The 127,840-nt window shown below is 39.2% G+C and overlaps 2 protein-coding genes across 11 annotated transcripts; one reads left to right on the forward strand and one right to left on the reverse strand.

Moving 5' to 3' along the window:
• Positions 1 to 2,938: 2,938 nt before the first annotated feature.
• Positions 2,939 to 64,950, forward strand: LOC113541518 (rho GTPase-activating protein 26). Of its 5 annotated transcripts, none has more exons than XM_026938521.3 (25): positions 2,944 to 3,590; positions 30,756 to 30,851; positions 36,099 to 36,160; positions 36,251 to 36,322; positions 39,016 to 39,117; positions 40,112 to 40,222; positions 40,430 to 40,534; positions 40,829 to 40,958; positions 41,691 to 41,791; positions 43,889 to 43,983; positions 45,127 to 45,208; positions 46,849 to 46,885; positions 47,027 to 47,092; positions 47,509 to 47,583; positions 49,113 to 49,197; positions 49,401 to 49,459; positions 52,266 to 52,371; positions 53,665 to 53,824; positions 56,018 to 56,168; positions 56,484 to 56,652; positions 61,142 to 61,180; positions 62,263 to 62,373; positions 62,657 to 62,748; positions 63,774 to 63,898; positions 64,761 to 64,950. In XM_026938521.3, the coding sequence occupies exons 1-24, from the start codon at positions 3,437 to 3,439 to the stop codon at positions 63,860 to 63,862; spliced, it is 2,349 nt and encodes a 782-aa protein (XP_026794322.1). In that variant the 5' UTR covers positions 2,944 to 3,436; the 3' UTR covers positions 63,863 to 63,898; positions 64,761 to 64,950. The 5 variants fall into 5 exon arrangements, with proteins under 5 accessions (XP_026794325.1, XP_026794324.1, XP_026794322.1 ...); XM_026938522.3 differs by lacking the exon at positions 64,761 to 64,950 and adding an exon at positions 64,082 to 64,735; XM_026938523.3 differs by lacking the exon at positions 64,761 to 64,950 and having other exon boundaries at positions 2,941 to 3,590; positions 56,487 to 56,652; positions 63,774 to 64,735.
• Positions 64,951 to 65,968: 1,018 nt separating this feature from the next.
• LOC113541807 (glucocorticoid receptor) lies at positions 65,969 to 113,979 on the reverse strand. Of its 6 annotated transcripts, XM_026938991.3 has the most exons (11): positions 113,366 to 113,979; positions 112,904 to 112,948; positions 110,556 to 111,568; positions 83,936 to 84,102; positions 81,804 to 81,830; positions 78,027 to 78,143; positions 76,593 to 76,871; positions 72,664 to 72,808; positions 72,185 to 72,315; positions 70,552 to 70,709; positions 65,969 to 70,012 (listed from the first exon to the last, which is right to left on the reverse strand). In XM_026938991.3, exons 3-11 carry the CDS (start codon positions 111,557 to 111,559, stop codon positions 69,860 to 69,862), a joined length of 2,181 nt encoding a protein of 726 aa, XP_026794792.1. In that variant the 5' UTR covers positions 111,560 to 111,568; positions 112,904 to 112,948; positions 113,366 to 113,979; the 3' UTR covers positions 65,969 to 69,859. The 6 variants fall into 6 exon arrangements, with proteins under 6 accessions (XP_026794792.1, XP_026794790.1, XP_026794791.1 ...); XM_026938989.3 differs by lacking the exon at positions 112,904 to 112,948; XM_026938990.3 differs by lacking the exon at positions 113,366 to 113,979 and having other exon boundaries at positions 112,904 to 113,079.
• Positions 113,980 to 127,840: the final 13,861 nt, after the last annotated feature.

The raw sequence follows: 127,840 nt of genomic DNA on the forward strand, positions 1-127,840 counted from the left end.
CTTGAAAGCCGAGTTATAACACAATAAACACACAAAATTCAGCTCATATTAATTTACGAGAATAATCAAGTGCCTTCCTTTGTCATGTAAAAACTTTGTTTTTGCTTTGTAATCTACTTGATTTGTACAATTTCAGACATATATTTTCTATCTAAGCAGGCTGAGATGGAGGCGGAGTGAAGGGATGTTCGGGAGTGTCTATGAGACTCAGCCAAACACAAACAGGCATTCTGGGCCATAGCACAGTTTACAAAATGGTTTACGAAATCTGCTTTTAAAAAATTGCTTTTGAACAGAAATTGACTTTTGTGAACAGAATCATGGGATTGTAAGTGAAAACACTCTAGTCAGAGAAACTCTGGAGAGAGAGCGCTATCTTGGCTCTGGTCGTTGACAGACATTCTCTGAATGTGATTCACTGGATTTGGTGCTATTTTGTTCCCCCTGAAACGCTTCGTTTAGATACACTTTGAGAGCAATTATGCTCTTTCCTAAGGGTTAGTCATGAACAGACCATTTCAGTGGAAGCATTTGTGTTGTTTGTCCAGAAACAATAGAAAATATTTCATCAAACTTTGGTTTCCATGACACTTTCCAGATTATTTCAGAGCTCTGGCACGCTCTACGGAACTGCTCTAGGCACACTTTCTACAGATACACAATTATAAATTCCATATAGAGGATTTAAATTCCTTTTGATTAGCCAATCACTTTTTCAGCCACTTATCTTATTGAAATTAAATTTGCACACAAGATGTTTATTTCTGAACTTTTTATAAATGTATTTGGTCACCTGGCCAGTCCTACTGTTGGATGTTATAAAGTGCTGTTTCTTCTGTCACTGAAATGATTCTATGTTCCCATTATTAAGTTCTGCATTGTATTTTTACACCTTCTATTCTAATATGCAAGGAGGAAGTTGGTGCAATGAACTTGCAGAGAAATGAACCACATGCCATTTAATGTGTGTGTGTGTCTGTGTGTGTGTCTGTGTGTGTGTGTGTGTGTGTGTGTGTGTGTGTGGGTGGGTGTGTGTTCATCCAACTAAATAATCTCAGGGGCAAATGCAGCAGTTCAACAGAAAATCTGTCAGTTCTGCTGAACTTCTGGATGAGGATATATAGGACCATTTTACTGTGAAGTTGCTGTTAGTAATAGCTTTATACCTACTAGCATGTTTTTGCTACTTAATTAGCTTAAGCAGGTGGGTCTGGATTTGACAGTTAGCATAAGAAAATGCTTACAATGGTCTAGGCATTCAGCTGTTTACTTGTTTTGCTTGTGCATTGTCATAATTGCTTGAGAAACCAATGAGCGCCACCATGATGGATTCTTCATGATGAACTTCCTCTGTACTGTTGTCCTGCTCTGGTCTCTGCTGGATCTCTTATTAAACCTGGCTAAAGAGAGCGACTGAATTAATTAAACAGATGCTTTTTGAGTGTTGGTAAGAATAAAAATGAGCTCAGGGTCAAGCTGTGCTGGCGTTGGCTGCCACAACAACAGCAATAAAGTGAAGAAATTCCTCGACAATACTTGTTTTGAGCACCAGAATAACCGACCGTCTCTATCACTCCGCTTTCTCTCAACATTCCCCAAGCTTTGTGTTTAGCCTGGCTAACTATCTGACTGAGATCTACCTCTGCTTTCAAAAAAATACAGTCACCATGTTTCCTGTACAAAACCTGGCCTATTTTATATGCTTCTGTGCTTTTGTAATTTCAGAGTTCTTCACCATCAACGCCTTCAGAGAAGCCAAAGTAGTTTATAATATCAGTGTAGCTAACCTCAGGCCAGAGCTTCATGTCATCTACCCAGTCATTAAACTCTGACGTGTGTGACACTGAACACTGTACTGTAAACTATGGAGCCATATGCTTTTTTTTTTAAGCCATTTTCACAAGTTTAATGTCACATTATCAGTTAATTTGACTATAAACACCAGAGACCGGAAATGTAAAGCATGTTTCCGGTACGAGCCAGGCAAGACTTCGCGTTCAGGAAAAAGGTGGATGGACAGGAAAATACTGATTGATTTTTAGTGGACTTCATTTACTGCCCACATGGTTTCAGGCCATGTGCACATGCTCATCTAAATTTGTGGCAGCAGCAGCGTGAAGCATAATATCCTGCAGATACAAGCCGAGAGCTTTAGTTAATGTTCACATTAAACATCAGAATGAAGGAAAAAATCTCAGTCATCTCAGTGACTATGACTGTGGCCTGGTTGTTGGTTTGAGTATTTCAGAAACTGCTGATCTCCTGGGAGTTTCACACACAAGTCTCTAGAGTTTACACAGAATAGTCCAAAAAAAAAAACCATCCAGCGAGCGTCAGTTCTGTGAGTAGAAACGCCGTGTTGATGAGAGAGGGTCAGAGGAGAATGACCAGAGCTGACATGAAGCCTACAGTAACTGAAGTAACCACTCTGTACAACCGTGCTGAGCAGAAAAGCATCTCAGGACGTCCAGAAGGAATTTTGAGGTGGATGAGCTGTAGCAGCAGAAGACCACGGCAGGTTCCTCAGCCAGGAACAGGAATCTGAGTCTACAGTGGAGACAGACTCACCCAGACTGGACAGATGGAGGTTGGATAAAGACCAGGTGATGTTTTAATAATCATCTGTCCAGTTTTTTTTTTTTTATTTGGTTCCCACTGTAGCTCAGATTCCTGTTGTTGGTTGAGACAAAAAAACAGTAATGACAGTAAAGCTCTCTGCTGTATTCTCCAAAGCCAGAGTGCATCACAGAACATCCGGGGATTTCACTTTTATGTATTTATGTATTTATTTATTTATTTATTTTGGAAGAACAGACGAGTTCCCCGCTTTGCGATGACGTCATGGCTCTCGACCAAACCAGCTTTCAGATCTCCTCCTCTCGCGTTGTTTGCGCTCGCGCAGGGGGCGATGCGTCCTATCGGAATGGCGCTCTTGGAATCCTGTAATCCCATTGGCTGAAGGAGCGTCAGTCATCGGATTACCGGTGTGGTGGTAGGTTGGAGCTGCAATTGGGGGAATCGAGGCGTTTAAAACGCGCAGAGAGGATTCCTGTGTCTTTAGCTTCACCTCTCCTCCTCCTCCTCCTCCTTCTTCCTGGTGTCATGAGAGGCGCGCAGGTTTACCTCAAATCCTCCTGACGGCCTTGCTTCAGTTTCAGGACACTGAGAGACAGGACACTGAGAGACAGGACACTGAGAGACAGGACACACGGAAGTTGCATATCCTGGGATGCGGCTCTGGAGGTTGTTTTTGTTGTTATCTGGCAGCAGCGTGTTGCAGCGCGCGCTGTGGGGTTGAAAGAATCACCGCGTCGATAATGTAAGGATAATTAACTCCCAAACGCGTCACCGGGTGTTTTTTTGTCTTTCTTCTCTCGCTTTGACATTGATTAGTAACATTTCCTCGGAGCATTTGCACAGTGACCTCGGGAGCAGAATGGGATTGCCTGCTTTGGAGTTCAGCGACTGCTACTTGGACAGTCCTCAGTTCCGAGAGAGATTAAAGTCGCACGAGCTGGAGCTGGACAACACCAACAAGTTCATCAAGGAGCTGATTAAGGACGGAAAAGCGCTCATCCAGGCCCTGAAGAGTAAGACCTGTGTGCTGTGCTTTCCTCTCTGCTGCCCTGGCTGCGGGGTGCAGAGGCTTTCTGCTTCCTGTCTCACTCAACCCGTTAGCTGGGTGCTGAGTGGTAGAACACAAGCATGTCTGCGTGCTCTGCTCACTTTGCATTTATTGCACAGCAAAAAAGTTTCATCTTGACTTTTTTGCAGCTTCAACACCAGCAGTGATTTTCTACACACTTCCACTTCATGCACTTTAACATAACTGTACTTTTGGCACAGGTGCAAGCTGGGTGATTATTATTCTTAAACTCAGCTCTTTTCTGTTGATTTCACAGCACTCTTATTAATATAAGATGCTAATTAAGTTATAAAACATGAGTGTTGATTATTTTTCAATAACTGCACTCTTCCAAAGTGTCGTATACTTTGGCAAATTTGCCATCGATTACAAGAACAACACATTGTACACCTTATCCATTTATGGTTACATTTACAGTAACCACTGTAAACGCCTCTGTCATGAAGATGTCATAAAATGTAAAGGTTTATCTCTGATTGTTACAAAGCGCTAACACTGGAGACTCCTTCCATGAATGATAAACAAGTCGTTACAGAAAACTTCACCTTATCCACTTTTTTTTTTAATGTTTATGTGGAGCGTCCGCAGTACAAGTCCCACACACACACACACACAGTTTTCTCCATTCTGTGTGAAATTTCAGCTTGGTTTATGTGAGTGTTGGTGCGAGCGCCGCTGCCCAGGCAAGTCTCGAATATAATACCTGTCAATGTCGCAAGAAGTTCTGTTGCAGAACATGTGTCAGACAGTTTCTGTGAAACTCAGCCTACACACACAGGCAAGACCACAGAGTTCACTGTAAGACGACTAGCGTTTACTGTAGACTTTAATGTGGAGCTCCCGACTCTACAGAGCGTAAACATTAGCGAGCATTACCTGCTTGCTTATAAACACACACTGAACCTTCTATTTAAGCACACAATGAAAGGCTCCTGTTTAGATCCTCAGCTCTGAACCATATTCATTATTCTCTCGGATTGAAGCCGTGGCCCTGTAATTTCAAACACGTGTCTGCAGTGTGTTTTTGATATTTTAATTGACACTAAAGTCCGAGTGATGAGACAAAGTTGTTACTGATTCATGGAGGAAATGTTGGCAGTGATGCAAGATGCAAGGAATAACCAGTAATAACACAAAGCCAGTGTCGAGGGCCAGGAATACAGAATGAGCTAGAAAATATTCCTTTGAGATGTGTAGGCAAGTCATAGTTAAGAACCTGTTGCTGCAGATTATTCATAAAATTAGATTAGAAATGAATTGTCTTTTCTGTAGATTCTTTAGTACTCCTAAATTTTAAGCGTACTAATTAAGGAATAAAACATGACTGGGCCTGGTGTTATAGGAAAATATAACAGTTAAGTATTTCCCAAGAAGAGCACATCCCAAAGTTCCCTGTATATCAACGCTAACAATTAATTCAAGAGCAACATGTGCGTTTTATCCATTTATGGCTACGTTTAACATCCGCAAAACAAGTTAGTTCCTGTTCTTGCTTACGTTATAGCAGCTATAAACAGCCATTCCCTCAGCAGCCTTGTCATGTTACTGAGAAACCACAGAGGATGTCAAGCTTAAAGTTACAGCTTTACCTCTGACTGTTACAAAGCGCTGACACTGGAGACTCCTTCCACAAAATGCGTTAATATAACCAATCAGATCAGAGCATTTATCAGTGCTGGGCAATAACAGTGTAATAATACACATCCATTAATCAACACTGAACTTATAATTGAATAAACCTGATGATATAAAATTGTAGATGTATAATGTACTGTGGCAAAAACATGGCCATAATCATAATCGTTAAGTTACAAGTGCAGCGAATATTGCGGTGTTATGTGATGAAACATAGTTAGAAGTAGTTCCTAGATTAAAACAGTGTGACTGGGAATAATAATTAAAGAGATTTAAGTGTATAGCTGAACTAATTTGCTGAGAATGAACCTCATGTTTGCTGACTGACTACAAACAGTCGACTCAGATCATTTTGTTTAGTCTGTAATACTGTGAAACATAATGTTAAACTTCATTTTTTTAAAAAAAAAAGTTGAACTTGGCCTGTTTTCTTCACAGCTCTCACCGTCGTGTTGTTCAGCAGCTGTGTTCATGGGGCAGAACTTGTTCAGCAGCTCTGATCCCATTTCCATATAAATGATATTATTTATCTCTGTGTGACTGCAGTTCATGGAGTTGTATAACGTGTTAATTACAGTAGCACGCAGAATCCTTATCTTTATAAACACTTTGTAAGCTAAGTGACTGAGTAAGTGTAATGATTACAGCTTACAGCTTAACTGATAACCAGAAGCATGCATGATTTAAGACGATAATGTGGGAGGTTATTATAAAGTAAGTTATTATAAACTGCTCTCACTTTTCTCACACACTCTTTTTGGAGGACTGACTCATGGGGAATGCCTGTCGAGATCTTCATTTTTCCACTAGCTGTGTTCCAGTAGTTTATCCCAAATGGTCGGAGCAATGCTGCGTTCGACTTTCCTCAGAAGTATGTAGTGTGAACTCAGAATTACGTAATTTTCCAGCTCGGTATGTTTGAGCTACAAAGTGGGAAAAAAATGGACGACCCTGTTAAAGCGCGTGTTTTCTTGGCAACAAGCTAGCTAGCTAACATTAATAATCACGAGTGTGTGATGTATTTACTTTCTCAAAATAGTGAACTGTACAGTCAGTGTTACAGATTTAGCCATCTAATGTGTCTGTGTTGATTGATCTAAAGTAAATACTGCTATAAACTCATTTAAAGTAGAGAAGTGATATTTTATTTACTGTTGACGGTGTGAGTGGCCATGTCAACCTTTCCTACTTTGTGAATAGGAATTCCAAGTTAAGGGGCGTTTCCTTTGGTTTCTCCTAGTCGGAGGTTGGAAATTTCCGAGTTACGAGCTGTAGTCGAACGCAGCATTATTCCTCCGGCTTCTCCCGTCACTCGTTTGATTGGCTTAGAGCGGCTGTAAGTCTGTGAGCGGTGCGCTTTATAATCCATTATTGATTCAGGCTTTGGATTTTGGATTTTGTAGACCCTCCAAAGCAATCGCGGCTAAACCCTTTATCACGAAATCACGCTGATATTGTCACAATGGAAATATTTAAGCTTCCTAAAAAAGGGTTAATGCGTACAAAAATAAAGATAAAAACTAGAAATGTTTGGTATCTGTCTGATCTGTTGGCTGATCAGTGGTCTGATTCTGTGAAGTGTATTTTTTTTTTTTTTGTTTGAGTTTCATTTCATTTTCTCTTCGTAATAATAACATTGTGCTTTGAATATTACAATCCCTGAGTTTCCATCAGATCGTTTATTATACTTTCCTTGCTTTACTATCTGGTGACCAGTTTAACTGTGAATCAGTAAGATGTTCGAGATGTTTGTGTTCATAAACTATTTCCATTTACATTTTATATTTGATAACAGTGAGTTTACGGACCTTTTATGGACCTTCGACTTGAGTTTATGTGACGTACCGGTTTGTCTAAGTAAGAATGCGTCTTATCTTTTGAAAGAAGGAGCTGCTGACATCACTTTATTAACTTTGAGCGTAACAGATCTGTTTTTGTATAGAACTGCAGAATAAATTGTTTTAAAATCACGATCTTGAGTCATTTCTCAATGCAGTTTGATTCTGCTGTATTTGGACTATAAAATAATGTGCTGCTATTCCTCATTACTCACCATGACAAGTGATCATAGACGTTATATCACATGACTTCATGCATGTATCTGAAGCATCATACAGAAGAACAATGGCATAAATGGGAAAATAATGGTTAGTAAACAGCGATACAGTGGTAGAGCAGATAGCGGTGTCTCCTCACAGCTCCAGCGCTCTCAGGTTACTGTCTGAGCGGAGTTTTGCATCTTCTCTCCGTGTCTGCGTGGGTTTTCTCCGGGTTCTTCACTCATTAATTCCTAAAGATGATTCCTAAAGTTTTACTGGCTGCTTTTTCTGTCGAATGGTGTTTGTTCTTTTGTTCTAGATTCATTAATATGTTCATCATGTCCCCTCTCTCTGTTGTCCCCTCATGTGTTCATTGAAATTCAAAAGCCATTAACTGGAGCTATTAAGTCTGAGATGAATTCACATCATTTCTGCACAGTGGAAATTGTCCCTCATAGGGTTTTCTAAATGTAAATGAATGTAATCTAACTGTCCAGCCATAGGCATGCACTTGATCTTTAATAAGATAATGAAGAAGGCATGAGATTAAGAGAGAGAGAGAGAGAGAGAGAAAACCATTACGGTCCTGTTTGCTGCGTCGTGGTTTACTGTGTATGAAGTCGTCTCCATCTGGAAAAAGTATGCAACTAGTCCATGGTTTTCAAAACCTCTGTTGCTTAACCAGGAAAAAGGAAGTGAGGTTCACTTGCTCAGCATGAAGCATTATTTTTAGGGGCTGACTTTTGGACCTGGCATGACATTGGAGGGTCAGAAAGAAACAGCCAGCAAAAAAAGAAGTCTAAAGAAGTATTTTCTGTGCTTCTAGATGTTGTTCAGTGCCATAAATTTGGGGAGTGGAGACAACATCGTGTTAGGCTTGACGTTGACTTTAGAAAATGTGCTTCAGAGCAATGCCATGCTCACATATTTGTTCAGTGGGAAATCTTTAGCTAAGGTGGTACTGGGGAAGGAGTGTTAAAAATCATTCTCGCAACACACACACGCATAAAATGCCATTTGACCTGGCCAGAACTTCCTGTTTTATTTCACCACACTCTAATTGGGTGGCCTTTCTTACAAAAACAGGCTCTCAGTGGTCAAACAGGGATCGGCCATGCTTCAAGCACTTCTAGTTGCAGTTCACTTACTGAATCCTGAGGAATGCACAAGTAGAAGAATAAAACTAATATGTGCAAAATAACTACAATGAAACAGTAAGATTAGTCAATTTGGTTTGCATGTAAAATGTCCTGAAAATAATTTTCATAGTTTTCACAGTCAGCCTTAAAGCTACAGGTGCTTTTCTCTGATTTTGTGTCTTTCACTGACCGGATTTTCAGGCTGCACCGCGGCAAACTCAGGTCTGAACATGAACCGTGCTGACTCCTGCACATTTGAGTCTGACAGAAAGTTTTAATTACAAGTGGAGCTGCAGAGGTCACACAGACACGGCTGCAGTTTCAGAATCCAGTGCTTCATGATGTGCTAAGGTTCTGCTGTCGGTGCACAGTTAGACCTGAACTGAATTTTCTCATTTCATTTAGATGGTGTGCATTATGTAAATCAAATAACAGATCAGGGTAAGAGAGAGTGCAGAAACATCTGAGACGTGACTCGGGTTCTCCGTGTGTTCTCACTGTCTAGCTTGGATAAAGTCCGTCCAGAATAAACTTTCAACCTGAACAGGAAATTGATCTGGTGGTTCATTGGGTTTAAAGGCATAAAAGCCCATGGTGCTTTTAGAGCTGGACGCTTTAAGAGACTCGGCGCTTTAGTTTCTAACCGCAGTAGCATGCAATGCCACTTCATTTCACTTTGAGAATTATTGACTCCTAGAAGCATGATGGTTTTTAGATTTAGTTTTTTTTGGAGTGATGGCTCATTACACTTACTTTTCAAATTACACCCATGAGCTTTGTGTTACAACACGGTGATTAGTCAGTGTCATGATTTGCATTTTTAGTCTAAATGGCAGACATCTGTTTGCTTTAGACTCTAAAGGTGTGTGTGTGTGTGTGTGTGTGTGTGTGTATATATGTATACACCATAGTCTGATGCTGTAAGGAAAGCCACTGTGTGTAGCAGATTTGAGAGCTCAGAGTAGGGCAGGATTAGATTTCTGACATGAATCCAGTTTAACTCTGTGTGATTTAAAAAAAAATAAAATAAATAAATTTAGTCATCACACTGTACGAGATCCCAATAAATCCCAGTAGTCTCTCTTAAGATACTCTTAACAATAGACCTGCGATTAAGAAAAACTACTACTTTCTTCTTACGTCACTTCAGCATGCAGAAAATGGACTCGCATAAACACAAGTCATTGATGTAAAAGCGCTAATGTTACAGTGAGAGAAAATCTGTTTTGAAAAGGCGAAGAAGTGCATTTCGTTGTCATTCATTCAAACAAACCACTTTTTCGTCCTTCTGTTGGTCTGGTTGGTCCTCATTTGGTGGATTTTATTAAAAATGCTGACGCCGTCGTCAGCTGTTTTTGGTCACAGTGCCACTATTTTGTAAAACGAGTGCATCACGTTATGAGTCTAAGCGCAGATTCTTTTCTGAGAGGAAAAAATCGGAGTAAACATACCTTTTTATTGTACTGGACAAATACATTTCTACATGTTGTGTGATTTGATATATATCGCAGTAACTCAGTGTACTGGTGAGCATTTGCTATTTTTAGAATATTACTTTATATTATTTTACTTTATAGAAATGATGTTTGTTCAGTCTGATGATTGCTTTTGTTGTGTTGATGTATGGTCCATGATTTGCAGACAAGTGTTTTGTATCAGATGTTACATGAAGTGAAGTGCAGCTGAAGTTTTCAGATTGTTAATCAGTGTTTGTTGATGATTATGTGATATATCACGAGCCATTAAAAGCCTGACAGATGAAAGAGAGAATGTGTGTTTTGTGTAAACGGCTGTTGCTTTTTGAGTGATATGCGGTCTTGCCATGAGCAAATGTTCCTGACTGAACATTGGGATGTAAACCTGCTCCGTAAAGACAACTGGATTTAATATTTACTCATTTATAGCCTCATACACAAAGTATGCAATCCCATCCAGGCACAAAGATTTATTTTGTTTGATGGAGAGCAAACACTGCCTGCCAATGCGGTTGTTACGTCAGTCTGAACCAGTCCTTTATTACCCTTTATGTATGCAGCAAGTGAAAAATGAGAAGTATGCAGCTGGGTCATGGAAGTGCTTAGCTTATATATTCAGTATAAATATATAATTCATCTCTCACTGTGCTAGTTATTTCTAGATAAAACTTTGTCAGACACTTTGGCATATGATTTTGTGTTCATCCCCTGCTAAAGCTACTCTTGTCGCTATGTGCTGGAAGGGTGTGTGTTACTAAGACTCGCTGCTTGTAGCTACTTTTCATTATCAATATACCAAAAATAGCCTTAGCCTTGCATTGTAGGGTAGAAACCACTCAGTGTGTATTGTTGGACTATTCGAATAGGCTCATTCAGATGCCCAGATTCATCACTGGTCTATTGAAAGCACTTTTCTGACAGGAAGTGGGAGTGTTTGTGCTGTTAGAAAGTGATATTCAGCATCTTTGATAGAACCACTGCTTTTTTCTTCCTGATGTTCCCAAACTCTGGATTAGGGCTGTGCAATACGGACAGAAATATCATATTAAAATATGATCGCTGCATGTGAGATTACTGTGTGTAATGTATTAAAACAAATGTTAATATGTTAATACATAGTTAATAAAAGGTTTTTTAAAAATGTCTTAATTTATTTTATACCTCAGCGCTGTTGGAGTCTCAGATCCGAAGGTGTTGATTAGTTTTCTATAACAGCAGCTCTGACACTAGTTTTGTCTGTAACATAAATCACAGGTTTATATTAATGCGCTCGCTCTGATACGTTATCGTTTCTATAGTAACAGCTCGTTCACAGGGACGTGTACAGCGCACACTCCACATAATCTTAACCTGATAATAACCAGCTTAAACAAAATCTGTGTTGTTGTTTAACAAAACAAATGTGTGTGATCCGTGATGTGGTGAAGTTTGCTGTAAGGAGATGCTAACGTGGAATCGTGGAAGGAGTCTCCAATGTGAGCGGTAAATTTTTCAGGACATCTTCAGTTTACGCTTTTTGCAGTTTCTCAGTAACATGATGTGTTTTTTTTTTCTTAGAGAGAAAAAAGAGAAGCTGGTGAGGGAACGATAGCTTATAGCTGCTATCACGTAAGCGAGCTATAGCTGTTTATAGCTGCTATAACGTAAGCGAGAACAGGAACTAACTCGTCTCACAGACGTTCAGTAACTTTAATTATAAGTAGCTATAAACAGTGTCTTTGCGGCAGGGCGTGTCACATCTCTCCAGCGTGGGTTGTTTTTGTATAACAGTACGACCTGCTGTGTGTAACTCCTTACAGAACACTGACAGAAATCTGGAACGTATCTGAACCTTTCAGAGGTCGCAGTCGTTACAGAGCACAATAAAATTTCACACTTCTGCAACATCAGAATTGTAAAAATGCCAGTATTGTGATAGCGATTAATATTGTAGAGCCTTCGTTTCATTTGACGTTTGTTGTTTTTCTTTTAGCTCATCTTATTATTGTGATTTCACAATATAATAAGTCAAAGTAACAAGATAATAAGATAATAACTCCAAATAATGAGTTATTAAGTAGAAATAACGACACAGCACTTAAGCATTTTTTCCGCCACTTGCATGCCTTTGTGGTTTTGCAAAGATATTTGTGTAGATTCTGCTTCAGTTTATTTGTTCCATGCCTGTAATTCTGTCCCTGGAGCTTCTGATATCTGATGTGTGTTTTTTTTGGCCGCAGGCTTCAGAATGTTGAAGGTTGCAGTCTGATTGGCTTTTGTGCACCAAATTCCAAACACGGTAACACAGAGAGCTTCTCTGAATAAGATCTGGTCACTGGAGAAGTTCAGGGAATCATGCTTTTAAAAGTTATTAGACAGTTTAGTGATGAAAAGTACCAGACTCCATTGAGTAAGCTAGACCTCTGATCTTCAGGATTGCAGTCGTGTTGATCGCTAAACCCTCCAGAATGTCATCCCATGAAGTTCACTAGAGTTGGGAAAGAATTTTAATGGCCACTAAGATGGTGATGGGAATTGCCCCAAGGGGAAGTGGAGGAGGTCAAGCTAAAAACACTACTGTTTTGTTTTCATACATTACAGCTGTGGAACTTTTTTTTTGTGAGTCATCTGCAATTTGATCTTTTTACGCCTTTTGTTCATCACTATTGTCGTCATCATCAGGAGCAGCATTAGCGCTGTGTCTTTCTTCTCTCTAGCTGAATACATGTCATTGTGCTTTAGGGCTGATCTTTGCTCTAAGAAGCAGCGAGTCTTCATGAGGAGTGGTGAAAGTGGCTGGACAATAGTGCAGTGTTTCCAGAGCCGGAGAATAGACGAGGAGTGTCTGTGACCTGCCCCATTACACAGCACGGCCTGGACATGCTTTAAGTTCCACTGTTTGTTAAAAAAAAAAAAAAAAAAAAAAAGCCTGTCTCAGGAGGCTTTATAAGTTTAATGAGAACCGGCAGGTGAAATGATTTTAGAGAGTAAAGAGTAGACTGCAGTATAGTTTGTAAAGTTAAACCAATTCGCATATGATGCCCAAATGAGTAAAATCTAATAAAAGACTTGGAAAATGTTTAATTATTTTATTACATAACAGTGTTGAATAATAATGAAGAATGCTTTTGTGGAAAATATTATACTGCATTTTATCCAATTAAGAGTGTGTTGAGATGTTTTTACTGGACGTGAATAAAGACAGTCATGCACTTCTGGCAGCCACATCGTTATCTAATGAAACTCTTATTGCTTTTGAATGGAATCTTTATTAGTTTTTTTATCACTCAGTAGCTGGATACACGTCCCGGGGCTGAGGTCTGGACTCCCACGTGTGCCCTGAAGTGACCCTGCTTTCATTAGGACTCTTATTCAGAGAATTTGTTGTTCAGGTCCGGTGTAAGTGTGTTCAGGGTCGTGACTCTTCGAGGTGGAAGCGGTATACATGGAGTAATTCATGCTGCAGATGACTGTGATGGTAAAGTGGGAAATGATTAGCCAGGGTCATTGACGGACCTGTGGAGGACTCGTGCCTTTCACCTTTTTATCAGACAATGCTGTGTGAGAGTCACATGATGCAGCCGGTCCGCACCTGACCAAGACACACCTTTGCTGTCAGTGTGAAGGTGCTGTAGGAAAGACCAGCTACTGAAAATCAGTAACTGAAAACTTTCTGTTCTACCAAGTGCTGAAAACGGTGCCTTTTTAATACTTTGGACAAAAAAATGACATCCTACAGCATTATTAAAGATTTTAAAAAGAGGCTGGCTGCCCCCTTAATCAGCAGTGCTTACAGTAATGCTTCGTTTATTGTCATAATTAGAGCAAAGGTATTAAAAAATATTGTTTTGGTATCAGTATCAAATTAAAGGTACTGTCTCGGTACTGATATAGAAAACTTTTAATCAATTAAAGACAGTCTTAACTAGCATTGTGTGATAGAAAGAAATTTTAACCCTTTTCAGTTTAAAGTAATTTATTTTTGTAGACATAAAAGCTTTTAATACTTTTTAAAAACATGCAACAGTACTGCTTTCCTGGCAGTTTGTTAGCAAACCTAAGTATGCATATCATGCATCGTTGAAATGCTTTTAAGTATCGCGATATGATATTTTGGTCATATCGTTCAGCCCTAGCTGTAGCTATAGGTGTTCATAGTGTGTGTGTGAAAATATTAAAACAACAGCTGACATACAGTATATAGTAGATGTAGTAATGAATTACTGTAAAACCCCCAAAATTCTCAGTTAAAAAAGTTCAGAAAAGACGTCACAGGGCTTAGACCTTACTGTAAGTCTCAGAGATATTTTTGTATTTTTTATATATTTGTATTTTATTTACTGTGAGCTCAGTAAGTTTTGTAGCTTCTTATTGAAAGGAACAACTTTCATTACTAGATCATTCAATGAAGCGTTATATAATAAATGCATTTCTAAGTAAAGTATGCAAATTAAATTATTACAGTTTATGCAACAGTACAAAAAGCTAATTAATAATAAGATTGATAATAAAATCCAGCACTTCTGGTTCTTGGTTCTTGGTTTGTTGGTTTTGATTTTTGGTCCAGTGTTTCCACAATTTAGATTTTTTTTTAAACAGAATTTTCATTTTGGTGCATCTCTGATAATACCCAGATGTCTCCATACCCAGGGGAAATCAACATTTTTCAGCAAAATGTCTTCCAAAATTTTTCATACTTGCTTTAAGAACGCCTTTGACAAAAGAAGAACGTATTGAAATCATTCTCATGGCTGGATCGGGAAGCTGTCGCAAGGTTGCGATGGACTTTAACAGGAAACATCACACACCACACTGTTGCCAAATTTATTAACAAATTCAAAAAGACTGGAAGTGTCGCAGAACAACCGAGAAGTGGACGTCCACGAACGTCTGCTGACGAAAACACAACCGACATCATGATCATGCAGGCGTACAGAGTCCTGTGTGTATGGAGACTTATGGGACACCCTGTATTTATAAAAGGAAAATATGAAAATTGAAAAAAAATGATATTCTTTGCAAAAAAGTTCAACGATTGGTTGAATCGTTTCAGCGAGTAGAAGTTTTTGTGGGATCCTAACGTGTAAAACAGCGTTCTGTCCTTGAACACGGCACGATGCACTCGTTGTGTGTGTTGCACTTGGTGAAAAACTACACAGCGGGAATAAGATAAGCAGAAATGAGATGGTTAGTGAGTGATCATCCGCATGTCTTTTGTTCACACTTCCATATTTTGTGGCGTACCTTCTTTACCACTAAATCCACAGCAGCGTGAGTCAGTTCTGGGCAGATGTACTTTCACAGTCAGGATCAATACCATTTTGTTCTTCTCCTCTAAAGGCTTGAGTGAGAAGGCCGGAAATAACAGATGGGCCACCAACGCCTGTTTGATGAATTGGGTCTGTTCTCTCGCTCTTATCCGTGATGAGGTCCAGATTAGCGCTATGTGGAGCAGGCGAGGTTAGCCGACATGCTCAGTTCATCACAGCTCTCGTTCCGGCCATACTGTATGTGTGTGTGTGTGTGTGTGTGTGTGTTAGCTCATCACTTCTGAAGAAGTGGCCAACTCAAATAAACTGATTCAGAGTGTGAACGCCAGCAAGATCTTAGGCCAGCACTCCTCTGGAAATATCTCCCTTTTTATTTTTTGATTAATCTTCTAACGTTGCCTCCACGTATCAGAGTGAGATGTGGTCAGAATTCAAGCTCGAAGCTTAATCTGAGCTAAAATATGAGCAGGATTTGAAGTTGAGCAGGTGATTACTGCTGGCACACTGGAGTGAAACCCAAGATTCTGATGAAGCAGCACCTCATCCTGATCATCTTCATCATCTGCTTTTAGGACGAGCTGATGAGCCCCTGTGGAACGCAAGACTCGATGATTATAAGCAGACAAACTAAATCAAGATGATGTGTTAATGGTGTGAGATATAAATGTACTCCTTGATGCTTAAGATGGCCCTGTTTTCTCAGTGTATTTAAGTGAAGCACAAAGTTCCTGACAGTGATGCCGAGGAAATGATCTGCCTTCGTTCACAGTCTTTAATACTCTTCATGAGTGCAGTAGGTCAGAATTTCACTCTTTTGTCTCCTCGTTCTCTTTTCTTCCTCGAGGTGTCATTTGGTATCAGCGTTGTTCTCATTGCCGCTGTCATTTTGTTCGCATGCTCAACTTCTGTGCGCCTCTGAAAACATTTAACATATTTTAGTGTGCTTTCACATACGCAGTGTTTATTCCGTTTGAATCGAACCCTGGTGCGTTTTCCTCTTTAGTACGGTTCTTTATGCAGGTCAGAACACAGCACACACACCCACACTCACAGGTGACGTTTGTGATTTTTACAAAGGTTTGTTTTTACACTCAGTTGGCAAAAGTTTGTTTAAGTTTGTTTGTATAGCACTTTTAACTATGGACACAAAAGCAGCTTTACAGAAATATATAAAGTTCTTTTTATTTACTCATCATTGTATTTCTGACAAATGAGTGAAAGAGATTTATGAGTACAATTTCAGCCCTACGTGCTCCTCAGACAGCATTTTTTTTTTTTTTTTTGCTTTTTGGTTCGTTAAATTGTGTACAGTGTGACAAAACAGCAACCAAACCAAAAGTATTATATTTCTGCTCTGATTTGGACTCACAGGCGTGAAACCCTTAACCTCTATCGGCTTCTAGTCCTTACTGTAAAGATTCACCACTTTTCTCGAGTCATGCCGTGCGCTCCCTTGAAGGAACTCTGACTAATCCTGCACACTCCAGCAGTTATCTTTGTTTGTACACACCCACAATACTTTCTAAGAAATTCGAAATCTAATGAAGCAGTAACTGTGTCACACGGTGCCACGTATGTCCAGTGCGCTCCTATGTTAATGAAAGTGGCCTTTCTTTGTCTCGTGTGGTTCATATCTGAACACCACGTCCCGTCTGCATGCAGTGTGTAGATTCCTTGTAGAATGTACTTAAACTGCGTAAGTTGTGAATTTGTAATCGTGAGTCTAATGGATGCTGTTCGTAAGGAAAGCAGAGTCCAGACAAGAACACTGAAAATCTCAAAATCATTTGGAAATCACACAGAATCATTAGGTTTGAAGTTGCGGTGGGTTTGTGCAGGGTTAAATGTGGCAAGAGGAAGTTAAGGATATAATGATATAAAATGGAGGCCAAATTTTATACCACAGGCTAAAAGTGTCCCAAAGTGTACTGAAAGAGCCAGGCCTGCGTTTGCTGATAAGACACACTGACTGACTGTGTTCAGGCTTCAGTTCAAGGTTGTCCTCGGAAATTGCACTCACAGGGACATGTGTTAGGAAACTCATCACTCAGTTCCTGGCAGTATTTCATGTTCTAAGAAGGGGAAAGAGGAATTGAGAGTAATCTGAAGCCATCGGTGTCACACACTGAAGTCACTTCCTCAGACATTTAGACATTTATGTTTGTAGCTTGATGTAGCCTTGGGTTTGGGTTTGTCATGGCCAGTGCAGCTGCAGCCTGATACACCCCTCTAATCCCTCTGCAGCGTGCAGATAACAATGAGAGCCACCTTGTACAAAGCATTTTAGTTTTCATGATGAAAAACTTTAGGACATGAGTGTGATCCTAACATACAATAGGTGATTAATGGTGCTGTGACCTTGAGTGATGTACTCTAGCTGTACTCATTACTCCTGGTAATGAAAAAACCCAAAAAAACAGCACAAGCACGTGTTAAATAAACAATGTGTTAACTTGAGCGCGCAGTTATTGGGCTGATTTACAGAGAATAATTGACGCCACTTTCAGATCGGTGGAGTGAGTGGTGAGAAGTGTCAAAAAACACTAAATTAAATTGTAGACTTTGAGTGTATGATCTATTTCTAAAGTAGCCTATATGTAAAGAAGACGTTTTCACTTTAATCGCTTTCTGTCTGTTGTTTTGTGGCTGTGCGCACTAAACCATCTTTGAATAAAGACTAGCACATTAGATCCCTTAATCCTGCTTTCTCATGAAAATAGACATGAAAGCTGTCACTGTTTTCTATGCAAACAAGAAAAAATAAATAAGAAAAAAAAACAGTGGAGGAAAGATTGTGTGTGGAGACGCAGGCAGTGAGAATCGTCTGTTCTGCAAAGAGAACTGGAGGTACAGTGAAAAAAATCATAGCTGTTTTTAAACTGTGCATCTTCAGGAACATTGTGTTTATTTTTGCTTTACCTAACAGCCCTTAGAGTATGACATGCCAAAGCATTTCTTATAGAAATTTCTTAAGCGTTATTGTTGTGCTTACATTTTGTGCTCACTCTCCCATGCTAATAGACAGTTGATAAACCGGATTCAGGGATCTGCTGCGCAGCACAGGAGATGAAATTGATTTCCTGTTGGACTCTCACTGGATGTTTCTCAGCACTGTTCACAGTTCACAGCAAGGTTCACACTGCGTGATTCATCGCTGAGAGCATCACACTGAAACTATCACATATCAAATTGTGGAGCTCACAGTGAGTAGTTACTCTGGACAGAGCAATCAGGGCTAAAATTGTGTAGTGTGCACTAGATATAAATGCTGTTTGTGTAGTGTGCACTAGGTATAAATGCTATTGAAAGTCCTAAGGTGCGAATGTGTGACAAATGTGAGATGAGATCAACAGCAGTAGTAATACGTCGAAATTCTTGGGAAAGTTTGTCCATGTTTAGAGAGACTGAGTCAAAAGGGAAACTTTTTGTTATCAGGTCTTCACACATGAACGCCACTAGTTAATCACGGTGTATCTGTAACCATCCACATGCCTTTTGACTTATTCACTCTTTCTGGATTTTGATATTCCCTTTGCCATCTCATTCTCACTTCCCAGGAAACTTGCAGTAATCTTAGTCAGATTTAGTAATAATTAAGTTTGACTGCAGTTTTGACTTTCTTCACCTGTAAAGATTTAAACAAGGCCGTCTGAGCAGGTGTTTGCGTGCCCAGACCACACCAGCTCTCAAAATAATAATATTTTTATGCACATGAGTCACAGATCATGTTCTAGCAAATGTACAATCAGAGTTGCTGAATCCAGCTGCACAAAAAGCTAGCACATCTGTATTTACTGAAACACAGAATTTAATTGCTTTACACTGTTTTGCATGATAGTATCATCTGTATGATAATGTACCTGTTATTGCTGTTATTACTATCATCAGTAGCCCGGGTGCTCGGGACAGCAGATTTCACATCCAGACTATTTGTTTTTTATTCAGAGCTGCGTTTAGAGCAAGGAGAAAAGAAACCTTACCCCTTATTCCTCCTGCTGTTTGTTTTAATGTTCATCATCATGGCTGAATGGAATTATCTGAGCGCTCTCCTTCCTCACCACCTGCAGTTCTGGATCTGTGTGTTTTGCATTAATCACTGCAGGTCTCCCTGAGGTGGGATTTCATTATCTTCTCTGTTGGTAATTAGTGAAGCATCTCCCTGCATGTGTGACTGATGGAAAAAAAAACAGAGAAGTAGCAAGGAGCATTTTTTTTCTTTGCCTGCCAATTAAGAGATGTTGAAAAACATCCAGTAATCATTTTCCAAAAAATAAATATATGCACACATTTTCTCATTTATAGGACATTCTTCTTCTTATTATTATAATTATTATGAGAAACATTAGATTAGATTAGCGTGAACCCATCCACCTGTTCCTGGTCCTGTGTTTACTCTTTATTTGCTCTCCATCACAGCGCTCTGGCAAGTCATCATCCTGTAAACCCACAGCGAGGGCCGAGGCAATGAGCCGAAATCATCAACAGACCCAAACCACACTTTTCTACCTGAGTTGTCCAGCCATCAAAACTATTTAGGATTCTTTTCTAATTTAATACAATTTTTTTTCATTACAAATCATCAGCAATAACTCGTGTGAAAAAGAGAATCTTAAAAATGTTCGAATTTTTTTTAAATGAAATTCAGGATTTTTTAGTATTTGGTTTGTCGTCCTTGTGCTTTAATGACAGCGTGCACTCGGGCTCAAGACTCTTCAGGTTTGTGTAAAAAAATAGAGATCCGTGTTTGATTAAATCCATCACCGTGTCGTCTGAACACGAGCTTCAGTAGAAGAGATAACGCATATTTACTGAAATTTATGTAGTGACCTAGAAACTGTGTGGAACATGCATGCAGTCTATAATATATATTGAATATAACATGCTCTTTCTTTGTTTTAAAAATTTTCAAAATTGTAATTCTTTCTGTTTATTTCCAGTTTCTCCTGTTCACTATCACACACGCTGCTGAAGTCGTGCTCTCGGCGTTCGAGCATGCAGATATCACGGTTTGAATCTGCTTTGCACTTACAGCTTCTCTGCCTTGAGGAATGTAGTATATGCACCTGTACATGCATATGTGATTCCACCACACTTGGTGTTCAAAAATAGAAGAAAAGCTGCAGTTTTGTATTTTCCTGGAGTTAATAACTATATAAAACTGGAGTAAACATAAACAACCTGTCGCTTGCTAGTGTTAATGGAGGGTGGCCGCTTGGTCTGCATGTGAAGCTCCTTTCAAATTTAGTCAAAATAACGATCAGTAAACTTTGCATGAATATAAAGTTCAGTAGTAAACTGTTAGCAGACTCTACTACACTCACACAGCTTCTCTTTATCATCCCAATGTTCTCCTGGCCTCATTTGACTTTTAGTTTTCCAAATTGGTTTTCTCCGCTGCGGGGTGCATTTTTGTGGCTTATATGAGCAAACAACAACAACAACAACAACAACAAAAAATCATTTAACACCACAAAGAAGTCTTCGGATCTGTAGAGTGATGATGACTGAATTAGATGCCGCTGCTGTTGCATAAACGCTTCTTTTGAAAAAGTTGCCGTGTATTTGGTTTTGCTCGGGCTGCTGTGTCAGCGTCAGTCGAGGCCAAGCTCAGAACACTGAGGAAGAATTCCATCAGCTCAGAGAGAGAGAGTGAGAGAGTGAGAGAGAGAGAGAGAGAGAGAGAGACGAAGTTGTTCTTCTCAGTAATCCTTTTGTCCTGGTTTCTAGGAGACGGTGGCTATGTGGCCAAGCACTGTGGCCATTTTGGGTTTTTGAAAGTGGAGAATAGATGTGGTGGACACAGTGAAAGGAAGCACTGAATCGAGGGTGCGGTTGGAAGATGAGAAGCCAGGAGGAACTTTATTTATTTGTCGCTGTGTCTTGTTACTTCAGACCATCAGGCTCTTTAGATAAACGCCGCTGCTGAATGGCCACACACATCGGCTTTCCACCGCTTTTTATCCCTCTGTTTTGCAGCACCTCTGAAATACTGGCTTGTTTCCCCCCGTGAACTTTGTGGCTCATGAAACCTCTGTTTAAAGACACTTCCTGTGACACTTGCTGTGGCTCCTATAGAGGACTTAATGTCACCCGATGTGTCTGTAAGCTGCTGAAAGTGTTTGGATTATGTACATGTCACAATAAATAAAATTCTTTGTGTTCCGCTGGTATGAAAATTAATTTTCCACAAAAAAATTGCCAATGATTTTTCTTTGGGGTTTGAGATTTTAAAAAATCAGAAATACAAAAATTTAAGTTTTAATGTCGTACTCAAATAGCAAGTTAGTCTAAAGAGACATTAAACACTTGACATCCAGCGTAACTGTTTAGGTAACGCTCTAGCTAGTAAGGTCACGCTAGTGTCAGCTTGCTGGCAACCATTAGCTTCTTAATAGGAGTTTAGCTATTTCAACAGAACATAAAAACTTTAGATGCACTTACCTCATTACTCCATGTGTCTTCACTTCACTTCATTAACATGACAATGAGAGACTGCTGTGATCGGCTGAATGCCGAGTTCCACCGCTCCGAAAGCGTCTACTTTTTCCTGGGAATCCCTGAGAACATTTTTACATTTTTGAGCTTTGTATTTCTGAGTTTTTAAAACCTCAAAACCGTAACCCATTTTTATTTAAAAGGCAAATTTCTTATCCGTAGCAAGTTCAAAACAAATAAGAAATGAAGACCACCACACCACAGAAAAACGTGAATTTTATTTAATGTGACGTGTATAGAATTTAAATATACAAAATTCAAATTCAGATACTTTTGTCCACTTCCAAACTCCATAGATGTGTGTAAATGAAAAAGAATATAATGCTTCCTATACGTCTGGTTTGACCCCTACACACACACACACACACGCACACACACACACACACAATGTCCTCCTGCTGACACAAGCTGATGCAATGAAAGCCAGCTGCTTGCAGAGACAAAGGCTGTGTTTCCAGCACATGGAGCCTTGTTCTCTTTTGTGTAGCAGCATCGAGCCACATTCTCTCTTCCTCTCTTCTGTTTTCTTCTACTAAAATTCCTTTCTTTCCTTCTCTTTCCGTTCTCTTTCCCTCTGCATGTCTGTCACGCCACAGTGACATACCAGGGCATATTCACACATGTAAATAATTAACACTCACAGACATCACCCATAACCTGACCATTCTTTTACAAACGCTAAAACTCTAAACTGTAATATGACACTCATGTGACGCTGGGTGAGGCTCTCCACACTGCAAACCTCAGTTATTAACATTAGAGGAAATATTGGCATATATGCCATTATACCAGAGGATATTATACAGCAGCAATATGGCAAATGTGGTGCGTTGTCCAGAATCATGAAAAATATCCAGGTGATGCAAGGATCCAGATATCTACTTATTCTCCCTGCATTTGGCAAAAACAGACTTCAGGATTTGGTTATAAAACCCTGACAGGATGATTATCAGTAGGAGGTCATATGGATACCAGTGATATGGATACGGTACCATATGGAACAAAGTCTGTCAGTCAGGCAGTACAGTTCTTTATTCATGGAGTGAGAGAGATCTCTCCTTATCCCTGAACAGCTAGTAAAAACCGTAAGAAGCCACTTAATCATGATGAGTGTTAGGCTTCTGTGATATAACGATGTAATCGTCTTCTCACAGTATGGCACTGAATATCCAGTGACATTTACTCGGATTATATTTGTATTATATTAAATTATATTATATTATATCACCAGACCTGCCAATGCTTCACGCATTGTGCATTTGAGCACCGCAGTTTAACATCAGAGTACGCTCGTACGAGTTATCACTCAAAAATACACCAAAAGAGCAGAATTTTATTCTCCGATATTAACTGATGCTGACTGGAAGCTCCACCCACTCGCCCCCATCTCACGTGCTCTCGACTGGACTTGCGGCGCGCTCTCGCTTTCTCTCACAGTAAACGGAGGAAGTTTTGAGTTCATTCATGTGAAATAAAATCTATCAGTGTGTGTTACACTTAGCTAACATTAGCTAACTATACACTTGTCTCTAAAGGACCTAAAAAGGAACAGGTTGAGTTTTTATCAGGATTTTATTGCTTGGGGCACAGGGTGGATGGCTGGTGGAACTTCAGGAAACAAACCCATTACAAATGGCACAAACAAGCGTCACTGTGTCACTGAGAGTCGGAAATTCAGGGAAAGCAGAGCGGTCATATCCTGCTCTAGCGGCTCGCCATGCCATCGGGTCATGTAGTCAGTAGCTCTGAACTGTTTCCCCCTGTTGGAGTTGCTGAACACGCAGAGAGGAAGTGTGCCCTTCTATTACACACTTCCTTTCCGCAAAAAAAAAAACTAGGCATTACATGCACATTGCCTAACTTAATTTTTTTTTTTTTATAAAGTTATGACTACAGAACACAAATATTTTCCATCTTCCCACCCCAGCATCCTGAGTGACTTTAAGTGATAAAACACAAATACAAAGGCATCCTCCAAATACAAGGCCTTATTATATAACACAAAATTAAATATAGTTAGTGCTCTGAGTCATTATTTGTGGCAATTAAAAGTGGATAAAAACATGATGAGTACCTTTAACTGTCCTGTAACTGAAATGGTCAGATCTGTTTGGTCAGTTCATAATCTTACCAACAAGCAACAGCTCAAGTGCTTTGACAGGTTGAAGAAATACTGGAAGGATAACAAGCAGAAACACATAACATCAGCAGGGATGAGGCTGGTTTATACTTGATGTGTGACTTTGTGTGCACATGCAGAAACGAGGGCAATGAAAGCAGCATTGTTGCACACACATCTGCGTACTTCATATACATCTGGAAGATTAATATAACTAGAGGGCACATCAGAGCCAAATCATCCCTATCCATCAGGTTTCCAAGTCAAACTGTAAAATGTTCAGCGAGTGTAAACACACTGATGATCTCTGCCTCTCTTTCTGGCGTCGGCGTGATTGTTGTCGTGGTCTACATCTCAAACTGAAACCATGATGTGTGAGCTCATGTGACTGATAACATGAGAACGCTAAGATTAATATGTTCCTCACTGAGTGATGGAACATTTGCATCAGTATTTATAACTGTTGTGGTATTTGAAGTAGCCTTGTTATGAACCATAAACAGTGACATGTTTATCTCTGAAGAGCTAAGGCTATGAAGAGCATGAGGAAGTGATCTGTAACACACACTCTGTACACTGCAACGTTTTTTCATTACCGTTTCTTTGCTTTTAATGACCAAGGCAGGGCCGAGCCTGGCAGCGCTGTTTCCGATTGTTCGGTTGTTGATGTGGTTGTAGAGGCAGTGGTTGTGTTTGGATGGTAAAGCTGCTGACTGAGCTTTGGCTCCTCACTTGTTCTCGTTATGGCTCTGGACTCTTGTGCTGCTGCTGCTGCGACTCACGTGCTTTACAAACATTGATCTAAAACATTGATCTCTTTCCAACATTGATCTAAAAAAGTGCTGAAGAGTTCTGTTCAGCTTCTGTCTGGTTTGAGATGGTGATGTTTTCTGCTTGTTTTTAAAAAATGTGTCCAGAGACACCTCCCAATGAGAGTGTGTGCCTATATTTCTGTGGTTTGTGATCAGCCATAGTTTAGTTTTTACATGTCTGTCACCAGAGATGTGTTAACCTCTCTCTCTCTCTCTCTCTCTCTCTCTCCATCTCTCTCCCCCTCAGCTGATGTTGAATTATGTGAGGCCTTCAGTCATGTTCCAAGAATCTGTTCTGCAAATATTCTACGAAGTTGTGAACTGTCCAGAGCACATTCTGAGTAATGTTCATGTTATTGCACTAACACTATATAGCATTTGTGAGGTTGATTATTTCACCTGTTACATAATCCTGAAAGCACTCTACAGGTAATGATGGAAACATTCAGCAATGACGATGTTGCACCAGATCTGTAGATGCAGGATGGAACTGTGTCATAGCCTGGAACAGGATAAAGATTGTTCTCCATTTTTTGAAGTCAACCAACTGCATCTTTTCACCAAACTGCTGCTCATGCTGCATCACACTGAGAGGAAATCGGCCCTCTTCTGCATATATGATCTCATAGATGCTCATGATTAGCTAGTGTTGCTGTGATTGAGGATTGAGAGGACAGAGCACTGATCTTCATTCTGGATCCAGAGGGCTCAGGAACAGGAAAGTGTTCATCCTATCACTGGGAGGTCGTAAGTTCAAATCCAGATGATGCTCCGTGGCCGAGGGTCCAAGAGAGCGTTATGGAGTGGTGTGCTGTGCAGGGTGTTCCTACACAGACTTCCACCTGGACATGACCTTAAAACAAACAAAGCTGATGGAGCCAACGATGAATAGAGTCTAATGTTTGCAGTTAGCATGAGATCATGGCAAGCAGTTGCCTGGTTGCTTTAAATTGTTGAACAAAATCATTATTAGCATCAAGTTACTGGTCTGTGATGGTGTTAGTCTTTCAGTTGCTAAGTTTTAGCAGATGATGTGTGTGTGTGTGTGTGTGTGTGTATATATGAGTGACATTGTGTCAGCAGGTTGAGATCAGGAAGCAGAGGACAGTAAAGGAGAAGAATGGTATGGAAATAACGCTGGGACTGCCCCAGGCCCGGCCAACAGTTACCGCTTATTTTAGCGCCCTGTCACTTTTTTCTCTCCTTCCTCAGGCATTCTGACAATCTCAAGTGCCAAAACAAAGTCCGCTTTTCACTGTTGTTGTGCATTTTAGAACAATTGTACCAGATGCTTAAAACAACAGACTTGATTAGCTTTGTTGTTGGCTACCCAAGAAGTTCTCTCACATTCTCTGCATGATCCCTGACTGGTGACTAAAAGCAAATATGGAAAAAGTGTCTGTGTTGTGATGCTGTTTTGGGAACTTCTAATTGAACAGAGCTGTGTACAACATACATGACTTGTGTTTAATGATGTACGACCGTACAACCGATCCATCTTTTCTGGTGTGCATCACGTCAAACCAGCAGATTGTGGATGAAAATATTTGTTGTTATTGTCTTTTCTAACTTTTTTACCAGAAGCTGGAATATATTGGATGTTGGAATATATTTTGCACCAAATCTTTTATTTACTTTTAATTAAGTTTTAAGTGTCATTAATGAAAGTATCATTAAATCCTGATAAACTGCACTCCTGTTGGCTTGTTGTTAGCAAACCTAAATGCTAGATATACAGACGGGTGACAAATTAAATCAAAAACAACGTAAAGTGTCCCTGTAATGTGATTGGCCATCACGAGTCAGAAAAGCTTCAGTGCTCCCTGGTTCTCCTTGGTATGGATTCTACATGTCTGTAGGACTGTACTGGAGAGATGGACACCATTTGATCAAAAGACATCCTGTTGGTTTGTGTTTTGATGATGATGAAGATGATGATGGTGGAGAACTGTCTAACCCATCGATCTGGTGACTGTGAAGGCCATCGCATTCGTTCGACCTCCTCTGATCTCATCCTGCACCGACATTCACCTGAAGAGCAGCCGTTCTTCTGCTTCTCCTGACGCATCACACTAATATACAAACATCTCGGTCATTGTCTGCGTGTTTGACCATAATTTCTTTCCCACGGATCTAAATGCACGTCACTTTCATAGCTAGATGATGGATTTTGGGTTTGAACCCCCTAAAATATTTGCGGATGGTTAATATAACACACATACCGCGCAGCTGAATATGTTTAAAATAACTGAGCAGTAATAGTGATGAGCTTGTCCCTTAGTTGGTTTAAACACATTTTATTGGCTACCAGCTGCTATGGTGTGAAACAGAATTAACCAGTCAGAGTCATGCATTTTCTGAGTTTAGGAAGGTGATGGTCTGTGCTGTAAGGGAGGTGAGGCTAGCGCATGTGGAGAAAAAGACGTGCAGATGTGGTTTTATAAGATAAAATATCACTTCCTCTATTACTAACAGCTCATTTTCAGTGGAACTGTTATTTTAATCATTTAAGACACAATCTACTATCCATTTCACCTTATTAATACAAATACCTTTATTACAACGTCACGTCATCACAGCTCCTACTGCTGAATATGCATAAACTCGTAACACTTATCTGTTTCACTGTACAGAACATGCTGGAGTTTATTTAGTAGATTTCCTCACCCGAGCCTGAAATTACCTCCTGGCTACACTTAGTGCTTAGAGTCACTGCAGTTAGTGTTACTGAATAATAAGCTTTAAGATGAATAACTGAATAATAAGCTCACTGCTCTTACTTTTTGGCAGCGCGTGCTGTAATGTGTGACTGCTGTGTCTTGTGGCTTTCAAAGAAAAAACTGATCTTTTGTGTCGTCCAGCTTCCTGCCAAACTGATTCATATTTATACTCTTTGTATTGGACAGAATTTACACACGGCAAATTGTCTGTGCCCAAAAAGTGTGTTTGATTCTCCTGCAACTATGAGTCACACGTTGCGTTTTGGCTCGCATTGCTGTAAGCGATTTCTCTGGGGCAAGACGAACATCGATGTCAGAACCCATACTGCATGGAAAGTCTTTTAGAAGGGAGGCGTATGTAATGCTGAAGGGTCTGAGACGACATGTACTCATGAAACGTTTAAGGCTTTTAAACTACATTGTGTTATACTGTTGCAGGACAGACACACTGCTGCTTTATTTTATTCTGTTTCTGTGTTTCATTGGCTTTTTCTAGCTCAAAAATTCCTCTATCTTTTAACCTCCAGAGTCACCAATCACTCCGGCGTCATTAAGTCATGTCTTTTCTTTATGACTATCCCTCAAAAAAATGACATTTCTAAGCGATATGGCCAACATCTGGCTTGAAAGTTCAGTGCGCTTTTCGTTAGGCGTTGACAGCCCATGTAGAGTTATTCTGTAGAGCTGTAAATAATTGTACATAGTTTGATTTTATCTTTATCTATTTTTTTACTATCTTGTGTACATTTCTAAGCCCTCGGAAGGCTTTGTTATGTGTGTGTTTTATGCGTGTTGACGTAGTATGTTTTAAGTGAAAAGAAAGAGTACTTAGGTCGTATTAGCTTGGAAAAACAAGACAGCAGACACTTGCATGGCAAACATTTTTAAAGGTTTTATATAAAATCAAAAGCAAAAGCAACAGAAACAGCCAGAATAATCCAGATTGCCAAGGGCTAAAGCTGTCAACATCAATCTTATCAATCTAGCTGGATGACGTTTTTTTTTACTGTATTTAGAATTTAAGGACTGAGATATAAGAGAATGCAAACAGTCGGATGAGTTTATAAAAGCAATAAGTAATAAAATACAGGCAGTTTCTAAAGGCAGTAAAGCTAAAACCCCACACGGCTGAGATGCAGATTCTGACCTACAAGTCAGCGATTTACTTCCAGCTTTAGTGTCGCATCTAAGCAGTTTTTAAGAGGTTGCTCATGTTTGTAGCTGTGCACAGATCTCCCTCTAGTATTGTCTACACCAGTTATATTTATTGCCTATTCCATGGTAACTGGCTTGTTTTTGCTGAAATCCATTAAAGCCCCAGAGCTCAAGATGGGCTCGTTGTTTGCTGGAAAGCCGCTGATGTAAGAGAGACTGTGGGATAAGCTTGAATTTGAGTTCATATTAGCTTCAGCGTCGACGCCAAATCTGAAACCTGGATCGAGATTGGGCGTAGAGGGGCTCGGTTATGGGAAGGTGGAGCGTACGTGTGTCATCTTGTGAATTAACACGGTTTTAGAAGTGTAGAGCTTTTGGTTAACAGCATGATTGCCGATGTGTGTAAATATTCTGTGTAAGATTTGTTTGCTTATCTTTTTAAACCATGGTTAATTTGATGATTGTATCAGCGAGCTGGTTCGCTCAGGGTTTGGACCTCAGACAGGCCCAGGCTTGCTCACTGGATTTTTCTCAGGGGGTGTGTGTGTGCAGGGTGTGTGTGTGTGTGTGTGTGTGTGTGTGCAGGGTGTGTGTGCGCACGTGCGTGTGTGCAGCATCTGGTTGCTCTCAGCTTGTGTTTGATCTCTGCTCATTGGACAGTCACTGAGATTGGTGTGAGGTTGTGGGTCATGCGGCTTTGGCCATGAACAGAGCTGTGACTATGGTGATATGAACACAGATACAGCCTCTGATGGAATATTATGTGTTGTTTTTGTGTTGCCATGTGCTTTGTAAAATGTATTTGTCATTCTATTTTCATGTCAGTGACAGAAATTAAAAATAAAACATGAATGCTTCTTTGATTATTGTTTCAGAATCTAGGCAGGAGAAACAAAAACAGTTTTCAATTTTTATTGTCTTTACTAGCAGATAGAAAATTTCAAAGTGACTTGTGTCATGTTTTATTTTTTAAAGTTCTGTTAATGACATGAAAATACAGTGACTAATGACCATATCATCATCATCATCATCATTATCATCATTATTCTGAGGAAATGCATGACCACTGTGGACAAATGATGAATGATGAAGCTACAGGAAGTCACCAGTCACTTTTTTCCAGCAGCCGATGTCCGTAAGAGAACCGGACGTCCCCATGAAGAGTTGAACCCGAGCTGGTCTTGGACCGGGGTCAGAGGTCATACATTCCCACTCACCATGGTCACGTGCTTCCTGAATACACCATGCCGATCGCTCGGCTTTCAGAGGACGCAGTTCATGTATAACTTCCATCAGACATGCAGGACAGTGGTGTGTCATGTCCTGCTAGTCCACCATCTTTCACGTTCTTCTGTAGAAACATCACTCAGCAAGCCCTTGGTCTTCAAAGCAGAAATTACGCGGGTGGTGGGCGAGATGATGAAAAATATCATATCACGATTCTCTAAGGCATTTCTTCAGATCTACAGATTTGCTAACAAACTGCCAGCAATAGAGTTGCATTTAAAAAATGTGAGAAATAATAATAATAATAATGATGATACATTTGTTTATTATTTATAAACACGTTTATAATACATTTCTTTTTATATCTAATTTTTGTGTATATGTAATTTGTGTTTTTTTATATTTATTTATTTAATATTTATGACATTTTTATTTATTTATAATTAACATAGAAGAAGAGAATTTCATTTTTTAATTTTACAGTGTTAAAGATTTAATAAAAAAATTTATCGTCACATCAACTGCTTCCAGTCAGGTTGTAATCACATAAATGTTAAAACTGTTTTAAAATATTAATAAAAAGATATCTCGCTGAAAATTGTATTGCAACATACAGTAATTTATCACAATATGGATATTATATCGCATCACCCAGCTGTAATTCTGACATTATGACATGATCTTTCATCACATTTCAGGGCTGTAAAAGTGAGTGAATTGAGTTTTGTGTAACTCGATATGTTACTGTGCACAAGTGGATTTTTTTGTCTCACATATCAACACAAAAATGTAAAAACTGACAAGAAGGGCTGCTTAAACGTCATGTTGCTATCTGTTCTATCTGTTTCTTGGGCTAACTCAGAGGATCAGAAGCGTTAAAGCTTAAAGCGTTAAAGAGACAGCAGCGGTTTTGGTTTCGAACTGCTTTTCGGAAGCTGTGAAGGGATATGAAACTGTGTTTTTCGCACCTCAGTTATAGCTGCATGTGCTTTTCACAGCCCGAGACGTTGTCGCGTTTAACACCTGCCCTCGTCTCTTTTGCAGATCTGTCTACAGCACAAAGAAAGTTTGCAGAGTCGCTGAATGAATTCAAGTTCCAGTGCATAGGGGACGCCGAAACGGATGATGAGATATGCATTGGTGAGGCATCACACTGTTATCACATAGTTCTGAAATACTGTCACTTTATGGATTATTTAAAATTTTTTAAAATAATTTTATATCTTCTTACACATTTGTCCATCAACAACTTCATCCCAGCTGAAAGAAGACACAGATTGAAGCAGCCCATATAACACTCCTGATAATTCACAGATTGTTTGTTTAACTCGGTGGAAAATTCTGCATGTTCAGTCAAAAATTCTGTCAAAACTTTTAGGACATAATCATTTTTTCCCCCTCAGTAATGCTGCAGCCTGGGAAAGACTGACTGAAGCCTCAGGACGAGCGTTTCTGAAACAGAACTCAGTACAAACACAATACGATATATTTTTGTGCTGCAGATTTGCCAACATATTGGCAAGTTTGCTCAAAAAAACTTGCCAATGCAACAACTTGGGGTTTGTAATTTTCTGTAATTTCTCCTGGAAACTCATTTGGTTAAGGCAGAAGTTAGAATGAGCAGAAAACGAATCTCTCTTCAGTTGTCAGGTGTAATATGAAACGTGAGGGAAAAGCACTAAAAGCATTAAAGCAGTGGTTCCATGTAGCAGTGCCAAGAAGTCCATGATTTTTTAATTTAATTACAGTGTTGGAAATTACAACCCACTATTATTACAGTTACTGTATGTGTTATTGAGTTATTAGCCTGTTTAACTAGACCCTTGAACTGAACCCTAATAAGTGAAAAAGAAGTCAGCCTGTAAATAATTAGACGCTACTTGGACCTTAACGTGTTCTGAGCTCTGAGCTCTGTGGTTCTGTACCACACAGAGTTTCCTGGCTGGAGAAAGTTTGAGAATTCCTTCCTGATCTATAACATATTTAATATTTTGTATTTCTATCGTATCATGTTCATTCATTTATCTTCAGTAAGCACTTTATTCTGGTCAGGTCTGCGGAACCCCGGGTGTGAGCCGGGAATACACCCTGGATCAGACACCAGTCCACTGCAGGGCACACACACACACACACACACACTCTCTCACACACACACACACTTGCACCAAGCACCAGTTTAGCTTAGCCAGTCCATCTACCTGCATGTTTTTTTGGTGGAAGGAACACTGGAGAACCTGGAGGAAACCCACATGGACACGGGGAGAACATGCGTAGAAACTTCACACAGACAGAACCCCAAGCTCAGGAACCCTGGATCTATGCACTGCAAAAATAATATCTTAGCAAGTGAAGATATCTTAAATAAAGTAAAAGTTATGTACTATTTCTGATTATGAGATTGTTATATAACAAATATAAGAGCAAGTGAAATTATCTGCCAATAGAATAAGACAATTTCAAGCTTGAAATGAGTAGAAAAGTCTAGAAGTAAGTCTAATAATCTTATATTTGGGTTATTATAATCTTACAGTAGGAAATTCTAAATAAATTTGACTATATTCAAGACATTTTCACTTGCTAAAATGTCATTTTTTGCTCTGTGGTGTCTGTGGGATATTAACATTTAAGACAGTTCTACACTGTTGTAGGATTGAGTTCTAACCTTAATTTAATACACGTGGAACTTGGAGTTTATTGAGCTGATGTTGGGATTTTCTGTTGGACTGGATCCATAACCGGTGGAGCTGCAGAAGGAAAAATCGCCTCCTGGCATGCGGAGTGTGTAGCGTTACTCTGTGCCATGTGCTTTTGCCTAAGCAGTGAACAGTCGGCCAAAAATCAAGTGCCAAATGCATTAATGTGTTTTGTGTGTGCAGATAAAAGGCAAATACTAAGATGATAAAGTAAGAAAGTTGGGTTTCCTGCTGTGTGAGATACAACCAGAGATACAGTACAGTACAGAAGAAAACATACAGCATAGTTTCTGATTTTATGTGAATCAGCAGAACTTACGTATTAATGCTTTAATTTTGCAAAAACAGTCGCAGAAGCTGCTTGATAAGCTGGTTGGCACTTTAAACAAATTTTCAATTGTAAACAAACTCATTTGCTATTATTAAACGATTAAATACATCAACATATCAGATTATAACCCTGATCATTTCACTTTGTAATGAGAATTAGAAATCATGGCTAAAGTGATGTAGTGATAAATTGTGTCACAGAACACTTTTCATGTATCATGATATAAAAAATATGTATATTGTTTAATTCAAAGCAGCTGATTTAATGGTAAAAATTCGATTTTGAATCTTTAAAATTGTAAAATCTTTACTATACATCATATAAACTATATCAACAAATTCAGAATTTCACAATTGTTAATGTTTTGGTGGCAGTTTATTAGCAAACCTTTATACTGTGATATACGCTATATGGCCAGAAGTATTTGGACACCCCTCCTAATTGTTGAGCCACACCCAACACTTAGCCATGCAATCTCTGTAGACAAACACTGGCAGAAGGCTGAGTCATGCTGAAGAGCTCAGTGACTTTAAACGTGGAACTGTCATAACATGTCACTTTCCCCATAATTCAGTTCATGAAATTTCTGTTAGATCTTCCTCAGTCTTTAATGCAAACTCACAGAGCGGCGCTGCCGAGGGTTAGCTTTCCTCTGTTGTAGCACTCGCTACAGAGTTCCAAACCGCCTCTGGAAGCAACATCAGCACAAGAACTGCGTCAGGAGCTTCGTGAAATGGGTTTCATGGCCTTTGGGATGAACTGGAACTGGAGACTCCTTACCCGACATCAGAGCCTGATCTCACTAATGCTCTTGTAGCTGAATGAACACAAATCCCCACAGCCACGCTCCAACATCTAGTGGAAAGCTTCCCAGAAGAGTGGAGGCTGTTATAGCTACAAAGTGAGAGCAACTCCGTATTAATGCCCTGGATTTGGAATAGGATGTCCAACAAGCTCATATAGGTGTGATGTTCAGGTGTCCACATACTTTTGACACCATATAATGTATATTGCAGAAATGACTTCAGTTATCATGATATGATATTTTTGTCATATTGCCCAGCCCCAAGTCTGGGATAGCAGATGTCCTCTTTAAGATATTACTTGAATAAGCGAGAGAGAGAGAGAGAGAGAGAGAGAGAGCTCAGATGATTCTCAGCCACTTTAAGGAAGTTTCAACACTGCACCGCTTTAGCGCAAACAGGCCCTGACTTGTTATTTGGTGCTGAGCTGAGACTTGGCCGTTTGCCTTAATGTGGCATGAAATATTTTGATCTTTATTTCAGATGTGATTTTAGATACAACGTCTATGTACCTTACCCCCGTGTCCATGTGAATAAACTCAGTCCTGTACAGGACTGAGCTGCTGATCACTAATGATCCGCTAGCTTGCTCTGCTAATGGTGAAAAAGTTGTACACACATATTGAGATCTTTACACAGTCACCTAGTGACATAAATACCACAATAAACACCGCTGTCTCACAGCCATTTTTCCGTGGAACCTTCTTGTCGATTTTACGCCCGTTCTGAATGACGGAAACCTGATATGAATAAGATCACAGGTACATGCGGGTGATACGATTCACCTCAGTTGCAGGTGCTGACAATGGGCCTCATTTATAACGTTTTAGTAAAGCTGTGTAAATGTTTTGCGTAAACCAAACTGACCTAAAAATTTCCGCTGAGTTTATGAAAGTTTCGGAAACGTTGATTTTTTCGTACTTGCGTGTGTATGCTGATGAATGCCAATCACCCGTCAATTACCAAGTGTGCACATGGAACAGCTCATTTGCATTTAGTGACGCCCACAAAACTTCATAAAAGGTCAATTGCACAGACAGCAGCGAGCATGAAGTGAACGATCAGGGTGAAGACTGAAAGGGAGCTGAGGCGTTTGTTTACGGCTTACGGCTCTGCGCAGACAGACCGGCCCGCCACCATTTATTTTATCATAACTGAATGATTAATTTTATTTGTCTTCATTTATGGGTTATTCTTTAATTAACAATAAAAAATAAAGCGTCTGGTTTTGAGTAAATGTTGTGGATGGAGCTCTGAGTCCCTGAGCGAGTGAACTAGCATGAGGACGTGTTTCTGATCGAGACTCTAAAGCTCTTCTATCAGTCGCTCTGGATAAGGGCGTCTGCTAAACGCTGCAAACTTCATAAACACAAACAGTTTAAACTCCACAGAATATTCCAGAGAGAAAAGTGCAGTAATCCCTGCAGATTATAGAATCTGAAGTCCATCAGGTCGAGGTTTACATTGGCTAGTCTTCTTATGTGTAAATTTACAGGACTTTCATGAATACCAAAGTTCTTGTGTAAACGTTTGTACTAATGATTTACACATAAATCCATTCGTATCCAGCTTGATAAATGAGGCCCACTGTTTTGTCATGAGGAACAGGACTCCTTCATCAGGAGGAGCTTCATACAGAACATTTTAAGCTGTTGTATAATCTCAGGTTTGCGCATGTGGACGTCTGTGTTTCAGGTCAGACCTCAGGTTTTCAGTAAGGTTCAAATCCAGAGACTTGACTTTGTGTTTCTTTAACAATTTCTGTGTTAATTTGAAAGTATGTTTTGTTCATAATCATGGTGAAAGCTCTGTCTATGGCCAAGTCTGAACTTCCTGGCAGAGGCAACCAGGGTTTGGGCTTCACAAGAGTCCCTGAACCATAAAATTTAAAGCACGCAGTTGTATAGAACGTCTCTGTGTGCTGTAGCTTTACAGTTTCCCTTCACTGGAACTAAGAGACTGAAACCTGTTCCAGCATGACAATGCCCCTGTGCACAAAGCGAGCTCCATGAAGACATGGTGTGTGAAGGTTGGAGTGGAAGAACTCGAGTGTCCTGCACAGAGCCCTGACCTCAACCCCACTGAACACCTTTGGGATGAACTGGAACTGGAGACTCCTTACCCAACATCAGAGCCTGATCTCACTAATGCTCTTGTAGCTGAATGAACACAAATCCCCACAGCCACGCTCCAACATCTAGTGGAAAGCTTCTCAGAAGAGTTGAGCTCATTATAACAGCAAACACACAGGGGGAATAAATCTGGAATGAGATGTTCAACAAACACATATAGGTGTGATGTTCAGGGGTGCACAAACATTTGGCCGTAGAGTATATGTACTTGACAAGTGAAGGTTCAAAGGAAGCAGGTTTTGAGGTAGAAGAGGATGAGAATTGGCTAAACCCTCGGCTATGGAGGACAGGATACCTGAAGCTCCAGTTATAGTCACATGCTGCTAAGCAGAGAGCTCCATATTGTGGTCTGACGTGTACGAGTCTAGAAGAAGAAATCAAAAGATCTTAACATTCTGTGTCTTTGTCTGTTTTTTTGTGTTTAATAGCCAGATCACTCCAGGAGTTTGCTGGTGTTCTTCAGAACCTGGAGGACGAGAGGACTCGGATGGTGGGTGAACCCAGAGCCTTAATCATTCTCAGTCCTCTGCATCATCACTGACAGATTTTGGGGAAACTAACTGCATTTGTTTTTCTTCAGATTGATAACGCAAACGATGTTCTAATCACACCACTGGAACGGTTCAGGAAAGAACAGATTGGAGCTGCCAAGGTAAGAGCTTCTTCTTCTTCTCAATTAAGATGTTTTTGTCTATCAGTAAAATAAAATGTTTAAATAAAATGGGTATTGATATTAGACATTTGTAGCTACGAGAACTCCACGTCAAGCATAAGAAATCGGAGAAATCTCAATTCCTGAGAATTAGCCAAATCTTTGACCTTTAAAAGCACTCCTGAGCTGAGCTCTGAAAATGTAATCAATCGCACTTGGCAGTTAATTCATTTAGAAGATAAAAACATAATTTTTGGTGTAACAGTCTGTTTTCTGATCAATAATATCCGATGCAGTGTGCTGCTAGTGACATTAAAAAGATGAGTGATTTGTTATCACCGCTGCGTTATTTCTGAGAATTTGTGTTAAATTTGCATTTTAAACTCAACTTCAACACTGATTGCGGAGTAAAAAAAAAAAAAGTGATGAATAATACACAGAATTTACAAATTCTGCAAAGTGCTGTTAATGTGTAGTTTTATTATTTTTAAGACTTTTTTTTTGCCAGAAATCTTTATTAGTTATGAGTAAACATAAGTGTAGGTTAATTTCAGAGCATCTTAATTTTGTCTAATCCTTGTATTTGGGAAGGAAAACTCTGGATTTTTGGTGAATTTCTATTATTTTAACTCACAAATAACAAATAACTGCTTTTTGGACTCCCAAGTTTCCTCTGCACGCTCAACTAGAGTCACTGCTTATTGTAGCACACTGCCATCTGGTGGTGTTATGTATAAATTGTATTTTTTAAATTTTGAGTTTCATTCACTCATCTTCAATAATCACTTCATTCTGAGCAAAATTGCGGTGGATCTGAAGCCAATCCCAGCATCACTGAGTGCCAGGCGAGAAAATCAACCCCAGATGAGACATATTTTGTAAAAGTTTATTTGCCAATGCGTTATTGGAAATCAGTTCAGTTCAATTTTATTTCTATAGCACTTTCAACAACGGAAATCCAGATGTCGATTTAGATCCGTAATGAGGTGAAAGTGGTGAGATAAAACTCTCTGATATGGAATAATTAAAGAAATCTAGAGAGGAACCGGACTCAAAATGGAACCCGTCTTCTCCTGATAGAGGCTTCATTACAGGAAGTGGTCATTGATTTAAAAAAAAAAAGAAATACAAAAAGTACAAAAAGCATTGGAAATATACAGAATGCACGAGCATATGAGGCTTGAGATGGAAAAAAATCTGATCATGTTGTGAAAAGAGTCCACAGATGTATGTCCAGAATTGATATATTTCTGTAAAGCTGCTTTGTGACAATGTTGTTAAAAGCAGAATACAAATTAAAATTGAATTGAATTGGAAAGAGTTTGTGGGAGGTGCAGGTCTCGTTTCTGAGGTCACCAGGTGAGCTTTGTGTGAAATGACTGTGTGTGTATGACTTTGTTGCTGTAGCATGGCGTTACATTCTTTAGCCATCTACTCTGTTGTTCAGCCTATTTCACACACACACACACACACACACACACACACACCCTTATCCCCTCAGGTCAGTTTATAACCATTCCAGTGGACAGGCCTGTATTTGTTGGACACGTGCAGAAGAAAGAGAACAATTACTGCTTTTTCACCACTGCGTCACAAATCCCATAATGAAGTGAATGTCCAGAAGGGTTCGAGCGCTATGCAGTTCCTTCCAAATTCTGACACCTAATTTACATCGCTAGCATCCAGAGAATTTCATTCTTGGTGCTTTAAGCTTTTTTTTCACTGGAAATGGATGATGTGTGGCAGCACCGTGAAGCATCTCGCAGTGAATAGAGTAGACTCGTGATGTCTGAGATGGAGTTGTCTTTCTCTAAATGCGTATAGGGGAATTTACATTTCCCTGTGTGTCAGAGAAAAATGCAATCTAAAACGTGAAATAAAATACACAAACCTGTATTAGTGACACAGAATATGTAGCACACTGAACAGCAAAACCTTCATAGTATTCATGTGACTTCATCTCTTTAAAGAAAAACAATTAACACAGAATCACGTAATAAGGATTAAATGCAGAACTTGTGTGTGATGTGATCCAACTTTAAAAGTGATCCATGCTGCTGATAAGGTAGAAGAGCAATTTTAAAGAAAAAAAGATAGAAAAACAATACACAAATGGTATTGCTTTACATTAGTCACACACAGAAAACGTGCCACACTGAAAAGCAAGACGTCATCAGTAAAGTATTGCTTTTTAAAGAAATAAGAAAGAAATAAGTTCTGAACTTTGTGTCTGAACTGATTGTAGTTCCCTGTTGCATTGCATTTTTCTTTCATAAGCGTGTTGAAGTCACGCCACACTGAAATGTAATCACTGTCCAATCACAGTCTTTAGCAGGACTCAGGGGGCGTGGTTATAATCAGAGGCGGGGAGAAGATTCAAACATCCTTTTTCTGTTGATTTAAGAGAAGTTTTAACCAGCTGTAAGATTTAATATTTTAAATTCATTTTTATTTATTTCCCCAATGTAACATTTTCCCATCACTGTTTAACTTCTGTTTCTTCCCACTAAAACAATCGAACATTTTCTCGTTATCGGACATCGACATTTGAGATTTAATCGCAGAAAACGCATGACCATTATAAAGCAGTTCTTGATTACAGTGTGATTTAGTGAACAGCACATAGCTGTTGCGTCATCACTGGATTCCTTAAAGGCTCATTTTTTGATGGTTTGTTTTTACCAAACTTTTAGGAGGCGAAGAAGAAGTATGACAAGGAGACGGAGAAATACTGCGCTGTACTGGAGAAGCACCTCAGCTTATCCGCAAAGAAGAAGGAGTCACACCTTCATGAAGTATGCATCTTAATGATGTTGTGTGTTTGAAATCAGACACTCAGTAGGAACATAATCATGGTCCATGCAGGTGGAGGCCATGATTTTTTTTTAACTTTGCATTAGTTTTTTTTTTTTTTTTTTTTTTTTTTTTTTTTTTTTTTTAAAAATACATTTCTACAAACTTTTCACACATAGCAATAATAATGCTAGTAATAAGAACAATAATAATAGCAAATTGCCATCAAAAGTAGCTGTAAAAATTTCATTTGTTTTACTTTTTACTCGAACACAAATTATCAAAATACTAATAAAATCATGATTATAGATTATTTATTTGTTATTATGCGCCATGGCTCTTTTATGTTAATTTAATTGACTTGTAAGAACATGTTTGTGTCACAGTGCTCAGTGCTCGCAGAGCTGAAGTGCTCTCACATGTGAGGTTTTTTTTTTAAACTGCACATTCATGAATAACTTCACGCGCACAATTCACGGCACCTAGCGTGGTCGTTTTTAATGACCTCATTCGCTGATGCTGTATTGCGTGCTCAGGTTGTCCATCCAAGCGCACGAAGCCCCGCCCCCTAAATCCTTTCAGCCAGTGCAGCTCATCAGCCGTGTTTCAATAATAATCGTCTGTGTTTGGTAAAATAAATATGGAAGTAGAACATCACATCATCCAGCATGCTCAAAAATTAATGTATGCTCACGTGTGGGAGTACTCGTGTCTAGCTATGATTTGCTTAAAATAAAGGGATAAATGAAATTTTTCTTTAACCAGTTGTAAACAAACTGTTACCATGGTAACTTAGTTAACAGCCACCAGGCACAGCCCTAACCCTCACTCCACTATACTATTGTCTAGGTGCTCTTATGTGTTATCATGTATTCTAAGGGATAGCAAACATGCTAACATGGATAACAATTAACGTAGCTGACTATTAGCGTGCTTATTGTTATAATTTGTGTAATGGTAATTGGCAACTTTTTGCCTTCATGTGCTGTCACCCAGGCAGACAATCAGGTGGATCATGTAAGGCAGCATTTCTACGAGGTGTCACTGGAGTATGTGTTTAAAGTGCAGGAAGTCCAGGAGAGGAAGATGTTTGAGTTTGTGGAGCCGGTAAATACAGACACTTTTTTAAATTCATAATCACATTGCATAGTTTACATCTAAATGTATATAAAAATATCTGAAAGCGTTTGTGTGTTGTGTGTCGCTTAGGGGAAACTTCTCCTGTAGTTTTTGCAGTGTTTGTTTGTTGCAGTGTAATGAATGGAATTAAGATGCATGATGCTCATGTTTCTCTCTCTGTTTGTTTGTTCGCAGCTGCTGGCTTTTCTACAGGGGCTATTTACATATTATCACCACGGGTACGAGCTGGCCAAAGACTTCAACCACTTCAAGACAGATCTCACTATCAGCATCCAAAATGTAAGTGATCTTCATATAGGCGTGTCTGATTTTTCTCTTCTTTACGATTTACCATTAAAATAAATCACAATTAATGATTTAATCATCCAAAAAAGACAGAAAAGCGAGCATTTCCACCATTTCAGGTGTAAGAAGAGTAGAGAGGAGTAATAATATTACCAGCTGTGTGGTCAGGAACTGCTTACCAGGCAGAGACAATCACAGAAACAGCTGGATGCTGGATTTATAGGTGATTCTGCAGTAATGTCTAAATGCATGTTGGAATAATGGACTTGATCGCGTTTGTGTTATCAGACTCGGAACCGTTTTGAGAGCACACGGTCGGAGGTGGAGAGTCTGATGAGGAAGATGAAGGAGAATCCGCACGAGCACAAGAACATCAGTTCTCACACTATGGAGGGTTACCTGTTTGTCTTGGAGAAACGTAAGCATCGGTCCTCTGCCTGTGCACATAATATAATACATATAATGCATGTAATAACATACAGAAGGAATAAAACCCTTCTGGACTTTATAAACAACAACAAAAAAATCTAGAATTGTTTTTTTAGGAAAAGTTTTAGGAAAGTAATCAGCTGATGTGCTGAATGTCTGGAAGTGGTTTTATTTCTCAACAATTTGCCAATAATTACAGTATTTTACTTGTTAAAGAGTATCAAATTGTGCTTTTTTTATCCGTTTATAGTTACATTTAATGTTCTGAAACATCCACAAGAAGAGTTTCTAAGTTCTTCATTATAACAGCTATAAACATTTATGACTTTACCCGCCTCTCTGTTTCCCACAGTAAAAAACTTAAAGCAGCAGCTGAACATCAAAACTCAGTAGAGACTCATTTCACGAACATTAAATAAACGTCACCTTACAGAAAAATTCACCACATCAACATTTTTTTTCTTTGTTTAAAACCATTGTTAGCCTTAGATTATGTGGAACGTCCACCGTACACGTCCCTGTGACTGAGTAGCTGTTGCTATAGAAATGATAACGTATTAGAACGAGCGCATTAATATAGACCTGTGATTTGTCTTGCAGCTGTCAGAGCTTTTGTTCTAGAAAATTAATCGACACCTTCCGACCAATCAGATTTGAGAATTCAGCAGCACTGTGGTATAAATTAATAAGACATTTCTGTTTCTTGATGTCTCACTTTCAGGTTCCTTTGTGTCCACGTGGGTGAAGTACTACTGCACTTACCAGCGCGAGTCCAAACGGCTCACTGTTGTGCTCTTCGACCAGAAATCTGGAGGAAAAACTGTAAGCAGCCTCTCTAACCCGTGCATCTGTCTAAAGCTGAGTGCATGATGCATGATTTTAGCCCTGATTTTCCAGTAGCAGTTCCAGTACTCGCTTTGTGCCCCAGCAGCGACCGCGCATGTAGTGTGAACGGTTCATTCATGTGATTTTGTCAATATTTTCAAGCACATTTGATTTTGTTGGTGATGTGAACCACCCCTGTGACACACAGCAAGAACAGCTCTAAGAAACAGAGTCTGAGAGTAAATCAAATTAATCTCCTGTCATCCGCAGCAGATCTGTTAGTGAAGGAGTGAGAGGACAAAACGTGAAAAAAAAAATCACTATACCTCCAGTTCTCTTTGCAGAACAGACAGTCCTGGATGCCTGTGTCTCCACAAACAATCCTTCACCATATTTTTCTCTTATTTCTCTTTTTTCTTGTTTCTAAACAAAATAGTGATATAATAGCTCTTGCATTTATTTTAGTGAGAAACTAGAATTTGGGGATTTCTCGAGGTGAACGATGGTGTGCATTCTGCATTTCATTTCTCTTCTCTTCTCTTCTCTTCTCTTCTCTGCCATTTCTTCCCCCCTCCCAAGCAGACACACTCTTTCTCTCTTGACATCTTTCTCCTTTTGCCAAGATCCAGGCAAGAGAACATGTTGGCACAGAGTGTTTATTGTGTGTGTACCCTTCCTCCGCCAGTAAGACAGCTAGGAAGCGTCGATGCTGAAATAGCAGGCTGGAAGCAGGGCCTGGCATCGTGTTCCCTCTCCCGAGCCAAGAGTGGGTCATTAAAACTTTAGAAAGACAGAAATTCTGCCTGGCTGTGTTCTCGTACAAGCGTACACAACTAAACAATCCCTAATCGCTCACATTCCCCAATCAGCTCATACACATCATAATACATCAGACATTGCTAAAGAGTTTTTAAAATATATTTAAATATATAACATTTACTGTTATTAAATGCTCTTCGTTTTCTTAACTAAGCACAGCAGTAAGTGACAGTGGATAGCTTACAAGGGCTTCGAAGTCTAATCGGATCTTTTTGAGGCGTGTCTTACGGGAAATAAACACAGGAAGTGCCTTGTCTTATCCTGATGGTGCATGGACACAACAAAACATTGAAAAAAACTATATTAGAAACAGCTTTAGCTAGACATTCTTTCATTGCCTTTATTAACAATCCTAATTCATATAGCTTTGAATCCACATTTTCCAGAAGTCAACAACAGCCCATAGACTGCTACAGATGCAGCAGATAATATTTAGCTAGAATATTTAGGTAGATAATATAGATAGATGTTCCTTTAAGAGATCTCATTTAAAGAGATGCACTGCTAGGGCGATATTTATGCATTTGTGCCATAAATCCTTTGGTGAAGATAATAACGTGTATTTAACTGATATTATATTTTGCATTATTACATTTAATCAGTATTGTTATTAATCAACATGTGATCAAAGATACAGCATGTAAATAATACAGTACACAGGTGAGCTTGTAGGTTATGCCAGCCCTATGGATTTACACACTTTTGATCGTGTATGAGCACAGTCAGAGCTCTCATCTTTTCAGCTCTCAAGTAGTGTTTTCAAGTCTTTTTTTATTTTCTCCAAGCTCTGATTGTCTGTTTGTAGTCTGTACCGGTATGTAGTGCACTTCACCTGTCCCACTTCATCTGGGATTATGGGCTGCTGCATATACAGAGCTAAAGAGCGAGGATTAGAGGGCTTCCTGAGCACAAGATGGATGGAAATAGGCAAAGAACTGCTGCAAGTGTAGAGATGACAGGGCTTTTCCATTTGCCTCCTACTGTTCTGTGTGAGAAAGACTAAAAGAATTCATGGCCTTTTAGTGGACTTCAATGTGTGTGTGTGTGTGTGTGTGTGTTTTATTGTGCGAGCTAAGGGAATGACTAAGAGTATGTCATTGTTTTCACTCTGTTCCTTTTTACTCATTAAGACACAGTTATGCTCTCATTAAAACGAACACTGATTACTTTTGAACTCATTTGCAGCTGACTCACTGATTACTTACCGTCTTCATCATTAGTAAGCCTTACTGAGAATCTGAATCCTTGTAAACATCCTTATAATATTTATTTTAGGGAGAGGAGGAGAATTTCATCCTGAAGTCCTGCATCCGAAGGAAAACAGACTCCATTGAGAAGAGATTCTGCTTCGACGTGGAGGCCGTGGATCGGTAAGTTGCAGTTCTTCGTAAGCGCCACCGGATGACGCTGCAGTCCACAGAAGAACACACACCCTGGATTTAGCACAGCAGACTTGGCAGAGATGTTAAACACACAGACTGACACACACAGTGCCAATACACAGCTAATTGCTTTGGCTCGTCACGCGACTGTAAATGAGAGCAGAGAGGAAGCGTGAGGAACTCGCCATTGTGTGGCCTGTAGTGGGTGGAGGAGCTGAGGACGAAGCTGCACATTTAGTTGAAGTGTGTGTTATGTAATGTACATGTATTCGAAATTTCAAAAATGGTTTGATGTTATCTGATGTAGAATTACCTCGACACTTTCACTGACCTGGAAATAAATGCACCCTCTGATATTGACATCTCTGCGGAGATGTTGATCTCGATTGTGGTTGCTTTTCTAAAGATGGACAATGAAAGAGAGGAAGAGAGAACGACAGGATGGACGAGAGAGAGAGAGAGAGAGAGAGAGAGCGCGAGAGAGAGAGATCATGCGATGTTGTGTAAACTTCACAAGTATGTTTATCATTAGTGATTTATTATCAGAGAGCAAAACTTTTTCCTCCTCCTCCTAGAGAGTTCATCAGTTTCATAACAAATTTAATCAGCATGATATCAAGACATCTCAAAAGGTGATCCTTCCCTTCCTTTTTGTGTGGTGATGTGATTAACATTAACAAACAGGAAGTGTTACATAATTCCACAGTGCATCAAGCAATGTGGCCCAAAGCTCACGTGTACGTTCGTAATAAAATCCACATGGCCATACTCGCTCATGAAACAGACACTGCTGCTTCCTTGGTGCTTGGGCCCGCCAGTCGCTGCTTGCAGCTATATTTTGCATTATGTATGCACATACAGGCAAACACACACACACACACACACACACATAAACACTGTGTCATAGCTCTGTTAGGTGGACGGCAGCTGAAGATTAGTGATTCTGCCTTTGCAGCTTTGTGGAATAAGAGTTATGGCAGCAGTGCAGTGGAATTAGAGCTTCAGGATGAAAGACAGTGCAGTGGGTGGAACTTCACTGAACGTGGAAGAATGAATACAAGAAAGGAGATATATGTGCTTGTGTACATAGCAGTGTGTGTGTGTGTGTGTGTGTGTGTGTGTGTGTTACAGGCCTGGAGTGATGATAACCATGCAGGCTCTCTCAGAAGAGGACCGAAGGTTGTGGATGGAGGCTATGGATGGGAGAGAGCCGGTACGTTCATTTCTCTCTCCACATCCCATGGCTACATTCCTCTGCCTCAGCATCATGTGACGTGTCAAACCACATCATTTATTTGTCTGATACGTAAATATATGCCACTGCATGGTAGTGAAATTCTTGAATCAGAAGGAGTTGATTAATTTTCTAGCTGCAGCTCTGACAGTAGTTCCAGCTGTAACATCAGTCACAGGTTTATATTAATGCGCTCGTTCTAATGCGTTGTCACTTCTACTGTTACAGCTCATTCACAGGGACTTGATAACGTTCCATCTGGATAATAAATAACAGTCAGAGTTAAAGCCGTAACTTTACATTCTCGACATCTTCAGGACAGAGGAGTTTACGCTTCTTTGCGGTTTCTCGGTAACGTGACAAGCTGCGATTTTTTGCTTATTAACTTCAAGAGAGAGAACAGAGAGAGGCTGGTGAGGAAATGACTGTTTATAGAGAGAACAGGAAATAACTTGTCTCGGAGATGTTCCACAACATTAAATGCAACTATAAACAGTTAAAAAAGCACGATGTGTCGTTCATTAATAAATGAAAAACGGTAATCATTAGAAAAATCTCTGTGGTTTTAAAAGAATAACACACTTTGGATTGGATTGTGTGTGAAAATAATCCATTTCAGGTTCAGGCTGTATCACACCACCCTGGCATTATTCCTTACATAAACAACTCCAGAAGTATTGGCACCCTTCTTGAAAATCAAGTATAATAAATAACTTGGCAAATTGGCCTTAGCATTTTGCATATCATTGTTTTAGTTAACAGTATTTTCATTATTTTCAAACATGTAATAATAATTAATGCTATAAAAATGTAAAACAGGTTTTTAAATGATCAGAACTCTCACAATTATTATTAAGTGAATCTTCCCGTGGAGAGAATAACAGCACTGAGTGTCTTCCTGTAATATCTGTAATAACAAGGTTATAGAATATTCTATAAGCTGCTTTATTAACTGATTACAAACCTGCACTGCAACCATTTCTCTGTTGATTTGGGGTCGTTATTTTGTTAAAAGATCTACCTAAGGCCAAGTCTTCACCTCCTGGCAGAGGCAACCTCTCTTGGGCTAAAATATCCTGGTACGTTGCAGATTTCATGAAGCCACCAATTCTCATAAGAGCGACAAAACAGTGCCACAAATAAAAAAAAATCCACCACTGTATTGTGTTTTCCTATAAGTGCTTGTCCTCATATGTCTCCTGTATGAATTCAAAAGGAGGTTTTTCAGGCAAAAACAGTCTTGCTTCCTCCAGTCTCAGCATGTTTTGCACATTCGTGTCCACACTTTACATTTTAGAATGATTCTAGATCTAACTAAAGATCTAAAACCACTTTGAAGGACCCATAAAAGGTGAAAAGGACTGATTTGAGACATGCAAGCATCTGCTGCTCACCAGCTAAACCTCCAGGCTTTTAGTCTGATTATGTGTTTGAAAAGGTATTTGCTTAGAGACTGCACATTTACAATGAGGTAATCTTATCTAGTACTACAGATTATTTGTGATAGGTGTGGTTTTTTAATAAGCTCTGTACTCAGATGCAGGGTTTGTTTGCTGTTGCTTGGTGACGTCATTTTTTATAGTATGTTTCTGTGGATGCAAATTTCTTTTCTGTTGCAGGTGTACAACTTGAATCGAGACAGCCAGAACGAAGCCAGTAAGTTTTATAGAAATAAAACTCCTAGTTCACCTGCCATTACAGTTGGATGGTTTTTTTTGCACACACATACACTAATAACTTATAAAACCAATCAAAGCATCTCTATTTGTTGTTCTGATCTTTCTCGCCTCGCCTCAGTGGCCCAGCTAGATGTGATCGGCTTCAACATCATCAAGAAGTTCATCTACGCCATAGAGACGAGAGGTACGACTTCTTCATGGCCTCACTTGTGTGTCCTGCTCCAGCATTAGCTACGTTAAAAACACATTACAGTGCTTCCCACACGTAGGTGATACTCGGGCTTGCAGGAAAATAGCATAGAGAAGAAATTACGAGTCTATAACTCGGCTCTCTGCCTTTTGTTACCGTCAGTAAATTTATTAATTTAATTCAAAAACCCTGATGAGGTGTTTCATGTAAATTTCTCATCGCGATAACGATAAAAAAAATTCATTACATCATTCAGCCCTATTTAATATCCAGTATATTTAAAATATCTGTAAAAAATATGTACAAAACCCAAGTGCATAATTTCAGCAGAGTATATTTCAGATCTGGGAAACACTGTATTAGTGAGTTTGTGTGTATTTGTGTCTAATGCTGTGTCTTGATGTTGTCAGGTATCGATGAGCAGGGGTTGTACAGAATAGTCGGCGTCAACTCAAGAGTGCAAAAGCTGCTGAGTCTCGCCATGGGTAAGACGCCACTGACCGATGTTCAGCTATTAGCGTACAGCCGCTCTAGCCAGACAAAAGCTGAGTAGCAAAACATCAGTGTGAGCCCTTATTCCCCCTTTTTTATCACATGGGATAAAGTGAGAGTTGGACTACAATCAGGCTTTTAATTCTTCTTCTTCATGACACAAAAAGTCTGCATAGTGTTGCAAATCACAGTCTGAAACATCAGAAAAAAGATCACTGTTAGAAATGGATTCCTTCTACAAGACGGAGGTGAAAATGAACAAAATTTGTTCACCAAAACAAACCCAAATCTCACCTCGCGATCTACAGCGCTTGAGAGCTGTGTTCCTGGGTGAGATTCAAATGATTATTAAGATTAATAATGAACACGCTAGAAATAATCATTTCTAAAGAACAATGCCTCAACTGGATAAAAATGTAAAATAGCTATTTATTTTTTTATTTATATATTATTGCAGTTTCATATTATCTGCAGAAAAAAGATGTTGTAGAGCTGTAATAGCGTTCTAATAAAGATGAATTCCCTCTATTGTGTCTCCTGACTGTCTAAAGGAATCCACGCTGTTTGTGTATCTGACTACACCCTGAACATTTTGTCAGACAGAAGAACGCAGGTGCAGGTGTTTGTTTTTTAATGAAAAAAAATTCCAGGCAAACAATCAGACAGAGAGTCAGGCGAACAGACAGGAGCTGTGAGACTAAACAGACAAAAGGTGAACACAAAGCGAGGTCCAAACCCCGAATTAGGCAAACAACAGGGAAAGACGTAGTAATGTCACAGAAGAGCATCCAGAGCAGGACTTCACTAGGAGCAGCTGAGAGTCCTGTGACGGTGTGTCATGGTGTTTGGCTGAGGATCATGGGTACTGTAGTCTGTTTAGCTGTTTGCGGTTTCGAGAGCAGGGGTTAATGTTAAAGTTTCGCATGGTGTTAATCAGGTTGATGATTCTGCATCAACCAAAAATCCAAGCTAAAACAAGAGCTTAAACTAGAAAGAAACAAACAAAAAAAACCCAAATTTGACCAGGAAGCAACTTAAAGCAAATTCACTTGATCTTTATTTGGCAAATTGGTGATTAGCTTCTAAAAGTCCTGGATTGTAGGCGTTAACAAACACCTGATGGCGCTCCGGTGTAACACACTTCTTTTGTAACAGTAAACACTTAATCTAAAAAACACTTATCAAGCGTGTGTGGGCTCACGGTTATGCAAATGAGCAAATGATTTTTTTGTAGTCTTATGGTAAAAAATAAATCTCTAAAAGGAAAGTAAATTAATAACTGTGTAAAAAGTGAATCTTTGTGCGTTTTTAAATGACACTTTGAGCCTTTATCAAGACAAAGCTGGTTGCATTTCTCACATAGACAGTGTGACAGTTCTGACAGTGAAGAGGGCGGTTATTTATCAATATTATTATATTTCCATGTTCCGGAAGTGCATTCAGTGTTGACTGTGACAAACTCGTCCACATGACACGTCACGTACATAACAGAATAACAACAGAATGTCATCTTACTCATCAGATCCTAAAACATGTGCTGATGTAGAACTGGAGAGCTCTGAGTGGGAGATCAAGACCATCACCAGCGCCATCAAGCACTATCTCAGGTACGCCAGGGTGCAGCACACACTGACTGTGTGTGTGTGTGTGTGTGTGTGTGTGTGTTGTGCTTGTTCTCTGTGTGTGAGGTGCTGAGTGTGTTATCTTTGACTTTAAAAGCTCTCCAATTATCTGCTGTATCTTTCACTGTGTCTCTTCTCATCTCTCTCTTTCTGTCCATTTATTTTATTCTGTCCTCTCTCTGCTGCAGGATGCTACCAGCACCACTGATGACCTACCAGTACCAAAGAAGCTTCATCAAAGCTGCCAGTGAGTGCAGGATTAATCCTTTCCTTTCTTTTCTTTTTGGTTCATTTTTTTGCTTTCCTTTCATTTCGTTTCCTTTCCTTGTGGTCCCTTTCCTTTCCTTTTGGTTCCTTTATTTTCTTTTCATTTCCTTTGCTTTTGTTTCCTTCCCTTTCTCTCTCTCTCTCTCTCTCTCTCTCTCTCTCTATTTACACTGGTATTTGTCATTTTGTATTTGGAAAGCTGCATCTTTACCGTCCTACTTCCTCCTTCGGTCCTATAACTGCACCACAGACGTGCTAAAATAACGCTTTCTCCATCCCATGCAGTGCATTATGTGTAGAGATTGAGAGCCAGTTTGGAGAAAGTTCTGTGAATGACTGTCATGTGACCTGAATCATGTGCGTTTATACTTTTTATGTGCAGTTTATAACCACTACTGATCATACTTTATATAACTATTAATTTATTACTAAGTTGTTGACAAGAGGAGCGGAAAACACAAATGTGGAATGTCAATGATTTTTTGTTGAACCACAGTAACAAACATAGTTAAAAATGGTATTTAATTATGAAATTATGAGAATATTATTGTGTTTAAGGGTGGTTTTGAGAATGAATGTTCAGGTATTCATTTGGAAAAGCTGTAGTAGTGTTCAGGCCAGTCTTACTGTGAGTTTACAGGCTGAATTTCCTCAGTCTGTATTCACATAAAGCAGATTTCTCAGTCGGTCTTAATGTGACCCAGTTCTGCTCAGGAAAACCAGGAAGTCCAGAATCTGTCGTCCCACAGGGAACAGGAAGTGAATTTTTACACCGCGCCCTTCACTGTATCAGCTGCTGTTTACAGATGTTTTGTCGTCTATCTCTCACTGTCCATTTTCTCTCTAATCCTCTAATGATTTTCTTTGTGTCCTCTTCTGGTGTCCTGTTTCCACATTGTCATGTCACTTCGTCAAATTCATTTCATACTTATTTTCTCTCACTCTCTCTCTCTCTCTCTCTCTCTCTCGCACTTTCTCATTCTCTCCTCCTCTCTTTCATTCCTGCCTCGGGGTGATGTGAGGATCTTGTCCTCATATGAACTTTTCACGAGGCCACGACTTCTTCCTTTCACTCCTCATTCCTTTTTCTTTCTTTCTTCCCCTCCCTCTCATAGTTATGTAAAAACGGGCTTAGTGCCACCTGGAGCCTGTATGTTATCTGAGAGAGAGAGAGAGAGAGAGAGAGAGAGAAAGAGAGAGAGAGACAGAGACAGAGAGCAAGTTGTGAGTTGCGAGTGGAGTTTGGAATGTCTGTGTGAGAAAGAGTTTTGCATGTGTGCGTGAGAGGAGAAGAGCATCTGGAGTCAGGTTGTTCAAAAAACTTCAAAAGACTTCATACAAACAAGACAAAAATATCTGAGCATGCCTGTGTGTGTGTGTGTGTGTGTGTGTGTGTGTGATCTGCACCATTGCTCTACATCCCACTTCTGCCAAACGTCTGCTCTATATTTAACTCCTCAAGCCCCCGATATAACCGACACTTCACACCTCGACCATCTCGTGTGCGCACCAACATTGCATCATGTTCTGATCCCATTTTGTTCTCTGTCTCTCTTTATAAGAAAGTCTATTCTTCTCATCACCTCTGTGCTCTACAGGAGAGGATCCAGGTGGACGTGCCAGATTTGGCTCATGACCTTTAGGAGAGAAAAAGACGTGACTTATTTATTGTCTCGTCGCAGTAGGAAGTGTCACTACAGCTTTAGCTCCCTAGAGGTGCTGAGTCTGTGTGTTATGGGTTTAGGAAAATGGGACAAAAATGGCTCACATGGCACACGTATGAATATGGACAAATGCGAATATACACATTCACACACACACACATTCACACATGCACACACATGGGAGTTTCATTCACACGTTTTAATGTGGATGTTGTTTAAGGGTGTGGAGTGTGACGGAAGCTGAGCTCACACTTGGAGAAAGAAAGCATAGTTATCAGAGAGGATCACATGAGGCTATCAAGTCGTGTGTGTGTGTGTGTGTGTGTGTGTGTGTGTGCATGTACAGGTGTGCACTGGAATACATGAGCTTAAATATAAACATAAAATACAAAAACCACAATGACACACAATGAAAACCGTAATAAGAAACAGTTTGAAACTTTCATCTGAGGTCAGATGAGACCAAAATCGAATGATTTGGAAATACACACCATCGACTAGTTTAGTGAAAAAGAGCTACATGCAAGGAAGAGCACCTGAGACCCAGGGAGAAATGTGAAGATGTTTTAGCCCAAAGCCTGGCTGCCTCTGTCAGGAGGTTAAAGCTTGTCTGTGCATCTTTCAGTAACAAAATGAGCCCAAAATCATCAGGACGTCTGGAGACTGTATCTACATCATGATCTACGGGTTTTGTAACAAACTACCAGCATAGCAGTTGTATTGCATTTGAAAGTGAACTTTTCATAAATTTTCTGTAAAATCTGTCATGTCACAAAAAAATGATCAGTGCTTGTGGAGTTGTTGTGAGCCGATTGTTCTTGAAGGTGCTTGACTGATATAATTCAGCTTTAAATGCAGTTCCTCTGTCAGTCGGATTGTGTTTCTAAGAATCCCACTTCTGGCAAGCAGGAGAGCTTCTGTACTGAATAACTCTGATTACAGCTCCGGCTCCTGGGTGAGAGATGATTAAAACGCGTTTACTGATGCTGAAGATAGAAGAATGCGTGAAAACCTTGCTCTTGCTTGTCTCTCAGTCTGTGATTTCCTCTTAACGCTCCCTTCCTCCTCATACTTCCTGCCCTCTGTTCTTTCCACACTCATTCTTTCTCTATTCCGCATCAGAACTGGATAATCCGGAGGCACGTGTTCAGGAGATCCACAGCATCGTGCACCGTCTTCCAGAGAAGAACCACCAGATGCTGGAGCTGCTCATGAAGCACTTGGCGAAGTAGGTTGCACAGGTTTAATTCACTTCAATTCAGTTTTATTTGTATAGCGCTTTTAACAATGGACAGTGTCACAAAGCAGCTTTACAGAAATAAATCATTTCTGTAATTTAACTCCACAGAAAACAAACAAACCAAAAAAAGAATTATAGATCAAATGGTTTTTTAGCGGAACTAAAACTCAAAGGAACTTTTAAAAAATTTTTTTAGCAGTTTGTGCTTTTCCCAGGGTTCCATTGTCCCATTTTTGGATCTGCACAATGTTTATAGCAGAGACCACACATGAACCTGCAATACTGTAGTGATACTAGTGAACTACATACTTTTGTTCCATAAAATGCTAATTAAAAATCAGTGTTTCGGAGACTTGTGTCCCGTCCCTTAGTGTTCCACACACTGATACGACGCTGAAAAAAACAAAAAATAGTTTTGGAGATCATCTTGTTTTAATTTTATAGTTTGTCACTTCCAGGAAAACTAATATTATCAAACTATTTTTGATGATTCATATTTGTTCAAATATTCATCCAATATATATCCAATTAAATGCTCTCTAGAACCATATATGCCCCACCCCCCTGGAGGTGTGTCTTGCTCTACAGTAGCAGCTCGCTGTCAGGTTTGTTTAGATTGGTCAGGGATGTGGCGTATCTTGAACGCTATTGGCTGTTGTGTAAATCAGTCAAGTACTTCAACATGATGATATTCTGGCTTCCTGTTTCAGAAGGAAATACGTCAACATACGGAGTCAAATCCCAGCTAAGACAACATTAAGGCTTTAATGTTGCTATCCACGTTTTGCTCCATAACAGGCTACATAGATACTCTCTGCTAGGGCAAATCTGAAATGCAAACAAACACTCTTACTTTACCACAGCATGAGAAATACATTTTTGTTGTTCCTCTTTCGGCTGCTCCCGTTAGCGGTCCCCACAGCAGATCATTGGTCCGCATATTTCATTCGGCACAGTTTTTACACCAGATGCCCCTCCTGACACGACGCAACCCTCCCCAGTTTTATCCGAACTTGGGACCTGCTCCGAGAGCGCACTGTTGCACACAGCCCCCGTGGCTGGGGTTGGGTCCCAGGCCGGGAATCGAACCCGGGCCGCAGCGGTGAGAGCGCTGTGGCCTAACCACTAGTCCTCCAGGGACCCGCAGTATGAGGAATAAGGAAATAAAACTTATTTGCAACTAAAATTAGCTTCATGTGCAGGACATTGTTCAGTCAGTGGAAGAAATGACTAAATTAAAAGCAGTTATGTAGTTGTAAAGTAACGCCGGTCTTTGTGCAGTGTGGCGAGTCACCACCAGCAGAATCTGATGACGGTGGCCAATCTGGGCGTAGTGTTCGGGCCCACCCTGCTCCGACCACAGGAGGAGACCGTGGCTGCAATTATGGACATCAAGTTCCAGAATATTGTGGTGGAGATCCTGATTGAGAACCATGAACGTGTGAGTATTCGAACGTTTTCTCAAATACTTCCTGTAACTTCTAACAGTGGACACAAAGCAGAGTGTAACACCTTAAAATGTAATTCTAAAAAAATAACACTTCATGACATCATGACTCATGGCTTTCAGTAAGTGCACAGTTCATGATGTCTCGAATTTTATAAATAATCAGTATTTTTTGTCTTTTGGAAAGCTCTTGTGTGCAGCATTAAGTGTTTACGACATGAATGCCCCTTTCCCTCCACTGACACAGAAACGTGAATAAAGTGGATAATGACTCATGAAGGGGCTAAAAGACAAACCCAGCAGTTCAGATCTAGCTCGTACCTGTTTAAAGAGGTTTGTGTTAGCTGTGGCAGGTAACGCTAAAGCCCAGGCAATCTGTTTCCACATGACTGCCTCACGACAGTAACCTGACCCGCCGGTCACATGACTGAACCTTGGCCTGATAAGCAGAGGGTGATTTTGCCCTGTTTGCTCTGCTCATGTGTCCTCACAGGCCCGTGGATGGCACTAAAGCAAATATATACACAAGACAGCTAGTGCAAATGTATTTGAGCTTTTATACTCAAATTCCAAGCTGGAATTCTGCTGGCTTTATTTTCCGTGAGCAGCAGAAGGCAGGGTGTGTCAGAAAAGTCAGAGCTAAAGGAGGCAAATGTGGAATGTTCTTTTACAACAGAGTGAAGTGGAGACAGATGACAGCTGTGTGAAAACAATCCTATTATCTTTAATTAGCAGGATCAGTGTGCATTAAACTGACTCCATAGCACATTTTTGGACCCTGTAGATCAGTGATGCTGGAGAGAGAACAGAAAAATAAAGTTTTAATTAACATGTGGTCGTTAGATTGTGGTGATTTTTTTTATTTTTTAACTCTCCAGTTGTGCTATAGCCGGGCTTCTGGCATAGTACCAACAGGAAATGCCACTATTGAACAAACTGAGCTTCTCTAAGCAACACAGAAATGACAACAGAGCTGATTTTATCTCCTTAAACAATGAACTAAACTCTCTCATTATTTGGTTGATGTTTATGACATTGTGTTTGAAATCAGGGCAGTGGTCTTAAAGTTGTGAGTCCAGTCATTCTTCATCAAGCTAATGCTGGACAAAAGATGAAGATGAATATCAAAGTATAAGAACTGCACAAGAACATGTATACAAATAGCTGCCTTGGGCCTTGACAAACTTTCTGAATAGTTTTTTTTACTTGGCTTTTCATTTTTACACTGTAATGAACACAGTGTAATGAATTTTATCAGGTACAGTGCCATTTTTTTCATTTTGTCCCGTTTATCTCTTACTCTTATCTCTTACGTTTATCTCTTGTGTTCATGTAAGAAATTAACCATTTCATTTTGTAGAGCACACACACACACACACACACACAATTTCTCTAACATTAAATCATTACATTATGTGCATGGCTCAAATTATCTTGTCATATTTCTGTAAAGATCATATTCATACCACAGAGTTCAGGTCCAGGTCAGGTTTTTTTGTTGTGTTTTTGTTTTTCTCCGTTCCTTATTTGCACTCGTTCATGTGTACAGTATCAGGAGAATCCTCGAGCATGTAAAAGGGTTACTTTGTCTATTTCTATTTACATTGTTTATATAATAGAGATTAAAATATTTTTGGGCCTACTTGCTTTAAAATGAACACTACTTGCAGTAATGGCCTGAACCAAAGCAGCATTCGATGCTAAATGATGAACAGAACATGAGAATTAAATTACATTTTTTTTAAAATTACTTTAGTGTTTTGGAAATTGGCATCGTTAGATGTTATTAGAATTCTCTATTCAGTCTTTAATTTTTTACATTTATTTCAGTATTTTATGTGCCCAGAACACATGCTTGTGTATATAATCTGAATTTATTTTTAAGAATTTATTAAATTGCAGGGCTCAAGTATACACTTGGTGGATTTTATTGCTAGTGTAGTACTACAATGGCTCTGGGGGAAAAAATACAAAAATCACAAATAATTTTCAATGTTTAGTAGAGAAACTGATCTCAGTGAACTCAAATGTTTTTTGACATTTATTTTAGCATCATCTCATTCTTTCTTTCACGGCCAAACAAAAGCGATGTGTCTATTGACTGTCAGACAATGGTGACCCGCTACTGTGCTATGGGGAAAATATTTACTCAGACTCGTTGACCTCATGGTTTTATTTCCATCACAGATCTTCAAAGAGACACCAGTTCCTGAAGCACAACAAAGCAGCTCTCAGACCAGCGTCTACAGGAGGAGAAGCACGGAGAGCAAAGCTCCATCCTGCAGTGAGAGACCGCTCACACTCTTCCACACTCCTACACACTCCGAGAAAGACCGAGGTGAGGACATTTGAGGATTAATCCTCTTGTTCTCATCACTATTTGCCATTGAATATCCCTTTATAGCATTGTTAGTGCTATAAACCTTATTTATGGACATCCTCAGGGATCCTGTAGCCCTTTGAACTCTACACTTAAGTCTTATATTTTCTTTTGTTCCCTATAAGTGAGATTTCTATTTATTCTTCGAAGAGAAGATCAAATAAAATATTGAGTGTATAGTCACTTAAATCAGGCACTGACATTTCAGAACTTCCCCTATTTAATCTGACCGGTTATCAGATCTGTTGTTGTTGATGGATTCTTTATCAACAGCAGCGGTAGATAAGAGGGACAGCGTGCACCTAAACTCTGAACCACAGCCAGCGCTTTCGTCACTCAACTGCAACAGCACTCATAACTGGAACAAATATATTAACCTCAGCAGCGGAGATGGAGAACAAGATGGCCTTCTTCAGGCACGTCAGAGCCGGACCAATTCACAGTGAGTACACACACACACACACACACACACACACACTCACACACACACAGCCGACTCGACCTCATGCAGGATGTAAGCTGCTGATGAGAGACCTGCTCATGACCCTGTGCTGTTAATGAAGATTGAAAACGGGCAGGGATGTGTGTTAGGTGGTGGATGTGGAGCTGGATCTGATCCAGTTCCTAATATAAACCTAACCACTATCTCATGAGATGCTCTAAAACACAGAACAAGAAACACACTTAGTCGTCTCCACCCAGGGAGGAGGAGCTGGATCAGGTCTGACCCCACCTCCTGGACACCCACACACGCAAAGACACAGCACAGGACTTTCAGTAACTTGAGTTCAGGCTTGAACCCGGGAGCCACCGTTATCAGTGACATCATCATTATTATTATTATTATTATTATTATTATTGTTTTTACAAAACATATCTTGTAGTGATTCTTGCTAGTCAGACTATGCTAACATTAGCTAACATTGTTATGCTAACAGCCAAAGTTAACTTCTTAATAGGAATTGAGCTATTTCAGTAGAATATTACGGTTCATATCTACGTTTTACGCTTCACTTCACTTAATGTATGCGATCGACTAAACGCTGAGTTCCTCTGATCTGAAAACGTTTACTTTTTCCTGGGAATCCAAGACGCTTCACCTTTGATGATGAAATATTTCCAATAATCAAACTGTTCTTTAATAGCAGCAAACATCCTGTTACCTGTAGTTACCTGTTCTTAAGTACTTCTTCTGAATATACATTTTTGGAATGGGAAGGAATGATTTATCCACTGCATGCAGAATTAAAGCAAGATCATGCAAGGCTTGATTCATTTTATTTATCATGTAGACGTAGCACAGACAAATGTTTATTTCTGCCACCGATTTAACGTCATCTGAAGAGAGAGCTGAGGCCAAATTAGGCATTCTGTCTCTCTGTCTCTCTCTCCCTCTGTCTCTCTCTGTCTCTCTCTCTCTCTCTCTCTCTGTGTTTCTCTCTTTCTGTCTGTCTCTCTGTCTCTCTCTCCCTCTGTATGTTTCTCTCTTTCTGTCTGTCTCTCTCTCCCTCTGTCTCTCTCTGTCTCTCTCTCTCTCTGTGTGTTTCTCTCTTTCTGTCTGTCTCTCTCTCCCTCTGTCTCTCTCTGTCTCTCTCTCTCTCTCTCTCTGTGTTTCTCTCTTTCTGTCTGTCTCTCTGTCTCTCTCTCCCTCTGTATGTTTCTCTCTTTCTGTCTGTCTCTCTCTCCCTCTGTCTCTCTCTGTCTCTCTCTCTCTCTGTGTGTTTCTCTCTTTCTGTCTGTCTCTCTCTCCCTCTGTCTCTCTCTCTCTCTGTGTGTTTCTCTCTTTCTGTCTGTTTCTCTGTCTGTCTGTATATCTTTGTCCCTCTCCCTCTCTCTCTGTCTGTCTCTCTGTGTCTCTTTCTCTGTCTTTCTCTATCTCTTTCTTTCTGTCTCTTTCTCTTGGTCTCTTTGTCTCCCTCTGTCTCACTCTGTGTCTCTCAGTCTTGTCTGTCAGTCTCTTTCTGTCTCTCTGTGTGTGTCTCTCTCTCTGTGGGGTTGGTATTGAGTTTTTGGTGAGCATCATTGTGAGCACTCTTCATTTTCAGTTGTTAATGAAGGAGAAAGACATGACCATGGGATGTAGCTTGATGTTTTTGTGCTTTAGGGCTGTCGTGAGCTTGCAGGAGTCTAATTTTTAGATTTTTTTGTTTTTCGAAGAGAGCAAGCTGTAAACAGCCAAAAGGTTGCTGTAGTGCTTACAGCACTCATTAGAAAAGCATCAGGTGCATTAAAATCTCTAATTGCTGAATTTTGACAGAGTAAAGGGATGTTTTTCACTGTCCAGGAGAAACACAGTGTGTGTGCTGTTGCCTAGAGACAGCGTTCAGGTCAGTTCAGTGAACGTGAATGGATTATTCAGGTGAAAATAAGCCAAATTATTTTAATGCATACCTGTTTACATTATCAGAGTCAGTGTCATCAGTGATAAGGGTGTTTTTTCAGCAGACCACAAGCAGGTTTGTTAGGTGATGAGTGTTTTCAGCAGCTGGGTGTTTTGAGGTTTTGATACCGGAGCAGAAATTGCAGTATCCAACACATCCATCTAATTCTCTCAATTTCCTGTGAGCAATGTTTTTTTTTTTTTTTTTTTTTTTGCTTCAGTCTTGGTGTTGTTCTGAGTTCATTTTACTCTTCCCATGACTCAACCCTCAGATATTTTCTTGGAAAACCATCTGAAATTTCTGTCCCTCTCTCATCATATGCAGCGTTGTTAATCAGGATCTAGGACAGGGTCAAGGCACTGCACCTTTCTGTCTTCTCCCTGATTCTTTCTTCCTGTCTGCAAGCCAGACAAACCTTAGCGCTGCAGGTATCAGGTTTAAAAAAGACACCAAAGCTCAAGATTATGGAAACTATGGGATATGCTTTAAAAAACAGTCCTCAGTTTATAATTACATACATTTTGGCCTAGTACAGTTTACTAAATTTAGCTATCGTATTATCAAGTGCAAATAAAGTGAATAATTCCATGTGTAATGATTAATTACAATTATAAAGCTTTTAATGCAATGATTATGAGATCATTTTAATATCAAATATAACTTGTGTGATAACAGCTCAAGGATGGAGATAACTGTTAATCTTGTGAAAGGTTAGGTATAATCTCAGAAAAGATATAAATTTGATTGACATAATGCAATCAGTTGAATTACATAAGCGTCGGAGGAGAAGAGAGTGAGAGCCTGATGCTGAGGAAAGTGTAAGGGTGTGAATACGAGCGATATAAACACTAGAACAATCAGTTACACACAAGCTGAACATTATATGACTACACAGTGCTTAATAACTACAGTGTCATATTTATACAAATCCACAATGTGCGCTTCTGGTGATGATATTTCTGTTTAAGGGTTGTGTAAAATTTCCAATAATCGCTGAAATGAAGCACTTATGAAGCTTAGGATCCAGAGCTATGAATTACAATTTGCTTTATGTGGTAATGAGATCGTCATGGCAACCTTCAGCTGGATTATTGCCAGTTTGTGTATATATATCTGTAGTAATGGAGAAAAACAGAGGTGGCTGCAATAAAGTCTGTCATTATGTCCACGACCCTGGACTCGACATTCATTGCGTAAATGAAAATCACTGGACTTCTTCAAACCTGGTGTTAACTTCTGGGATAAAAAATGACAGTGTGTGCATGCAGATCAGCAACCTTCTCATTAATGATATTACACTATATGGCCAAAAGTATGTGGACACCTGACCATCACACTTATTTGAACTTATTGGACATCCCATTCCAAATCCTATGGAGTTGCTCTGCCCTTCGCTGTTATAATGAGCTCCACTCTTCTGGGAAGCTTTCCACTAGATGTTGGAGCGTGGCTGTGGGGATTTGTGTTCATTCAGCTACAAGAGCATTAGTGAGAACAGGCTCTGATGTTGGGTAAGGAGTCTCCAGTTCCAGTTCATCCCAAAGGTGTTCAGTGGGGTTGAGTAAGGTCAGGGCTCTGTGCAGGACACTCGAGTTCTTCCACTCCAACCTTCACACACCATGTCTTCATGGAGCTCGCTTTGTGCACAGGCGCGTTGTCATGCTGGAACAGGAAAGTGCTCTTCCCCAAACTCTTGCCACAATCTTACATACAATTGTCTAACATGTCTTATATCCTGTAGCATTAACATTCTCCTTCACTGGAGCCCAAACCCTGAAAAACAGCCGCAGATCATTATCCTCCTCCACCGCACTTTACTGCAGGCTCTCTGTGTTCCAGTAGATAGCGTTCTCCTGGCATCCACCAAACCCAGGTTCATCCATCAGACTGCCAGGTAGTGAAGCGTGATTCATCACTCCGGAGAACATTTTCCACTGCTCCAGAGTCCAGTGTCTGTGCTTTACACCACTCCAGCTCACACTTGGCATTGTGCATAGTGATCTTAGGCTTGTGTGCAGCTGCGCGGCCACGAAACCCATTTCACAAAGCTCCTGATGCAGTTCTTGTGCTGATGTTGTTTCCAGAGGCGATTTTAACACACTATACGCTTCAGCACTCGGCAGCCCCGCTCTGTGAGTTTGCGGGGTCTGCTGCTTCGTGGCTGAGTTTTTGTTGCTCCTTATTTCACAATAATAGCACTTACAGTTGATCTAGCAGACTGACTTGTGGTAAAGGTGGCATCCTATGACGGTTCTACCTTTAAAGTCACTGAGCTCTTCAGTACGTCCCATTCTACTGCCAGAGTCTGTCTATGGAGATTGTATAGATAAGCGCTGGATTTTATTGACCTGCTAGCACTGGGTGTGGCTGAAACACCTGAACTCAGTCATTAGGAGGTGTGTCTGCATACTTCTGCCCATATAGTATATACATAATGTTATCTGATTTAGATACAAGAGAACCTATATACAGTATATTTTTTTCCTTTTATGGCATATATACCATGTATGAGCAATAAAGTCTTCACAAACTGTTCTTTGTCTATTCTAGTCAAATTCCAAGAACTCGAGGAAGCAGTATATCAACAAGGTAAGAATGCATTGTGGCACATTTCATTAGACAAACTGTGGATACGACATTCAGTGTATATTATGAGATGTAACTTAACAGGAGAACATTGAGCAATGCTACAGTACTAGCTTTTCATTTTTATAAACAGAAAATAGTAAATTGAATCTCAAAACAAGGCTTCAGGTCAGGTCTGACTTGATGTGTGTCTCGTTTCAACCTGGAATGGATTCAGATCTGGTGACTGGGGAAGCCACTGAAGGACCCTGAACTTTTTGAGATGACTTGTGGTTTGTGACGTGATGCATTATCATGCAGGAAGTAGCTGTGATAAAATGGTAAACTGTGCGCATAAAGGGATGTAACAACACTCAGAGAGCCTCAGATTCCGGTTCTTGGCTGACAGGAGAGGAACTCGATGTGGTCTTCTGCTGCTGTGGTCCCTCCACCTCAAGGTTCGAGGTGTTGTACATTCTGAGATGCTCTTCTGCTCATTACGGATATAAAGAGTGGTTATTTGAGTTAGCATAGACTTACTGTCAGCTCTGTCTGTTCTCCTCTGACTCTCTCTCATCAACACGGCGTTTCCGCTCGCAGAACTGACGCTCACTGGATGTTTTTTGTTTTTCGCACCACTCTGTGTAAACTCTGAAGACTGTTTTGTGTGAAAATCCCAGCAGGAGATCAGCAGTTTCTAAAATACTCAAACCAACAACCATGCCACAGTCAAAGTCTCTGAGATTTTTTCCCCGTTCTGATGGTTGATGTGAACATTAACTGAAGCTCTTCACCTGCATCTGCATGGGTTTATGCATTAGGCTGCTGTTACATGATTGGCTGATTGGATAATTGCATGAAAGAGCAGGTGTTTCTAAGTTCTTAAGTGGCTGGTGAGTGGGTATAAAAAGCTCCTCTTGAGTAGTTGGCATCTTTTTGTTTGTGCATGTGCTGTGCTTCAGCTGTGTATATTTATCCACAAATCGAGGTGCTAACAAAGCCTGATAGAGCCTCTTTCTACAGTTTCTATTAACATGTAAGTTCATGCACCACTCACTCAGAGATGTGTGTATGAATGTATGTATATATGTGTGTGTGTGTCACAGCCCAGCTTCGCCCAGTTCCACCTCACCACGCTCTCCTTCCTGGCCGATGTTCTCTGCTCCCTCCAGTCCTCAGTCGACCTCCTGTACTTCCAGCGAATCTTCTCCACTCAGGTGTGTCCTGAGGTTTTTCTGCAGTGTTTTATGGACGATTAAACCCCCTCACACTTTCAGCCCAAACCTAACAATGCGTGTTAAAAGGCAAAACACAAATATTACGAACTAATATTGTGTGGCGACTTTCCTGCTTATCTTCATGGAGGTTTATAAGATGCTCATATTCTCATGACTCCAAACTCAAGTTATTATGGAAAATGGTCATGGTGGCTCCTGAGAACCATGAACAGTGTGCTGCCAGGAAGTCATTTAACATCTTTTTTCCACTCTCTGCCCACAGTCCCCCTCTGCGTAAGGCTCGTGCGTTGTACGCCTGCAAAGCCGAGCATGACTCTGAGCTCTCCTTCATCGCAGGGACAATATTTGAGAACGGTGAGTTCCCATGAGCACAAGGGACTCTCAGTCCACATTATTACAAAACCCAGTTCATTACAGTTTATGTGCTCACAGCTTATTGATCTAATAAACATCTCACCCTTCTTTCATCCTGTCAGCAAAGCAAATACGTCCTTCCTCTCTCAGAGACATGATATAGGAGGCTGCTCGTGATCGTTTTATTCAGTGTAGGGTCACTCTGGACGCCAGTGTAGAGTCGGGGGGAAATCTGTGTCGTCATAAACATCATGTGTTACTACTAGCTTTAGCAGGATGTCACTTAAAGGTCAGCAGAATGCAGGTTCAGTTATAAGTTAAGATGTGAAGTCGATCCTAAACCACATACTAATAGGAGTTTAAAACTAGTGTAGCGTAAGCTACGTTGTAAGTGATGGTAGTTCACAGTGGTAGCTCAGTGGTTAAGATGTTGGACTACTGATTGGAAGGTCATGAGTTCAATCCCCAGCACCACCAAGCTACCAATGCTGGGCCCTTCAGCAAGGCCCTTAACCCTCAACTGCTCAGTTGAATAAAAACAAAAAAAAACAAAAAAAGCAAAAGAGATGAATGTAAGTCGCTCTGGATAAGGGCATCTGCCAAATGCCGTAAATGTAAATGTAGTTCAAAACTTTGTCGCACAGAGTGACATATTTTGGCATCGCTAGCCAATCAAAAACACGATCCAAAGTTCTACATTCACGATCGAGAAGCAGGGAAACTGTTAATGTCCGTATTTTTTCATTGTATAAAGGTATAAAGATTAAAGTTATAACTTTAGGCTACTTTAAAACCTGCTACAACAGTTAGTAGATTTTTTTTAGTAGTGTGTCGACTCAACCGTAGAGGAAATTTAGTCTGGACATGAAGCACATGCCAGTGCAGATAAGATGATGATAAAACATGAAAACATGAAGGATCTTATTTAAATGTACATCAGAACGAAAGATCTAGATAAGATTAAAATAGAGCTGATAAATAAAATGAGAATCACTGTGTTTATGGTCATCTTTAACCTTTTTTAGTTCATCCATCGAGGGAACCGGGCTGGTTAGAGGGCACGCTGGATGGGCGAACGGGGTTAATTCCTGAGAACTACGTGGAATTTGTGTAGCTGTGGACCAGAAGGTGACGAGCTCCTGCAGCTGAAGTGAGGAGAACCCCAAATGGCTGATTGTGTGTGTGTGTGTGTGTGTGTGTGTGTGTGTGTGTGTGTGTGTGTGTGTGTGTGTGGGCTGAGAGTACTTGGCTACCAAAAAGCACTGCCGCTACTAAAAAAAAAAAAAAAGAGAGAGGGAGAAAAAAAATTGGGACCATTTTACTGTTTCTCCAGGAACTTTTACTGAGAGACTCATCACCACAACTCCTGGAGTTTCCTGCATCAGCCTTGTTTATGGAAAATGATGGAAAATTCTTACTGCTTCTTTGCAGGCTGGAGCATTGGGAATATCCTGTCTTCCATCTTCAGATTTTCCTGTGTGATATGTTTAGAACTACTAAGAGAAACTGATTAATCTTGGAAAGAAAAAAAAACATTGTTGAGGAATTAGTTTCTCTACTTGCACTCTTTTGTATTTAAGGAAGCAATTTAAGAAATGCTCAAGCTGTCTTCCTCTTCCTCTCACTTTTCTCAGCAGGTATGTTAAAGAGTAAAATGTAAAATAATGTGAATTCAGCGCTAGTCAGATATAAAGCCACTCTTATTTATGATGAGATCTCTCAGCTGAGATGTGTGTTCTCCTGGAGTGTATTAACATTGTAAATAATGGACAATTGATAAGGTATAATGTTCATGTAAATAATTCTATTTTGTACTCTAGCTTACTAACTTAATTTTGGTACCACTATTGCTCTTTTTACGTAAAAAAAAAAAATCTAATTTAATTTTGGGAGTCTTAATATTCATAAGATGTTAAAACATACCAGGAATTGAGATCATGATGTTCAGGTTTTCCTTATTAAAAATCAATACTGAGAATCAACTGCATATTTGTTTACCACGTTTCTTTCAGAATAAGAAGAGCAACTTTTCACTTCACTTTCAGACTGAAATCAAATCCTGATTTTACCAGAAAGTTTCATGGAGAAGAACGTCTGATATTCTTCTGTAGTAATGAAGAGCTGCATCACTGAGTAGATATTAACAAAATATTTCAGTCAAGTTGTTTTAAGAAAAAATAAATTTCAATTGAATCTGCTGTTCATTATAGTGCCATTTCCATCCATAAGTCTTTTTTCTGTCATTATTAATATAAAACACTGAGCCACTGTGTGATCGGATTGGAACAGCACAATGCACATTTGTATGATGCGTGATTCAGGTTTAAAAAAATGGATTTATGTCAAAATATTGAACATCAAAAACAGAAAATGTTTTTTTTTATCAGGAATAGCAGGTGGTGTGTACTGAGTTGAACAGCATCACTGTTAGTTACTGAATTAGGTTATCGTATCCGAAGTGAAAAAATCTGAGCTAATACTTGAAAATTAAATCAGATTTTGAGATTTCAGTATTTTCTGATAAAATGTTGAGAGGTCTAAATTCCGAGATAAGTCAAATTATGACATACTGCTGCTGCCAGAAATAAAGATAAAAACTATGCTAGGCAATATCGCTCGTGTCAGCAGCACCGACAAGCTACTTTAAGTAGTAAAGAGTCATTAAACCCTAAAAGCATCTTTATCTGCTCACAGATTCACACACTGGAGGAGCACATTTACAGAAATCATGAAATTTATCCAAACGTCATCGCTCACAAACACTCCATTCTTCATTCCTTCATTTATCCTACTGGATAAATGTCCATGTTTTCTGATACCATCATATTTAAGCCCAAAGCTCGACGAATCAGCCACATGAATCAATCATTAAACAAATCTCTACAACTTCATCCATGCAGACGTGAAAATATCGATCAGAAAAAAGCAAACAAACAAACAGCAAACATTCGGCTTCCTCACGCAACATGATCGTGTGTTCAACATTTAATCAAATATGTGTAAAGATTGACACTGATTCTACTTAAATGTAATACAAAACTATTTTAAACAGACATTATTCTTCACTTTGGATTACATTTACATAATATATATTTATTTTTAATATAAGCCGTATACCAGTGAAATATCTCTGCCCTTATCGTTGCATTAATGGTTTACAAAATAGACTTTCTCAGACCAATATTAGGGTAGTGCAAATCCTCAGGCTCTGGTACATTACTTTCACACACAGTTTTATCTTTTTTTTTTTTCTTTTTCTTTTTTCAAGTGACTGGTTCTTTTTCACAGCAATATGCATGAGACCAAAGCCTAGAAAGGAAATAAAAAATGAAGTAAAACAACACATTCGAAACATGATACCAAGTGCTACTGGAAAATGTGACTGCTTTAAACACTTTCATTAATCATCATTATCATCATCATCATCTTCATCATCATCATCATCATCATCATCATATCGTTACTCTACCATGTTTTAGCCGCTGTAACGAAGAAAAAAAACCCTACATTCCCAATCTGTTGTCTTTAAAACACAGTGATCGCTCTGAAGTCTTTTCCATTCATTTAGAGAATTACTTACAAGGCAAACATAACACTTTGTTTTACATGAAAGTGCAATACATCTTTTAAAAAACAAAATACAAACATGACAAAAGCATCTTATGCAATAAAATTACAGGAAAAATCATTCAGATATGAGACAAATGAGATTTCCTAGAACTGCTGTAGGATAAGAACTCGAAAGTAAATTTTAAAATGTTGTGTCTTTGACGAGTGAGGACTGCCAGGGATCATGTGTGGTGGGGTTGGGAAGAGAAACTGACAAAATAATCCCAATTTGTCTTTATAAATCCAGTCTGACAAAAAACTAAATTTTTTTAAAAGTTTGGTGTACTAAAGATTTGTTTCAGAGTATCTTCAGATTAATGAAAAACATTAAATGAATTTTGTGCTTAAATGCCATTAAAACTCTGATCTTCAATCTAAATGATTTCACTTTTATATGCATTATAAACACGTCAAAATTTCATTTTATTTTCATAAACACGTCCAGGTTTGTATAATCCCCGCCTGTATCAGCACACAGGATGTACGCAGTAAAATGATCCAGTGCTGTTACGTGTGATGTCACTACTGACAGAATGCCTGTTGTCCAATCAAATTCCTTATTTAGTATTATAGCTACTTAACAAGCATTAGTGAAAAATAATATTGCACTGATTACCTGTAAATGGAGTAAGAGCCTGACATAGAGATGGGAACCAGGTGGAAGGAAAAGTTTTTCACTGAATCATCATTTACGTTTTGAATTAATGATGAAGTCTCATACGCAGCGACGGACACAAAAATGGGAATAAAAAGCCGACCATCACAGATTACCAAGCTAAAGCTAACCTACAGCTAACCTACAGCTAACCTAAAGCTGACAGCCGGTGTACTTGCTAGGTTTTTCATTTACAAACAGCGCTTTAAGACATTTTTAAAAGCCATTTTGAGACACTTTCACACTGTTAAGGCTACACAAAAGCTAAACGTAGTATTTTAATGTACAAAGTACATTAAAAAGGCATGAAAAGGCATTAAACAGAATTTGCTGATACCTGAAGATACCTGAAATTTCCAGGTGATGTGTGTGGGACAGATGGGTGTGTGTGTGGGACCCTGGGAACGTTGTACTGTATGTGAAAGTAACTGGGATTCTGTAGAACGCAACAAAAAAGGTCACAGGAGCATTTTCTACTGTCGTGGAAGTCAGTTTCTGACATATTGTCTATACTGTGATATTTATAACTTTGTTGTTTTTAATAATTACAAACTAAATGGAATTGAATGGAAGCAGCTGATGTAAAAAAAAATACTTTTAAAACTGTACATTTTTAAAAGATTTTCAGTGTTAGAATGTAGAAATTAAATAAGTCTCATTAAGCTCAGTTTATCCATTCTTCATTTTTCAGGTTTAATGCAGCTCTTCTGTTTTGCCGGCTGTTCATTAGCTAAACTGTGATAAACTGTATATCGTGATGCAGCTCGCATATCATACACGTCTTAAAGTATCGTGATATGATATTTTTGAGTTAACTGCATTTATTCTTCCACATCAGTAACGGATTTAGTGTCACTGTGGTTTAAATTACTGAAAGATGAAAGTGAACCAAATAAGTTCATTAGAGTGTATTACAGACTGGTCCAAACCAAAATAACTGCAGCGGGATTCGTCAGAATTCCTTCTGAACATGGCAGGAGTGGGATTAAAAACAAAACTAGACAAAACCCCAGTCCTATGACAAAATAAGGATTTTTTTTTAGTCTGTGTATGCCGTGTTTGGGTAAAAGAGAAATTCTTTCTTTTTAAACACAGCAATGTTGTGGTCACAGTAAGAAAAAAACTACTTCTAAGCACTATAAATAAACGTGCACGCTAAAATGACGAGGCTGTTATTAAATGACTAGGCCTGTAGACCTCAGACATTTGTATAAAGCTTTGCTGGTGCAGTTTGGTAAAAAGACAACAAATCGCTCTAATAAAAAAAAAAACTAGAGCAGATAGAAGGACAAATAGACTCGAGCCTGAGCAGACAGAAGGCCAGTGTGCAGGTTTTGGCACCATGAGAGCAAACAAAGCACATAAAACCAGGGTTCCAGAGTTAAAAACAACTCTCCAATTAAACAAATTCTACAGAAGGACTGAAACAAATAGGAAAATGGAAGTGCAGAAAAAAAGACACTAGCAGTTATAGAAAAGCTGCCTGCAACGCTTCAAACACACTCTCACACACACACACACACACACACACACACACACCCTGTACCAACAGTAGACCAGGTTAAAGATAACATACTGCTAAAGCCTGTTGCTGATATGATGAGCATTTTAAACTGCTATATGTTTCTCCAAGATAAAGACACTTACTCTACTTCCTGTTTTCTAACCAAACAGCCACCAACAATGTTCTCAGCTTCAATAAAGTCAGTTTGATTTTTTTAGGGAGTCAAAACAAACAAATTAACAATTTGGTTCTGGAAAGGCAGGAAGTAGTTTCAAAGTTTTTTTTCAACATGTAAATTTAAAATGGTATTATTCTTTCAGGAGAGGCACGGTGGTGCAGCGGGGACCGTCGCTGACTCACAGCTCACAGAGTTCCCGGTTCGATCCATTAATCCGTTTCAGTCTGAATCACTGCTGCACTAAGCTGACAGAACGATCACAACAAGCAAACTGCATCTCGTTGTACTACTACGTGTGCAAAGAAAATAAAGCTCTAGAACATTTCATCATTTCGATGAAGCACTTACTGAGTTTACTCTGTTCGTCCAGCAGAGAATGAAACCTGCTGTTTCACAGCACACAAATGGCTGTGTCTCAAATCACAGGGAATATAGACTTAAACTCAAACTCTGAATATGTGAATATGATTAATGAGGTCATATGATGAACAGTGTGCAGCCAGTGACAAAAGACCTCAAAGAGCAGTGAAAAATATTTTCTAATATTTTCAAGCGCAGCAAATGGGTTGAAAAGGGCTTTTTTTTTCCATGGCGCAGCTTCAGGGATTACATCCTGACTTTCAGCAGTCCTGAGGATTACTGAGCTGCCAACTTTAGAAAACCAAACACTGTTGTTTTAAAGGAGAGCAGAAAAAGCTATCACAGGTACAAGGCACAAACACAAAAAGCATGTAAGCCATTTACATTAAGAAATAGCGCAGCTTTTTTTTAAAGGCACATTTTCCCTTCTCTGATGTCCCTTGGTAAACATTGCATCGCAAAGATTTCTTCTCATCTAAAATGAGCCGGATCCGAACTGAATGCTTCTGCAGAAAATATTATAATGGTGATTTATGAGAATAAAGGGTTGAAAAAGGCTTGTATATGTGTGTGTGTGTGTGTTTTATATATATATATATATGTACATCTCCAGTCCTTGTCTGTGCCATGGACACTTTAACTTTCTTTCAACTGACTTTCTTTCCCTCTCAATCAATCTTTACACACACTCACTAAAAAAAAGATAAATCATGCGGTCTCACTCAGTTAAGCCGTGATAGCTGAAGGTTTACTCAGAACTGTTAGGCTACTGGTGGAGTTAAGGCATTGTCTTCATCTAAGGCAGTCATTTTTGATGAAAGAGAAGTGGCTTGACGCTGCGATCTTTGATTTTCGGAAGCTGGTTGGTGATGATTTCAGCCAGCATCTCGGGAAACTCCACGCTCAGGGACTTGTTCACAAACGTGTAGAAGCAGAAATTGAGCAGTCCCTCCACCATCTGCAAACACAAACAGCCATTCAGTAGTCAGTAAGCATTAAGTCATGAGACTGCACTAGCACTGAACACTAGCCTGAGTGTCTAATAATGTGAGGTAACTATGGGGGGAAGTGTTTAATCAAAGAAATCAATGGTTTCTTTTTGCTGTACAAAAATTAACAATAAAATGTTGAAATGTTAAAATGTTCTGTACTTGCATATATGTATAATATGCAAAATAATCAACATCTCAATCAGTTAAGGGTGAATTCTGAAAAATATGCAAAGGAATAATAAAGAAAATGCTCTGTAAGAAACAGTGATATGACCGATAGAAAGCGAAATTTCAATTAATAAACAAAAAATAAATGGTATATTTTTGCAAATCTCCTATTTTTGGAAGCTGAAATCAGCAGGTAACTGAAGCTGTCTTGTAAACCTAAATATTTAACTGGATTTAGAGAAGTTTATAGAAAACTACATGAATAACGTAACAGATTAAAAATTGGCAGTATCCTAATTATGGCGCTGGTCCTGCTGCATTTCTTTCATGACCTCACCTCCTGCATGGAGTCCAAAAGCTTAGTGAGCTGATAGAACCTCTGCCAGTTCTGGCTGGAGTTCTCGTCCCGTTTGACGATGGCTTTGCCCAGCTCTTTAATGTAGGACAAGCGGATTTCTTCAAACACAGCATGGCTCTTCAGCCCGTCCTTTGGCACTGCGGTGAGCAAATCAAAGATACAGAATACAAAGAACACAAGGCTGTTATGCCACATGACATCATTTCCAGACATATCCTTCATCTATAAGGCCCTGTGAGTCTTCCGTGTAATCAGAGGAAAGAGAACAGTCACTGAAATCTTAGATTAGATGTGATATGATTACCTACGAGCCCAGATGAACTCATTCTAAACACTGCATCATGTGTGTGTTTATCAGATGCGTATCATTGTTCAATAATTATGAAAACATCAAGGACTCCTCAGTGAACACATATAAAAGAATCTAAACTCGACAAAGTCCACGTTAAATTCACAGCAACGACGAGCTGCAGAAAGAACAGACATCCGTGATGAAAGCAGGAGAGCGCCTTTCTTTCTGTCAAAGCAGACATGATTTCGTGAAACAAAAAAAAAGCATTTTTCTTTAATGGACATGCAATTTCCATTTCTTCGTGAAGTAATCAACACACACCTGAACACATCCTTTTTACTTCACAGAGCCATTTTCAGAGAATTTTGAAAGGCATAAAAATAACTATTTTAATGCTTCTTAAAGTAAACCATTTCACAACAAATGCTATCTCCTGCTAGCAGACCGAGCAGCAAATGGCTTCCTCTTTGGTAAGCTTTTTTAATTTGGAACAAACCGCAAAAAACAACTTATTTTTCAGCCTACAAACGTTTCACACACACACACACACACACACACACACACACACACACTATTCTGCTTCAACTTTTACTGAGAAATAAAATGACAAATACTATATAATGATGTGGTGCACAAACTATAGGACAACAGGTATTTTTTTCATTGCCATCCCCAATAAATATATTTACCTGATGTTAACTGTATATGTGTGTAATGTTTGCTAAGTGGAACACACACTGATAGATTTTATTTCACATTAATGAAATCCAGTGACAGAAAGCGAGAGCATGCTGCGAGTCCAGTCGAGAGCACGTGAGATGGAGGGAAGGGGCAAACACGATTAGAACTGCACTAAGGTTTCTTCATGTGGAAGTGGAACTCAGGAGCAAACAAATGCTTTTAATTTAAAAGTGTAAAATGAGAAGGTTCTCTGGCACTGCATCACTCTCAATAGAGGCTAGACTCCATTTAGACTCCATTCTCAACTTCCCCTGTAAATAAGAAGTGAACTGATATAAAAGTGACCAAACAAGTGGTGATTTTTAACTGAAATGCAGCTGATAAGTGCAATTTTTCATCATTCAGCACCTCTTAGTGCACCTCTTTTACACATCCAACAGTAACAGCACCACAGCAGGTCAGAAAAAAAGAACAGGAGACACACTACCATCCAGTTTAATGGAAACACAAAAGGTGCTGCAAATTCTACCTCAAAGCTAAAAGAAGGAAAACACACACGGGTCTGAAAGCAGTAAGAGGAGTTTGCAACGTGATTTCAACATCAGAGTTGACGAGAAGCAGAAGGAAGACTGCACCAACCTGTACTGAGCAACAGCAGCACCTTCATACAGAGATACTCGTCGTAGGAGACCTGGAGCCGCACCAGCTCGTTCGTGATCTTCAGCATCTGCTCACACTGTTCACTCATGTAGGGCAGCTTCATCCTCTCCCTGCAACACACACACACACACACACACACACACACACACACACACACACACACACAACTTAGATTTATCCACAACACAAAACATCAGATTTTTATTTAGATACACACATAATAATCTTTTCACACTGCTGCTCATGCTGCATCACAGGGCAGTGTAACAGCCTCAGAGGAAATTGCTGTCTGCCTTCTTCCACATACATGAGCTCACAGATGCCCACGATTGGCTAGTGTTGCTTTATGTCTCCTGGCTTCGGGAGTAGCATCTTCAGGATTCAATCTCATGCTCTCTGAATAACAGAGTGAACATTTTTCTGTTGTACAAAGTTTTTATTCAGACTAAAAGGCTTACTCATTGATGACAAGGTCAGGGGCGAAGCAGAGCATGCCTCCGTTGGACTGCTGGTACGATCTCCAGCCGAGGCTGAAGGACATGAGGAACAGCCAGGAGCACTGCAGCAGGGTCATCTGGTCATCCAGGTGCAGATTCCGGAAACCTGGAACAGCAAAGTAATGACTAAATACACAAAGGTCAATACAACTCGGATCCAGCTTCCCAAAATCACAGGTAAAGATTATCTTAAAGATCTTAAGAAACATCTGAGGTGGAGTGATGCTTTCTCCTCGCTCCACTGCACTATAATGATCTTCGACCTGCATTTTTGGGAAAACTCTTTACTACCATGTTTAATACAATGACTACACTGTACAAATAAACTATACACACAGTGTAGAGTGTGTTGAACACTTACATTACACTGGAACACAAGCTGTTTTTTTTTTAATCTTATTAACTTCAAGAAAGAGAAAATGAGAGGGAAAGACTGTTTATAGCTGCTATAATGCAAGTGATAACAGGAGCTAACTTGAAAAAAAAAAAAGCATGTGATCGCAGTGGTAGAAGAGGAATAACACACTTCAGGCCATGCTGTTATACAAAAATAATCCACTTCGGGGTGTTAACAGTAACTCCGGATTATTTTCGCATAGCAACACGGTCCGTTGTGTGTTATTCCTTACATTTCAGGGAAAGAATGCAATGGCCTTCACTGCAGGTCACAACCATGTTTATGCTTGTGAAGAATATGAAATTACAGCCATTTATTTATTTATTTATTTATTTATTTATTTGAGTGCCCAAGAAGCTCAGTAGATCACGGAGAATAGATCTGCATTTGACTGCTTTGCAGAATTCACACAAAAATCAATTCACACAAAAATTCCTGCTGTAAACAAACGTCAAAAAGGTTTTCCAAGAAAGTGAATAATTGTGATAATTATTGCATGTATTCGGCAATAAAATGATGAAACTGCAACAGATTTATTTTTATATGATAAGAAATTGGCTAGTAAAGAAAACGTGCAGTGACTCGTTCTGGATAAAATGTTTCCCTCCAATAATTTATTAAGCCCCGATGATCTGAACAGGGATGTTGTTTATGCCATAAGTGTTTCCTAATTGTTTACTCTGTTTTTCTCCGATATCATTTATTCCAGACCTGCATGAGGAAGTCTTCAGAATGTTCAGAATGATGTAATGACTGTATGATAATGGCCAAAGCCCAATAAATGGACATGCAGTATAATAATTCACAAAATATCTGTTTGTGTTGGAATATTGTTTTTACTCCTTTCCACTTGTAATGTTAAAAAATGTTGTAAGGTTCTCCGGAGCTGTGTTTGCTCAAGTAGGCTGTTGTGTAAGCACACGCTTCTGAGTCTCGTTTAAGACCAGCTGGGGAAAGGGACTGAGTAAATACTTACAGTGATTAACAAATCATGTGCCTTTCTCATGCCATTGCTAGCGGGTGAACTTCACTGTTCTCTGACATGCTGCATTCATAATGATTAAAGAGACAAATTAGCCTGTAACTACTGACTACTGACACCACAGCTGGCTTTTGTGTACAGGAAGGCAAAAAATCTGCCATGAATGTCAATGGATCGGATTAGAAAACAGAAATAATGATAGAATCTAATACATTCACACTGAAGGATTAACATAAGACACTTGTTAGCACTTTGGAAAAACAAGAATTCCACAAAACCGGTTTTCATTGGTACCAGTGCGGTTGTATTGTAAATTGCTGGGTCTCCATCATTAGGCCACACTGTTCCAGACTTTATGACCTGCAGTGGTTTATTTGTACCTGTTCTTCACACGTACTCGTCTACCCTCGAACTTGGAGACATTTAGAACCAGCAAAGAGAACATTGAGTGTAACTATGGAGATACTATGGAGCAAAAAACATGGATTTGGTGCACAATGCCTGGACTTGTTGTGTGTTGTACAGTAATTATCCTCAGTATTTATGTCTATTATGTAAGAAGTGTTAAACTGCATGGATGTGGAAGTGCAACTCAGTTCACTTATCATTCAGGTAAGAAAGGAATAACACACTTCGGGCTGTGCTGTTATATGAAAATAATCCACTTTGGGTTGGAAGAGTAACTCTGCTTCACATCATTCTGTTTCACACCACCCCACTGTGGATTATTTTCATAATACAGCACAGCCCGAAGTGTGTTATTCTTCTTATAACACAACAATCTCACCAACAATTACAACTTTTAATTCATCTACGAATGAGATATCATACTTTTTCATCCTTTTATACATTTAATGCTTTGGAAAGTCCACAAGACAAGCTCCTGTTCTCACTTATGTTACAGCAGCTATAAACAGTCGTTCCCTCACCAGCCTCTCTCTCTCTCTCTCTCTCTCTGTTAATAAGACCAAAAATTTCAGTTTATCATGAAAACGCAAAGTGTAAACTCCTCTGTCCTGAAGAGTCAGAAAACGTACTGACTGTTACCAAGCACTGACACTGGAGACTCCTTCCAGAAATGCTAAATAAACAGAAACTTCACCACATCAAGCCTCGTACATTTTTCTTTGCTAAAAAATGTTGTTTTTTAAAAATCTGATTACGTGATGTGTCTGCCGTACAAGTCCCTGTGAACCAGCTGTTACTATAGAAACGATAATGTATTGGAGCGAGCGCATTAATATAAACCTTTGATTTATGTTACAGCTGGAACAACTGTCAGAGCTGCTGTTCTAGAAAATTAATCAACTCCTTCTGATCCGAGAATTCAACAGCACTGAGGTATAAATACTGCATCACTCACAATAGAAGTTAATAACTCTTTAAATAATAAATGAATTAATATTAAACTTGCAGAATAAATGTTGAGTTGTAACTGAAATGCAGCTAATAAGTGTAATTTTTCATCAGTCAATGACAGTGCACCTCAATTTAGAGCTGAGAGAAAAATCTCTCTCTCTCTCTCTCTCTCTCTCTCAAAAAAAAAACCCCACATAGTTGATGACTTTATGATCATGTAAATAATAAATGTATAAATTCCCCTTATGTTGATGTTGGCCTAATTAAAGCAACACTTGGCGTTCCTGAAGACTGGAGTCAGGTTACCTTTAAACAGTTAAGCATTTTACCTCGGGGTAGAACGAGGGCTGGGCAATATGATGATAATACTGATACTGTGATAAATTCCACAATACACTTTCCTGAGATATCATCAGTATCATGATACCTGTTTTAAAAAAGTATTTTGAACTCTTCTTGTTATAATAATTACAAACGCTGACTGGAAACAGTTGATTTGATGATAAATTTTCACACAGAATCTTAAAAAAATTAATTTTTTCCCCTTCTTATTAAAGTGTTATCGTTTAAATATTTTAAATAAAATATACTATTTAAAAACAAGGTATCATCGAATTCAGCTTTTCACAGTTTGTTGCCAGTTTATTAGTAAACCTTTATATCGTGATACATATTGTGTATCGCAGAAACGTCTTCTGTATCGTTTCATGACGTGATATTTTGCCAGAACATGAAATTAGCTAGAAAAATCAATTATTTTGTTCTTTGAATATTCTGTCTATTGAATACACTCTCTGAAATATTATCTATGCAAAGGAAAAGCCCGAGACTCATCTTAATAATTTAAATAAAACTAACAGAAGAATACAAATCACCTTAATCAATCTAAATAAACTTAAACATCTACTTTATCAACTAGTTCAAATAAAGTATTTGTTTATAGCAGAGTGTGTATTTTTAGCCTGGGATGCCAGAGTTTTGCTCTCAAGGACAATTGTTGACTCTTTGTCTTCTAAACCTTCGTATGTAATAGATTTCTTTCCTGATTTGCTTGAATTGAATCGTTTTTAATCTTCTCCTTCCATCAGCAGGTCATGGTGCTCGTCTGCAGGTCAAGGTGCTGCACTTTACTTTAGGAGAATTCGCTCTTACCTGGCAGGGCTTTGGCCCACTTGACGGCGGAGATGACCTGGCGTCCGCCGAGACGGTTCAGGGTGGTCATGAGGCGTGTGGAGGTGTCGGGGATGGTGCTGTCATAGCCAGCGTACACAATTTCAGGCTCGATGGCCTTTAGCAGTGACAGCATGGTGGGTACGAGCTGAGGCATGGACTTGAGCACCAGAGAGGACTGACGCTCGCTGGCCATGAAGGACGAGGACTCAGCTGTAGCCTGCTGCACTTTTAGTCGGATCAACTTTTTGTTTTTGCGTGCTGAAACAGAGAGGATGGAAGAAAAGTTATGATGTTTATGTGCTACAAACACCAGGGTTAGTTAACCATGTTAGGAAATATTAATACAACAAAGCGTTCGTGTAATGTTACACTCTGGTGTAATATCAAAAATCATCACCATCAATTCCCTCCACTTTTTAAATGTTATATTGTGAATATTTCTAGAGTTGCTAAGAGATTTTAAAGGTGCAACAGTCGATATTTGTTATTTCTTACTTGTACAAATATCCTGTAAACTATGTAGAACATGATGAGTACAATCATGGTTTAAACTGTAATCTTATGCACAAGTGTGTTATGCTGCTGAGAAAACCCATTTGGGAAATTATGTGTTATGGCCCAGAACGCTTGTTTTTGTTTACATGGGCCTCCTGTCAGTCATTTTATAAACACTCCCTAACGCCCACATCTCAGTCTGATCTCCTTAAGCGCCCAGCGCAGCCAGATAATTCTCCTGTGAGCAAGAAATTGCTATGTGCTTTAAACAAACTTAATGACAAGAAACACAGAATAAACACTGGCAGCGCCTTCCCATGAATCAGGCTGGATGCAGAATTAGCAATGTTGCTAATGTTGTGTTGTGATCATTCCCAGAAATCAGTATGAGCCAAATTTTGTGTTTATAGAGTTATAACTCGGCTTTCAAGCAGTTCCCAGCTAACTCTAGGTGTTAGCTTTGTGTACATGGATGGGAATAGGGGGCAGGCTCAAGGAAAAAAAAAAATCATCTTCAAAAAAAAAATCATCAAATCTTATTCAACTCCACCTAGTTAACTGTTTGAAAACTAATCTTGACCAATTTGGACAAATCTTGCCTAATTGCACCTTTAATGATTGAACCATTTTGGTTTTATCAGCTTTACTTTTACACCCTTATCCAGACCTCAAACTAATTTTAATGCCCTCTGAATGCCCTTGTGCACACACGTAGACAAACCTAATCAAACTTCTTGAAGTGCCTTTAAAGTAGCTGCACAGAGGATTATTTTATAGAACACTGTCGTATTTTTAAACTCATCATTACAGCAGTTAAAAAGCTACATCACGCACTCAGGGAAGTCCTGTTCACATCTGTACACATGTAATCACATGTGCATCAATAATGCTTATTAAAGATCACACAGCATTTCTTACCTTCTAGGTTCATGCCCGCTTGGAGGCATTTGCGAAAGCGGCAGGCTGGACAGTTCTTCCTGCGAATCTTGTCGATGATGCAGTCGTTTCTCCCGGCGCACAGATAGTTGTGTTGGCCTGAGAGGAGAAAGGGGTGTGTGATTTATTATTATTATTATTATTATTATTATTATTATTATTATTATTATTGGCAGGCTGACTGTAAGAGGATTAAAGTGAAGTCAGTACAGTAACTGTGCCTGCCGCTGACACGCTGCATAAGAGAAAGCTGAGTTACTCCGTATTACCCACAGATCAACTCGCAGCACATACACACCAGAAGGAAATAAGAACGTACAGTCTTCATGTAATAATAAAATCACTGCTCCATATCAGAGTCTTAAACATTTGTCAAAGAACAATCTCAGGATCCCGGCAGCTATAAATCAGTCTGATTTAAGATAATTGTGCTGAGGGCTACGTGTTTTACAACATATGATAGGACAACCAGTCTGTCTACCTGCATGCCTGTCTATCTATCTGTCTATCTGCATGCCTGTCTATCTATCTGTCTACCTGCACGCCTGTCTATCTATCTGTCTATCTGCACGCCTGTCTATCTATCTGTCTACCTGCAAGCCTGTCTATCTATCTGTCTATCTGCACGCCTGTCTATCTATCTGTCTACCTGCAAGCCTGTCTATCTATCTGTCTGTCTGCATGCCTGTCTATCTATCTGTCTACCTGCATGCCTGTCTATCTATCTGTCTACCTGCATGCCTGTCTATCTATCTGTCTGTCTGCAAGCCTGTCTGTCTATCTGTCTGTCTGCAAGCCTGTCTATCTATCTGTCTATCTGCATGCCTGTCTATCTATCTGTCTACCTGCATGCCTGTCTATCTATCTGTCTATCTGCATGCCTGTCTATCTATCTGTCTGTCTGCAAGCCTGTCTATCTATCTATCTGTCTACCTGCATGCCTGTCTATCTATCTGTCTACCTGCAAGCCTGTCTATCTGTCTGTCTGCATGCCTGTCTATCTGTCTATCTGTCTGTCTGCAAGCCTGTCTATCTATCTGTCTATCTGCATGCCTGTCTATCTATCTGTCTGTCTGCATGCCTTTCTATCTATCTGTCTACCTGCACGCCTGTCTATCTATCTGTCTGTCTGCATGCCTGTCTATCTATCTGTCTACCTGTATGCCTGTCTATCTATCTGTCTGTCTGCAAGCCTGTCTATCTATCTGTCTGTCTGCACGCCTGTCTATCTATCTGTCTATCTGCATGCCTGTCTATCTATCTGTCTGTCTGCACGCCTGTCTATCTATCTGTCTGTCTACCTGCATGCCTGTCTATCTATCTGTCTGTCTGCATGCCTGTCTATCTATCTGTCTGTCTGTCTGCATGCCTATCTATCTATCTATCTATCTATCTATCTATCTGTCTGTCTGTCTGTCTGTCTGTCCATTGCTGATACTTCATATTCATTATTATTATGTTTAAAAAAAATAATTTAAAAAATAAAATAATAATAATAATAATACTTGTCAGTTGGGCAGACTGTGTGTCTCTGTGCAAAAGGCTAAAGCAAAACTAGAAAACTTGCATCTAAACACAGGGATCTGAGGTTCTGAGGTCATCAACTGATGCAAGGCCAAAAAGCAAGAAGAACAAAAACTGCATGTGGCTAATTCAGAGTAAATAATCTTCCTTACATGACCAGACATTGTGGGTTAAACGACTTACAGCAACATTTCACACTCCAGAGATCTAGAAGTGAAAGCTTTTGTGCTTTTCCTGCTCCACCACTTCAGCTCATGAAGGCTTTGATAATAAGTGAATAAGTGGAATCTATCACGCTTAAGCATGTGTTCAGTGATCTGCGGCCCTCTCACAGGAAGTGCACAGTCACGACAAGTACAACTAGACACATATTTTACAAATTAAATCAATTCATAGACTCATAGAAGAAAAGTGACAGAAATAAGCCTCTGCTCTGGGAAACGAGATGAACAGAATTATGTAAGAAGTACTGAAAGGCACCCGGTGCAGTATCCTGCACGATATCATTAAACTCTTAAGTGCTGTGATTGAAGATGAAGATGAAGATGAAGAAGTACTGAGCTGGATTCAAGCACATGTGCTGATCAGATCGAGGATGATGAACCACATCAGCATCAGCTTTCTCCAACAGTGTCAGGTTTCTGCTGTTTGGATTGGACAAGTAAACAATCTAAATGGTACTCAAGGCAACACTTTTAATTTCCATCATGGGTGTCTTGAGCTCTCTGGAAAAGTATAAACTCAGTTGCTAAGCTTGCGACGACACTGTGGAAATGTTTCCTTCATTACAATTTCCTTCACAACGATTTCAGCCTTACTTTCAGTCTGAAGATGAATACGTTATAACAGTCAGGAGACCTAGACCACAGAGTTTAAACTGTATGTTCAAAGAAAAGGAATGAATCTAGAACAGAAATTTGTGAATAAAGACTAACCAAGCATCAGAAGTCATAGATTACTTGTGATCAGTCTAATGTACAGTCTGCTTACCATGCACCATAGCCATGCCCAAGCTCCTCACTCACAGAATTATAAGAGACAAAAGCTATTCTGTAAACCATTGTCTGCACTACACTGGGATGCACCAATACTGACACTGGTCTTGGGTATCAGTCCGGCATCATGCTAATTTACTCTAAAAACTTCAATACCGGGTGATGCTATGTGACGTAAGCATAGTGTACTTTGTCGCATGAATGAACTGATGACACAAAATGACAGCAATGTGGATGTATTTCACAAGTAATGATGAGAGTAAATCAGACTGCAATCTGTTCTCTGTGAAAATATCAAGAGGAGGAACTACAGCATCTTCTTGCAATACAGAGAAAACATTTCAAACATAAAACTCAGCACACAGTACTGCAGCAAAAGGGGACCAGGAGACACAAAAATGTCTACACACAAGTCTACACACAAGGCTGGGTGAGTGAAAATAACAGCTCTTCTGTTCCAGAATGTTGTTTTTGATGATCAGCCCTGAAAACAAACACATACTTTACTTACAGCTGTACAGAAATGATTTTCCAAATTAAAAAAGAAATAAAATGCTATGCCATCCAAGTTAACTAATGTAGCTGGCTAATGCACTTCATTTAAACTTCATCAACTTGCTAACGTTATAAAGAATGAGTCTAGTAGCGTAAGTGCATGAACACACACGTGCACATTTCATAGCTGCTATTTAAACCGGAGAAATATAAACAGAGCTAAATAAATAAAACGTTCAGTGACATCCCTGATTGATTAATACTTGTTTAATTGATTAATAAGCACTAAAAATCTTTACTTTAACCAGCAGCTACATGTGAACAGCTAAACCTGACGAGCTGATCAACATTCTCACAGCTGTAGAACATTACCTAGCCTCTTTTATCCATCCCTGATTTATTTAAACCTCTTTTCTTGATGCTTCACTTGACCTTGCACAGTTGAAAGACTTCAAATAGCATTCCAATAGAAAAACTGCAATATAAAAGCAGATGAACGAACGAAATCCAATACCAATGCAGCGGCTCATTTCCTCATTTCTTACTGCCTGAACATTAGTACTGTTAATAAACCTGTGGATGTTTACACCTACTCCAACTCCTACTACTAATTTGATTCATTTAGTCATTGATGATTTGATTCAAGACAAATAAAAGGAGTGGGATCATGCATACTGAAACAGCACAGCGTGTGTTGAGCTGTTATCTGAAGGTCGGGGTGATTATTAAAGGTAGGTTTATTTACCATGTGTGTTTTGTCGTGCTCTCCATCCTTCACCGTTGCCAGAGCAACCATAGAAATAAGGGAGAAAAACAAAAATAACAGATATACAGTATACACCTCAATGTAGTGCACATATGAACAACAAAGGGGCTGCAGTATACACTATAAGAGTACATCTGAAATTGCAGAGAGAAATATTGCATCAGTTGTGTTGACTATTTTCTCTTCATTTATATCTGTTATTTTTGTCATGAAAAGTTCTTGGCATTGTTAGATGGTTTGTCACTTAGCTGTTAAAGCGGTTCATTCACACTACAGCAGGCAAACAGCTTCAGATCTTTAATATACACAAGCAAATATTTATGAGAAGAAAACCTAACTCACGGTTCCTAAATGAAACAAGTCTGTTTGAACTCATGCAGACCCACCGATCTGCTTTCTCATTAAGGAAACTTTGCTCACTATTGATAACAGCTGCAGTTCCCATTCTGCCTCAGGAGGATTTTTTTTAATATAGATGGCAGCGGTACACGTCAGTCCACGACCTGCCTGACCTGACAGAAAGCGACCGCTGCTTTTTTATCAACCGACGCAAACACGGTGCCCTGCAAGAGCAAATCCTAATCCTGTCAAGGAAGGCGGAAAATGTGACTCATAGCAGAACCTCTCGTACAGCACACTACAGAGAATTTTTAAAAAACCTGAGCAAGCTCACAAAAGCAGAGAAGAAAACCAAGCACAAAGAAAAATAAACATTTGTGGGAATCAGATTGTCTTTATATTGTTAACATTGTCTTCTTGTTTTAGGACAGAGGGTTAATTCAACACTTTTTGAAAACGCTTAATAAAATGCGACTAACTGCATCCATCTGTACAAGGCCACGACCACAGCTGTGTCAGTTTCAGTTTTTCTCAAAGGGGACAAATGATAAAACATTTAATGTGTCAGCTGAAGTTTTGCTTAGGGACAAAACCTACTACATGCACTGTGTGGTGGAGATTATCCATGCACTTTAATACGCTCTCAATCGCTATTTTAATACGTAGAAGGACGGGGATGCTTCGGCTGCCAACAAGCCTTGTCCTTACTGATGTGTACACCTGAAATACCCTTAAGATAAATTTCAAACCGGAAGGAAGCTATTGAAGAAAAACGACTTTGTCTTCAGACTTTGTACTAACGAAAATCTCAGACAGATGAACGGACAGATAACCCGAAAACATAATGCCTTCACCACCTGGAGGCAGAGGCATAAAACAGACGATCATCAGCACCTGTGGCTGCTTTATTACAGTGTTAGTCTTTAAATAGGTAGTCTTTTTTGACCTATTTAATATCTTTATAAATATTAATACAGCACTAAAGAACTTGTTTTCTAAAATGTCGTGTTGTGCTGCTGGGCGTCAGAATCGGAAAAGATTTCAAAAACACATTTATTTTTCCCGCATACCATCGAACCGGACACCTTTCCAAGCCAACAGAAGGTTGTGGTTACAGGCAATTAGGAGGAATAATTGGTCCGAAGTGCTCCATCTTTGCAGCACCCATCTGTCTCATCTCAGTAAAGTAGCTAACGATCATATAATTGAACTAACTAAGAATTTAACAGGCTTAGCTTGCTAGTTAGCCTAGTTTATATTGCTTTAACAAACCTACGTAGCTTACCTAAAATCTACATCAAGAAACTAGAGAGCTAATGCTAGGTATCTAGGTGTGCTTGGATGAGTTCAGTTTCTCTCTAGTATAAACACTCAGAGTTTCTATGAGATGTGTGTATATGTCTGTCTTTTAGTGCTAATCTATAATAATAATAATAATAATAATAATAATAATTACAGAACATCATAATGACTCAGATTCCTAATATGTTTGATCGACTCCTCAGTCAGATTATAGTAGCGTCAGGATGCAGTTACTCGGCTCTTTTTACAGCCAGGTTGCGCGTGGATCATTTTTTGTTTACAAACACTAAAGGGTCTACATCCTTTCAGCTGATCTGACCGCAGCACTCACACAGCAGCAACCACGTATACATCAATCTAATTTAGAAAAAAAATTAAATATACAATAGTAAAAAAAACCCAGAAAAAACACAACAAAATACAAACTCTGGCATGCAATGTGTTTGACTCGTTAGTTCTTGGATGCTCACCTTCTACAGCTCTTTTGAAGAAAACTTTGCAACTTCCGCAGGTCAGAACGCCGTAGTGGCACCCTGACGCCTCGTCCGAACACACCAGGCAGATCTTTCTGGTCGGGCCTTTGGGTCGAGCGGGACCAGATGAGCTTGAAGTGCTGGCTTCAGGCCTCAGCACAGAACTGCAACGAACAGAGAACAACACAACACAACACAACATGAGGCTCAGAAACAAAGTGAAACAGCAATCAGCGTCACAATGGGAGGAAAAAATCGCTCAGCACCTTTATCACTCTCAGAATAAGAGCAGGAAAAGAAGGAGGAAAGGTGACATTCTGTACATTAAAGTCATATTCTGAGAAAAGAAAGAAGGACAGAGACGAACGGTCAGAGAGATGCTGTGGGAAGAACCTGGAACGTGGTCATGGCACTGATCTGCTTTCCACAGTCTGCTCTTAGGAAACACACGTAAACACAAAGAAAAAAAAACACGACTGCATGTGAGTCGAAGCGTACGGACACAAGAGAGATAAAGCACCAGTGCTTTAAATTTAAGTGTCCTTAAAAACATAATCAGTGTTTCAGAGCTTTTTGTCCCTGTCCCTTAGTGTTTTGGAGACTGATATGACACCTGATATACCTGATACAAAAAAAAAAAGTTTTGGAGATAATTTTATAGTTCATCACTTCTAGGAAACAATCAAAACATTTTTAATTATTCATATTTACGCAAATCTTGTATATGTAAAGTGTACTGTATGCCCCGCCCTCCCCGGAGGCGTGTCTTGCTCTACAGTAGCAGCTCGTTAGCAGTAAACGAGGTTCGTCTGTGTGCTTTTAACCATTCCATTTTCCAAACATTGCTCAGTTTGAGGAAAAAATATGTTTGGAGTTTATTTATTTCGTGGAGAATTTAAGTAGGAAGTAGTTTGCACTTAACTCAGGACAGACCGTGTAACTCAGGGAGAACGGGTGCAATGTGAGACAACACGTTAAGATTTTTGCCAGATATTTTATTTAGAGAAATAATATGAGGTTTTAAAAAATGCAGGTAGAATAAAAAAATATACTAAGGCTGCAAACATTAAAAGAGAGCTACAAGAAAGTTAGAGCACATGTGTAATTTTTATCACATATATATCCAGTTAAAGGTGTAGGAAGCAGAGCTGTGGTGTCGTAGTACTCATGTAAATCTTAACTTATCTTCTGGGGAAATACACACATGATGAAGGCAAGACATAAAGTCTGTCAGAGAGACATGATATAAAGCACACAGAGGTAGTGTCAAAGATTCTAATGAAGCAGACAAACAACAAACTCAAGTGAATAAATATTTCAGCAAAAACGTGAAGCAAAAGACAGGCGTACGCTGCCGAAACTGCCACGACAAGAGAAACCAGAGCAGTCTGATCTAATCCTGTTTAAAATAGCTGTGTAAAATAAAGCTTTATTAAATTTGTGAATATTTTAGTGAATAGATTTACTGATCATCATTATCACATCATCACACCACTGACCTTTTCAAGTCACTGATTAAAATGCATTTCAGTTTATTGTGCATTGATTTTTCTCCATATTTCTTAACACACACAATGAAATGATCGCTATTTCTCCCCTCACACGTTAAGCTGATACAAACCAAACCTAGTGCATGTCATAATACAGCCATATTTTTCTAGCCCATGTAGCGTAAGGCTAAATAATCACGCCTTAGCATAAACATACACAATCAGCAACTGTTTTATCATTAATGACTGAGAGGAAATGTGCGCTCTGCCGTTAGAGACAAGGCGTAAACATATTCTGCCTTTGTTATCAAGGTGAATTGTTTTCAGCCTGCACTGCCTCCCTGTGATAATAATGTTAGCCTAATATATTATTAGCACAAAGGTTGGAGACGGCAATGAATCTTTTTATCCTCCACCAATCAGATCAAATCAGGAGGATTTTTAGAACCTTAAAGACAGTCTCAGCCTCTGCTCACAGGATACGGAGCATCTGATATCTCTCTGTACAGTTTGTACACTGACATGTTCACTTTGACTTTCACTTTTCTGGCTGCAACTGACAAAAGTTTTAACGCCTGCAATCTGATTGGCTCACCACATTTCCACATAAACACACTTAGGTGTGGAAAAAAACTCAATACAATGGCACAATGGAGCATTCTGCGAACAAGATAGCGTCAATGGACAAAACAAAACCGAATAGTGTTAAGAAAGAACAGCAACCAATGGGCCGTGCCGTTAAACAAATCCAAATCCACAAATCCACCCCGAAGATTATTTTCATACAATCACATTGTCCATGGTGTGTTATTCTACTTATAACACAGTGACTTGCCAATAATTACAATTTTTAACATTTAGTGCTTTTTAGCTGTATATAGTTACATTTAAAGATCCTTTTAACACACTTAGCACTGCTTGACTATATAGTATACCAAATATAAAAACATTAAAGTGTATTTCAACTGGAAAACGTGCTTTGGATTTTAGAAGACTACAGGAGGAAGTAAGAATATTTATCTGTGGTGCTAAACAGTCTTTCTGTTATTTTTCTCCAATCTGCTGGATTTTCAGCTGCATCGTTCTCCTCGTTCTCCTCATCACACAGCCACGTCAATGTCCGTTATTTTCTCACCACAATTACAGCTATGACAGATGGGTGTAAAATGGGGTCACATGCTCTGCGAGGCATTTTAACAAGCTATTGATTAAAGGAAACTTGAACCCAACAAGAAAAATAATGAAGTTTCATTACAGAAGTATGTACTTACTAACATAACTGAAGTGTCAGTGAATATCACGGTGATGAAACATGATAATCTGAGCACGACTGGTTTAATGAAGCCATGTTGTGATGAGTAGAATTACTGTCACACCATCAGGGGATGTTAAATGTTAGCTTTCCCAATGCAGCACACACTCACAGCCATTTTAAACGTCCATACATTTCCATTACTAGGTCTACAGGACATTTGGGCAGAGAAGGATAGAGCCCTATATCCAGGCAGAAATCTCTAAACCTTAACTATCACAACACAGAGAGAGAGAGAGAGAGAGAGAGAGAGAGAGAGAGAGGGAGAGCGAGAGGGAGAGCGAGAGGGAGAGAGAGATAATGGATTTGGATAAAGGATAAACTCCATGTTGGTCCTTTTAAACAAAGCTTACAAATCATTAACAAATGTGTACACAGAGTACGACTGGAAATCAAGTGGATTTATGATTCGGAATGATCAGTATTTCCTATTTCTTTCAAGTGCTTTGTTTCTTTCCTTACTTGCTTTAAAATGATCGATGACATCACTGACCTTTTTTGTGCACACTGATGACAGGACCTAAGCTGGTGTAATATCAACTTTTCACTGCTCATAATTTACTAGTTTAAAATCTTTTAAAGAGAGTTGGGGAGGCGTAATAATCTCACCAGCTGCGCGGTCGCATTCGGGTGTCTAATGCCCACATGGCCGACATTTTCACGTTGTTTCTAAAGTGGATTATAAAGCATAAAGCATGTTTGATTTGACACTTCATGGTAGGCCTATTTGATCTTTTTAGGTCAAAATATTTGCTCCTTTTCTCTCTTTTGGCTGAAAACAGAACAAGCCATTTTTAACTTTTGCTAGTTTTCAGCCAAACTTTTAATAAATACAGTAACTGATGATAATTAGGTAGCTAAGTAGAATATTTATAGATTTTATTGGACATTAATGAACTCTCTGTTTACCGTGAAAGAAAGCGAGAGCGTCTAGTCGAGAGCAGGTGAGATTCATATGCTTGGATAATCAAAACTCGTACTAGAGTACACCAATATTAAATTGCGGAATATGCTAACATATAATACATATACAATATAATATAATGTAATCAGAGTAAACATCACTGGATATCGCTGGATATGGCAGTGTAATATCGCGTAGAGACGATTAAATTGTTATATCACACAAGCCTAACAGGACCTTTATCATTTCTGGTGTTTTTAGCTAGAAACGACGAGTAAATATTTTGTGGTAAGCTGTATAAAAAATTCAGACCAGTAGCATAAAAATATGCCCAATACTCTATCACTAGTCTGATGTAAATTCGAGCAGCAGGCGGTCTGTAATGGACAAAAAATTTGACATTTTGTGTAAGGGGACCATTAAGGACTCCATTACTGCAAGTACTGAAGCAGACACTTCTAGGATTGCTCAAGCACAAGGTTTTTTTCTCAAATGTCGCTAATGGCTACGGCTCGCAGTGAAATTCAGAGAGTTCCTATCTGGTCTATACTGTTATTATTTATGTGAAGTAACAGTGGTGTTGAGTTAACTCCTGCTATTTAGTTTGGAAAGGGATTAGTTAGCACCCTCAAAAAAATGACTCAAGCATGGATACGGACTCCAAATGCTCATGAACAGCTGCAGATCAAATCCCCAATGCCTCGGTTTCCCTTTTCCACTTCCTGTGAAAACACGCAACTGTGTGCTTGTGCTATTTCTGCAGTGCAAGAGGCAAACGCAGGAAATGAACCTGAGTTTTTTTGCGTTCTTGAGCATTATAATATCATCATGCATATCAAATGAAATAATTAATACATTTACAATAACATGCCAAACTCTGAACTCTAACCCTGCTAACATACAGTCACAATACAGCTAACTGTATCTGTCTTCTAAACCCATTTCCTGTTTTTCAGCTGGTTCGGGAGGAGACAGCATGGGAAGAAATATGTCTAAAGGTTGCAAGCTGCAATACACAATCTTTCATTACAAATTATATCATCAGCCATAACTTAAGTGAAAGGTAAAAGATCTTTACATGAATTTCAGAATTTCTTAGTATTTGGTACGTCCTGTTTTTGCTTTAACAACTTGCTTTAATAGAAGAGATAAGACTGATAAATCTACAGTTTCAATCTACAAGTTTTTGTGTGTGCCTGCATCTAATCCCCGAAGATTTACATAGGGGAAGAAAAACTCCACAATTGAACACACAGTCACAAAGCATTTTGGGTACTTTAATGTTGGCTTCACTAAAAGGCACATAAGGCGAATAAACGCAGAACATGGGCTCGTAAACATTCTAATGTGACAGAGATACATTATGATAGTACACTGTTTAAAAGCAGCAAGGAGTCATAGTGAGGAAAAAAATCAGAATGTAGACAAAGAAATGAAAAATCATGAGAATTGTAATGCGGCACTGTGAAATAAATTGAGTTGAATGGTTCTGTGCTTGAGATTCTGGCTATTATTGGACACACACACACACACACACACACACACAGTACTGTAATCATGCATGCTTGCACACAGGAAAGCAGTTCAGTGACCTCAGCAGTCATCTATACATCAGCGATCTATGACTTATCGAGTGTGCTCCCGGCTAAACACTGCTCAGAAAAGTTTGAAGAGTTGTGCAATGTTGCGCTTCTAAAACATGATGTGAAACTCTCTGAAGAGAAAACTTATTCATCTTAATATTTCCCAAGAACCTTCATGCTGTTAAAGTAATTCCCTGCAATCCGACCCCTTCACCTCAGGTCTCTCCTCCTCCCTCCATCTCCACACAACCACTGCGATATAACAATACAGTCAGTCACATTGCGTTATGCACACTACCAGCCTCAGCCAATGGCATTCCAATACACACATGCGGAATAAAGAAGGTCAAGCACGTCATGGGATTATCCGATTCACTGATCCAGACACGGCACCTCTCCCACTCGCTGCGCCACGGCAGTATCAGAGGGAGTTTTTAGTCACAGGGGAAAATCTGTCACGCTATCAAAGCTGGCTCTGTTCTCCATCTTAATCTAATAGAGACAGATTAAAAATTTGGATCATCTAGTTTTCACCTTCAAGGATTTACGCTCCGAGACAGGGGGTCAAACTCCAATTCTGCCCGGCCATATCAGCACTTGTGTGAGCCTTTAAAGGACCATGAACTGAAGCTATCGATTTTTTTTGACATATTATTCTTTCAGTTAAACCAATACACCTCTGAGTGAGACACATCACATGACTGACAACAGCTGAATTTTCTAAAATGTCATATTGTGCTGTTGGGTGTCAGAATCAGAAAAGTGGTTTTTACCGCATAGTATCAAATCGGACACCTTTCCAAACCACGAGAAGACGGCCCGAGGAGCTCCATTTACGCGGCACCCATTTCGTCTCAGCTAAATAGCTAACCAACATTAGTTAAGAATTAGGAACAGGCTTAGCTTGCTTGGTTATCTAACATGACATCTGACATTGCTATATATTATATCACAATACACTTCTTTTTAGAGCAATGTAGATATTGTCTAGGAATCTGCTTTTACATCATTTCGAGTAGTGCTGTCAGGAATATGCTGAAATCAGCAGTGAACTATGTTTCCCATCAGCCACTGCACCTCACGCTGACGTCACATGACTGCATGCACCTGCTTTACTTTTTGGGTTATTTAGCACTAGTATTTAAGTCCTGTCTCGTACTACACTCATGGTCTAGCTTTTGTCTTCCGTTGCTGTTCGTTACTGTTGTTATGTTCTTTGGTCCATGTTTGCTTATGCCTAGTTCATGTTCTGTGTTTCTAAACCTTGTTATTTGTATTGTTTGTGTTTTCATTAAAACTAAAATGTGCACTTGCATCTGCCTCCACCCTGCTTTACATGACAAGTGCTGCTTGTCGGTAGTTTTCCTGCCAAGTTGCTTGACCGTTTTAGAGTGGAGAGGTTTCTTAGAATTTTCTTTCAAGAATTTTCTTAGAATAAATGTACTTAAAATAAGCTAAGAGATTAAGTGGCTAATGAATTAATTAACCACAAAAGCATTTTTCTTAACCTTTTGACCCATCTTTACCGAGGAGGCGAATCTCACTCTTTGAGCTCTCTTCTGCAAAAGCTGAGGTCATGAAACGTTTCTTTATCCATGCACTTAATGCAGGAGTCAAATTAAATGTGGGTGAACTGCTGATCGGAAGGTTGTGAGTTCAAATCCCAGCAATGCCAAGATACCACTGCTGGGCCCTTGAGTAAGGCCCTTAACTCTCAACTGCTCAGGCGTCTGATAAATGGTATAAATGTAAATATAAAATGTGTCATTTGATTTGCTTGTAGGCAGAATACGTGAGATTAGTCTTCGAAAGAATTGAATGTTATAGAATCAAAATATTTGCAAGCAGAGAGTCGTGTGAATTTTCAAATGAAACGCTTCGATCGTTGGCATAATGCTGTGGTATAAGAGGAATAAAACACTCCTGCTCATGAGCTCATACAAAAATAATCCACTTCAGGGTGGTAATGGCTCTCCGAATCACATCAGGCCGTAACACACCACCCCGGCGTGGGTTATTTTCATATAACAGCACAGATTGGAGTGTGTTATTCCTTCAATATTGCACGGCTGGAGAGTAAACACTAAACCGCATAAGCTTCCTGAGCTTAAGAAGCCTGATAGACGCATTTATACAGCAGAAGGACACAAGCTGAGTGTGTCACGGTCTCACACATGAACAGTAGTTATTATTATAAACTCAGAAGATTTATATAAAGACAAACGGGAGAGGAGTGAAAAGCTAAACATGATCACAGTCGAGTACTGAGCTCACTGACGCAGAGTAACTAGACCAAGAGAAAATGTTTTCCTTCGCATTGCTACGGGGCAGCAATAAAAGATTTCTGAGAACCCAATTCAATTAGAACCTGACATGTTCTCAGTGCTAAAATGGATAAATGACAAGGGGACCAGTGAACATTGTGCCATTTTCCTCGTTCTTTTATGCGATTACCCTTCGTTTAACACATTACAGCTGGAGAAAAGCTGATGAAGACACACTGTCTGTGGCAAAAGAATAAATTAGCTTAGGGCAATATTGAACTCTTCTTCCTTCTGTGTTGTCCAGTTTCTGTGTCCACTGGTATGGAAATATTTTCATATTCATTTTATTCACACAAATTAAGCACAAACACACAATTGTGTATTTTAGAAAGCCATAAGTACAACAGACTTCATAGCAACTCTGTGTGCCTGAGCGGAAAAGGATGCAATTTTCATATTTCTTTTTATAAAGCAATGAGGAAATTCACGCTCCAGCTCCATCTGTCCAAAATCGGCCATAGCAGTACCACGTGTGGACCCGTGTACTGAAACATTGCTGAACAGATACACTGTGTGACCTAGTTAAAATGCTATGCCGTCATTTTACTGCCAAACTTTCCCTCATTTAATCAGTGTGGAGGACACACTATTTTTTATAAATTCATCCTGCTCACGCAGAAAACATTTTCAAATGATGCTCTTCTTGCACAAATTTACCCAGTTCTCCTTTTTCTCCTTCAGAAATCCTGCTTGCTGGCTAACTTCTGCTGTTCACATGCTCACGTTTCAGTCTCTCCGTGCTCAGTACATCTAATATTAGACTTATTAGAAATGATATTACCAAAAGGTACAAAACAGCAGATTTATACACAGAAAAAATGTCAACAGTAGAAAATATCTCAGATGAAAAATAAACGCTAAATGTTTGTCAAATTCTTTTGCAATTTGCAGCTGAATTGGAATTACATACATGATTTTGCATTGGAGTGTGCTGAAAATATTAGATTGTGAGGCGGCATCATACTTTTACCATAAATATTTTTTGTTGTTTATACCCACAGCTGATATTTATCCTGATTTTACATTTCTTAGGTGATCCTCTTAAAAAAATCTGCCATCTTTAACTTAACCACATAAAAAAAATAAAGTCATACAGTCTCTGAAAATGACTGTTGGAAATAAATTAATGAGACGTAGCCTATTATACCACTTTGAGGACGTAAACTCTTCTGGTTTTATCTTCACTTAGTAAATAATAAAATATGTCATAAATGCGTTGGAGTCATTTCCACATCAACTGACACAAAACGTTGGAAACACTCAAACTCAAGGTTGTTTTACAGAGGAAGCTGGAAAAAAAAATATGATTAAAATATGATTAAAAAGTCTGACTGACATTGGAAGGAATCCTGCTTAAACTCTACTGTGTGTTTACGGAACATCTGAGAGTAAAATTAAAGCCAGTTATATGAGAATTATGTAGTTTATACCATATAACTTCACACAAAAAAGTTTTTTAATCACACTAACTGTCAATTTAAAGCTAAACGAAATCTGCGAGCTTGTCAAAGCCATACAAACATCTTCTGATGCTAAAGAACACAAGAAATCCTGGGTGCTGTAAAGTTCTTGGAGTGTTTAATGCTGGAAATGATTACACACTTGTAACCAACATGTCACTGAGAGGTCTCGCGTAAACTCAGCTGAACTTTAAGTGATTCAGAAAACATCAGAACATGATCTGGTGAAACGGAGAAGACGGAGCTAACTTCACATTCGTGAAAATGGTGTTCACATCTACACACGAGTGACCTGAAGTGATGAGTTAAACAGTGGCGCATTGAATGGAACCTGGTATTAAATTTACTGCGATCAACTTCCAGAATAACGACACGTCGGCACCTGACACCCCCACCGTATCACTGCGTTCAGCACTTACACACCGGCAGTGTTTGTCAACAAAAAGAGATGTGCACGCAACCTGGCTGCAAGATGACCCGAGTAGCCTGTGAACAGAAGTTCAGAGTTCTACCTTCAGCTGGTATGATTCATCTCTCTCTCTCTCTCTCTCACACACACACGGTTAATGTTTCACAGTTTGACACAGAGATATAACACATCATGGGTGTAATATAACATTACCCAGAGTGTTGTATAGACAAAGGATATATATGGCATCAAACCAGAGGTTTTTGAGAGGAAGTCATCATAGGTAAACACAAAGCGCTCTCTCTCTCTCTCTCTCTCTCTCTCTCACAGTCCCGAGAGAATCTCCATAGCAACCAACGCCATGGAGACGGCCATTAAAAATCAATAATTTGTTCTGTTGTAAAGTGCTGCATTTCTTCTTTTTAAACCATGATTAGATACTGAGCAGTTTCACACATATACTGCTAATTAAATATAATTTGTGACATCATTACATACTGATTTAATTAATAATGCTTATTTTTGGCAATAATAATAATAATAATAATAATAATAATAATAATAATAAAACAAGCTTTTCTCTTAAAAGTAACTTGAGGAAACCATTTTTACCTTTTCCCTCTTCCTTATTTAAAGAGCACTTTTCCATCGTATAAGCAATTCAGTTCCTAATTCTGCTGCAAACAGAACTAATTTAGTCTGGGGAGAAACCCATTTCACCGTGGGGGGAAAAAACACAGAGAGGAATGTAATTACTAGATGAAAAGCTCTTCTAGCAGGCAGGGGAAAAGGTTGCACAAATACATTAGTGGAAAAGCTTTAAGAGAGCAACAAAGCAGGAGATTTTCTCTTAATACTGTGTGTCGAAAAAGGGAACATGAAGTTAAAAAACTATCATGCAAACAGCAAAACGATTAAACAGAAACGTGTACATTATGTGAGTGGGAACGAGGGAACGTGAGGCGTTACAGCGAATCTTGCGTTGTGTAGAAAGGTTCTGTGTGAAATGTAGACTGGCAGATACGCTCAGAGCAGAACCACAGATACGCTCAGAGCAGAACCACAGATACGCTCAGAGCAGAACCACAGATACGCTCAGAGGAGAACCACAGATACGCTCAGAGCAGAACCACAGATACGCTCAGAGGAGAACCACTGATACGCTCAGAGCAGAACCACTGATACGCTCAGAGGAGATCCACAGATACGCTCAGAGCAGAACCACAGATACGCTCAGAGGAGAACCACAGATACGCTCAGAGGAGAACCACAGATACGCTCAGAGGAGATCCACTGATACGCTCAGAGCAGAACCACTGATACGCTCAGAGGAGATCCACAGATACGCTCAGAGCAGAACCACAGATACGCTCAGAGGAGAACCATAGATATGCTCAGAGAAGAACCACAGATACGCTCAGAGGAGAACCATAGATACGCTCAGAGGAGAACCACAGATACGCTCAGAGCAGATCCACAGATACGCTCAGAGCAGAACCACAGATACGCTCAGAGCAGAACCACAGATACGCTCAGAGGAGAACCACAGATACGCTCAGAGGAGAACCACAGATACGCTCAGAGCAGAACCACAGATACGCTCAGAGCAGAACCACAGATACGCTCAGAGCAGATCCACAGTTACGCTCAGAGAAGATCCACAGTTACGCTCAGAGAAGAACCACAGATACACTCAGAGCAGAACCACAGATACGCTCAGAGCAGAACCACAGATACGCTCAGAGCAGAACCACAGATACGCTCAGAGCAGAACCACAGATACGCTCAGAGCAGAACCACAGAGGAGATCCACAGATATGCTCAGAGGAGATCCACAGATACGCTCAGAGCAGAACCACAGATACGCTCAGAGGAGATCCACAGAGGAGATCCACAGATACGCTCAGAGGAGATCCACAGATACGCTCAGAGCAGAACCACTGATATGCTCAGAGGAGAACCACAGATACGCTCAGAGCAGAACCACAGATACACTCAGAGCAGAACCACAGAGGAGATCCACAGATACGCTCAGAGCAGAACCACTGATACGCTCAGAGCAGAACCACAGATACGCTCAGAGGAGATCCACAGAGGAGATCCACAGATACGCTCAGAGAAGAACCACAGAGGAGATCCACAGATACGCTCAGAGCTCCAGCAGTCGGTCAGTAACCGAATACAGAACAGTTTCACGCAGGTAGTACAGCTTGTTATTTTACTGTAACTGTAATAAACTGTAACCATAAAGTTATGTTTGAATATTATGAATTAATGTGCTGTTTATTTATAGGTCTAGCTAGCATGTTGTCACTACCTCCTTCAGTGAAATTTAGCTAGCTTAACTAGCAACTTAGCTGCTTTTTAGCATGACATGGCAGACACTACTAATGCTGTCTACCTGCTTTTGGGAAAATCTTATGATGCTCTTACTTATGAGGAGAGACTGAGAATTAAAAAGGAGCAAGAAGTCATGGAGCAAAAACAGGTCCTTTCAGCTCTCTTGGTACAGTAACGCTGATTGGCTGATCGGTACTGCTGACAGACAGATGGGCTTCATTTTTTTTTCAGCCTCTGGTTCCTATGAATCTGCCATGGGTTCCTGAGAGTCTAGGACATGACGTTTTTACAGGAGCATGCTGACCAGAGGCCAAAACAGTCATCACATGGTAGGAGCCATGGAAGACATCTGCAGATAGATTAAAGTAGGACCATGAGGACCATGAGCCAAGAGTAGGTAATAAAAATGTTTCTTTCGAAAGACATGTGGAGGAGAGAGACGTCAAAAAGTGACTTCACACATCCGACAACCCAGAAGGTGAAGACCTGAGACCATAACAGGAATACGAGAAGAGAAAAATCTGCTGTAAGCATCACAGGAAGGACAGATCAGTAACCTTTAGTTCCTTTTTTACTGCTATTTTGATTTTCGTATTTTCATTGCTTTTACTATATCTTCCCTTCTACCTCTATTCTCAATAATTTGTGTTAATCATTGCGTCCTAGAAAACCTTCAGTGAATAAATCTGACAAATACAAATTGTGCATTGTTTATTCGTATTTTTTACAAAGTGTATCCTCATGTCATCTCTGTTAAATTCTAACTTAAATAGCCCCTATAATGGAAACTTAATAATATCTGAAATAAAATATTATTGTTTATAGTTTATAGTTGTAAATGTACCTTTCACTCCCCAGTTGCAGGTCTCACACAACCACAAGCATACAAACCACCAGAATTATTTCATTCTGCTTTTTTATTCATGACTCTTCAGTACATTACCTAACAAAATATGCACCATTCTCAATCGGCTAACGCTAGCTCGACAGCTAGCCTGCTAATCGATGTGCTAACTCTTTAGCTTGGCATCAACTCAGTAATTAACGGTAGAATTAACACTGGCCTGGTTTTAACATCTCTGAAATGGCAGATGCCCTTATCATCTCCCAGCGTTTCCTACACAGTTTCACATGCCTTACCGATGAGGCTGTGGTGTGTACGCTTGTGCAATACAACAATTTAATCTTCTCTACACAATGTTAAACCACAACAATATCTATATTACCAGATCTGCTAAGCTCTTAAGCAATTTAACCTCAGAGTAAGAATTATCACTCATAAATACACCAGTCTTTTTTCTCCCCAATAAAACGGGAGATGATCCAATCGACAAATGAATCTGGAATGATCTACGCAGGGGTTTTGAACTCTGATATTAACTGACGCCACCTGGAAGCCCCGCCCCCTTCCCCCCATCTCGCATGCTCTCGACTGGACTTGTCTCGTCAGGCTTCCAAAAATCAAACGTTCTCTCCATTACTGGACCTCAATGCAAGTCTGGCTACTAGCTCATCCACTTCAAGTGATTAATTAAGAAGCGCCAAAGAATGCTGGCACTAGTCTTACAGTCTGCGTTCCCCAATGTTTACTTCTCACTTCAGATTTTTCTAACTCTGCCAGTAACAAACGGGAAAAATAACGGCCATTTTCCACTTGCCCAGGATTGAAAAATGAAGATGTAGAAGACGCCAAACACGTCTCAGCTCAGTGTCAATAACGGCCGTTAGTCAAGCAGAGCGTTTCAGACTGCTGAACTTCCAGCAAGGAACAGACAATTTTCCTGAGAAGTAAGGCACAAAGAGTGTCTTTTGTATTGAATATTTCATGGTACTGACTGGGTCTGACAGATAAGGCCAGCAGGGAAGGGGTTCTGGTGTCAGTTTGTGTGGAATATAAATGAAATCAGGGTTTTTTCCTCCAGCGTTTGAAGCATCATTTCCTACAGCCACTAACCTTTTCTTCAGAGAAAAACAACACCTTTTGCTTTTGCTTCTTCATATTTACCACATCTGTGTGCACTGTACTGCACCGACATTCAACTAAATTGTCATCTTTAAGAAATAAAACTAAAAACGTCGTCATATTCCACAAGTATGTAAACGCTTGTGTGATACGATCACCTTGCATTGCACACGTTGAATTCCACCATTCCAACATTTAAGCTTTATATACAGTAGGTCTCGCTTTTTTTTTTTTTGGAAATTTAATATAAAATTTGTTAAACACAGATCAGGGCCTGTATTCTTTCTCTTACACAAAAGTCCTAGCGAGTTATGAGTTGACACAATAATTGCTGCCATTTGCAATCCAGACTTCTAGATGATTATGATCGGGTTTATTGAGCATTTAGACAGAAATTGCCTCGTGTTTTCCGGTGTTTCTTAGGAACAGGGAAGATGAAACACGTCACATCATTCAGACATCATTTATTTCCCAATATACAGCACGTCTGTTTGTTACAGCTCATCAGAGTAACTGATGGAAATGATAAAGCTACAAGAAAATCGGAAGATTTTTTGAAGATAATGATTATACTCAACACACACACACACACACACACACACACACACACACACCACATACACACCATTTAATTTATTATTATTATTTTTTTTAAAATCCATGTTGAAAAAGAGTAAGACGGAACATTATTCTGAATGTCAATTTGCATTTTTACACAGTTTCATGAAATAACAGAAGTATGACACTTTTATACATTAATAATAAAATAAAAATTTTAAAAAAACACAGCGTAAGTGTACACCGACATCCTGAGTGGGCGGAGCTAAGCGGACAACATCAGCATGACATGATCCTGCGGAAGGAATTTTAATCACAAACGTCACATCACTAAAAATAAATCCAAGTGTTCTGATAATGGAGTCTGCGAGTCACTTTGGTCATAAGAACATTTTTATTAGTGAGATTCCTGTGAGTAATTCTGAGAGGCTTGATGAATAAGGACTCAGGATTGGATGTGCGTCTATGCTGTGTGAAGTTGTGTAAGTTCTGTCTGTGTGTATATCCACGTGTGTGATAAATACCTGTAATATATGAATCATTTACATAGACAGACACAAAATACTCTTGTTTTTATTGACGTGTTTCATTCAGTCCAAACTATCACTCCTTAGTTTCACTCCCGAACAAGCCTTATGATGCAAAAATCAAATATTCTCCATTCACTTTATTCGAAATTAATCATATTACAAACCTTAAAAACACAATTAAAAAAAGAAATTCTGCCATTTTCAAAGACAAGCATCTCAACAAACTCTGATTATTATCTGATTTATTAATAAACAGTGCAGCTGTGCTCTTTTTCTAAAAAAGAAAAGTGTATATAAACCAGTCTAAATGCATTAGACACACACAGTACCACAATCAGAACCACAGTCCATGATAAATTATGCATGAGCAGATCTGGGCAAACAAAGGTGAAATAAGACAGCGGGTCAGAGTAAATAAAACATGATGAAGCCAGCCTTAAAATAGAGGTTACGAAACCTCGTTCTCTGTTTATTCTGGGTTTTTCTCAAAGCTGAAATTAAGCCATGTTCAAACACAACTCATGTGTACAGTTCAGCCCGATGTTGGTCAGATGGGTAAAGTGCATCCTAAATGATCATTTTATGGGTAAGGCATTAAACTAGATATACTCGCACCACATACGCTCCAAGTTGTGATTTAGCTTTTGCTGAAACCGAGGCTCTCTACATAAAGTGTGCTGCTCCTCTATTTCAAATGTTCAGAGAGTTTACAGGCTAGAAATAAGCCTTATTGCAAGGATAGATACAATTAGACGTTAAAAGCTAAAAAATAAACTCAACAGTACATGGATCTAGTGTTGTGTTGATTCAAGGAGCTACTATAGTTCTTATTATGCTTAAGAAGACAGCTATGTTCTTGTAATAAATGACCACAATCACCTGAACAATAATTTTCCACAGATGGTAAGCAGGCCTACATGATAGTTTTATAAGAAGCACAAGATAGGGCTGGACGATATGATGGTACGATATTGATACTGTGTGATAAATTCTGTCAAGGTATCGTGGGTATCTTTGTTTGTTTTAATATTAAAAAATTCATAACTATAAATGCTGGAAGCAGATTTCTACTGTTCTGAATCTTTAAAATTGTAATTTAAAAAAAAAAAAATTTGTAGACAGCAAATAAAAGAATCATCAAATTAATTTTTAAAGGTTTATTTTTAAAATGCAACATTACTGTTCTGCTGTAGGAAAATCTACATCTCATGATGCATATGGTGCGTTGTAGAAATGCCTTAAAATATCGTGATATAATATTTCTGTCACACTTAAGATATTTATAATAAATGTTTGTTCAGCAGAGCTAAAGACACCCATCACTGTGTTGGAAAGATGTTGAGATGAACACGATTTTAAACATTCCTGTGGTTACACTTTGTTCTCAAGCCAAATGACAAAGAAGTCCAGAAATTTAGAGAATGCAATTTACTGTATTTGGCAAAAAAAAAAAGTGGCAGTCATAGTAACTAATACCACAAACCTAAAAGGCTATGTACAGACTGAAAGACTCTGCATTAATGCAAGAAACTTAAGAATCAGTTATTAAAAATGCAATTCTCAAACAGATTTCTGAACTTTTTTCCTTTTTAATTCGACCAAAGATGTGTTTACATTCCAAATGTGAGAAAGGGAGAAAGGCAGAGATGTCACTGAAGAAGGCAATTTTTTGCTGACATTTGGAAACACTTTGGGTTTTATGAGGCTGACAGTAAAAAAAAATAGCCACAAGACCTGTTACTCTGGTAACACAACCAATATGACAATCAGACATTTCCACCTGGAACTAGTGTTCGCCAGAAAAAACTGTTGTGGCTAACCAGAGAACAGGCACTGAACTCTGATCCATCTTTCCATCATAATGACGAGTGTCTAAAAAAAGATATCTAAATCTATTGCAACACTTATCACTAGGGATCTGTGCTTTTATTCAGTGGAAGAAAAACAAGGCTTTTGTTTTCTCCAATACGCCTCAGAGCAGATGTACAATATCTCATCCTGGCGTTTCTTCACAGACACGACTATACGACGCTATACAGCTATAAACAAACGCTCGAGTAATGGAGTTGATATGAAACTCATGTCGAGTGGCAGAAACCTGCGATTCATGGACATCAGTTGCGACTTGATGAGGAGAAAACAAACCATGTGTAGGAAACAGATGCCTCGAAAATCTTTTCAGATCCATTTAATCAGTTCGAATGGTGAGGCAAGCAAAGATTCCCACTCCACCAATTTATATCTAAAGATACATCTAAAGTGACTGTAAAATTATTTTTAGTACAAAAAGTATGAAAATGAAACATTCAAACAGCAATCAAATGATTACTCAGTATTATTTCCATGGCAATTAATCATCAGATAAAATTGCGAGATTGTAAATGACCACTTCACTGATGAAGTTTAAAGGCGCACTACGAATTTCAGTCCCACTGTGATTACATTCAAAACAAATTAAAAAGCTCAATAACATGGAGATGATGTTTTGTGGCAAACAGCCGGCTGATATCACGCAAGAACTATTTGCTTAAGTCTGAGGTCAGATGAATCACGTGTAACTGAGACACGCTCCTCTGTTTTTGCCAATTTATCCCACGTGATGATCTGAATATCTGCGTGCACAATTTCAGCATGAAATCCTCATCCCGTAATTACAATCAAACCATTTGAAGAAATGTGTATAATTCATATTAAATACTTAATTACAAGCTTAAAACAAAGAAAGCTAAAATGTTACCTAATACATGTGCAGGTGATATGCGAAAGCCATAAACAGCAAAAACTTCTCAAAGCCTCTTAGTTTCAGGATATAATCAGTTTTCTGTTTGAGACCTCTCTCACTCTGAAGCACTGCACCACTTTAGCTTTGAACGAGTACAACATCTTTTATTTAATCCAAATAACACCATTATTGCTCATTACAGTTTGACTATCACGTTATGGTAATCCTATTAAATAATATAATATTTTATAAAACATTAAATTGTTCCAATGAGAGACACTTCACACTATTAGTCACTCAAGCGGTACACTGTACAAGTATTAGAGTTAATGCTTTAAGTGTTTAATATCTACCAATCATATACACCCGTAACATTAAAACCACCTGCCTAATATTGTGTAGATCCACCTTGTGCCAGTAAAACAGCTCTGACCCATCGAGGCATGGACTCCACAAGACCTCTGAAGGTGTGTGTGGTATCTGGCACCAAGACATTAGCAGCAGATCCTTTAAGTCCTGTAAGTAGCGAGGTGGGGACTCCATGGATCGGACTTGTTTGTCCAGCACGTCTCACAGATGTTCGATCGGATTGAGATCTGGGGAATTTGGAGGCCAAGTCAACACCTTGAACTCTTGGTCATGTTCCTCAAACCATTCCTGAACACAGTTTTTGCAGTGTGGTAGGGTGGATTATCCTGCTGAAAGAGGCTACTGCCATTAGGGAATACCGTTGCCATGAAGGGGTGAACTTGGTCTACAACAATGTTCAGGTAGGTGGTACATGTCAAAGGAACAACCACATGAAGGCCAGGACCCAAAGTTTCCCAGCAGAACCACTTTTGGTAGGTACTAATGACTGGAACACCCCACAAGACCTGCTGTTTAGGAGATGCTCTGACCCAGTCATCTAGTTGTCACAATTTGGACCTTGTCAAAGTTGCCCATATCCTTACGCTTGCCCATTTTTCCTGCTTCCAACACAACAACTTAGAGAACTGACTGTTCACTGGCTGCCTAATATATCCCAACCCGTGACAGATGCCACTGTAACGAGATAATCAACGCTATTCACCTCACCTGTCAGTGGTTTTAATGTTATGGCTGCTCGGTGTACAGTTACTGATGAGCTTAATACTACTGCGACAGAAGGTCATCAAGATAAACCAGGTATTTTGAGCTCAGATGCTGGTGAAACGATAAACTGATGTACAAGCACAAACGAGCTGCACGACATGTTTTTACCTTGATGTGCATGACTGCATTCTGAGAATGCCTGGGTTTAATTTAATGAAACCCGAACATGGAATCGATGAATGTACTTGACAATGTCAATTACTTCCTATTTTCCCTGTTAGTTTAATTGTGAACACCTTGACAGAACCTGTTTAAACAATGATCAAAGCTGGACACAATACACCTGGATTATGATTCTTGGGTTATCTGAGATCTCCATTTCTGGGATGAATAAACACCTGGAATGTTGTAGCTTTAACAATAATACACTGGTACAAAATAATAGGAACAACTCATTGCCAAATCACCAATGTGCACAGAACTACACTACCCATCAGCCCCAGCATGTCACATGTCACTAATCACTCACATCTGTTTCCTGTTTCACCTTAATTAGCACCTCTATTTAAGTTCCAGTTTTTCAGTGTCTCTTTGTCAAGCTTCTGCTGTAACTGTCGTTTGTTGTTGTGTGTGCCACACTATCACTTCTAGTCTGTGTGTTTCTTTGCCTCGTATCCACTGTTCATGTTTATGGTTCTTGTTTTGATGTTTCTGGTTATTTGTCTGCACTTGCATCCGCCTTCGCCTCCCAACTGTGACAACCAATATATACAGTAATATCCTCCAGAATTATTATCACCAGTCATAGAAATGTGCAAGCATAACTGTATTAAACACTACACATCATAATTCAAATATTCTGCTCAGACAAACAGATATTTATGTTTGTGCTAACAAATAATCACTCTCATTAGAACTAATTGTGAAGTCTCGAATTCTGCTAAGTACCTGCTAATCTGCTAATTTAAAACTAAATCTAAAAATAAATATCTGCTCTGCACTACACAGTTCAGTCCTTACACATGCAACCCATGAGGAATTTCCTTTACACTCGCGCACGCACACACACACACACACACACACACACACACACACACTATTTATTCATTCAGAGAACTTTTTCTTCACCGACGGTCAAAAATCAGAAGTGGTCTACAAAGTTTTGACTTCAGTGAATAAAAACAAATGAAGTAAAATACTGAAAATGAGATCAGGAATTTTTAAGAGGTATTGTGTATAGTCAGCTGGCTTCATCAAGAGGCAAGGCCACTGTTTCCCAAACAGACGGAGAAAGAAAAAAAAAAACGAAGTGCCTTGTTTCTAATTTGGCTGTGACACAAACTGTGATATGAAGAGAGAGAGAGAGAGAGAGAGAGAGAGAGAATCTAAACCTGCTAATGCTTCTCTTCCCTGCTAATTGTTTGATGATAAATTCTCCAGTTTGGCTGCTAAAGAGTAACTGCAAAAAAAATAAAAAAAAAAAAAATAAAAAAAAAAATAAAAATACAGTGCTTTATCAGTTAACTTTTCAGTACAAAACCTACAGCAAAGCTAAATAGTTGATGCTGCCTGTGATTCGATTATAAACCAGTGAAATTGGCTTTCAACAGATTTTGATCAAATCTGCTCATGCAAGTGGTGACACAGGAGAGGAAATGGCAGCCTAACTCGAGCGCTCAGGTGGTTGTTAGCATAACTTAATTTCATTTCTGGTCTGATGAGGATAGCTGAAACCATTTATCTCACAGTACACAAGTAAATCAAACTGAGAGCTTAAAATGCCAACTAAACAGGGGACTATTACAGTTAAAAAAAAAAAAAAAAACTTGCAAAGCAATGCTAGCTCAAGTGACGCCGAGCAGACGAGCGGTGAGGACACACCCACTAACGAGCCCGACATGGCTGGCTTGGCAGAAGATGTGTAGCCTCAGTTCTTGGCTGATGGAGGCGGAACCCAAAGTGGTCTTCCAGCTGTTGTAGCTCATCTGCATCTAGCTTTGACGCGTTATGTGTTCTGAGTTGCTTTTCTGCTCACCACAGCTGTAAACAGTGGTTATTCGAGTTAGCGTAGCCTTCCTGACAGCTCTGGCTGTTCTCGTCTGACCTTTCTCATCAACATTAACTAAAGCGCTCGACCTGTATCTGTATGATTTTATGCACTGCGCTGCTGCCACACGATTGGCTGATTGGATAATCGCATGAATGAACTCATGATATTACTCATCCTGAAGCCTCAGATGTTACACATGGTACTGTAACAGAAGCATTCGAGTCTCTACTTTTACAACAGCGTCTGAGATATTCGCTGCGTCTATTAGAAACTGTCCAGCTTTTTCAAGAGGTCAAAACAGGTAACTGCCTCCACACAATAACGCTGTATTCAGATCTCTTCTGCTGTGATTTAACTTCAATGGGTTTTCCAAATTCTCAGGATTCCGAATCAACAGATCCAAATAAGAAGCACGTTCTGTTTACAGGCTAGTGCCTTAAAAATGTCTTTCAGCCTGGAAAAGTTACACGGCCTACAATCACGCTATTAAAATTGCTAAGGTAAAAACTGAATCCCTCCCAGATTACACCTCTGCATGTTTGTCTAACGTTCTTAAAATGGTGTGTGTCCTAAATCAAACTATGTGCTTCAGGCTTTCCCAGTCAAGATTCCTATAAAAATGTTTGACAGGTTGTGTAACACATTTCTTGGGAACAGTAAACATTTCAGACTAAAACCTGGAAAACTGTATAAACATGTAGATCAAGAGGGATGGGCCATACCACCTTTAACATTGCATTTATTTTCTCTGTCATTAAGCTCATTAATCACTTCATCCTGTAGGTACTTAGGCTTAGAAACTTCATAATCAAAACTTTTGGCACCCCTCCACTCCTTCCGGCGATGATATCACTCAGGTTTCTGAGACTCTAGTTAGAAATGTCCTTTTATTATTCAACATTTATGAAATATTCTGCTAAGACTACCTCATCTTTATCTAAATTTTTTTTATTTCACAAAATGTCATAGTAAATATGCTGTTATCTGGGGAAACCAATATTATCTTGTGATAACAACATAAACAAAAATATAAAATATGTGAATCTGTGGGGGAAAATTAATCTCATTACTATTTAATCTTATTAATAATTTAATTAAAATATGATTTTCAACGGTATCTTAGATTTATTTTGTAATGAAGTTAACTCTTTTAGTTAAAACTTCTTTCCTCCACATGTTGGTCTGTTTTCACTTTGGTTTATGGTTTCCTACTTTACCCACAATGCCTTTAACGTATATATAGGTACATTTGTTCTGCTCATTTAAAAATAATTTATGAGTTTTAATCAGATATCAGAAATCTCAGTACCCCAAATAATTTCTCACTTTTGCGCACAGTCACAAATTGTCGGTCCAGTCAGTCAGTGAGGAGGCTGGTGTGATGGATGAGGTATAAAGAGCGGAGAGTACTGTGAGTGAGCTGACTGCACAGTCACTGTGTACGACCGTAAATGAAAGAGCGTTATTTGCAATATCTGTCATATCTATTTGTGATAACCGTCATATTCAAATAATCTGTGAAAATGAACACACTTGGAAATTCACAAGCTCTAATTTGTGCAAACAGTTTGGAAGGTTCATGTTGGATTTAGAGGCAGGGTTACATGTTGTACCTTTTTCATGTCTTCCTGTGTATGAAAGTGAATCGTATCTGTTAACTTTCATCTGTTACATTTTCATCAGTCATGTTCATAAAAAATGTAGGAATTTATACCACAGCTGAGTTCTCAAATCTGATTGGTCAGCATTGGTGTGCATTAGTTTTGTATAACAGCACGGCTCTGACAGTCGTTCCAGCTGTAACGTGAACGACAGGTTTATATTAATGCACTCATTCTAATACGTTATTGTTTCTATAGTAACAGCTCATACTCAAGAACCTGTACGGCAGACGCTCCACATAATCTAAGACTGATAATAAATGGATTTAAACAAAAAGGTTGTTGTTTAACAAAGGAAAACGTATAAGCACTGATGTGGTGAAGTTTTTTTTGTTAGGAGATGTTTATTTAACAGCTATGGAAGGAGTCTCGGGTGTGCTTTGCAAAGTTTCCCAGCATGGGACAGTCTTCAGGACAGAGAGAGAGAGAGAGAGAGAGAGAGAGAGAGAGAGAGAGAGAGAGAGAGGCGCTGGTGAGAAAACACTTGCTAATCCTGCAAGTAATAACAGAATCAGACTTGGAACTAACTTTTCTCTTGGACATTTCCACTGTCATTAAATCATAACAAACCAGGCCGTGCTGTTATACGAAAATAATCCACTGTGGGTTGGGAACAGTAACTCTGCTTCACGCTGTGCCATATCACACCACCACAGCGTGCATTACTTCCGTATAGCTGCACAGTCTGTCGCGTTTTATTTTTTACATATAAAATACTAGCTTTCTAATAAACAACTCAGCATCACCAAGGACAACGCTCCCTCGGCTTCAAATATCCACAGTTCACATTTCTCTGAGAGGAATCTAAGCTGGATTAAGTAAAAGGAATATACTGGACCACATAACTCTGCACACATTCCTGCCGAATGTGAAATGAGTTTGCTGTTTAGTGTGGGAAAACCTTTCAGGAGCTCTTACTGCCCACACACATGTCCTTTTACAACAGTGACTCTGCAGTCCAGCAAAAAAAACAGTAAAGGAAAATCTTCATGACAAAATGCATAACCTATTACACATTTACAGAACTTGTTTCTGGTAAATACACAATAAATTGCGTTATACGTGGTACAATTTTCCTTCCGTAATTAACCTGATCTAAAACGAGAACATTACAGTATTAAACTTTATAGCATTTTATTATTTTTTTACAAGCAGTGCAAGTGATCTAGTCGTTTGCATTAAACACCGACTCTAAAAAATTTGTCTGAGATCCCAGACTCGTGTAATGAAGTGCAAACAGACATGGTTTTTTATTGTCCCATTCTCAATGTGTTCATGATATTAACTCGTTTATATCCCGTCTGGTTCCACTGAGCATACACACAGCCCCGCAATACACAGAACGGACACACTCCAATAACATTAACACTGAAATTAAAGCAAATCAATGGTTTACCTAACATCTCTGTTCTAGAAATGACTACTATTCCTTTTCATGTAACTGTTTATTAGAAAATAACTGATATAAACCTGACTCTGATGCACTGAAAAATGCACGTCAACTGACTATTCCCTAATCAAAGCTTGTAAGAACGTTTAATATTTACTGTAAATAAACTGCAATTTGAGCCTTTTTTTAAAAGACCAAGCAATTCCGCAAATGGCATGTTTCTATGTTTTCTTTTTGTCTTAAGTATGAAATGCAATCACAGCTCCCAGCGTTAAGTCTCTGTGTTATCATGGCAATAAATGAAAGCTGTTTCAATGCACTCTTTTGTAGCTATGAAACAACTAGCTAGGTAACTTGGATAGATTTAGGCAACATTAAGGCATTTAATGGCACTAACAGTTTCAAGTCACTCCCACATCTCTCCTTCCTGGTGAGGCATCTCGCAAAGATTCCAACAACGTCTAAAAAAAACCCTGAGAAACGGCCACATGACAGAAATAACAACTTATTAAGAAATGTCTCTATTAACAAGTCTCTTTTAGAGTGATTGCATGAGTTTTCTACAAATTTCTACTGATATACTGTTCACTTCTAGCTACTCATGAGTGCTTCTGGTGGGTAACACTACACATGTTGTACAAAATCACACACAAATCCTAAATCTTGTTCTGATCAATATTGCACTAACAAGAATACAAATAAACCACCACTATGCAGTGAAGGCTCGGGATGATAGTACTGATGATAGGATCAGGAATCAGCAATATGCCAACTCCGATCTGTAACCAGCTTCCTGTATTTTTTCTCTGTAATGACAAAACGTGTACACGACATGCGGTACGTATGCCTGGCCACGCCCCCTTCTCTTCTCTCTTGGTGAGGTCATATCCTCTATACTGCTCTCTCTTTGAGGTCATATCCTCACATGGGTTTTCATACCACTGCTATGCTGATGACACGCCACTCATCCTCTCCTTTCCTCCCTCGGACACTCAGCATGTCTGGTGAACATCTCGTCATGGATTGCAGCTCATCACCACAAGTAGCTACCAGCAAGACTGAGCTGCTCTACCCTCGAGATGCATTCCGATGTAAAGATCTTGTGATCCCAATGCAGAACTCTCAGATCACACCATGTGACATTGCATGCAGCCTTGAGGTAGTCCTGAACAACCAACTACCCTTCTCGCCTCACATCGTTAACCTGACTCGATCATGCCAGTTTCTCCTTTACAACATCAGGAGGATCAGGAGGCCATTTTTTATCCACACAGGCCACTCAGGTGCTTAATAATTCCCTTGTCACCTCAAGACTGGATTACTCCACCTCACTCCAGGCAGGTCTGCCCTGTGTGCCATCTGACCCCTGAGCAGCACCACAGCCTGTTTTCAACCTCCCCGAGTTTCCAACCTCCCACTCCACCCCACTGCTGCACCATTCCCTCCAGTGGCATCCTGATGCTTGCCTACAAAGCCAAAAACTGACCTCTGAAGACACTTAGCAAACCCGGCTCTGAACCACATTCTTTACACAGCATGACTTGACCCACCGTCCCTCAAGATTCAGACATGTGCATGAAGGCTCTTCTCCATCCTGAAACCCAGGTGGTGGAATGAACTCCTCCAGGCAGAATATCTGAGTCACTGGTTGTTTTCAGAAGAAGTCTGAAACTCTGACTCTTCACTATGTTCTTAAATTAGAATTAATTAAAAAAATACCAGCAAAAATAAATGGTGGGTCGGATATCAGAGGAAAAAAGAATGAATCTGCTTCTGTAACAAACTGGAAAGACTGGAACAGAATTTGGAATGGATTTTTGGAACTAGAAATATTTACATATAACGAGACTTCCACTGATATTTAGATTTTATTATATTTATTATTTGCAGTGTAAGTGATTGTTGCGTGAAAGCTGCGGTTTTGTGCAAGTTGTGTTTTTAGCTATGGATTTTGTCCCTGTATGTTTTCAGTGCTTTTAAAAAATTAGTATAAACCTTAGTAGTGTTAAAAGGAAAAAAATGATCAGCTGGCTATCCATAGAGGCTGATACTCAAGGTTTCAGTATCAGTATCGGAACAGAAAAAGTGGTATCGTGCCCCCTCAAGTTTTCGTTTTCGAAATAACAAATATTCTTTAATTAAAAAACGAAATACGTGATGAATTAAAACTCAGCTGTCATTAGAAATGTAATAATAGTCATCTATCCACATGTTGTGTCGTTTCTGTTCCCTCTGTGTCATTATGTCATTTAAGCAAGCATTTCTGTCTACCTCATTCATCCTTCAGCACGGGTATTTCTGTTATTTCCTCCTCATTCATTGCTCAGTGCAGGTCATTTTTGTTCCTTCTATCCTGCTTTAGTCACGTCTGACTTATCAGTTACTTTACACTGGAGGAGGTTCGCAGAGCAATGCACAGAACAGATAACACACGATATAGACAACTGCTTAAATGATAACAACTATATCCTGCTAAAAGTGACAAATTTGATGACAAATCAATTAATTCACATACTTTGTCAACAGCTTTCATTTATCAGAGAATATTTGTTACTCCCACCTTTGTGATGTTAATGCTAGTTTTATGGATGCATGAATGAAAGATATTGAAATATTCTGCTAAATGATAAACACAGACCATATTTTCTTACATCTGTGCTTGTAAATAAAATCGTCCTTGAATTTATTTAATAAAATGTCTGTTTATCACGTTTTAATTCAGCTGCATTTTGATCAGTTCATGTTTCTCATAACCTGTCAGCATGACACACATGCATGCACACACACACACACACACACACACACACACACACACACACACACACACACACCATGGAACAGTCCTACCTGTTGTATGTGTAGGTGGAAGGACATGGTTGAGACACAGACTTGTTGGCTCTCTGCATCCCTGATGCATCTCCAAATCCATTTCCCTGAATCCAGCCATCACTGCCAGCTGGCAAAGGGCCATACAAGTCCAGTACCGGCTTCTGGTGTGCTAAAGCGGTACTGACTCCGTAGTGGTACGGCTGGCTGTCCATGCTCAGACTGACGGACGCTCCAGGATGCCCAGCCATTGTTGTCATCTGACAGTAGCCTCTCCTCTCACTTTCTTGCTTGATCACACCAGGTGTGCACAACTGAATAAAATCTGCGTCTTTCTCTGTCTTTATGACAGGAACATTGAGGTTATGTTCCAGAGTCTGCTGTGGATGTGCTTTATCATTTCCATTAATGTTTTTTCCAGGCAGAACAGGTTTGATATCCTTCAGCATGCTGCTGTCTATGAGCGGTGTGTCCTCCACTGCCAGGGAAGGGAAAAATGCATTGTCATTTGTCACACAGAACTCATTGAGGTCTGGAAGAGAGCCAGGTAGCTCCAGACTCTGTAGGATATCCAGCGTGTTCTCTTCTATCAGTCTCTCGTTCCCAGACTCGTCTTTTTCCGGCTGGTCATAGGAGACATAGTCATAGTCAGGTTTATCCAAAGAGGAAAACTCCTCCATTTTGAATGTGAATGTGTCAGCGGTTCGAAAGCACAAGTTTTCTGAACTTGAGTTGCGGTTTAAATCAGCGATGCTCTCGTCCAAAAGAGCGAGGTTATCCTTGAGGTTAAAGCCTTCCTTCGGCTTTTGCTGCATCTTGAAGGCTTTACTGTCAGGCTCTTGAGCGTTTTGTCCCATCGGTAGCTCTCTGTGAACGTTAACGCTGCTCAGTCCATTCGAGACGTCACTGGAAAAGGAGCTGGTGGGTACGATGCTCCCCGTGGTTTGCAGCAGGCCTCTCATGGGATGATCTCCTAAAGATGTATTCTTGGCTGGATTATTGCTAAGGTTCAGCCAACAATCCATCTCTCAAGGCTGTGAGACAGAAAGATAAGGTAATTAGTAACTAAAGAACACTTAACATTTGACAGATGACACATTTGCATTACCAATACAATACGACTCTCCGACCTATAAAAGCAAAACAACTCTAACAACAAAGTACGAGAACTTTTGCATTTGGCTTGTTCAAAAGCACTATAAATAATCCATTTTCTAAAAAATTAGTCCAGTAAAACAAGTCACTCAAAGATAAGCAGCACTTTATTCAGTAATGTAAAAAGCATCTTGTGGTACCTTCTGTAGCCAGAGACCCCTTACAAAGTAAAATAAATTTTAAAGGACCCTCTTTAAGAACAATATGTACCATCAGATCATTTTATTCATGCCTTTCATTCCTGAACCTTCGGCTCATCTAGATGTTCATTTAAAACACTGTGCATCATATTAACATCACTTCCTGGTTTGTTTAACATTTAAAATAAAAGTTTTTAGGGTTTTTTGTTTCTTTGTTTTAGATTAAGCCATTATGCTGCATGTTAATCAGGCTCACAACATTATATAACTAACATTATAAACACCATGAAACAACATGATAACTAAATAACAACCGTGACAACACCGATACGAGTCGTTCATGATCTCCAACACCGGCATGTGATTAAAAATGAAATAAAAATAAATAAATAAAGTCAGCAGCCAAATCTTTCTGGTGAGGGTCTTTTAATGTACGTCATATTCATAAACTAATATAATGCACGAATATATTAATCATATATTGTCTTACTAACAATATTATATTAATACTACTATAAATATCATCTAAAAATGTGATTTTCACAAATATAGAGAGAGAGATAAACATAAAAAGTTGACTTTGTAAAACTAGTTTCAGCTGTTTCATGTCTCTGAGGATTAAGTCACTTGTCTTTATGCTATAGAACAACTTCTTAACATTTATGAATGTCCTAAAACTGGACACAGACCGTCTGTGACTGTTAGTGAAGTCTTTCTAAAGGTCACAATATTTAAAAAAAAAAAAAAAAAAAACCTACTGAATAAATCCCATGTACAGAATTAGTGCAACCTGTTGGCTGTGCAGAGCTACTGCAGTCCACAGCCAGCTTCAGCAGGACGGAATGAGGACCAAAAATCCCCGAAATAAAGCTCACAGTCCTCTAAACTCCCTGCTGTGGGGCTCCCAGGGCCCAGTGCTGGCGTGAAGTTTGCATTTAATCCAGGAGATCTCATCGCACAGCTGTCGGGTTTCTCTGGCTCCCAGCTCAACTCTGACGCATGGCATGAAGTTGCTGTTGCAAGAGCCAAATGCAGCAGAAAGAGTGAAAACCGAGACAAGCGCTCGCTTCTTACCTGCGACAAATATTCACCAAGTGACCCACGTCATTCCACTTTATCCTGGGTTAAAAAAAAATAACAATTATAATAAAAATCCGACTGAGTCTTCTTTAATTCTGTCACGGCGAGTTGCGCCTGTACTTCCCTCGCACGCGCGCGCGCACACACACACACACACAGAGAGAGAGAGAGAGAGAGAGAGAGAGAGAGAGAGATCTAGTTTTGCGTTCTGAACCTTTAAACCGGGTTAAAATCTCGCGTGACCGGGTAAAAGCGCTTCATTCCTCCGGCTTGAGGATGTTACTGCGCTCGGAACAGCTGCTAGGTGTGGTGTTAAAACTGCGGAATGGCCAACATTACATAAGCAAGCGGCTTGTCAGCAGCATAGATTAGATACAAATCCACAGACAGACAGACAGACAGAGAGAGAGAGACAGACAGACAGAGAGAGACAGAGAGAGAGAGAGACAGACTCACGTGTGAAGCCGCGGTGTGGGCAGTGAAACGCCTCTCCACAGCGCGCGCAGGAGCTCCAGCTCGGAAAGTGCTGAAAGCGCTCACACAGCTCAGCTCTAGGTCATGTCCATGTCATCAGACCAGACGTGTCATTTTTTCCCTGCTGGATCAGATATCAGATTGGACCCAAAATTCCCCAGTACACCTCAAACAAACTGCGTTATCTAAATCACGCAAAAACCACGCAGCTGCGTGAAACTGGATTCTAACACTGGAACTGAAAATGTCATGCCTTTTTTTACTGACATTTTATTTCCATTTTCAGTTCATCAAAGACAGACAGAAATCTTCCGAGTTGCTGTTTTGTTAAAGTTTGAGTGTAAATGGCGCAGGGCTATGATAAACGGGGCGAAGTGCACGCGCTAACGGAAGAGAAACACAAGCCAAACCAAAAGCTCTCCTTCTGTGCGTCTGAATTTAAAAATGAAAACAAGCAGAGGTGCTGCCAGGTGAGGAAGGACAACACGAAATCATCCGCGTGAATCCTGCGCCACAAAATTACAACAACAACAACAACAACAATAATAATAATAAACTGAATGTACAGCAAAGACTTTGAACTGCGTGAGACAGGACAGAACGCGCATGCGCAGTAAACCCTGCCCCTTTTTTATGGCTGTTATTTTATTTATTTATTTATTTATTTATTTTCAGTGACAGCATTAATAAGATGCCCAGATTCGGATATTAAACCCCGCCAGTGTTTGTTGTGATGTTCTTCACGCCTGTGATGATGGTGATGATGGTGATGATGATGATGAAGATCTGAAATGAAGTGCGTGACGTTTCCGTTGTGGCAAAAGAACAGCGCTATTTACAGAACAAGTTCATATCAGATAGTTGTGGAGAGAACTTCAAACTCCCAGCCAGACTCAGTGCAGGAGAACCCTGGAGCTCTGCTGCTTTCCTGCTCATGTTCTGGGAGCTGCAATGATCTAGGGTGAGCTCTGGAAATATTGGCACCCTTCAGGAGAATGGGCAGAAATGACTGGAGAAGCTACTTACATCATTCACATTTTTTAAATACTATTTTCTCAGGAAAAGTATGTGACATACTAACAAATTCAGGTTTATCAGGACATCAGGTACATTTAGCAGCTTTTAATCTCTGACCTAATAACAGAAAGTCAAAGCTTATATGATTATACAAGTCCTGGTAGTGGAACTGCTTATGGAGAAAAAAAACCATGACTGAATTCATGTGATATCATATCAGTGGGCGTGGTCACTGTCAAACAGGAAATTGACCCAAAATATCTTGAGGTTGGACTCTTGAAGTGTAAAACTGTCATGACTAACATATTCCACATATGTATATTTATTTTATATACACATTTATATATTATGTATGTATGTACAGTACTGTGCAAAAGTCTTGGCACCCCCCCCCCCCTTTTTTTAAGTACAAACTTTGTTATCGATGTTTATTTTCTGACTTCTACATTATTGATTCAGTACAAAACCATTTTAGATTCCAAACATTAGTTTTCCAGCATAAAATTAAACTTTACAGAAAAATGTTTGTGTGTCAGTAAAGAAAGCAGCAGATTCCATAAGAGACACTTTTCAGATAAAAACATAATGAAGGCTGCTGGGTTTCGCTGCAGAAATAAGAAGCGAGTCGACAGTCAAAGTCTCCAGAAGAACTGTGGCTGCTTCTGCAAGATGCTCAGTAACACTTCCAGCTCATTTCCTTATAAAACTGCACACACTGCACCTCACATACTGCTTTATTTATTTAAAGTGAAGGATCGTCACATTAAATACTGACTTTGTTTCATTTATTACTGTTTATTGCTCTTTATAGGATTTTGTAGAAACATTTAATTTAATTATTTTTGAAGGCATCTTTGTTCTACAGCATTTCTTTACACGTGCCTAAGACTTTTGCACAGTATTGTGTAAGTACCATCTTATATATATATACACACACACACACACACACACACACACAAAACGGCAAGATGGATTAACAAGATAAAGTTAGTGCAAATCATGTACACATGTTTATAATTTAATGTGCCAAATGATGCAACATGGTTCAGGTTAATTGGTTCAACTACAAGAGTGAAAGGATTCAATAGATGCATGAAACATCCCACAGCTCTGGTTAAATGATACATTGATGGATTTTTTGTGCATTAAATGGTATTTTTTGTAAATAAAACATCTTAATAATCAGAGGAATAAGGTAGACTGGGAAATACAGACCGTTACTCAGACTCACTTCTGTGTGTGTTGAGTTCATGTCATTTTACAGATCGATGTTGATTTTTTTTTTTCCAAATCCTGTGTTAAGCTGATGCTGCAAGAAATAACTGATAAAATCTTACTTACTTTTTAGTGGTGTTTTTCCTGTAATTATTACTGAATCTGTTCATACTGTTCAATCGGCCAACATCTTAATATATAAACATTTTTACTGAGTCTACTGCGTTTATATAATATTATAATATGTTTATGATTAATTTTCTTTAAATGCTGTTATTGAAATGTGATTTTATTGATGCCATAAATACTGACTGATCACGTGCACACTGTATTTTCAAAATACAAGTCTGTATTTTACTGTACATTGTTGGTCATTTTGATATTCAGAGTATTTTATATATGGAATCAATGTATATGGAATTTTTCCTATCCCTGACTGAAAGGAGTAGTTAACCTGTTAACTTGGCTTATAATGAATCACCACTAGCATAATGATTTTCCCTTTACTGTTGCATGTATATGCAAATGTTAAAAGCAGAAAATCTGATAAGTTTGGGGGGAAATAACACGTGCATCACTGTCTCAATCATTTTAATATGGATGACACCAATATCTGACAATCTATCAGCGATGAACATACTTAACCTACTAAATACTTGACAGCTTCTGTTGACTAAGCCTAGTCAAATCAGGCATTTTCAGGAGAAAAGGGGAAATAAATTAAAGTCAATTGCGACCTTTAACTGGAAGAAGAGCTGTTTTTCTCTGTCTGAATAGACAGAGAAAGTGTTGTGGAGTACAGGGACAGGCAGACCCACACTGCCATGCCAACAAGCTCATTACTGGTTAACGGGCATGGTGCAGGCATGAGCATGGACAATTAATCCAGAAGAGCACAGCCAGAGATGGTCCAACCGGTCTCTCTGGGCCTGAAGGAATCATATTGTACTTTAACCTGGCAAAGCAATGCACCTCGTCGATGTGATTAGACAGCACTTTCTATTGTGGGAGTCGAGTCTCAGGTGACCATTTTGTCCTTGATACATCTTTTAATGTTGGTGATAAACAGTAAGCACCTGGGGAATGAGGAATGCTCACTGTGGCAGTCTGCAAGCATCACTTAATTTTCACCAGACACTTTCAAATACTCCAAACAACTTTCAGCTTATGAACTGGTACTGCTCTTCAGGAACTTTCACAACAAGACCTTGGTTATTTTCGCAATAATCCATGGTTTCCTGTACCTTACATTAATGTTGCCTGAACACATGGGTATATAGTACGTAGCTGGTTTAATGTGCATGAAGAGGCAGGATGCAAGTGCGTAAACCCATTGCTAGATTTATTTAAGGTGGTCTGGTAATTATCACCAAAATCCATGTCAAGGGGTAGGGGATCAACATAAAATAACAATTTATAACCGGAGGAACATGCGAGAATCAAAACCAAGAGACCAGAAACACAGAAACAAGATAACATAGGTAACAAACTCACAACAAGACTTTGCAAAGTTCCACAGGGTATAACTGAGCAAACTAATCAAGAGCTAACATAAAACAGCTGAACACAGTCGGGTAACAAGCAAACGGTGGAACGGGGCAGAGACAGGACCAAAACTGAAACAAAAAACAATATAAGGAAATGTGCATTGTCACCATGAGAACTGCAAATGTTTTTGCAATATTGAATAGTGTGTAGAGATTAAAAAAAAAACCTTCTTTGTCAGATTTCTGAAAAAAAAAATCAAAATAAAATAAACAAATTTCCAGCAGTTTTGAAAATATCTTTGAATCAATGTCATAGACAGACTGGAACACACACTTGCTTACATCATCACCTCATAATCTAATCTGTTTCTGTTACCATCTTTTTTTTAAATCTATATAACAACTCATCCAGCTTGAACCAACTGTAAACACTTTTCTTTTTTCTTTTTTCTTTTTTTTCCTGTATTTGAGGGACATTTTTCAGTGACTTTATGCTGAGAAATAGATGGAAACCCCACCACAGTAGGATATGGACCGGTTCATTTATCATCACAGATTTGGCACTGTACCACAATCTCTACCCATAATCCATCAGAAAAGTAAGAGAGCATCTATTTAGCAGGGAAGGCATTCACTCCTCAACCAAAAGGCCAGAAACTGCACCACGTGGCATGCTATTTATACAGCACGACCTACAGTATGCCATCCTTTAACCTCTCTTCTTGTGGCTTCTTGTTAAGAATTATGGATTATTTTCAAGGACGGTGATTTTAGCACCTGTGCTGGAGAGGAGCAAATTAAAAAGGACTAGCATTTTTTTAAGCCTCTGACAAACAAGATTAACACCAAACATAAATACACAAGGCATTTCCTGTTCATTCGGTGGCACTGAGTATAGATGGATCTGCTCATGCATGCTCTGCTGAAGGATGATTTGCTGCCTGTAGGCGGAGTCTATGCCTTAATGTACATGAATCATGCTGACTCAATATTCTGATCTGTACATGTACACAGCTTTATCAGCAGTGCCAGCACACATCCAGCGCCTCATATTGCAACTTAATGCAAGAGGAAGTGACTTATATTTGGAAAGTGTGTCATAAGAATGCATTTTTGCAGCAGTAGAAAAACAAACCAAACCAAAACAAAACAAAACTGAAGCTACAGCTTTATGGTTTAAAATAAATCAATCATTCTTATAATGGAAATAAAATCCAAAATGACAGAATGTTGGAATGGAAATTAGTGACATGTTCCAAACTGCCAAAGATCAAAATCTTCTTCTGAGTCATTGTTTTCCAGCAAAAATATAACAAGTTAACAGAAAAGATTAATAGTTAACAGTTAAGATCCCATCTGTAGATGATTTAAACTAAAGCCATAATTGTATCATTAGATGCAGAAAAGGCATCTGATAAGGTAAACTGGACATTTCTGTTTAGCACTCTACGTAGGTTTGGTTTTGGAGAGTCATTTATCCACTGGATTAAAAACCTTATACACGTCACCCATGTCTACAATAAGAATAAATGGTTTCACTTTACAAACTTTCACACTTCACAGGGGAACCAGACAAGGGTGCCCACTCTCTCCTTCCTTATTCCTTCCTTATGGGGAAGTGGTAGCTCAGTGGTTAAGATGTTGGACTTCTGATCAGAAGGTTGAGATTTCAAATCCCAGCACCACCAAGCTGCCACTGCTGGGCCCCTGAGCAAGGCCCTTAACCCTCAACTACTCAGTTGTATAAATGAGATAATTGTAAGTCACTCTGGATAAGGGTAGAACTGCTTGCAGCAGCAATACAACAAAAGGAAACTGAAGGAATACAAGACACCATACACAACATACACAACATAAAATCAGTCTTTATGCAGATGACCTATTATTGTACCTACAGAACCTCTTTATATGAAATTTTCAATATTATTAATATATTTTCAAAGATTTCAAATTACACAATAAATTGGAATAAATCAACCATATTGCCCCTCTCCAAGGATTCCTGGGATTCTGCAGCTCAAGACCCTACCTTCCCACTTCACACAGGCAACATAAAATATCTCACTGGTAGAATTGCTATAGTTCAAATGAAAATCCTATCTCAAATTAACTATTTGTTTTCAAAGCTTCCTATAATACCTACAGATAAATGGTTCAACTTACTTGATTCTTTAACCTCAAACCTTTACTGGAAAAATAAGAAACCCAAAATTTCCCTATCAACATTACAAAAGAAAATTTCACAAGGAGGACTAGAAGCACCAAACTTTTATTATTACTTCTTGGCAAATTAATTACAATACCTAGTCAAATGGATCCAAAAGGACAATTACAACAACTCATGGATAGACTTAGAACAAAATCAGTGCAAAAATATCTCAGTTGCAGATCTCGCTTTCTTACCACAATCAATCAAGAAAATGAATTACTTTAAGAATGTTACAATTAATTCAACTTTGTCAGCCTGGGGGAAAGCTAACAAAATCACAATTTCTCCAATACCAAAAATTAAAATTTGTAATAAAATCAAAAATTGATATAACTAATAACCCACTACAGCCTTCTAAATTAGCTGAGGAGATAATGAAAATTTCTTGCTTAAAGAAACTAACATCAAAACTTTATAACCTCATATCAAATATAGATATGTCAATAACATTACCAATGACTAAATGGGAAAATGATCTGGCCGTCCCTCCCACCCCCGACGTCTGGACAGAGATCTGTAGTAATATTTTTTCTATGACTAGCAATAGAAATTTGCAACTTATACAGTACAGGATCATCCCCAGGACTCAAATCACCCAAAGCAAATTGTTTAAATTGGGTTTCACAGATACAGTCACCTGTTCACCATGTACCTTCAGTAGCACTGATGATTATTACCACGCTATATGGGCTTGCCAACCAGTTTACTCATTCTGGGTAGCGGTGACAGAGAAACTCTATTATTTTGAGCTGTAGAATTCCCCCATCTCCATTACTCTGCCTGCTTGGTAATACTACAGAAGCGGACTCTCTCCTATTTAAATACAGAAACCCACTCCTTATCGCTCTAACTATCGCCAAGAAACCACTTGTAAATACAAGAAAATACTTGTGAACTGGAAATCTAGAAAATCATTACACATCAATCACTGGATTAATCTTTTAAAAGAATACATTTCATTAGAGAACATAATATTCACCCTCAACAGCAACATGGAGGATTTTAACAACATCTGGAATCCAATCTTAATTCATTTTGGTTCATATCAGATACCTGGGGCGGAAGCCATGCACATCTCAACAACTCAACAAACAAAAGATTAAACAATGAGATTTATACCACTGAGTCACACTATTTATACTACTCACATAGATTAATTATCTAATGTATTTGATGTATTCAATATATTTAATCTCCATTTATTTATTAATTATTTATATTATATATTCATTTTTTCCCCTTCTACTTTCATTTCCCTCCCCTTCCAGTTAAAAGGGGGTGCGTTGTGCAATCGTGTGTTGATCTGGTTGGTCGATTGGGTGGTGGTGGTGTGGTGTGGTGGGTCCGGCTGATGCGGTCTGGAGCCTGGGGCTGTGTTCATATCCGATGCCGGAGGGGGCTGGGGTGGGATATGATCTCTGTGGCCTTGGTCGCGGTGTGGGTGTTGGTACTGGACGGGTCATATGTGGTCTAACAGGAGCTGCAGCCTGATGTGGTCTACTATTGTGACCCTTCGACCTCAAGTTTGGGGTACTATGCTTTCTGAGATCCCAGCTTGGTCAGTCTGACACTGATCTCTTACAATGGTATTTTAGCATGCAGCCTCCTCATTTGTTGACCACTATGTAAAACCCTGGAGGAATGCTTTCTTTTTTGGGGTGATGTCAGGTCGAGCTGCCTTGCACTGGCGGTTCATACCGAGAGTGTGCCTGCGGGGTCTGCCCTTTCCCTCCACTTTCTGGTGTTTGGTGTGGACGTTGGGTTGGGCTCTTGATCTGTGTCCGCGTGACCCGGTGCTCTGTGCTGATCCCACATGACTGACTGACTGGATGGATGCATGGATATGTTTTCTCTCTCTCTCTCTCTCTCTCTCTCTCCTCTCTTACATTATTTTCTTCCTCCTTTGTCCTCTACCTCCTTTTTCCTAACAATGTCTGCATAAGTTATGTACGTATATGAATGTGTATGTATCTATGTATATATATATATATATATATATATATATATATATATATATATATATATATATATATATATATATATATATTAATAATAATAATAATAATAATAGTTGCATGAATATTTAAATCTGGTGCACTTCAGAGGTAGTTTAAGACTAGATTTAGATTTAAAAAACTGAACTGTAAAGGAATACCAATTTTTAAAAAAAGGCATTACAATTACTACAATATGACAATTCTTTTGGTGAGTTTATAAAGTAATAAATTTCATTCTGGGTTTATTTTTGTGTCTTTGGCTTTGTGTCTTTGGCTTTGGCTAACCTTTGTTGTGGGAAATCCACTACAGAAATAAAATTATTATTACTGTAATAAATTGGGTATTTTAGAACAGTACAGTACTACAGAGCTACAGTCATGATTAAAAGGTTTAGATTAAAATAATTTCCATAACCATTGTTCCAGTCCTCAACTACCAGATGGGTTTTGGAAAGGAACATAAGAATGTGCATACTTTATTTCAAAAGTAAATGTATAAAACAAGTTCTGTCATGATTAGGAGTTCTTTGTAAAAGCTTTTGTACCGAATCATCCATAAATCAAGCACAGATTGAGGAAAGAATAGCAAATGCAGAATGGAAAAATGTTCATATTCTACTTTGTTGCACCAGACGAAACTGTGTGTTTCAGGAGAGAGATATGAGCATTTGTTGTTTACTTGCATTTACAGGAGTCCTTTCACAAAGTATTATGTAATATGCTTTTACAAATGCCAGAAAAGAAACCTCTGAGGATGTAACTCGACAATAAGGTCATGACTGAATATGCCTGAGGTAGTGTGCTTTTGTGCTAGCTTGCTCGTATAGCTTTCTGCTTATCTACACTCCTGGGCAAAAAAAAAAAAAAAAAAAAAAATGGGCCAAGCCCAAAATGGCAAAATATTATGCTTTCAATGTTCTTAACAACAAATCATTGGTCAGGAAATGAGCAAGAATGAAACAGATGCACTCCTGAGAGCTCCTGTGCCTCCGTTCGCTGGTTTCCTTTTGCTGCAGTGCACTGTTTGTTTGGGGAAAAGCTAGAAACAGAAATTCACTAATATAGTCTTCTTGTGCGCAAAGGAAGAATCATGATAATGATTACTAGCACATGTCTGGGTGCACAAAATGTTCCAAAAATATTCTTAAATATTTTTTCTCAAAAGATTCGTGATTATTTGGTTATCTGCCACACCTGATGCGGCCCATCAAGCACCTGATAACAAGCTCATAAATGGAACATGGATTGATAGAGAAGGAAGAGATCTACAGCATTTATTTAATTCTTGCTAATTTCCTGACCAACAATTTGTTGTTACGACCATTAAAAGCTTAATATTTTGCCATTTTGGGCTTGGCCTTTTTTTTTTTTTCTCTCCAGGAGTGTACAATCTAGCAAACTTCAAATCTCAAGCCAGAACCTAAACACTGAACCACCACCTGCTCAATATACGGTCAGTGTCTTGGTCTTAGGTCCTGAAGGCACTTATTGCTGATAATAGAAATGGCTTTGGATAATATAGGAAACAAAATTGAATTTAAGATTATATTGAAGAACCCATGAAAAACATTTTTTGGCAGACTGATATCTACAGCATGAGAGCAGCTCTCTACAAGAATGTGTGTCCCCTATGCATGGCACAGCCAAGTTGACATTTTCTTTCCTATTGAGGCACTGTAATAGGAGCTCAGCAAGTTCTAGCCAGTTGTGAGTAAAAATTGTTGTGGGTCGTGGGAGGCAGACAGTCAAGTATTAGTCAGCCACAAAGATGGAGGAGGGGGTTATATAGCGTGCAGCGTTTTCAAGAGAATAGTTACGGTATTAAAAATCAAAACCAGCCCACTCTAGTCACCAGATGTGTCCTACACACATTTTCTGACCAATTACACTTTTCACTACTTGCACTCCCATAACCTCGTGTGATTTCAGTTTTACTCGTCACTTAAACAGTTCCTATCACTTTGCCATGCCCTTGATCAGAAGAAGCTGTAATTTTAAGAAGCTGGAGCGATTTATTGTTCTCCCACATCTTGTGCCAGCACTCATCTTGAAACTGAAGGCAAAAGGATTACACATCATTCACAATAAATCAAAAAACATGATGAGGCAGATCTTTGTTCTTCTGTGTAGTTGTTAATGCAAGCCCCAAACTGCATGTCTGCCAGGTAATCTCCTTTCCTGTTACCCAACAGTATTTCATGCTCATTGGATTCTATTACAGCCATGACTTGCTGATTATAGAAAGTCAATATTTTGGAGAACATGTTGGAATTACCATGTTGGTATTTTGCATCAGACTGGGAATTGCATTCAGTACCTGGAAAAACTGTGTATTCCATATATTGATTTCATATGCAAAATAGAAACCCATATTTTAATGGGCAAGGACACTTCTTGCTTGCAACCATTTAGTAACTCATCTGTATTAACAGTTTGTGGTACTCTGATAAAATCACATATCTCCCAAATAAAAGAACAAGAAAAAATGACTCTCTGGCAGTTGGAACAAAAGTTTTTGTAAAATCAAACTCAAAACAAACACAGTTTTATTTAATAACTGTGATTAAATTCTGCAAACAAATACTTGCCTAGTCAGAAAAGCAAGTAGCTGAATAAAACGGAAAGTTGGCGTAGGATGCAAAAATGTCACAGATATGCCTCAGGCTGCTCGCCTGTGTACTAACACCCTCAATTCAGTGTGAAACCTTTCTCCTCACCATGAGCTTGTCTTGTGCCAGTCTAGCCCACACTTTCCAGAAACTAACATTTCATTGTATGTTAGTGTGTTATATGAAAACTCTAGTGTCTTCTTGGGTCTCTAGTACACGAATGTTTCAATACAGAAGGCTTTGCCATCATAAAATGGACGCTTCAGAGAGAATCATATTGCTTTTTGAGGCCAACACAGAAGGTGATGTTAGTAGCTTATAGCTTCATGGTTCAGAGTTTGATCTCATGTCTTTTTACTTTTTCTCCAGGAACTCTGGTTTCCTTCACTGGTCAAGAATGTTGGTAGGTGGACTGAAAACAAAGCAGAGTGGTTAGTTTAGAAGAAATCCTGCAAAATCTTCAATCCAACCACCAAGCCATGGACCTTCAACCTGCTTCAGGAGAGATACAACGAAGTGCAATGCAACAGAACGTAGAGGGGTTTTGTTCAGAGCTCACTGTATATAATTCATAAGGATGTTTATGTTATGCAGATCCAGGGAACTCCAATTTGGGATCGGAGGCACAGTCCAACAAGACAGTCATTTCCAGGTTTCGGAACTATGTTCGTTCATCTCATGGAGAACAGGGAGTATGGAGAAAAAAATGTACTGTCTCACCCGGGGTCAGAAGAGAGCAGCAAGATATGCTCTTTAGTTTTGGATGCTTGCTGCCATCAGTGAGTGGAACAAACAAGCACTTATCACGTTTCATCATGGCCTCTGGGAAGAGCTCCAGACTGAAATGGCCTGCCATGACAAATCCCTAATGCTTGGCCAGAGGTCATTTCCGGTTGGATAATTTGCTTTGCAAACGAGCTGATAGAAAAGTTGGATGAGAAATAATGACCCCAGAAGAAAAACAGCACAGTTTGAGGCTATTTGTTTCACCATAGTGATTCACTAATCATAGTAATGATTAGTGCACATATGCTCAGGTACTGCCTACCTTTCAAGTATCATATAGAAGAAGCTGCTCATAGCTTTATCACATGGTATCAGGTCAGCAAGATAAACATCTATTTATAGTACACCAACCTGATGGAGGTTTTCAGCAAAGACAAGGCCATGGAGTTACCACCACATCACCCTTTGGGCTGTGCCATAGAACCTCTACCAGGAGCTACATCACCATACTTCAGAGTCTACCCCTTGTCTATGAAGGACACAACTCCAATGGAGGAATACAACACTGAGGCTCTAAGATGGGTTCTTCTGACCATCCATCATTCTCCACAGTTTCTTCTTCATGGAGAAGAAAGGAAAAGGCTAATGACTAATGCCCTGTCTGTGTTTCAGTCTTTCGTCATCAAGTTTCTCAGTGACATGCAAAAGTATGGTCTTTCTCCTCAGGTTGTTTGCATTGAAGAATACCAAGTGAAATCTGTGCTAGAGTGGCCATGACCTAAACCCACCAAGAAGGAGCTGTAATGATTCTTGGGATTTGCTAGCTTCTATTGTCGCTTCATTCAAAAGCATGCTTGCATCCGCTCTCACTCTGCTCTTGAAAGATGCTCCAGGTAGACTCTCTTGGTCACCAGTTGCCCACGAGGTATTCTGCAACCTCAAAAATACATTCACCGTTGCCCCATGCTACATCAATGTAATCCTGAGTCACCTTTCACCTTACACCAGCTAAGAGAAACCATGATGTTGGCAACTAAGAGATCCTTGCCATGAAACTGTCCATGGAAGAGTGGAGACATTGGTCAAAAGGAACCCACCATCCCTTTGTTCTCTACATGTATTACATGTATGGTAATCTGAAATACACATGTTGGGCCCAACACCTCACCACCTCACCAAGAAAGTTGGGCTCTTCACTTCACTAGATTTCATTTCACCATGACCACCAAATTTCACCATGCAGAACTGGTTCTAAGAATATCAAACCTAATGTTTTGGAGGAGTCACAACTCTGGCATCATACACACCTTACAACTGTTATCTCCTCATGATTGATAGCTAGAAATACACAATGACATACATACAGTATATGCTTACATCAAGACACCTTGTCAGCTCTCTGCTGGAACTCTGGAGCCTTTATCCATCCCTCAATGCCCCTGGTTTTATCCACAACTATTCCCAACTATTCAACTACCACTTTCAGTAAATGAGAACAAACTCTTTTGACTTGTATTAGTGAAAACTGATGCAGACTATAAATGCACAGCTCTAGGGGCTGGGGTTTGATTTCATGTCCACGTGAGTTTTCTCCAGGTATCTCTCACCTCACAGAATTGCACCTAGGTGTGAATGAGTGTGTGAATGTTTGTGTGATGACAGCGGTGTTCCCATGCTAGACTTTAGATCCATCAGAAATGACACTGACCAGAAATAAAGCAGTTACTGAAATTAGTGAATATGTTAGTTTTTGATGAAAGATGAAATCCAGTTCATTCATGGTAGTAGACTCTGTCTTAGGAGAAAGTGTGCCAGGGCCCCGATGAATAATAACTTATTTAACCCACATGTTATCTAGATATGCTGCTGGGTGCATATGTCAGTATCATCAGTTTGCTTTGCATAGCTTATACTGATTGTATCTTTTCCTCTAGCATGTCCCCAGCCTGCCTGTTGAATGGGGCTGAAAATCTCTGTGCTCAATTGTTCAAAGTTAATCACACTTTATGTAGCGTGGTATATTGGACCTCCTGTATTGTCTATATTGTGCATGTAACATGTTGATAATTATCCTGAGTTTAGCATGTTTGTTGTAGTCTCACTTAATCCAACACTAACGTTCAGCTGTGATCATCTCTATATCTTTGTGTGAGTTGTGTGTTGGTGTGCTGCGTGTGCCTCTCTTTTTGTTCTTATTAAATACCTCTTGTGCCTATTTTTGATCAGATGGTGTTAATCTTCACCGTTAGTTCCTATGACAGCCTTAAACTTGTGCTGCTCGTAAACCTCGCAAAATAAATGAATGTAGTTGTGAATCTGTAACAGTCAATTCACTCTTGATAAGACATTAATATCATAACAACTGTTTCTGGCTGTTTTTCACTTGCCAGCTCAGGTTCTTTCTAAGAAGCAGTTCAGCACCTAAAATATCTCCACACCAAACAAAGGAAAGTTTTTCAATCTACTATTTACACCTACTAACTGAGAGGTTAAAAAAAAACTTGTTTGTTCTCACTCAAACCACAGATACGAGCAACCTGGGTTGAGGCGATGGCTTGCGCAGAAAAAAAAATTCCCCACCACAAACAAGTTGGGTACACATCAAGTAAGACAAAGTTCTTACTCCACGTGAACAAAAGTGTTGAAAATTTCCACTGCCAATAAAGAAATACAACAAGAGTTACAGAATCCTGGCTTTTTATGTCAAATTTATCATAATGTCTCACAGTGAATTCACTGATTTGCCCTTTCGCTAATACACTGACAACAGTTTACACAATGCATACATAGCTGGTTAAAGCCATTTGCTTGATAAAGGTGTTACATAAGCAAGGACTGGCAAAAATATGTGATTATATTTTTCTTATGCAAGAGCTTAGTGTAGCTGTCTGCTAGCTAGCAACCAGGTCTATAGCTAGAGAAACGTACGACACATTACACAGCTTTACCGATCACGTGAAATCTTTTTTTTCCTCTCATTTTCTCTCTGATTTTACTCCTTTGGCTCCTGGCCACAGATGGCTGTAGCATCTTCAGGATTCAAACTTGCGATATCCTGATTAAACAGTCATGGATATAGCAACTTCACCCACTTTCAGTAATTGCTTTATCCTGGTCAAGGTAGATCCAAAGTGTATCCGTGAGGTGGGAATACACTCTGGATGGGACACAAGTCCACTGCAGATCACCACACACAC

Source organism: Pangasianodon hypophthalmus, chromosome 15 (assembly GCF_027358585.1).
Source record: "Pangasianodon hypophthalmus isolate fPanHyp1 chromosome 15, fPanHyp1.pri, whole genome shotgun sequence".
NCBI classification, from domain to species: domain Eukaryota; kingdom Metazoa; phylum Chordata; class Actinopteri; order Siluriformes; family Pangasiidae; genus Pangasianodon; species Pangasianodon hypophthalmus.

Excerpts from the sequence above, each read along its gene's own strand:
- LOC113541807 (XM_026938989.3), bottom strand. The coding sequence starts at position 111,559 with ATGGATTGTTGGCTGAACCTTAGCAATAATCCAGCCAAGAATACATCT. Across the intron at positions 81,831-83,935 it reads CTTCAAAAGAGCTGTAGAAG|GATGGAGAGCACGACAAAAC; the intron begins GTGAGCATCCAA and ends GCAACGGTGAAG. Across the intron at positions 72,809-76,592 it reads GTGGGCCAAAGCCCTGCCAG|GTTTCCGGAATCTGCACCTG; the intron begins GTAAGAGCGAAT and ends TTGCTGTTCCAG.
- LOC113541518 (XM_026938521.3), top strand. The coding sequence starts at position 3,437 with ATGGGATTGCCTGCTTTGGAGTTCAGCGACTGCTACTTGGACAGTCCT. Across the intron at positions 40,959-41,690 it reads CCTGTTTGTCTTGGAGAAAC|GTTCCTTTGTGTCCACGTGG; the intron begins GTAAGCATCGGT and ends TCTCACTTTCAG. Across the intron at positions 46,886-47,026 it reads AGACAGCCAGAACGAAGCCA|TGGCCCAGCTAGATGTGATC; the intron begins GTAAGTTTTATA and ends GCCTCGCCTCAG.